Source organism: Podarcis bocagei, assembly GCF_964188305.1.
Source record: "Podarcis bocagei genome assembly, chromosome: 2".
NCBI lineage: Eukaryota > Metazoa > Chordata > Lepidosauria > Squamata > Lacertidae > Podarcis > Podarcis bocagei.
Window position 1 is genome coordinate 13,053,994 of NC_138126.1, and position 110,378 is coordinate 13,164,371.

Here is a 110,378-nt window from a genome sequence, read left to right on the forward strand (position 1 = left end):
AAGAGAGAGACTTACAAGGAGGTCTTTGCTTTCCTTGTCCAAGGCTGCTTGATAGGCCAGAATTTCCTCTCTCTCTTTCCTCAGAATCTCCAGGTGGCGACAGATCTCTTCCTGAAAAGAAAAAGGAAAAACTCATGTTTGAAAGAGACGCACAGAGAGATGAATATTACACTGGCTTCTTGGGCTCGGTGGCCTTGCTATAATAGCAAAGTAGTTTACTGGAGTCTAGAGGGTGCATAACTCCCTGGACCAACTACCTTCTTTCTGCAGTATCCCTGTGGGGCTCGGGATCCCAGTTAGGTCCCCCCTTGCTTGCAGAGCTTGCAGCCCCTCACCCTTTCTCAAACACCCTCCCTTGTGGAGGGCTCTCTCAGCCTCCTCTTCTGTCCTCTCTTCTTAGGAGTCCTCCTCTGGGTCTCTGAGCTGCCCCAAAGAGAGGTGCCTTCTCACACTGCCCCACAGGGGCCTGTCTGTCCATTCCCAAGAGCAAGGGCCCCTCACCAGTTTCCTTGCTTACTCCGAGGCCGCCTCAGCTCCTGGCAGCCAACACCCCCTGGCCAGCCCCAGAGGACCATTCGCCAGCGGAGCTTGTAGCCAGGGCTGCTGCACCAAACAGCTGTGCAAGCCTTTGGGACATCCAAGGAGGGAGGGAAGGAAAGAGGGACAGAGGCCAGTGTTGCCAGCAGCACCCCTGAGCATCATTCAAGGCAGCCCAGGTGCCACAGCAAACTTGTTGAAAACCACTGCGGAACTGGGATGGGAAAGTTTTCTAGCGCAACAAACTAGTCTGGAGAAGAGCAAAGGCAGCCATGCTTGCTCCTTTATCTCCTCCGAGGAAAGTCCCAGCCTGACTTCTCATCTTGAGGTCCCAGGGAGACGTGGGAAGAGGAGGAAGAGGAGGAGGAGGAGGAGGAGGAAGGGGTGAGACAGGATCCAATCTGGGATGTATCAGTCTAGCATCAAAGAGATAATGAGGTCAGCCCAAGAGGCTAGAGAGACAGGGATAGAGCAGCGCTTCTCAAAACTTCACCCATTCCAAACCCCTCTTCTGCAAGCCTAGGGTTTTTCCACCCTTCCTCTTGACCCCACTGCTCTGCCGCTTAACTGGGTCAGATGGCAATTGTGGTTTTCTGCTACTGGTCAGTTCTTTTCTCTGCAGTAGCCAGAGCAAACGTGTGCTTGGGCCACCAGGGGAGATTTAAGAACTTCTTCCATTTCTGGGCAAAGAAGTTCTTGCTGCAGCCAGAATCCACCTAAGTAGCTCCTTCGGTCAGAAGATTGCTGTCTGGTCATTCCGCAAGTTCAAAGGGGCAGCTTCCTTTCATTATCATTACTATTTTGTGGCATTATTAGCATTATTAGCATTGTTCTCCGGATGTGGAATTTCTGACAATTAAATGCAGACCTTTCTATCTTCCCCGGGAATTTACAACAGTGGTGTTAACAGCGGTGTACATAGCACCAGCTACTTATGCAGGGCCATGAGTAGTATGCATGAAAACAGCAATACTAAATTGAGCAGATACCCGGAGGCTGTGCACATTATCGCGGGGGACTTCAATCACACAGATGTGAGGGCAGTACTCCCAAAATCCCATCAGCACATTGAGTGTGTGTCAGAGCTGCTTCCAGATCCGAGCTCACAGAGGATCACGCTAGCCAGCGTTCACTGTATAAAAGTCTTTATTGATTTACAGTTTCCATTTTCAAGCTGCAGCGCACAACTCTACGTCTTATAAGCTAGACCGGCGAAGCTCCGTCTGAGTCCCCGCCTCCTGTACACCAACTAAATACCCTAGTCTTACTCCACCTTTTCCTCCTGACCGTTCTTCTCTGGGTCCCTCTGCCCCCCGTGGTCTCTTCCTTCCGGGACTCTTCTGACGCTGACCCCCCGGACCCTTCTGTCTCCTTGCGGCGGGCTTTAGGACCTGGCTCCCTTTCCGGGCTGCTTACTGTGCCGCCTTCCTGTGCATTTGAACTTGGCGTGCGCGCCCAACCTTCCACTTTCCGTTTGACCATTTCTTCTCTCTCCGATGGAGGTGTGGCCACTCCTGACTCATGTCCTCCCCCCTGCGGCGAGCCGCCTGATCCCAATGCCTGGCGCCCTTCCTCCCCACTGCGCTCTGTTGGGGACGTTGGCCCCGATTTCCAACTGCTGCTCTCTGAACCCCCTTTTGTCCCTTCTTCCTGGGGTGTCCCCCTAATCTCCCCCCTTGCTCTGGTCACTGGCGCTCCTTTCTGTGAATCTTCCGATTCACTGGAAAGACTCGGAGATCTCGGGTCGTCGTCATCGCTCATCTTTCCTTCGGACTCCTCCCCTTCACTCTCTGTTTCCTCCCTTGTCCTCGCCTCTGCTCCTGAACCCCTGACAGTGTGCAACAAGGGGAGAAAATACTCTTGACAAGGTGTATACAAACATTAGACGGGCATATGAGGTCAAGACCTTGGCGCACCTCGGTGGTTCAGATCATGTGTCCCCCGCTTCTGACACCAGTATACACACCCCTCAGGAAACAAGGCCAGATACAAACACGGATGGTTACAGTGTGGCCTGAGGGAGCCTCTCAGCAACTGCAGGACTGTTTCCAGGAGACTGACTGGAATATGCTCAACCATCAAGACCTAGAAACTTATACATCAACGGTCCTGGACTATATTAGATTCTGCACAGCAAATGTCACCAGGGAAAAGTATGTTAAGTTGTATCCGAATAGGAAGCCCTGGATGACGGGAGAGGTTAGGAGATTATTGAAGGCCAGAAACTCTGCTTTCAGAACTGGGGACCGGGTATTGTATGGCATAGAAAGAGCGAACTTGAAGAGGGATATCAGGAAAGCAAAAGCGGAGTACAGAAGAAAAATTGAGGACCACCTGAGAAATCATGATACTAGACAAATGTGGCAGGGAGTCCAACATCTGACTGGTTATAAATCAAGGAATTCATCAGTGGTAGAGAGTACTGCTTCCTTGGTGGGAGAGTTGAATACAGTGGTACCTCGCAAGACGAATGCCTCGCAAGAAAAAAAACTCGCTAGACGAAAGGGTTTTTTGAGCTGCTTCGCAAGACGATTTTCCCTATGGGCTTGCTTCGCAAGACAGAAACGTCTTGCAAGTTTGTTTCCTTTTTCTTAACACCGTTGATACAGTTGTGACTTGACTTCGAGGAGCAACTCATAGAACGCGGTGTGGTAGCCTTTTTTGAGGTTTTTGAAGACTTTGGTATTTTTGAAGCTTTTCCAAAACTTTCCCAACACCGTGCTTCGCAAGACGAAAAAAATCGCAAGACGACAAAACTCGCAGAACGAATTAATTTCGTCTTGCGAGGCACCACTGTACCTTCTTTGCCCGATTTGAGGTGACACCAACAGTGACTCCAACAGGGATGCCAGAGCTGTTGGCGTCACTACCTACAGGAAATGCTGCCAGGGTGGAAGAGGGAGAAGTGAGGCGAATATTAAAGGAGGTAAACACGAGGAAGGCTATGGGCCCGGATGGGGTGGCTGGCAGGGTGCTAAGAGATTGTTCGGACCAACTGGCAGGAATCTTTACAAAGATTTTTAACCAGTCTCTGGCCCAAGCCACTTTTCCATCCTGTCTGAAATCCGCTACCATTATACCCCTGCCAAAAACATCAAAGATAGACAGTCTGAATGATTTTCGCCCTGTGGCATTGACACCCATTATAATGAAATGTTTCGAAAAACTGGTGAGGGACCGCATCTTATCTTGTCTGCCAGTGGGACTTGACCCTTACCAGTTTGCCTACAAGGCAAAGAGATCCCCTAGTCTTTGCAGATGCTACTCTGAATGATTGAGTCCTTTGCCATTTGGGATGGGAGGAGTTCCTCAGCCCCCCCCCCCCCGAAAAAGAATGCTCCCCACCAGTAGGTACTTCCACCCACCCCCACTCCTAAATCTGCCTCCAACAGATACTATGGGGGGGGGGAATCCTGCGCCATCTGGGAAATTCCTCCCCCCCCTCCCCGCAACTGATCCCTTGCTGCTCTCTGCTTTGCAGGGCATTGAGGAGGCATCCTGCTAGCCAAAGGAGACATGTACTTAGTTGTGTATGTGCAATTTTCATTTGCGTGTCAAGACCCCGCAGCCACCCCTCGTTGGGAAGTCCATAGCAAGGCCAGTGCCTAACCTGCAAGTATGGAGGGAGGGCGGGTGATCAAGGAAGCGAGCCAAAGAGGAAGTCCTCTGGCTGCTCCTCGGTTTAAACTGCCCCGGCCACCGGATTGGCTGGCCAGGCTCTGACGTGGCCCGGGATCCCCCAGGCAACGGGAACAAAGTCCACAACTCCTGGCAGATTTGTGGTGTTCTAAATATTTACAAAGCAACCTGCTGCGGGATGTGAATGAGGTTAACCCTTTCTGGCAGAGAGAAAGACTTCAACTCCCTCTTCCCAGTCATCCCAGGAGCCCTCAGGCTGCTTTTTACATAATAAACCACCACCAATTAATGCCACGCCTACTTTGGACCTGAGAATTAAAAACAAAACCTCCCACGAAGAATCCACAGCTATTTCTCCCCCTCAAGATCCAGGGATCTCCTACCTTGTATTCCTGGAAAGCCTCCTTCAGAGGAATCACCTTGTGATTTTCATGGTCCTTTGATTTGTCACACACCAGGCAGATGGGGGCTTCGTGGACTTTGCAGAAGAGCTTCAGGGGCTCCTGGTGATCCTCACAGACTCCTCCTTTCCCTCCTTCCTCCTTTCCCTCTTGAAGGCTGAGATTCTTCGCTATTTCTGCCACATTAGCCAGTTGCCGGTTGGGGATGAGGCTCCTTCTCTGGACTCTCTGTCTGCACTGAGGGCAGGAAGCCTCTGCCTCTGATTCCCCCCAGCACTGAATCAGGCAGGATCGGCAGAAATTGTGCCCACACTCTGGGATGGTCACTGGATCCTTGAAGTAATCCAAGCAGATGGAGCAAGTGGCTTCATCACGGAGACGCTGGATGTGACCCCCTGCAGCAGCCATGGCTCCCTCACCCGAAAGTCCCAGGTAAGTTTCGTTTTCTCTGTTTTCAGCTGCCAGGAGTTTCCCTTCCTGGAAATGACTCAGAAACTCAGTCACCACGTGATCTTTAAAAAAAACACAAAACCATAAAGTATGTCCCCAGGTCTATGTATTTAGTGAATGTTTTCTCAAGTTGCAGGGAATGCTTCTGGATTGCTTCCCGTGCTTTTGATTACACACAAACACACTCACCTAGTAGGTTGTGGTAGTCATATTGTAACATTTACATGCATAGGCTTTGTGATAGGAAAAAACTGCTCCTTTTCCCTTATGGGGCACCCTAGAGCCCGTATAGAGTCCTTATGTAGGTTCACTATTGGTAGGAGAAAATAACAGAGGCCAGCCAGAGAATATTGAGAAGCAAAGCAGCTAGTAAGCATGATCTTTATTAAAGCTGTTGCAACAGGGTGCTAACACCCCACCCCCACACAGGAGGGAGGAGGAAGCCAGAACATTGGTATGCAAACCATAGCTGTCAAGCGTCCCTTATTTGGCGGGACAGTCCCTTATCCCAGCGCTGTGTCCCGCTGCTGTCCCTTATTGATGATGTCCCTTAAATAAGCTACTGAAGGTAATGGGGCCCTTTCTATGTGCTTTTTTGTGTTGAATATATGCTATATGGTAATTTATGGACCTAATAGGTATCTAAAGCCATTTGCACGCAACAAAATATGTATTTTATAAAAGTAATTGTTGATCCCTTATTTTGGCTGCTGATCCCTTATTTTTGAGGCTGCTGGTCCCTTATTTTCAAATCTGTAAGTTGACAGCTATGATGCAAACCCTTATATAGACTTTTGAAATTGTCCACCCCCAAATGCATGATACATACATCACTGAAGGGGCAGCCTACAGCAGAAGTCCTGTCTGCCAGGATACCTGATAATGGTCACTGGCTGCATTAACTGGTCAATCTGGCCATTCTTTTTGATGGTATATATTCAGTTCCCAAATCCAGGTCACAGGCTCACCCTGTTCATACGCAGATACACCCTTAATATAGGATTTGTGAGCAAAGAGACAATGGGGAGGTTTTCCATTTTCCTTCCTCCTTGCAGAGAAACATTTGAGGTCAATTTGGGAGTCAAAATGGCTTCAGAATTGTTCTCCTGCACTATTTCAGACACGTGGTTTATATACTTATGTATGTGTTTGCCTTGTACAGTTATTAATGTTTATTTTATCTATATCTATGACCTTAAAATTCCTATAACAGGCTTCCTTGTCATTTTTGAATTGGAGAAAATCTGCCTCTGCCCTAAATGGAAGGCAGTTTTGATTTATCAAGCAGGACTTGATTCTGTGACGAGAACTCCTAAAAATCTGGTTGCTGGTTTTGACTTAATCCATTTTTAGCATTGTGGCAAAGAACTTCAGATTGAAAAGGATGCTTTCAGCATTGCCTACCTGGAGCCCTCTGTTTGCTTCATGCTGCAACTCCCATCTTCCCTGGCCAGTACATCTCCAGGTATGGTTGGGAAGGCCCCCTGCCTGGAGACCCTGCAGAGCAGCTGCCAGTCAGTGGAGGCAATATTGACCTCAATGGGCCAATGGGCTGGCCTGGCAGAAGGCACCATCTGTAGTGCGGCAGACAAGTTATGGAGCTCCTTCCCTAGATAGGAATGCCTGGTGCATTATCTTGGCTATTATTATTAATCAATTTTACTACACATTGTGAAGTCTTCCTATATTCCTGATAAAGTGTAGTCCCTTGCAATGGCTGAAAAACCTGGGGGGCTTTAACAGAGGATTAGATAAAATTCCTGGAGGATAAGTCTTTGGATGGTTATATGCCCTTCCTCCGTGGTTGGAAGCAGGAATCCTCCTGAATAGCGGTTGCTAGAGACTCTAGAAGTGGAGGGGATCTTGTTCCCAGGTCCTGCTTCTGGGTTTCCCACACATATGTTTAAAAAATGTTTTCAGTTTCACCATCACCTGCAGGTAAAAGGAGGGAGATCAAGGTGGAGAATTCCCACCCAGGGAAGCTGTGCCAGAGGGAATATCCCTGAGGAACCTTCCTTTGTTAGCTGAGATTCCACATCAAAAGCATGAGTCCAAAGGACACCAGGGAGCAAATGAACACAGCCATCTCCCAGAAGTCCAGTTCCCTTTAGTGGAAGCCCAATGCACTTTGGAGCAGAAAGCCCTTCTCCTCAAATCATGGGAGGAACAACCAGCACAGTTTCGGGCTGGGGAGGCTGAATGGCAAAGAGCACCCTTACGAATGTCCCGTGTGGGGGGAGAGCTTCTGGGGAGGATCCACCCTGGCTGAAGACCAGAGGATGCGCATGGGAGAGGAACTGTGCGAAGGGTCTGAGGGCGAGAAGCCCTTTCCCCAGTGAGAGATCTGGGTGCGCCATCAGAGCGGCTCATGGAAGAGAAACCATAGTTTCCCGAGTGTGAGAAGAGGTTCAATTGCATTGGAGGATCCGTACTGAGCAGAAAGCGCACAAGTGCTTCCACTGTGGGAAAAGCTTTTCCTAGAGAGATACAGTGGTACCTCGTGTTAAGAACTTAATTTGTTGCGGAGGTCCGTTCTTGACCTGAAACTGTTCATAACCTGAGGTAGCACTTTAGCTAATGGGGCCTCCTGCTGCCGCTGCACAATTTCTGTTCTCATCCTGAAGCAAAGTTCTTAACCCGAGGTACTATTTCTAGGTTAGCAGAGTCTGCAACCTGAAGTGTTTGTAACCTGAAGCGTCTGTAACCTGAAGCGTCTGTAACCCGAGGTACCACTGTACATTACTGAGTCTCCAGAGGGACCCACACTGGGGAAGCCATGCAAATGCCCTGATTGGGGAAGAATCTCCAACCATCCGTGTAACTTAAGAGAACACCCGAAAATGAGAGGGGGGAAAGGGGGGAGGCAATCAGATGCCTAGAAACTTGGGCTTGAGGAGAGTTGGGTTCAAGTCCCTTTTTAGCTTTAGGAATTCAGAGTCCCCTGGACCAGTTGCTGATCCTGATACCAGTCAACCTCACAGAGCTGTTTTGGGGACAAACGTGGGGTGAGGGGGGAATAAACAATTTCACAAGCACTAGGTACCCATGTTGCTAGCACCTGCTCACAACACCTTGCCAGAATTTAAGCTGCATTTAACAGTCATAGCAGTTTCTCTGCTCCACCCCACATCACTACGGATTGAACTCTTGCTGGTTGCAGCAATGCTTGATTTAGTGTGAATGTGCTTCTCCAACCACTTTCTTTGGACATAAGCATCTATTTGTGTAGGAAAATGGTTGTTAATGCCTATGTGGTAAAATGGGCGCAGGGGTGGAAATTTACTGCAGCCTGACCTTTTGGCAGGGCAGGCTGTGCTAGGCATGATCAGCGCGTGGACACCTCATGCTAGGCCAATGATTGGTTCATACAGAGTGGTCTGATAGTGGGGTGATCCCCATATATGGTGTTTGTCTTGCCTGATGGTTGATGAAGAAGAAGAAGAAGAGTTTGGATTTGATATCCCGCCTTTCACTCCCCTTCAGGAGTCTCAAAGCGGCTAACATTCTCCTTTCCCTTCCTCCCCCACAACAAACACTCTGTGAGGTGAGTGGGGCTGAGAGACTTCACAGAAGTGTGACTGGCCCAAGGTCACCCAGCAGCTGCATGTGGAGGAGCGGAGACTCGAACCCGGTTCCCCAGATTACAAGACTACCGCTCTTAACCACTACACCACACTGATACAATGTTGTATGGTTTTTTACTGTTCTTAATAAAATGTGGGCTGCAGCAGCTCCTAGTCAGTGCTATTCAGTGCTAGTGAGTGCGGCTCTTGAAATATATACTGGCGTGAGACTGATTTCTTTTATGACGAGCAGGCCCTCGTCATTACTGCCCTCGTCATATTTGTGGTGCAATAAGAATGCAGTTTCACAGATCAATGAAAAAGAAGCTAAAATAGGTGACATAAAAGGAAAGGGGAATGGGGAGGGAGGAGGAAAGGAACAAGCTCAGGTACTAGTTCTTCAAGTTATAATGACCAGTTGGGGTAGAAACAGTGATGGAGTGACTGTTACTAGGTGACAGTTGCAGAAGAGCCCAAGGCAGCTCTGAGCTGTAGCAATGGAATAACCCTTATTGGTTTCTCTCTCTCTCTCTCTCTGCTCTGCAACTTCATGCAATATTGGCACTTGCTCAGTTCTATGTATGCCTATTTCCAGCATGGCCTACTTTAAAAAGGGTTCAATCTAAGCCCTAATGTTTCATCCACTGTGTCATTTAAAGTCCCACTGTGTTGTGTGCCTTCAAACAGCATTCTTGAACATGCTTATTGCTCCCATTGTTTTTCTGCATTCTGCCTGCCAATGCAAGAGAAATGGGTTAGTGACACAGCCAACATTTGTGTGTGTGCGAGTGTGTTTTGGGGGGGCATTGTCCATTCTAGGCAAAGTGGCCACTCCAGTCAGCTTCTACCTGGGGTTCCCAACGTGGCCTTTGGCCCCTCCCATTTGTAATGAGGGCGGCTTTTTTGACCAAGGATGGTGTGGAAGGGGCTGCGTGGTGTTGCCTGTCAGCAGTGGGGGTGGGCATTGGGCCAGACCCCCAGCTCAGGGTGCCCAGGGCAAGGAGTGTGTGCCACCACCACGGAGCAGGGGAAGGTGCTGGAGGTGACCGAGGGCGAGTGATAAAACCAAGCCGAAGGTGAGAGGATTAGGGCTTATCTGCTCCCCCCGCCAATAATATTTTTATTCAAGTTGGCGCCCATGCTTGTAAAGATCGGTTTGCTGGAGGCTGCAGGCGGGGGGGGGGGAGGCTGCTTTTGCTCTCTGGTCCTCCTTGCAGGTTTCCCACAGGCGTCTGGGTGGCCCCTCTTGGGCGCTGGACCAAATGGGACACTTTTGTGTCCTTCCTTCCACGGGGTGAGTGGAGGCTCCCAGGAAACGTACGATGACACACAAACGAGGCCAACATCATGTAGGGGATGGAGAAAGGGGAGGTGGCGCTCAGGCAGGTGGGGGGGGGAAGGTGTATTTATTCCAACATCTGCCACCACCCCGTGGAAAACGCAGGGAAAGAAGAGCAGGCTGCACTGGTCAGTAGTCAGTGGCCCTGATAGTGGAGCCAGAGACTCCTGCCTGATCTTTGAGGGGTCTATTCCACAGGCATGTGTTGTTCCAGCTGTTAGTATCCCAGAATAGAAATCAGATGCACCTGGTGCCGAAATGACGCTCCTTGGGGGAGCACTGTGTATTTGGGGTGGAGCTGAGGAACACAAGGAAGGTGCCCTGCGTAATGTATGGGGCAGCACAGGCCATGGGGCCCCTTCTGGAAGCTGCTGGACTGCAATTCCCACCCTCTCTGTCGCCTGGCCATGCTGGATGGGTCAGAGGGGAGCTGGAGTCCAGCATTATCCAGAGGACACCCCATTTGATGCCCCCGATAGACAGAATCCAGCCTGTAAATAAGGAACGTTAATGCATCCACTCAAAACACATTTAACTGAGCAGAAGCCCCACTCAATACTTCTGACAACGGGTGGAGATGGCGAGGCTGTATTTGCAGAGGGCATTTGAAGATGATGCCCTGTTCAATTTCTTTTTCTTCCTGTCTGAGGTCTCTAGAGCAAGGAGCTATCCTGCCTGACGTGGGTGAAGGAGTTCATTTTTTAGTCATCTACAAATCCAATAATTTATGCATTTTCACAGCTGCAGAAGATATTGTGGGGAGAGGAAGGTTTCCTATAATTGCAGAGTTGTGAGGGACCCTGAGGGTCATCTAGTCCCACCCCCTGCAGTGCAGGAAACATTTGCCCACCGTGGGGATCAGACCCACAACCCTGGGATTGAGAGTCTCGTCCTCTGCCAAATCAGACATCTCAAATAGAAAAGAAGATTGAAGGTGAGAAAATTTATTAGGACTCCTGAAAGTGTGACTGTCTCTTTAAGAAGCTGAAGAGGGAATTGTGGGAAAAGGAAAGAAAATGCTGGGCCTGAGAGGCAGATTTAGTCTCCTCAGGAGATCTTGAGGTGGGTTTCATTTCTCCACTGGCAAAAGAAAGGGAGGAGGGTCTCTCCAGAGAACGAGGCTCCTGAGAACGTGTAGAGTTCGGCTCCTGAGTCAGCGTCAGAAAGAGACACACGTCCCCCTTCATAGTCCAGAGTCACCCGGATCCTCCTGGGCTCCTCACTCAGGGACAGAGGAGAGTCATCTGGGGAGGTGCAGGCCCAGTAGTCATCTCCCGACTTCTCCACAGCCCAGATCCCTCTCTCAGGACTGAAGGAGAAGCTGCCCTTTCTCTCCACAGACTTCCTGGCGACCCCCAGAACCCAATATTCCCCACTTCCCACAGTGACTTCCCAGAAATGTCTGCCTGCTGTGAATCCCTCATGTCCCAACACACAAGGCCAGTCATTGAATCTCTCAGGATTATCAGGCAGGGCTTGAGGTTTGTCTCCCAATCTCATGCTTTTCCCATCCTCTGACAGGATGAGTTCAGGATGGGCTGTTTCTGGATCCAGAGTGACATTTGCTGTTGGGAGAAGATGAGGGAAAGAGAAGATTAGGCAGAGTCAGATGAGAGACAGAAACGGACATCCTGATAAATAAAAAACACCCCAAAACCCCCAGGTTCCCTTTCAGATCAAGGGGATTTCTTTGCATCGCATGCTAGACTGAGATTCCTCCTTGCAGACTCCTCAGAATAAATATCTTCCTTGTTGGTTTTTAAATCCGTTCCCTTCACTTTCTTATATCCGATGTGTATTATTCCTGCCCTTCTCTCAACCCAGGCATTTTCTAAGGGGAAAAACCACCCAGGAAACCTTTTACTCAACTCTTCTATGTTATCTAAGGGGAAAGAGAGGAGAATTGGAGGAGGCAGGAGAGGAGAGAAGCTGCTTTCCTCTGACAGTCTCTGTGGGAATTGGCCTTTGGGGACCTCTGGTTGGGGTGGGGGATGAGGACCCCCCTGTAATAATAATAATAATAATAATAATAATAATAATAATAATAATAATAATAATAATAGTATAATCATATTTGCCTACTGCCCTTCATCCATAGGTCTCAGGGTGGTTCACATCATAAAAATACAACATAAGGACTTCCGGGTTGGCGCGATCGGCTAATGGCGGATTCCCTCCAAGCTCCGGAGGGAATCGGCTAGGCAGGGGGCTGGGTCTTGCCGTGCCGGCGACACGGGGACCCTTAAAAACCACGGGCACGGAGCCCGTGGACATGGTGACTCGGCAGGCACCGTAAGCGCCCTCCCGACCCGTGAAGGAGCCTTTTTAAATTTAGGCTACGGAACGGGTGCCAGGGAGCGGCGTGGTGCTGTGAGTCCTCCGCTTCCCCTGCCGAGCGAAGCCGCATGCCATTTGCCGGACAGCGCTGACTTCTTCCTATTAAATTTGGACTTAAAATCAAGAACAACAACAACCCGTGAGTAATTTGGAAATTGGATTACAAATATTTCGGGTTTGGATTTGGCACGAGTGGGGGAGGTGAAAAAAAAAGTCCATCTCCCCCCTATTGTAAACAGTTTAAAACAAGGACCTGTCAACTAAGGTTGCGGGAAGAATTGTCGTGATTGGATAAAGATATAAATTCCACGGATTTAAAGGACTAAGTTAATGTGCTGGAGGACTAGAGTTTACTTTGTTTGGATTAAGTACCACTTTTCTCAAGCCCGGGAGTAACCCGTGTAAAGAGCCTGCTGAGGATTTACAGGAACTTTTGACAGCTGTCAAAATAGCTGTCAAAGTTGGAAAAATCGAAAGCTGAAACTCTAACCGGTTATATTGTTACAAAATATTGAAAGCAAAGAAAGATTGATACAAATAAATCTGACTTTTGGATCGGAAGGGAAAAGAACACTAAGTAACCAGAATCCCTCTAGAGGGGATTCTTGGACATTACAAGAATGGAACTAAAACAGGGAATACAGGAAATACGAGCTGGCTTGAAAGAGCGGATCTTTCTCGTGGGAAAGCTGCGAGAGATGAATGAGAAAGGCCATGTTTTGTCTACGAGCCCTTCAAACCCGAAGTTAATTGAAAACATACCTACTGAATTGGAAAGGAACTCGATGTTCAAAACGCAGGCAGCTGGACAAGAAAAGGAACTAAAGATTGAGGAGGAAAAGACATCTGCCAAACAGGAGGAGCAGAAAGAAGGGATGGCTGAAACGTCACAGAAGAGAAAAGAGAGCCGGAGACCTGCCAAGAAGAAGTCTAATTTGACCAAGGTGAAAGTTGGACTATTTGGGACATATAGACTTAAGAAACAGAGTTGGAGCTCCACTTTTAAACAAGTAGGCCTCGCTGGAAGAACCATGGTCAGCATTGGGAAAGCACTTCTTCGATCTTGGGTGTTTAGTATGAGAGACTTTCGAAGAAACCGGCTGAAAGGGACTGAGAGAGATTTGAGAGCCTCGGACGTAAGATCACCAGGCTAAAAAGATGGATTAAATTGAATTTTGGTTTGGGATTGAAACCGGGGAGAGAAGGGTGGGGTTTAGAAGTCCAAAGGGGATTTGATTTTTGCTTTTGCAGTGTAAAAACTATCTGTTTTTTATTATTATAAGAATAGGGAGTCCGTGGATGGGAAATAGTGGCAACCTTAGGAAAGGTATCTTTTTTAACTTTATTTCTACATCTCTGTTTTTTCTTTTTACATAAGGTTAAGGTATATATTTCAAAAATTGCTAACTAAATTAAATTAAGGTATAGTAACGAATTAAGGTTTAATTTTAATAAATTAGGGTTAAGTGAATTTAATAAACTATGCTTAGGACATCAAGGGAAAAACTTGTTTGAACAAACAATTGGAGTTGGAATACAATAAGGGGAGACGTGGGGAAGTCATGAAAAGAAGTTATTGAAAATGAGTGTTAAAAGGTGGATTTTTTTGTTGTTTTTTGTGTTCTCTTCTTTGGTTTTCTTCTTTTCTTTTTTTCTCTTTTTTCTTTTCTGTTTTACTGTTTGTAACCTTTTGAAAATTTTAATAAAGATTATTTTAAAAAAAACAACAACATAAAACCACATATAGGCCTCCCCTCACTTTCACGGGGGTCACGTTCTGGGCCCTCGTGCCCACAAGTCAAAATCGCATTAAGTGGGGAGCCTGTTTATTCCAGCTCTCCATCTCTCTCACCCACTTGATCTCTCCTTGCCTTCCTCCCAACCATCTGGGAAGTCTAGGGCTTGCCGCCAGGGAAGAGGAGGCAGGTGGCAGGGCAATTTTACAAAGGACTGCTTATTCCATGCTTCTCTCTTGGATTTAATATACACCATAAGACTAGTTCCCTTGGGGAAAGGGGGAATAACTCAAAAGGATTACCAGTTAGGGGCTTGGACAGTCATGACAGGCAAGTGTAGAGCTGCTTTTGAAGAGCAAAAAAGAGGACACATTTGCCAACTTCTACTCTTAACCATGGATCGCTATGACAACACTCATTTTAAATACCCCTACTCTTTGTGGGCTTTCAAAGCTGTGATATACTGCTAGTAGCAATGTTCTTAACTTTCAACAACCAAAGAATAATAATAATAATATTAATAATAATAAAAATAACAATACAAATTGCTCCCTCACTTGCCACATGGAAGTATTTGGGCTCATGTTCACATCTTTGTGAACGCAAGTGTGCAAAGAACAATTTATTAAACTGTTAAACATGTACATATGGACTCTCCTTAAGGGCAGGGGGTGTTAACTCTTGCCCTCCCAGATTCCTTCTCCAAGATCTTGTAGCTGAGCCAGCGTCCTTTTCGTTCAGCCACAAGACAAGGGTTTTATACAGGATGTGGCTAGTTGAAGATGCTGCTCTGTTGCGATTCTCTGCTCTAGGCTAGCTTAGCTGGGTGCCTTAGGTCTGAGTCTAATGCACTAGAATTTTTTTCATGGGTTACTGTAAACCAAACCAAACAACTTGAGACATTTTGCCAAATTTTAAAATTTTAAAAATCCGCCCAGGAGAGAAATTTTAATCATGAAAATAGAGGACCTGTCTGAGAAAAAGAGGACATGAAGCAACCAGTCCTGAAAAAGGTCACATGCAAAAGCAACCCAACTCTCTCTAGGCAGGAATGAATCCTTCTGGGCAGTCCCCCCCCCCCTTTTGCATCTTCAAGTCCACCCTCTCTGCCTTTGTGATACAAACAGCAGGGGCTAGAGTCAAGCTGTACAGAAGAAGAAGAGTTTGGATTTGATATCCCGCCTTTCACTCCCCTTCAGGAGTCTCAAAGCGGCTAACATTCTCCTTTCCCTTCCTCCCCCACAACAAACACTCTGTGGGGTGAGTGGGGCTGAGAGACTTCAGAGAAGTGTGACTGGCCCAAGGTCACCCAGCAGCTGCATGTGGAGGAGTGGAGACGCGAACCCGGTTCCCCAGATTACGAGACTACCTCTCTTAACCACTACACCACACTGGTTCTCAAGAGACTCTTGACCCACATGAAATACTAGTCCCCCCTCCTGTCAATTGGGGTCTCCATGTGAAATTTACCTTTCTGAAGATTTCTGAATGATAGAACATCTGAGGAAGCAAAAAGACAGGCTTAACAGGCTACAATGCAGTAGCTAAAAACAAAACAAAACTATTTTTTACAAAACATCACCATATCATAGCATCTGATGTTTCCTTATTTCAAGCAAAAGGTTAAATCATGCAAAGATGACAACTGTAGGACTAAGTAGTGATGTTAAATATTCTCCAAAAGATTATTCTTGAGAATGTAATATCACTAGGCCTAAGGAATTAAAACAACTAACGAGTTTAACTGTGATTCCTGCATTGAAGGGGGCTGGACTAGATGATCCTTGGGATCCTTTCAAACTCTGTTATTCCATAATTTCATGGGAAAATCAGAAATGGTAAACCTTACTAGAAAATGGGGGAATACAATCATTCAAAATCCACAAATGAAATGGGGGTCTGAAGTGGATGGATGAAGAAAGGTTTAACATCTGCCCCAAGTAAACTGGTGGGGAAAAGCTGTTGAAACTGGAATTTCCAAGTATGCTGACAAACCAAATTGCGGAGGAAGAAGCTGCAGAGCTTTGTCATGTAATTCCAAGGGTCTCGTGCAATGGGAAGTCCTCCTTCATGGAATGGGGCTGATCTCATAAGAATTGTGGGGACTCTGAGGAGATGGGGATGGCTGAAGCACGAGAAATGGGGCTGGTGAGGTTGAAACTCTGAGGAAGAGGCGGCTCTGGCCTTGGCTATGCTGCTGGGAGACCAGCCTGGCAGGAGGTGGAGGAGGGACTGGGTGCTTGCGGGTGCCCTTTTTAACACACTTCACGAGGGAGAAATGCAAGCAAATCTCAAGAAGCCCCAAAAGAACCTCTGCAGATTATGTGGAGGGAAAACAAAATGCAAGGGAGATTCCTTATAAATGAGAACTCGACAAGATGGGCATTGGACTGACTCTGCAGGATCCTCCCTAAGGGCTTTTTTAATATATCGTAAGGCTCTGAGGCTTTTCCCCACAATCAAGCAGTATATAAATTTTATGAAAGAAAGCAAAATCTATAACATTAAGGGAGAAACCAGGATAATAGTCTATAGGCAGGAAAGGAACTCAGACTGGTGTGCAGGTTCTTCTCAGGGACAAGCTCTGCCCTAAGTCCAAGCCTTCAAACCCTTCCTAGTTCATTTATGGGACCGACAAAGAACCCAAACGCCAGTAGAGGACTGTTACCCAGAGTTACACCATTGATGGGGGTCCCAAAGTCTGCAGAGCAGACGGTTCAACACCCATGAAATATCAGTCCCCATCCCTCCTGTGAAATTGTTCCTCCCCTGGAAATTTACCTTTCTGAAGCTGTTTTCTGTATAACACAGCATCTGAAGAAGCAAAAAGATATAAAGTGTAAGGGCAACACTCTTCCACCTGAAATAAATCTCCATACAAAAGTAACACTACATAACGTGGCATCCTTAAATTGACTCCATTTAGTGGAGGAGAACCTCCCAAAGGACAACCCCAGGTTGTGTAGACTGGTAAGGAACCAAAAGGAAAAGGAGGTTCCGTATAACTGTAAACAGATGCACATGGGAGAAAAAAATCTTGACTTTGCTCTACACTCTGGTTCATGCTTTCTTTACAGGATCCAGCCTCACAAGATACATGGGCCATTCTGGGGGACAGGAAATGAAGGCTGGAGCACCAAGAAGGAAGGTATCCTGGGGTTACTCAATTCCATGCAATAAGAGCCTGGCATGTTCAGTTCTGAAGAAGTAACAGAACTCCCAGTGTAAAATCCTGGGAGCCATTATTCATTACCTTTCCATTGTTTCATTGTATCCTCCACAAGGTGATTCAGATCACAGGATTCCAAGATTCTGTTCCTTAGCTCTGGAGGGAAAGCCAGTGGCTTCTCTGGACTCTCTCTTACCTCATACCTGGTGAAAAGAAAAACAATGAATGGCCCCATTGTGGCCCCATCTCCCTAATTATTGCAGGAGATCTCAATAAAATGAACAAAGTTGAAGTTCATTTCCCACCAGGTAATTTCCAGGATTCAGCTTCATCTCTTGACACCCACCTCCAAGCCCTGGTCAGTGGCTTCGTAAGGATCATAAACAGCACAAGGGACAAGATGTATCCCCAAGTGACACCACCGGAGGGCTCCCATGGCTTCAAACAATGTTGCCCCCTAACAGCTTTCTGGGAAGTTCCCAGGACTTAAGAACCAAACCCCTGAGGTGGAATGCCTGCAACCCCTCCCTCCCTGAGCCTCCCCAGAGGATGTGAGTGATGTCCCAAGCTGCCAAGAGGTCAAGGAAAACAACCTCCACCCTCCCTTCACCCCCTCTCTCACCCAGGAAGGGCACAACTCCATGCCCCATGGGATTCTCCCTCCAGAGGCAGGAAACAACCGGACTTTCACCCCCCACTCAAGACCACCTTCAGCCTCTCACGTTGGAAACGCTCCCAAGAAAAAGAACCCACCTATTCTAGACCAACAGACTTTCCCTCCCTCAGTGCCTCAAAGGGGCTGAGTTACCAGAGTTAGGGGGCTTCTAGTTGGACATCGAAATCTATTTGTATATCCTAAGCTCTTCACAAGTATCTTTGGCACTTTCTCTTAAGATGTTTGCAATTACCAAAAAGTCCATGAACAGAAAGTGCAAGAGAAAGAAAAGAGCCCCCATCCCTTTGTGAAGGGATGTGGGGAGGGAGGGAGGAGGCAGTTGACCTTGATCCTTGGAGGGAGAATTGGGGGGCTACAAGTTCAGAAGAGGGGGCTCTACTTTTACCTGTGAGGTGCTGCAGGGAGTGAGTCCTCCAGTCTCCCCCCTGCAGCCCCTGGAGGGCCATGTCTGAGGTTCTTGCATCTCAGCTTCAAAGAGTGATGCTAATGGAAATGAGCCAGATCCACTTACCTCTGCAAGGTCCTTCTCACATCCTAGAGGGGAAAAGAGAAGGGAATTCACTGCACACCACAGGCCACACTAGGAAGACCCCCTCAGACCCTGGCCCTCAGATGTCAGTCTGCCTGGCACATGCCAAGGTTTTGGGGAGGGATGGCGGAATCAGCCAGTTTTGGTTTCTCGCAGCTTTTATTTTTCCAGTCTGAAATTATTAACTGTTCTGATTTCAAGATCTCCACATTTCCACATCAGTTTGCCATTTTTGTTTAAAATCCTTATGAAACCCACCAGCATTTTAGGAAAATTTCACATTTGTGGGTTCAAGAGACAATTCACACCATCTCTAGTCTTAGATTATAATAACTTTAATCCAGTTTGCATTGTGCAATTCAGATGTAAGTAAGCCTACAGGATAATCCTGCCAGGGCACAGGCCCAGTCCCCAAATTTCAAATTCTATTTTCCACCTGGAAATTAGAAAAGCACCTGCAGCATAAAATGCCTCCAAAGGGGTAAAAAACAGCTCAGTGTTTCTTTGGGCTCACCCACACTTCTCTCTTTCCTGCGCCCAGAAAACATGAGTCCAAGTGGTTTCGCCTTTGCCCTGCCGCTTTCCCTCAGGAAAAACCTGCTCCTTAGTGCAACATCTAAGCAAACATCAATCCGGAGAAAACCTGGCTGAGGTTTGCTCTAATTCAGCAGTAAACAGTGGGTTTTCCTGGAGGAAAGGGGTGGGACAAGCAGCAGTCTGGACGAGTCCCTCTGTCTTGCTCTTTGGTCACTGTGACTGAGCACCATTTTGGGCCGATCTGTATCCATGGGGAAGGGGATCAACCCAGAAATCATGGAGGGAACGGGAAGAGAAACTTGGCCAAGAGACCGGCTCATGTCGGAAGGAGGCCTGAACGCATCCTAGACGAAGCCCCGCACAGCTGAAAGGCGTTTGGAGACAAAGCATCAGCAAAGAGCAGAAGATCAACTCCCGTTCCATCAAGAACACAGACGAATCTCTAGTCTGCATTCAGTTGAGTTAAGCATCCCCGTTCTCTTGGGTCTTCCTGTCCATTACAAACCTGACCAGAGGCTCCATCATCTCAGCCCCTGCACTCCTTGCATAGATGAAAGGGGCACATGAAGGATTGGAGGCAGCCTTTTCCTGGATCCTCTGGTTGTTCCTACCACCATCTTACCTGCAGGAGTTCACTCGCTGGCTGCTGACTCTTCTCCTCCATCTCCTGGATGATCCTCTCAAGAGAGGAGAGTTTCCTGGAGAATCTGGCCAGCTGCTCATCCCTTCTCCCTGCAATCTCCTTCTCCACCTCTTCCACGTGAGTCAGCAGACGTTTTTCTTGTTCTTCCAGGAAGTGGCGCAGTTCTCTGAACTTCTCCATAGTCTTCAGCCTCTCCGTTTCTGTTAATTTCTGCAAGAAAAGAGGAGGTCTGAGTGTGGAAGGTGATCAGCCTTCAAAACATCAGGAAGAGAATTGTGAGAATTCCACAGGGAGGACACTTTTGATTTTTCATAGACTTTAAACCTCCAGTGGCTAAAGAAGTAAACCTTTATTTTGAGGGGCAGCCCTCTTTATTGACTTTCTGTTGACTTCTGTTTTGCAGAGGGATACAGCCTAAAGGAAGGAGCATTTTTTCTAGCCATGGATGTTCCCTGCATGCTTTGGGACATGGCATAACCAGAGTTAATAAACAGACTGATATGGAAAAAGGAGAAATGGGGAGAAGTTGAAATGGGCAGATTTCCCCATCCCTCCTCAGTCCTGACTCAACTCTTCAAGTGCTTCTTCCCTCACTAGTAAGAATAGAGACACTTACCAGGAGGTCTTTGCATTCCTTGTCCAGGGCTGCTTGATGGGCCAGAATTTCCTCTCTCTCTTTCCTCAGAATCTCCAGGCGGCGACAGATCTCTCCCTAAAGAGAAAAGGAAAAAATACGGTCTGATATCTCGTACACCCCAGATAGTGTGGTTGCTGACCTTGAGCCAGACATCCTGGAGAGTGAAGTCAAATGGGCCTTAGAAAGCACTGCAAATAACAAGGCCAGTGGAAGTGATGGTATTCCAGCTGAACTGTTTAAAATTTTAAAAGATGATGCTGTTAAGGTGCTACACTCAATATGCCAGCAAGTATGGAAAACTCAGCAGTGGCCAGAGGATTGGAGAAGATCAGTCTACATCCCAATCCCAAAGAAAGGCAGTGCCAAAGAATGCTCCAACTACCGCACAATTTCACTCATTTCACATGCTAGCAAGGTTATGCTTAAAATTCTACAAGGCAGGCTCAAGCAGTATGTGGACCGAGAGCTCCCAGAAGTGCAAGCTGGATTTAGAAGAGGCAGAGGAACCAGAGACCAAATTGCAAACATGCGCTGGATTATGGAGAAAGCTAGAGAGTTCCAGAAAGACATCTACTTCTGCTTCATTGACTATGCAAAAGCCTTTGACTGTGTTGACCACAGCAAACTATGGCAAGTTCTTAAAGAAATGGGAGTGCCTGATCACCTCTTCTGTCTCCTGCGAAATCTCTATGTGGGACAAGAAGCTACAGTTAGAACTGTATATGGAACAACTGATTGGTTCCAAATTGGGAAAGGAGTACGGCAAGGCTGTATATTGTCTCCCTGCTTATTTGACTTATATGCAGAATTCATCATGCGAAAGGCTGGGCTGGATGAATCCCAAGCCGGAATTAAGATTGCCGGAAGAAATATCAACAACCTCAGATATGCAGATAACACAACCTTGATGGCAGAAAGTGAAGAGGAATTAAAGAACCTTTTAATGAGGGTGAAAGAGGAGAGCGCAAAATATGGTCTGAAGCTCAACATCAAAAAAACGAAGATCATGGCCACTGGGCCCATCACCTCCTGGCAAATAGATGGGGAAGAAATGGAGGCAGTGAGAGATTTTACTTTCTTGGGCTCCATGATCAGTGCAGATGGTGACAGCAGTCACGAAATTAAAAGACGCCTGCTCCTTTGGAGAAAGGCGATGGCAAACCTAGACAACATCTTAAAAAGCAGAGACATCACCTTGCCAACAAAGGTCCGTATAGTAAAAGCCATGGTTTTCCCAGTAGTGATGTATGGAAGTGAGAGCTGGACCATAAAGAAGGCTGATCGCCGAAGAATTGATGCTTTTGAATTATGGTGCTGGAGGAGACTCTTGAGAGTCCCATGGACTGCAAGAAGATCAAACCTCTCCATTCTGAAGGAAATCAGCCCTGAGCGCTCACTGGAAGGACAGATCGTGAAGCTGAGGCTCCAATACTTTGGCCACCTCATGAGAAGAGAAGACTCCCTGGAAAAGACCCTGATGTTGGGAAAGATGGAGGGCACAAGGAGAAGGGGACGACAGAGAATGAGATGGTTGGATGGTGTTCTTGAAGCTACTAGCATGAGTTTGATCAAACTGCGGGAGGCAGTGGAGGACAGAAGTGCCTGGCGTGCTCTGGTCCATGGGGTCACGAAGAGTCGGACACGACTAAACAACAACAACAACAACAACAAGGTCTGATTGAGACACACAGAGAGGAGGTGAATAGTATGCTGGCTTCTTGCGCCCAGTGGTCTTGCTATAATAGCAGAGTAGTTTATTCGAGGAAATAAAAGTCCAGAGGTTTTCAACCTTTTTGGGTCTTGGCTCCCTGGACCAGCTACCTTTTTTCTGTGCCAGCCCTGTGGGGCTCAGGGACCCAGTTAGGTCACCCCTTGCTTACAGACTTCTACCTAGTCTTTGCAGATGCTACTCAGGGATATCAAGGGAGCTCCCTTTGTCCCCCTGGAAGAGAGAAAGACTTCAACTCCCTCCTCCCTGTCATCCCACGAGCCCTCAGGCTCCCCTGGGCTGCTTTTTACATAATAAACAACCACCAATTCATGCCATGCCTACTTTGGACCTGAGAAGTAAAAAGAAAACCTCCCAAGTAGAATCCACAGCTATTTCTCCCCCTCAAGATCCAGGGATCTCCTACCTTGTATTCCTCCAAAGCCTCCTCCACAGGAATCACCTCGTGGTGTTTGTGATCCTTTGATTTGTCACAAACCACACAAATGGGGGCTTCATCCTCCTTACAAAAGAGTTTCAGGGGCTCCTGGTGCTTCTCGCAGACTCCTCCTTTCCCTCCTTCCTCCTTTCCCTCTTGAAGGCTGAGATTCTTAGCTATTTCTACGAAGTTTGCCAGTTGCCGGTTGGAGACGAGGCTCCTTCTCTGGACTCTTTCTCTGCACTGAGGGCAGGAAGCCTCTGCCTCCGATTCCCCCCAGCACTGGATCAGGCAGAATCGGCAGAAGTTGTGCCCACACTCTGGGATGGTCACTGGATCCTTGAAGTAATCCAGGCAGATGGAGCAAGTGGCTTCATCACGGAGACGCTGGATGTGACCCTCAAAAGCAGCCATGGCTCCCTTGCACGGAAGATCCGAGTTAAGTTTCACTTTCTCCGTTTTCAGCTACTGGGAGTTTCCCTTCCAGGAAATGACTCACTGATCACGTGCTCCTTATTTTTTTTTTAAAAAAACTAATATGTCTCCAGTGCTTTGCAGTTCCTGAATGTTTTCTCAAGGAGCAGCGAATGCTTTTTGATTGTGTTATAAGAATTTTGAGTTGAACAAAGGTTTCTTTTCCTCTGTATCAATAAGAGAATAAATATTTGCTATCAGTAAAGTCTCCCCCCTTGTCTGCCCCCCTGCATTGCTCCCTGTGGTGCTCAAAACCACAGCATAGTCTGCTGTGTTGCTTCCTTTTCCAGCCACTGTGAGATATTATAATTGTGTTCACCGTCGCTGTACTAATGTTACTTTCTTTAATGTTACTTTTATGTTGTCTCCCTACTAAATGACACACAAACAAGGCCAACATCATGTAGGGGATGGAAGAAGGGGAGGCAGCCCTCAGGCAGGTGGGGGGAAGGTGTCTTTATTCCATCATGTGCCACCACACCGTGGGAAACGCAGGGAAAGGAGAGCAGGCTGCCAGATCTTTGAGAGAGTCCTACCAGATCTCTCAGAGAGGTCAATTCCACAGGTATGTGTTGTTCTAGCTCTTAGTATCACAGGAGAAAAATCAGATGCACCTGCTGCCAAAATGACCCTCCTTGGGGGAGCACCGGGGTACGAAGGGGGGTGGGGGGTGCCATTCCAGGTACCATTTAGGGAAAGGGTACCATCACGGCTGCTCCCCTGGGATGCGCGGGGCCTGCGCCGCACACTGCGCAACCCCGGGACGCAAGCCACGCCCCAGCCTGTTCTCCGCTCCGGGGGCTGCAGCTTGTTGCTCCGCCACTGTGGGGGTAGCACTGTATATTTGAGGTGGGGCTCAGGAACACAGAGAAGGTGCCCTGCGTAATGTATGGGGCAGCACAGGCCATGGAGCCCCTTCCGGAAGCTGCCGGACTGCAACTCCCACCCTCTCTGACCCCTGGCCATGCTGGATGGGTTGGAGGGGAGTTGGAGTCCAGCATTATCCAGAGGACACCCCATTTGATGCCCCCGATAGACAGAATCCAGCCTGTAAATAAGGAACGTTAATGCATCAACTCTAAACACATTTAACTGAGCAGAAGCCCCACTCAAATGCAAGAAGGTTTACTTCTGACAACGTGTGGAGATGGCGAGGCTGTATTTGCAGAGGGCATTTGAAGATGACGCCCTGCTCAATTTCTTTTTCATTTTCTTCCCATCTGAGGTCTCCAGAGCAAGGAGCTATCCTGCCTGACATGGGTGAAGGGGTTCATTTTTGTTGTTGTTGTTGTTTAGTCGTTTAGTCGTGTCCGACTCTTCCTGACCTCATGGACCAGAGCACGCCAGGCACTGCTGTCTTCCACTGCCTCCCGCAGTTTGGTCAAACTCATGCTGGTAGCTTCAAGAACACTGTCCAACCATCTCATCCTCTGTCTCCCCCTTCTCCTTGTTCATTTTTTTAGTCCTCTATTAATCCAATAATGTATGCATTTTCACAGCTGAACAAGGTCTTGTAGGGAGAGGAAGGTTTCCTAGAATTGCAGAGCTGCAAGTGGCCCTGAGGGTCCTCTAGTCTCACCCCCTGCAGTGCAGGAAATATTTACCCAACGTGGGGCTCAAACCCACAACCCTGGGATTAAGAGTCTCGTGCTCTGCCAAATCAAACGTCTCAAAAGGAAAACAAGATTGAAGGTGAGAAAAAGATTATTTATTGGGACTGTTACAAGTGTGAATGTCTCTGGAAGAAGTAAGCTCCAGAGGGAATTATGGGAAAAGGAAGGAAAGGAATCCTCTCAAAGGTCCCCATGAAAAACTGCCCAACGTGAAAAACTGTGGGTAAGTGCTTTTTATACCAGTCACTCTGATCTGAAGAGAAACTCCTGCTGGGCCTGAGAGGCAGATTTAGTCTCCTCAGGAGATCCTGAGGTGGGTTTTCTTTCCCCTCAGACGAAAGAAAGGGAGGGTCTCTCCAGAGAACGAGGCTCCTGAGAACGTGTAGAGTTCGGATCCTGAGTCATAATGCATATTGCTCCCTCGCTTGCCACATGAAACTATTTGGGCTCATGTTCACATCTTTGTGAACACAAGTGTGCACAGAACAATTTATTAAACTGTTAAACATGTACATATGGACTTTCCTTAAGGGCAGGGGGGTGTTAACTCTTGCCCTCCCAGATTCCTTCTCCAAGATCTTGTAGCTGAGCCAGGGAACTTTTAGTACAGCCACAAGAGAAGGGATATCTGAAGTAAACATCTTAAAAGGGCATAGGATGTCAATTAAATCAATCATAGGCCTGGTTAGAAAGGTGAACTTCCCTGGGGAGCCACAGCAGAAAAGGCCTATTCTTGTGTTGCCACCCTCCAGACCTCTTGAGGAGGTGGCAAAGAATGGCCTCATAAGCCTCCTCCCCACTCAGCCCCCACCTTCAGTCATCATTACCTTATAAGTGAAGTTAGGAGCTTTTGCCCCAAATTTCATTACTTACCATTTAGATATTTCTATGTCCATTCAGTCAGTTTGGAAATATCCTCACAATCAATCCCTTCTAGTTCCTTCCACCTTGGACCATTGAAAGTCCTCAGTGAATTTGGCCACCTCATTTTCACATAGAAGCCAAGATAATTTCTGAATAGCAGATTCCTTCTTTTTAATTTTTAATCTTCTTCTTAGTTGTTTACCACAAATAAGAAATAAGGCCAATCAAAATCCACATCCCGCCCAGAGCTCTCCAAAATTTGGTGCTCTCACTGACACAGGTGGCATTCAATTCCTAGCCAATGAATATTTGTTTCCTTTCATTTACTTCTTTATTTATTGCTAATGCTTAATGAAGATAGATAACAGCAATCGAGTGATGGAGGGTTTGGGGGGGGGAGATTATTTATTGGGAATGTTCAGGTGTTTCTTTTTCTTAAAAAACTCCGCTGCAGAGGAAATTCCGCGAAAGGGAAGGGAAAAGAACAAATTTTTGTTTGTTTTGTTGCTTGTGCATATTGTGACTAGAACGAATCCTCTCAAAGGGTTCCAGAAAAGCTGCCAAAAAATGCTCTTGAGAGGGAAATGCTGGTTTTATATCAGTCATTCTGGTCAGGAGAGAAACTTCTGGGGGGCCTGTGAGGCAAATATAGTGTCTTCAGGAAATACTGAGCTGAGTTTTACCTCCACCCAGACAAAAGAATGGGAGGAGGGTCTCTCCAGAGAACGAGGCTCCTGAGAATGTATAGAGTTCAGCTCCTGAGTCAGCGTCAAAAAATGACACACGTCCCCCTTCATAGTCCAGAGTCACTCGGATCCTCCTGGGCTTCTCCCTCAGGGACAGAGGAGGGTCATCAGGGGAGGTGCAGGCCCAGTAGTTGCTTTCAGACTTCTCCACAGCCCAGATTCCCCCCTCAGGACTGAAGGGAAGAAAGCTCCTTCTCTTCACAGACTTCCTGGCAACCCCCACAGTCCACCATCCCTCGCTTCCCACAGTGACCTCCCAGAAATGTCTGCCTGCTGTGAATCCCTCACGTCCCAACACAGAAGTACAATTGTTGAATCTCTCAGGGTTGTCGGGCAGGGCTTGCCTTTTATCTCCCAGTCTCACACTTTTCCGATCCTCCGACAGGATGAGCCTGAGATAGGCTGTTTCAGGATCCAGAGTGACATTTGCTGTTGGGGGGAAGATGAGGGAAAAAGAAGAGAGGCAGAATCAGCCGAGAGTCAGGAGACGGACATCCTGATCCAAGAAACAGCCCAGGAACCAGATTCCCTCTCATAAAAACAGGACTTATTTGCATTGCATTTAGGGTTAGGACCCTCCTCTCCTTCTTCCAGACTCATCAGAATAAACTTCGAATAAAAACCATCCTTGTTATTTTTATATTCAATATACTTCCTATATTGTGCCCTTCCTGTCAATTCACAAATCCTCCGAGTAAAAACCCCCATTTTTTTTTTCAGCTCTGCTGTGTCAGCTAAGGAGAGGGAGAGGTTAGAAGAGAAGGAAAATGCCCTCCTCTGACACACTTTGTGTGAATTGGCTATTTAGGGCTCCCAGGGGATGGCGAATGAGGACAGCCAGTTTAGATGGGCAGAGAACAGTCATGGACCCTTTAATGCCCTCAATATGGTTAGAACTGGGAAGAGTGTCAATGCGGACCCAATTCTGCCTCAGCTGGAGGCAGAACTAATGCCGCCTCAAGGGTTCCCTCTCAGTGAGGGAGACAAAATTGTATTCCTTTGTTTCTGAGAAGAGGAGCAAATGGTGTTTCTATTCTCACCACACAGTGTCACTTCGCCACCAATCCAATTCTCAACATCAGATACCCTTTTAAATGTGTTTGGAGTGGGGAAGGGTGTTATTGATTTTTATTCTTGTTTTTTATCCTGTATTTTCTATCTTTCTATTTTTAATGTTGTGAACGGTCCTGAGATCTACAGATGAAAGGTGGCATACAAATTTTATAAATTATAATAATAACATATTTAATGGTTTGTTCCGCAGAATAAGATTGAACCAAGATATCTACAATTCCCAAGTCCTGACATCAGGGGAAGATTCGGCTAAAGGAGGCTCTATTTACAAGGCTGCCTCTGAATCTTGGGGGTGTCAGGCTTGAGGAATTCTCTCCCCCTCACCCTGTTGGCACTAAGAGGCAGGAAAGAAACAAGAAAGTTATTATGTATGATTTATTCAGTCGACACGGTAAAGACCAATGAAAAGAACTCACTCTGAAACTCACCTACAGGTGGTACCTAACACCAAGAAAACTAGCGCTAATACACCCAGGAACCACACCAAAATGCTGGAGAGGGTGCACCTCCACAGGCACATACCTCCATATGTGGTGGGAGTGCCCCAAAATCCAACTATTCTGGACAACAGCCATACAAGAAATATGTAAAATAACTAAGCAAGTATTAGAAATCACCCCAGAATTGGCCCTACTAAACATCTTCCAAGACAATAAGGTCCACTTACACCACAAAGAACTCATAACCCACCTACTTTCAGCAGCCGGAAGCATCATAACCAGACACTGGAGAGACCTGTCAGGAGTAAGCATGGACCAGTGGTACCAAATAGTATGGGAAACTGCCTTACTAAAAAAATTAACCAACAGACTGAAACTGACATGGGAACAAATAGAAGATGCCTTCACCCCGGTATGGCTCCCCTTTATCACACAGCCCAACAAGACAATGACAAAAATCCACCAACAGCATACAAATAAATATGGCTAACCTGATCCAAAACACACACACACCCCACTCACACATGAAAACAAAGATCATCACAGCCAATCACAAACAAACAACCACACCCTAGGCCAGCCCCAACCTCTCTCACCACCAAAGGAACACAAGTGAATCACAGAGAGCCCGCACAAGCTACACTGACACAAAACCCCACATATATTAAGTAAAATAGAAACATTGCCACCCAACCCCAACCCCACTCACCTTTTCCCCCTCCACCTCTTTCCCCCCTTTCTTCCTAATGTCTCAACAAATGAAACTGATCTGTAAAAAATGTTACTTGAAAAAAAGAGAGAGATTGCACATACTTTTGTAAACCAAGAAAATATTTAATAAAAATATATTTTAAAAAAACCACACGGTAAAGGCAAGGTATTCTGGTTGTTCCTCCATAACAGAGTTGCTTCCACTGAACTCCTCCCCCTTCCCCCTCTAGCAACAGCATTTGCTTCTATGGCGTCTGTCAGTGGACAATTGCCTTTGAGCTCTTTGTTCTTGGACCCTTAACGAACGCTGCGTTTTGGGAGAAAGGGGGCTGGTTATGCTGTTCAATGACGTGTCACCTTGCTGCTCTGCTTCCCCTTCTCCCAACACTTCATAACTTTGCTGTTCTCCTTTCTCAGAGCTGCTACCTTCCTCAACGCCCTACTGTAATTTGAGACTGTCTCTCTCCTCTCTGGAAGCTACACCAATTCGGGGCAAGGGGTATCAGCTAGAAATCATGATCCTGTTGACCTTTCTAAAGTCCACAATTAGCCTGCATTCTGGGGTGTCCTTCTTATTCACATATATAAGCGTTTGGGACGGCCTAATAAACCTGCGTTCCAAGTTCTTCTTCAGGAACTCCCTCAAATCGGCCAATTCTGCCTCCGATATGAGACAACTGGTGGGCATCTGGGCACCAGGCAGCCGGTCTATCTTGCAGTTGTAAGGCCTGTGAAGAGGTAGCCTATTTGCCTCCTTTTCACAGAACACATCTCTATAGGCCTTATACTGCGGGGGTATGGAACTCTACTCTCCTGCAAGTGTCCCCCTTACCTCTGCCCCTTTGGCTCCTACCTCCTTTGGCACTTTGAACCCTAGGCAGTGTGCTTGGCAGTATGCTGAAGCAAACGTTATGAAACGCTGCCCCCACGCTATCACAGGATCGTGCTTTGTGAGCCACTTCATTCCCAAAACTGGAGGGTATGTGGCCAGCTTTGTGATGTGGAACAGCATCGTTTCCTTATGGCCCAACAATTCTACCCCCATGGGCTGTGTAGCATAAGTAACTTGTCCCAACACCAACAGCCTGCCATCAATGGTTTGCACATCTAGAGGGGCTTCCAGCCGCTGTGTGTCAACCTTCTGCTGCTCCACAAAGTCCGAGTCCAGAAAGTCCAAGGAGGCCCCTGAGTCTATGAGGGCCTGCACCTGAGCTCTGCGGCCATTCGGGAATTGTAGCGTCACTGGCACCGCAATTCCAGGGACGGCTGTTTCAACCTGAGGCCCTTTTATTGACTTGCATCCTAGCCGCCAGCCTCTTTCATGGACTGGGGCTTCTCGTTTCCCACCACTGCTTCCTTAGGCTTTGGCCCTCCCTCTACACAGGTCTCTCTACACAGGCCCAGTAGTGATGTATGGAAGTGAAAGCTGGACCATAAAGAAGGCTGATCGCCGAAGAATTGATGCTTTTGAATTCTGGTGCTGGAGGAGACTCTTGAGAGTCCCATGGACTGCAAGAAGATAAAATCTCTCCATTCTTAAGGAGATCAGCCCTGAGTGCTTACTGGAAGGACAGATCCTGAAGCGGAGGCTCCAATACTTTGGCCACCTCATAAGAAGAGAAGACTCCCTGGAAAAGACCCTGATGTTGGGAAAGATGGAGGGCACAAGGAGCAGGGGACGACAGAGGACGAAATGGTTGGATAGTGTTCTCGAAGCTACCAGCATGAGTTTGACCAAATTGCGGGAGGCAGTGGAAGACAGGAGTGCCTGGCGTGCTCTGGCCCATGGGGTCACGAAGAGTCGGACACGACTAAATGACTAAACAACAACAAGAACTACACAGGCCCAGACAGAGAACCCCCTGCCTTTTTGCTTGGGCACTGTCTTGCCAAATGTCCGGGTTTGCCACATGCAAAGCAACGGCGAGTGTCTCTGCAGCGTCTGCCTCCATCCATCCATGCAGCTTCAGGAGTCACCCTCCCTGCTGAGCCCAGCTGCCTTGGTTCAGGAGCATCTTCCTGCCTGGGTGTAATGCCAACTCTCTTTTCCGGCATGCTAGGAATGTGGCTTCTCACAAACATTGGCCGTCCTTGCCCCCTCTTCTCCAACACCCTCTGCTCCTGTCTCACGCCAATTTGCAGAGAAGCTCGTACTAAATCATCCAAAGATTCAAGGGGCGCCATTCTCGACAATTCATCCAAGATAGATCCATTCAACCCCGCTCAGTACAAAGCGGCCGAAGGCGGACTGTCTGCCTGCCACCCAAGCTTCTGGACAACAAGCTGAACGAAGTTGGCAGGGGGTTGGACTCGATGGCCCTTGTGGTCTCTTCCAACTCTATGATTCTATGATTCTAAGTCCAATAAGTAGAGACTGAGTCACTGCCCTGACGTAGGTTCAGCTGCTGCTGCTCATCCATATCATTCTGCAGGGGATTTTGGAACATACTATCCATCATTTCCAAAAACTCCCCCAGGTTTGAGAGTGTGCTGTGCTGGCTTGCCATAAGAGGAATAGTCCATGATTTAGCGTTCCCTTCCAGCAAACTGATTAGATAAGCGACTCTCTCCTTATCAGTCTCAAATTCTCCCGAGTATAAGTCTAGAATATAAAGCGCTACCGTTTTAAAAGCTAGATATTCATCAGGTTCTCCGGAGTATGGCGATGGATTAGCCACATGCGTCTTACTTGCTCCGAGAGTCCTCTCTGCCTCTAGGTGCAATCTCTGTTCTCCCAGGGCTCCTGCTAATGTATCTAATTGTGATTCCAGCTGCCAGCTGTATTGCCGGAGTTCATTCAGGGGGTCTCTTGGCTCCGCTGCCCCAGCCCCCGCTGGGTCTTAACCTTCCATTGCCGCTCTCTGCTGTCCTTCTGTGTGAGAGAGATTGTAGTCGAGTCAAGCTGCCGCGTTTAGTGCAGTATGTCTCTCCCACACACGACACAGTATGCTGACAGTTTTATTACTTTCAGATTTATTCAGCAATTATAGAGTTTCAGCAGTCCAAGTTTCCTTGGGTCATCCATCACTGTCAGAGTCAGTTGACTCGACTAGATTCCTTTTCCGGCCAAGGCAAGATACTCTCCACCTTTCCTCCCCACCTCCTTCCGGTTTTACGCTGTTCTTCTAATCTACTCTTTCTCCTGCTTTTTGGAGATTTTGGCACTGTTAGCCCCTCCTCACCTGGAGTCAAGTCTAACCCCCCCCCTCCTTTCTCCTGCACCCTCCTCTATCAGCTCTGTGCTGCTTTCAGAACTGACAGGCAGAGTTCCAGAGTGAGAGAGGCTTATCTCACTTTCGTTGTGTGAAGGAATCAAGTATTTACTCCTCTCTGGCTCTCCCCCCTTCTCTCGGTCTGTCAGAAAGGAACACAGGATATGGGTGGGTGTGATCTCCATCATTCCTCCTCCTCCTTCCTTCTTGCCCTTATCAGTCCAGTCCCTGACAGGGGATGGGAGTCAGAAACTGGCGAGAGCCACTGCCTTTCTGCACTGACTGGAGGCTTCCTGGTGGCACCAGTTTAGCTCCTGCTGGAAAGAGGATTCTGGGCAAGATGGACTCTTCTTCTGACCCAACGGGGCTCTTGCAAAGTGCTTTGATCACATGGAAAAGTAACCAAACTCTCTCTAGGAAGGAAATAACTCTTCCCTCCTTAGTCTACACCCTCTCACCCTGTCTGCACCTTCGAGTCCACCTTCCCTGTCTTTGTTGTACATAGGGAGAACTCAAACAGCAGGGATAGACTCAAGTGCTGGGTCGCTTGAAATTCTGCAGCACAGAAACTTTCAGCCCCTTGAAACACCACCACCACCCCATGAATTTGGGACTCCATGTGAAATTTACCTTTCTGAGGTTTTCCGAATGACAGAACCTCTGAGGAAGCAAAAAGATATAATGTTTAAGGGCTACAAAGCTACATCTAAAATAAAAAAAATTTAAAAATCATTACAAAACAATGCTTCATAACTTATCATCCGTTGTTTCCTTATTTCAAGCAAAAGATTAAATCATAGAACAAATTACTAATGAGAAAACTGTATGACTAAGAAATTCACACAGCCAACTTGTCTAGCTGCTATTCCCTGCATTGCAGGAGGCTGGACTAGATGACCCCTGGAAACCTTTAAAACTCTTAAAACTATTCTGATTCTATGTGAAAATCAAAAATGGTAAACCGTACTGGAAAATGGCAGAATAAAATTATTCAGAATCCATGAATGAAATGGGTATCTATACTGGATGGCAGTGCAATTTCCATCTTTTAAAAGGTGAACATCTGCCATAAATAAACAGGTGGGAAAAAGCTATTTAAAGCCAGAAATTTTAGACATGCTGACACTATTGCTGATGGTTCCAAAGTCTAAGAACAGACTGTTCAACACCCATGATACACCAGTCCCCCATCCCTCCTGTTCCTTCCCTGGAAATTTACCTTCTTGAAGCTGTTCTCTGAATAACAGAGCATCTGAGGAAGCAAAAAGATATAAAGTGTAAGGGCGACTCTCTTCCACCTGAAATAAATCTCCATACAAAAATAATGCTTCATAATGTAGCATTATTATAATTTAAGGAAAAGATTAACTAGTAGAAAAAAATAATTGTAAACAAGAAAACAATAGAAAGAATCTATGGAAATAACTAAAGCTTCAAAACTTAGCAAACATAACACAAGCTTACAAATAGCAGAACAAAAATATTCAGCATGAATCCTGCTAGTCTCTGAACTTTGTCCCTGAAATTGGGCTCTACATTGGAGTACTGGAAGGGGGGGGCAGAGCAATAGGAACCCCATAAAAGGATACAGAGGGGAGATGGAGACAGCCTTAACATTTTACCCAAGTAAAGTGGTGGGGGGAATCATTAAAGCCAAAATTGTGAAACATAAGGAGAAGCGAAGTTTGATGAGGAAGGATTGGAAATTTGATTTGATTTGATTTGGTTTGATGAGGAAGGATTGGGGGAAATAAAATAATGGCTGCACCACCAAGAAGAAGAAGAAGAAGAAGAAGAAGAGTTTGGATTTGATATCCCGCCTTTCACTCCCCTTCAGGAGTCTCAAAGCGGCTAACAATCTCCTTTCCCTTCCTCCCCCACAACAAGCACTCTGTGAGGTGAGTGGGGCTGAGAGACTTCAAAGAAGTGTGACTGGCCCAAGGGCACCCAGCAGCTGCATGTGGAGGAGCGGAGACGCGGACCCGGTTCCCCAGATTACAAGACTACCGCTCTTAACCACTACACCACAGGAAGGTATCCTGGTGGTACCCATGTCTGTGATGAGAACAAAATACAAAACAGCTTTGGACTATAGGCAATGACCGTTTTGCACAGGGGTTACGTTCTTGACCCCTGCCCGGGTTGTGGTCACGGTCCCACTTCCGGGTTGTGGTCACGGTCCCACGTAAATTAGTTGTTGCCTGTAATATATGCCCAATATAAAACCCTTGGCGCCATTTTTCATTACCTTTGAATTGCTTCATGACATCCTCCAGGAGGGGGTTTATATCACAGAATTCTGAGATTCTCCCCTTCAGCTCTGGAGGGAAAGCCAGTGGATTCACCAACGTCTCTCTTTTCTCATACCTGGCGAAAAGAAACACAATGTGAGTCTGTTCAAATCCACAGAAAGGAATTGAGAGAGAGGAAGAGAGCTGCAGACAGGGAGGCACAGCAGGGAGAGATTCTTCTTCTGCACTAAGCCAGACATTTCAGGACCAGAACAGCAACCGCAGGCCTCTGAGTCTCCCTGCTTATATTTACTCAAAGAAGAAGCACCATCATGTGATATCAGGGGGCATGAATTCTCTGAGTGCCTGGTGACAGCACAGCATCTTTCTCTAGATCAGTGTTTCCCAACCTTTTTTGGGCAAAGGCACACTTGTTTCATGAAAAAAATCTCGAGGCACACCACCATTACAGCCCCGTGACGTCAGCGCACAGCGTTACGCCGGGAGGGACGCACGAAAGTTTAAGTTTCAATTTTTCCCCTCCCCCTTGCCTTCCTTCTGTGCCAACCGCCAAAAAGCCAAGAAAAAAGCCAAGACTTTAGGGCAGCAGGTCGACACGGAAGAAGCTCCTACCTAAGGACAGGTGCGACGGCCGTGTCCTCTTCTGCCACACTTGGCAGCCCTGCCTCACGGTCGTGACTCCCACCCTGATTTCTCCCCGCAGGTCGAGCGGCACAGGCAGCCCAATGTGTCCAGCCCAGACACAAGCCCCGCTTCCCCACTCTAGATCCTGAATGCGACCAAGTGCTCTGGACTCCCGAGCAGGGTGGGAAAGAGGACTCGCATCTGGTAGCCTCCGGGCTCCTCGCCTGCACGAGGGATGGCATTGCAGGCAAGCTGCCGGCCGTCGCCATCGCCGCCCCCTCATGCGAGTGGACCTGCCCGGAGTGGTGGGCCGGGGGAGGCTCGCTCTCTGTGGGGATGTGGCCCGCACGCGCGGCCCCACTTCCTCCTGCCCAGGGCTGAGCTCCTTACCCGCGATCTTGGTCTCGCGCACGTGGATCCCACTTATTCCGAAGCTCGCGCCACTAGCCAGGGCTCTCACATCGTGCCAGGTTGAGGCGGCGCGGCCCACTGACGTCATCGCGGCTCGCCACCGCCCTCGACTTCCCTGTTCCCTCCCCTCCCTCGGGTCGCCGTGGTTACCGAGGACTGCAAGCTGCTCGGGCGAGCGTGGGGCATTAAGTGGGAGAAGGAAAATTAAAATTAAAACTCGCCTGAAGGCCGCCTCTCCGGATATGAAGCTATCTTTCGAATTTTTTAATTTTTCCCGCGGCACACCAGGCAACGTCTCGCGGCACACTAGTGTGCCGCGGAACACCGGTTGGGAAACACTGCTCTAGATGTCCCCAGGGAAGGTGTAGAGAAAAAAAGATGGTTGCTGCTGTTCATATACATGAAATGTTCCTTATAACCTCTCTCCTGAACCGGAGTGACACATTGAAGTTACAAATTACAGGATCAGGAACAAAGGTAAACCGCTAACACTCTTCCTTGTGAGATTCCCCCCGCCTGGGGATATATCACACTTGGTGAAGTGGCCAAAACAGTGCTGCAGAGCAACAGCAGTAAGTTTCCCATGCGAGGAGAAAAGCTTTCCCTTAGAGTAAATTCAAAGCATTTGTTTCTTGAGCTTGGTGATATCTTGCTTTGATATGTAGATAACCTCTGCTCTAGAACCAAATGATCTCAGAGGATGAGGCACACCTTCCACAGATGTACAAGCAAACCAAGTTATTGGTCAAAAGTCCATCCAGGCCAATACAAAACAACATTACACAATTTAAATAAGTAAAACAAAAATTAGCAGGGGAAATGGCAGTACAGTGGTATCTCGGGTTAAGTACTTAATTCGTTCCAGAGGTCCGTTCTTAACCTGAAACTGTTCTTAACCTGAAGCACCACTTTAGCTAATGGGGCCTCTTGCTGCTGCCGCACCGCCGGAGAACGATTTCTGTTCTTATCCTGAAGCAAAGTTCTTAACCTGAGGTACTATTTCTGGGTTAGCGGAGTCTGTAACCTGAGGTGTATGTAACCTGAGGTACCACTGTACTTCATTTGGAAACCACCTCTGCCTGAAAGGCCCCATCATGGCACAGTCTATGAAATTTTCCATGCAACTTCAATAAAATGAAAAACCCTTACGGTAGAAAAATATTTTCCCAAGAGGTCATTCATGACCTGCTCAGCAGGATAGCCTGTGATCGTATCCAGGAGAAGTTTGAGGAGCAATTCCAAGGGACTCTATGCAAGGGACAACAGAAAACAAACTCCAGGACCCCTAAACCCCCACAGATCCTGGTGTATTTTAGAGGTAGAAATCCTATTATCTTCCCCACAGTAGTCTTATGTGACTTTTCCCAGTCTTATGGAGCGATGCTAATGGAAATGAGCCAGATCCACTTACCTCTCCAAGGTGCTTCTCACATCCTAGAGGGAAAAGAGAATGGAAATCACTGCACACCACAGGCCACACTATGAAGACACCTCAGACCCTGCAATGGAGGAACACTCTGGCCCTCTGATGTCAGTTTGGGGTAGGAACGGCTAAATCAGACAGTTTTCTGCAACTGGTTGAATTGTACACATTACCTGGCTGGAGAGCTGCCTTGGAAAGTCCATAGAAGTGCAAATGTTGATGGAAGGTTGTGACTCAGTTTGTGTATTGATGTATAAAGAGCAAATGAGGCAGCTTCACCTTTAAGTGTGGGCTCAGTGGAATTCCCCACCCCCCTTGGGATGTCAAAAAAAGTGTGCTCAATGCTGGAGTTCACATCTGTTTTGATTCATTTTACTTTTGGTAAGCTCTGAGACATGGGTAGGCAAACTAAGGCCCGGGGGCTGGATGCGGCCCAATCGCCTTCTAAATCCGGCCCGCGGACGGTCCAGGAATCAGCATGTTTTTACATGAGTAGAATGTGTGCTTTTATTTAAAATGCATCTCTGGGTTATTTGTGGGGCATAGGAATTCGTTCATTATTATTTTTTTTCAAAATATAGTCCGGCCCCCCACAAGGTCTGAGGGACAGCGGACTGGCCCCCTGCTGAAAAAGTTTGCTGACGCCTGCTCTGAGGTGGCCAAAGTAGCTTCTGGGAAGCCCACTACAGGGCATGAAGACAGCACTGACAAACTGGAAGGCATTAGGAGACAAACTATTAGCAAGGAGGAAAAAACAACACCTGGTTCCATCAACTCCGCAGAAGAATCTCTAGTTTGCATTAAGGTAAGGAAAACATCCCAGGTCTCTTGGCGCACCTGTGCATAAGAGACTGGACTAGAGACTCCATCCACTAAGCTCTTTTACGACTTGCATAAATTAAGGAGGCACATAAATTTCTGCAGACTTGTCCTTGGGCTGTTCCTGCCACCATCTTACCTGCAGGAGTTCGTCTGCTGGCTGCAGACGCTTCTCCTCCATTTCCTGGATCACCTTTTCAAGATGGGCGAGTTCCCTGGAGAGTCTGGCCAGCTGCTCATTCCTTTTCCTTGCAATCTCCTTCTCCACCTCTTCTATATGATCCAGATGGTGTTTTTCTTGTTCTTTGAGAAACTGCTGCAGTTGTCTGAACTTCTCCACTGTCTTCTGCCTCCCGGTTTCTGTTAATTTCTGCAAGAAGCAGGAGGAAAAGAAGAGACCAGAATCTGAAATATGGCCAGTCTTCATGACATCAGGAGGGGAGTTATGAGATCTCTGCAGGAAGTGCACTTCTGATGACTTTTCATAGACATGAAATAAACTTCCAGTGGCTAAAGAAGCAGGGGAGGCAGAGATTAACACATTCTATTTGCCGTCTCCATTTCTGTTGCCTTCCATTTTGTGGGAAGCAACAGCCCTAAAGCACGGAACATTTTTCTAGACATGGAGGCTCCCTGTATCATTTCATTTTTCTAGACATGGAGGTTCCCTGTATCATTTCATATTTGGAATAATCAAGGTTCTAAGATGTTAGGAGAGCCTCCATGGGCACAAAATACTCTTCACTTCCAACCTGTGCCATTCACGAATACAAAGACGACAACAACAAAAATGGAGGAGGAGGAGGGGGTGACAGAGCTAGCATGCTCATGCCCAGCACTCCCCTATTTAAGGTAAAAGTAAATGTAAATGACCCCTGGACGGTTACGTCCAGTCAAATTTGACTATGGGGTGCAGTGCTCATTTCTGCTTCAGGCCGAGGGAGCCGGCATTTGTCCACAAACAGCTTTCCGGGTCATGTGGCCAGCATGACTAAACTGTTTCTGGCACAACGGAACACTGTGATGGAAACCAGAGCGCACGGAAACGCCGTTTACCTTCCCGCCAGAGTGGTACCTATTTATCTACTGACACTGGTATGCTTTCGAACTGCTAGGTTGGCAGGAGCTGGGACAGAGGAATGGGAGCTCACCCCCATTGGGTGGATTCAAACTACTGACCTTGCGACTGGCAAGCCCAAGAGGCTCAGTGGTTTAGACCAAAATACCACCTGCATTCACCTCCCCAATTTACTTTAAAGCTTCAATATGGCCTGCGTCTCTTACAGATGAACAAGCGTGCACATTCAGAAACATATTTCATTAACAATTTTTATAGTAACTGTCTCAAGCAATCTATGTTCTGTACAGCTGGGCTGCCAAATGGGAAAGAAATTCAATTCAGTTTGCATTCAAAACACAGCAATCCCCTGAAATTCACACTTCTCCAAGTTTTGCAAGGTTACCCCAGCCAGGTAGTGTCTACAGAAATGCATATATGGGGGGGGGGTGAAGTATGAATAAATATGCATTTATTAATCTAAATAACAGTGAGAATTGAATAATATTAGGCAGTGCTTTTTTTCTGGGGGTACGCATACCCCTAAACATTTTGTGAATCTAAGTTTGGCCTCATTGAGGGGCAGTATTTTAATATGAATAGGAAAATGAGAGTACCCCTAAACATTTTTTTTTTTTTTAGAAAAAAAGCACTGATATTAGGGAATATTGTCTTGCAAAATTTTAAATTTTAAATATAGGGAAATTGCAGATATATAGGGAAATTGCAGATATATATTTATATACGGAGAAATCCACCCTTAAATCTGATTAATTTTCAGCATGTTTTTTTTATATAAAAACAACAACAAGCTAACAAACAAACTAATGTGGAAAAATGAGAAATGGAAAGACACCGAAATGGACAGATTTGCCCATCCCTACTCAGTCCTGACTTGATTCATAAAGTACTCACTCCCTGCCTAATAATAATAATAGTGATACTTACAAGAAGGTCTTGGCTTTCCTTCTCCAGGGCTGCTTGATAGGCCATAATTTTCTCTTTCTCTTTCATCAGAATCTCCAGGCGGCTGCAAATCAGTCCCTAAAGAGAAAAGAAAAAAACTCAGGTTAGATAGAGAGATAGAGGAGAGAGGAATTGACTATTTTGCTGATTTCTAGTTTCTGAAGGCCTTGCACGTAATGGTTTGTAGCTTTGTAGTCCCCCCCCCCCCCCGCTTCTATTTTATAAATTCTTTTTGAGAATATATAAAATGCAACAGTTAATGTTTGCATTTTTAAAATACCGTATTTTTTGCCCCATAGGACGCACTTTTTCTCCTCCAAAAATGAAGGGGAAATCTGGGTGCGTCCTATGGGGCGAATGCAGGCTTTCGCTGAAGCTTGGAGAGCGAGAGGGGTCGGTGCGCACCAACCCCTCTCGCTCTCCAGCCTTCAGGAAGCTATCAGCAAGCCTGGGGAGCCTGCGGGAGTTCCCGCAGGGCTCCCTAGGCTGCGGATAGCAGCCTGCTGCATGGAGCACGGGGCGCGCTGAAGCAGAGCGCCCCGTGCGCCCGGCAGACATCGGCCAGCCCCACAAGCTCGGGGGACAGCGGGGAGGCGCAGTGCCACCATCCCGCTGTTCCCCGACCTGGTTTTGAGGGGGAAATAAAGGGGGGGATTTCCTTTATTTCCCCCCCAAAAAACTAGGTGCGTCCTATGGGAAGGAGCGACCTACGGGACGAAAAATACGATAATTATAAATGAAGACGTCTTGATTAAAAAAAATGAGTATTTGGGGGGGGGCATTTTTAGCAGTCTTTGCCAACCTGCTGCCATCCAGAAGTTTTTATTGTTATTATTTTTATTAACATAAAATAAAAAATACAGACAAAAGAATAAACAAAAATAATAAAAGTTACAAAACAGTGTAGAGCTTGTACACACAGGTCCCACTTCCCAAACACAATTAGATCCCTGGAAATCGTTCATTAGGTGAGCGTTCGCATAATGAGGGTATGCTTTCCATGATTTCCTATGAAATTACTTCTAATGTGAGATCTGTCTGCTTTCTTTCCCCTCCCTCCATATTTTTTCCTGAAATGGCTGCAGCCAATCAGCAAAAAAAAACACAAAGTAAAACAACTGATTTGTCTGATCTCTCCTGCTCTGTGATTTATCCAATCTCATTTCCCCACCTCTGTGGTTTCTGCCACCAAAAGGCTGCTACCAACCAGCAAAACACCTGTGGAGTTTAGAGCAGTGTTCGAAATTTGCCAGGTGTCAGGCATATTTTGCACCTGGCTATTGGCCACTTGCGACCAAGATGCCTGGGTGCCAGGATGGCGCCTGATGTCTGCAGGTACATGCCTGGGGATCCTTGGATCTTGACTCTTTTCACACACTAGCAACACATCCTGCAGAATTCTATCCATTATATTTTATCTGCAAAATCAGAATGAATTTCAGAAACCAAATAGTATTATTGACAATTACGACTTTTGAGCTGCCTGGCCCCCAAATGGCAACTAGGCATTCCGTTTTGGTGACTCCAACCCCGGTTGAAGGAGCCGTTTGGCGCCTAGCTTATATATCTGAGTTTCTAACACTAGTTTAAGCACTTTCTCTTCCTGCCATTGTGGCAACATAAATCTCCGAAGCTGCTGTTTGCATTTCAAGGGAAGCTCCTTTTGGTACCCTAGCAAAGAGAGAATCCAAACTCCAAGCCAGCCCTCAGGCTTCTCCTTAGCGGCTTTTTACATAATGTAACCTTAGAAGACATCTGAAGGCAGCCCTCTATAGCAGTGTTTCCCAACCACTGTTCTGTGGCACACTAGTGTGCCGCGAGATGTTGCCTGGTGTGCCGCGAGATGTTGCCTGGAGGGAGGCGGGCGAGTCGGGCGGCGAGAGGCGGGGCGGCAAGGAGAGGCCGCCCAGCGTGGGGCTCTCGCCGTCTGCCTGCCTGGCTGCCTGCGAGCTCGGTGGGCAGCGCCTCCGTCCGCAGCGCCCGCCTCGCGGCTCTCATTCCCTGCCCCTGCCAAAGCTCACCCAGCCAAGCCGCGCTCTCCTTCCTGCCTCGCTTTGCTGCCTCCTCCCCCCCCACCCCCAAAGCTTGGAGGTTCCCCGGCAAGGGGGAGGGAAAAAAATTGAAACTTACACTTTCGTGCGTCCCTCCCGGCGTGACGCTGCGCGCTGACGTCACGGGGCTGTAATGGTGGTGTGCCTTGAGATTTTTTTCATCAAACAAGTGTGCCTTTGCCCAAAAAAGGTTGGGAAACACTGCTCTATAGGGAAGCTTTTAAAGGTGTATTCTTTGATTTTGTTTTTATATACGTTGGAAGCAGCCCAGAGTGGCTGGGGCAACCTAGGAAGATGGACGGGGTAGTACTACTACTACTAATTATTATTATTATTATTATTATTATTATTATTATTATTATTAACAATAAGTATGGAAACTGCATTCAGGCAATTAATACCATGCATAACTCAGGCATAAGAGTTAAAGAAAATTATCATATGTAGTGGGATTGTAGTAAAATTTTTAAAAATTGGGAAATGATATATAATGAGCTGAAGAAAATGTTCCAATTAACATTTGTAAAAAAGCCTGAAGCTTTCTTGTTAGGGATTGTAGGAAAAGACCTGCCAAGGAAATTAAAAAAACATCATGTATGTGACAACGGCGGCAAGAGTCTTAATAGCACAAGGATGGAAGAATGAGGAAATCCCGACTAAAGAACTGTGGCAAGAGAAATTGATGGACTATGCGGAATTGGCGAAATTGACACATAAACTACGTGACAAGGACTACTGTGACTTTAAAGAAGAATGGGAACCTTTTATGAAGTATTTAAAGAAACAACAAAATGAATTGGACTCCTTGGCAGGTTTTGAATAAACACTAAAAAAGAATTATTGGTAACATACAGAGAGATAAACTGAGGATCTTTACAATTTTATAACATGCAGAGAATAACATGTGCTAAGAAACCAGAGAGAGGAGCAGAGGGAAGTCTGGGGGGCGGTTTCTTTTTTAGGGGGGGAGGGGGAAAACGGGGGGGGATTGTGGATGATGTATTTTTGACAAATTGTTATGTTGAAATCCCTAATAAAAATATTTTTTAAAAAAGAGTTAAAAGAAAATTGCTGAAAAAGAATCCACAGCTATCCCTCGGCTCCCCACCACTTTAAGATCCTACCTTGTATTTCTCGAAAGCCTGCTCCAGAGGGATCACCTTGTGATTTTCATGCATCTTGGATTTATCACACACCACACAGATAGGGCTTTCATGGTCCTCGCAGAAGAGGTTCAGGGGCTCCTGGTGCTTCTCACAGACTCCCCCCTTCCGTCCTTCCTCCTCCTCCTCCTTTTCCAGACTGAGCTTCTTGATCAATTCCACAAGGTGAGCCAGTTGCCGGTTTGGGATGAGATTCCTTTTCTGGACTGTTTTTCTGCACTGAGGGCAGGAGGCCTGCCTGCCTCTCGCCCCACAACACTGGACCAGGCAGGACCGGCAGAAATTGTGCCCGCACTCTGCGGTGGTCACTGGATCCTTGAAATACTCCAGGCAGATGGAGCAAGTGGCTTCATCGCAGAGATCTTGCACGGGACTCCCTGCAGCGGCCATGGCTCCCTCGCGCCAAAGAAAGAGTCAAATTTCACCTCTTCTGTTTTCAGCCGCTGGGTTTTCCCCTTCCTGCAAAGGACTCCGGAACTCAATGCCCACGTGGCTTCTTTTTTTTTATTTTCAGTGCCGACAGGCCTCTGCTTAATGTTTTCTTGAGCAGCTTTGATAGTCTCTTCCTTGCTTTGCAGAGAGCGGGGTGGGAAAGAGATGTACACTGCCCCAAGAAGGCAATGTGTAAATAATGTTAAAAACAAATAAACTTAAGCATCGTGGAAAGACAGGCTCTGCTTAAAGAAAATCCACCTTCCAGCTCTACAATTCTGTTATGTACTGAGTTGAATAGGATCCAAAAGGCAGCAGTCTGATTGGTCCACAGGAGCCACCCAATCCAGCTCCAGGTGGAAGTGAATCCGCAACCTGATTGCCTACAGGTGAATCCCGGAATTAGCCAATCATGTGGGGCCCATTGTGTAAATAATGTATATAAAAAATAATGTATATAAATTCTGGGGGGAATTCCATTCCTCCTCACCACTTTGAGCTGAATAAAGAGCATGAAATCCACTCTCAACTCCAAGTATATTTCAAATTCCCCCTTAGTCTGCCTTTGCCTGAGGTTTTGTTGCCAGAACTGGAGAGATGACAAGCCAGAGTGGTGCATGCTCTGGTTATCTCCTGCTTGGACTACTGCAATGCACTCTACGTGGGGCTACCTTTGAAGGTGACTTGAAACTACAGCTAATCCAGAATGCGGTGGCTGGGAGCAGCCGCTAGGGTGAAATAACACCTGTCCTAAAATATCTTCAGTGGCTTCTAGTGCATTTCTGAGCCCAATTCAAAGTGCTGGTGCTGACCTTTAAAGCCCTAAATGGCCTTGGCCCTGCCTGAAGGAGCGTCTACACCCCCATCATTCAGCCCAGGCACAGGTCCTTTTCCAAGGGTCTTCTGCTGGTTCCCTCACTGTGAGAAGTGAAGTTACAGGGAACGAGGCAGAGAGCCTTATCAGTAGTGGCACCCTCTCTGTGGACACCCTTCAGATGTCAAGGAGATAAAGAATTACAGTGGTAATAATAAATTTTAATAATAAATGGTACCTCGGGTTAAGTACTTAATTCGTTCTGGAGGTCTGTTCTTAACCTGAAACTGTTCTTAACCTGAAGCACCACTTTAGCTAATGGGGCCTCCTGCTGCCACCACGCCGATGGAGCACGGTTTCTGTTCTCATCCCGAAGCAAAGTTCTTAACCCGAGGTACTATTTCTGGGTTAGCGGAGTCTGTAACCTGAAGCGTCTGTAACCTGAAGCGTATGTAACCCGAGGAACCACTGTATATAACTTTTAGAAGACATCTGAAGGCAGCCCTGTATCAGAAAGTTTTTAATGTTTGATATTTTACTATGATTTACGTATGTTGTAAGCCACCCAGAGTGGCTGATGGGTGGGTTATAAATAATAAAATTATTACTATTATTACTAAAGCAGTGTAGTGCAGAGGGAGCGTGTTGGGCAACTAAGAACACATGTTTCCACACTAGTTATCTGATTTCAACCTTTTGTATATTTTTTTATTGTATGGTTTTATGTCCACTTTGATTTCTAAAATAAACTTCCATGCTAATTTTGGGGGGGAAATGCGGGCATCGCTTTGCACCATTGACAGTCAGTTATGAGACTTCCAGCCCATCTCTTGCTCAGGCAAGTTCTGTGACCGCAGCTGAGCGCTACAAGCTATGAAAGGGTTAAAGCAACGGCGGTCCGAATCCTAGAGCGGCCCAAGCATATGTCAAAGGAAGATGAGGCGCATGGGCCGGCGGAAGGGAGACGCTGCTTTCCGGTTCCCGCCCTCCCTCTCTTGACTGGCGCCTGAAAATGACGTAGTCGGCTGCTGGTTCTCTGCGAGGGAAATGAGAGCGCAGGTGAGTGAAAGGCGGGAAGATGCAGAGAGTCTGCCCAGGTCCGCTTCTGTTTTAATTTAATTTAATTTTTTAATTGTTCCTTATTCTGAGCTTGGGGAGGTCTCATAAGACAAGAGGACCAGGGCGACGGAGGCATCCCCATCACGTGGGTCAGCTGCTGGTAAAAGTTGCAAGCTGGCCCTCCCATTAAGCAGAATGAATTGGGGAACTGGTTTTGAATGGCCAGGTTTGGGTGCTGTGCCTTTTGTTGCTAATAGCTCCGTTGGTTAGAGCATGATGCTGATAACATCGCGGTTTGGGTTCAAGTCCTCATATGGGGCACCTGCATCTTCCTGCGTTGCAGGGGGTTGGACTGGGTGACCCTCAGGGGCCCCTCCCACCGCACGGTTAGACTTTCCAAGTGCAGGGTGCTATTTTCCACCCTGCCACAGGCAGCATAATGTCTTAGGCCAGCCCTGCTTCTGGGCTGCTGAGATCCCCCTACCCACTCCCAATCTTATGTATGGCCTTATTTCCACTATACATTTAAAGCAGTCTCATACCACTTTCAGCAGTCGCTGCTTCCTCCATAAAATCCTGGGGTGCGCAATTTGTTAAGGGAACTGAGAATTGTTAAGAGACACATGCCCACATTCCCCTCCAATTCCAAGAGTGTCTTCTCAATTCAGCCGTTTTCTAAGGGACTCTGGGATTGTTTTAAAGTGTTTTAGAGGCTGTAGCAAGCTATCCTGGCTGTTTACATCACCTTGGCTTGTGAAGCACAGGAGGGGAATTAAGTATCATGTGCCTTTAGTATTTTTGTCTGTAGGCTCCTTGGGAATTAAAATAGATTTTTGGAGGTGCGGAAATAGCAGACCCAATTAATATGGGGTATTCAGAGATTCCGAGAGGTTTTAGTCTTCAGTCCTGTCGCAGGAAACCCGCCCTCCCAATCATTCAGTTTGTACAAACTTCACACACGCTCACACACACTACATACACTACGCTTCTATTATAAATTCACAGAAAATCAACCATACATCGGATTTGCACTGTTCCACTTTTATTTTACTCCATGAAGGAAGGACTACAAAATGGGGAAGGTTTGATACAGGGCAGCCATAATCTCTTCACCATCCCAGCACATCCACAGGAGCCCTGCCCAGTTGCTATGCCAACCCTGATGGTCCTAGACAGAAGACCATCAAGATCACAAAGAACTTGCATATGGGAGTGGATTCAGCACGCACTGGAACAAAGGACAATAATCAGCTCTTCCCTCTGGGGGCAGGAAACTGCAAACTCCCCTCTGTCACCTGGAAAGTACTCATGGGGAGGGGGAAAGGGGGAACCAGCCAGGTGACAAGACACTCAGGTTACCACCACAACTCCTCCCTCAACCCCTCCTTTCAGTGATGTAGGTGTGATGTATCTGAGGGGTGGTCTTAGGTTATACCCCTTCTGTGATGTATGTATGATGTTTCTGGGGGTGGTCTTGATCTACAGGGTGGCAATTTCAAAAGTCTTTATAAGGCCTTGCACACCCTTTTTTTCTGGGTCCCTCCTCTCTCCTGCGGGTCAGGGGAGCACCCTGTTGCAACAGACCAAGCCTACAGGCTGCTGTTTTGCTCCAAGTTATCCTGGTTGGTGTCTTTGTTTTTGTCCAAGGGAGCCCTCGGATTTTTCCGTTAACAGTCCTATAGATTTTCTCTCTTGTTTTTCCCTCCACTCCCCCCTCAGTAGGTGAAGTTTGGTCGTATTAGCTTCAAGGACAGTCAGATTCTGCTGGTTGTTGAAAGATCCAGATGGTTTGCAGTCTCATTTGAAGAGTCCAGCTGGATGAATATCTTTAGCTGAAGGACAAGGATATTAGCAAGGGCGCTGAGGCATCCCTAAAGGGTTGATAGTGAAAGAGAGAGCAGAGAAGAGGCACAACAAGACCAGTCCCTGTGGGAAGAAAAAAGCTGTGACGCAAGAGATTGTGGCTGGTGCTAAAGCTGGCCATGGAACCCGAAATCAAAATGGAGCAGAGCTGGAGCCCTGAATTTGGAGAGCAAAGATCAATTTGTCCGAAAACTGGGAGGCTCAAGGAAGTTCTTGTGGAAGCCCAACAAAATGTGAAACAGGAGCCAAACGATGAGCCGTCAAGGAACTGGGACGCCCAGTTGCAGGAGTTTTTGAAGATGCTACAGGATTCCCATTCTGGAGAGGGAAACCCACAAGTGCCTGAGACAAGGGATTGGGACAATCCCAAAGTATTGGAGGCTACCTCTGAGGGAGTGACAGACGACCACAGCTGGCCCAGAGCATTGTGGGCTTCCCAAATCCAGCCACGTCTTGCTGGGGAAGCCCAAGAGGACCATGAGACCAATCTGGGTGCCACTCCCAGTGGGAAGGAGAAGGCAAGAACTCCGTCTGGGGATGGTGCCGAGATGGAGAGGCAGCGCCGGTGTTTTCGTGAGCTCTGCTACGAAGAGGCCGGTGGGCCTTACAAGCTTTGCAGGCAGCTCCAGGAGTGTTGCCATCAGTGGCTGAAGCCAGAGAGACACACCAAGGAGCAGATCCTGGAGCTGGTGACCCTGGAGCAGTTCCTGGCTGTCCTGCCCTCAGAGATGCAGAGCTGGGTGAGGGAACGTAACCCAGGGAGCTGTGCCTGGGCAGTGACCCTGGCGGAGGAGTTCCTTCTGAGGCAGAAGGTGGTCAACAGCTGGGAAGTGCAGGTAAGATGATGTTTCCAAAGTTGTGTCCTTGGTCACATCCACAGCATACATTTGTCGCACGTGTGGATCATATGGCTTCCTCCAAAGTGTCCTGGGAAGTGTAGTTTATTAAGGGTGCTGTGTGTTGTAGCTCTCTGAGGGGTAAACTACAGTTCCCAGAACTCAATAGGGAAAAGCCATGTGCTTTAAATGCGTACTGCAGGCATTGCAAGCATGCCTGAATTGGGTTTCGAAAATGGTGCCCTTGAACCACTCCTGGGTCTTGAGTTGCTATGACTACTACTACTACAGTGGTACCTCGGGTTACATATGCTTCAGGTTACATACGCTTCAGGTTACAGACTCCACCAACCCAGAAATAGTACCTCGGGTTAAGAACTTTGCTTCAGGAGGAGAACAGAAATTGTGCTCCAGCGGCGTGGCGGCAGCGGGAGGCCCCATTAGCTAAAGTGGTGCTTCAGGTTAAGAACAGACCTCCAGAACGAATTAAGTACTTAACCCGAGGTACCGCTGTACTATTACTGTATTATTATTATTATAACTTATTATCAGTCTATTTTTTGCCAATGCAACCTAAAGCGACATACAACAATGTTCGTAAGCACAAAGCCCCAATTGGGCACCCAGCCACCTTGACAAAGCCAGTCTCAAGGCAGGAGTGGGGAGCAAGTCAGCAGTAACTCACAAAGTGTCAGTGAAATTCACTCTTTATTCAGAGAAACAAAGCAGCTCAGGCCTAGTGATCACAGCAATTCTTCCCGGTAGATCTTGACCCAATGAGGCAGTTGTGAGGAACCTGGGACTCCTTCCTCTTGTCTCCCTTTGCTCCACCCTCTTCATTCCCCTTTGTGTTCTGGGAGACTAGGGGGCTCATATTATGTCCTTACATTCTTGTGACAGATTGTGATAATATCAAATCCTTGTAATAAGTAACATTTATCGCCAACCTCTAAGCACACATTTTGCCTGCACTGTGACTTGGTTTTGAACTGACTCTTCTCCCCTCCATCTTCCCCACTGGCAGATCACAGAGATGTCAGAAAAGGAGCTTTTAAATCCCTGCAAGGCAGAACAGTCTCTGCCAGGCATGGTGAAGATGCAGCTTTCCACAAGGCCCAAGCAGGGGGACAAGCAGAGTGTGAGCTTATTGGGTGAGTTCCTCTGGGGTCTGTCTCTTCGAATATCTCAGGACTCCTGACTTTCCAGTTTTGTTGCTTTCCCCCACCTAAAATGGAAGGCTCGTCTTCCCAGGTCACCTTCAAGCTCTGTGGGTTTTGGGGCCTAAAACTGTCCACACAACTGGCCACTGCCTGCTAAGTACAGTGGTGCCCCGCAAGACGAATGCCTCGCAAGACGAAAAACTCGCTAGACAAAAGGGTTTTGCGTTTTTTGGGCTGCTTCGCAAGACCAATTTCCCTATGGGCTTGCTTCACAAGACGAAAACGTCTTGCAAGTTTGTTTCCTTTTTCGTAAAACCGTTAATACCCAGGGTGCATTGCTTGAAGAGGTGCAGTTGCGACTTGACTTCGAGGAGCAACTCATAGCACGCGGTGTGGTAGCCTTTTTTGAGGTTTTTGAAGACTTTGGTGATTTTTGAAGCTTTTCCAAAACTTCTTTTGCAGCCATTTGGTAAGTTAAACTTTTAAAACTTTTTGGGGGGTTTTTGGATTTTGGGTTGGGGTGTTTGGAATTCAAGGACTTGGTGTTGGGGAGGGGTTTGCAAGAATCTGGAAGCTTGTGGTTTTTTTCTGCATTTTTATTATTTTCTGTGACCATTGGGCCACTCTGCTGTTTTTTTAAAAAAAAATCTGGGTTTGAATTTCTGTGTGGTGGGTGGCTGGGGGAACAGTTGAGGAGGGGTTTGCAAGAATCTGGAAGCTTGTGTGGTTTTTTTCTGCATTTTTATGATTTTCTGTGACCAGTGGGCCACTCTGCTGTTTTTTTTAAAAAAAATCTTGATTTGAATTTCTGTGTGGTGGGTGGCTGGGGGAACAGTTGGGGTGGGGTTTGCAACAGTTGGGGAGGGGCTGGGGAACAGTTGGGGAGGGGTTTGCAATTTCTGTGTGGTGGATGGCTGGGGGAATAGTTGAGGTTTTTGAAGACTTTGGTGATTTTTGAAGCTTTTCCAAAACTTCTTTTGCAGTCATTCGGTAAGTTAAACTTTTAAAACTTTTTTGGGGGGTTTTGGATTTTGGGTTGGGGTGTTTGGAATTCAAGGACTTGGTTCTGGGTTTGAACTTCTGTGTGGTGGGTGGCTGGGTGCTTTTGAATTTTTTGGATGTGAAGCACTGATTTTTTAATTTTTTTGGGTTTGCGAAGGTAGGAGCTGTGCTGCCATGGGACCCAAGAAGACTGCTGCTGCAGAGGCCGGCGAGGGGAAGAAGGAGAAGGTGACGCTGGAAATGAAGAAGGAGATCATCCGGAAGCACGACGATGGAATGCGTGTGACAGACCTCGCCAGGGAGTACGGGAGGAATCCATCGACCATCGCGACCATCCTGAAGATGAGGGAGAAGATCCTTGCGACTGATGCAGCCAAGGGAGTCACCAGGATCGTGAAGAACCGCCCAGCTGTTCTGGAGGAGGTGGAGAAGTTGCTGCTCATCTGGTTAGAAGAGAAGCGGCGTGCAGGGGACACAGTGACTGAGGCCGTCATTTGTGAGAAGGCCAAGGCCTTGCACGCAGACCTCATCCGGGAACAGCCAGGAACCTCAGGCGAGCCAGAAGTCTTCAAGGCAAGCAGAGGCTGGTTTGTCCGGTTCAAGACAAGATCTGGAATCCACAGCGTGGTCAGGTATGGAGAAGCTGCCAGTTCTGATGTTTCTGTGGCTGAAGACTTTGCAGCGGAGTTCCTGGAGGTTGTGAAGATGGAGGGCTACGTTCCACAGCAGGTCTTCAACTGCGACGAGACCAGGCTGTTTTGGAAGAGGATGCCCAAAAGGACTTTCATCACACAGGAGGAGGCCGAGTTGCCTGGCCACAAGCCCATGAAGGACCGCCTGACCCTGCTCTTCTGTGCCAACGCAAGCGGCGACCTGAAGATCAAGCCCCTGCTGGTGTACCACTTGGAGAACCCACGGGCCTTCAAGAAACACAAGGTCGACAAGGAGCAGCTGAGTGTCATGTGGCGATCCAACAGTAAGGCTTGGGTCACACGTGTGCTGTTTGTGGACTGGGTCAATCTTGCTTTTGGCCCTGCTGTCAAACAGTACCTGCTGGACAACGACCTGCCGCTGAAGGCTTTGCTTCTGATGGACAGTGCTCCTGCTCATCCTAAAGGCCTTGAGGAGGACTTGTTGGAGGAATTCAGCTTCATCAGCATCATGTTCCTGCCTCCTAACACCACGCCACTGCTCCAGCCGATGGATCAGCAGGTAATTGCCAATTTCAAAAAACTCTACACCAAGGAGCTTTTCAGGCGATGCTTCGAGGTGACTGATTGCACCACCATCACCCTGCGGGAATTCTGGAAGGACCACTTCGACATCGTCACCTGCTTGAAGATGATCACCACAGCCTGGAACGGGATCAGCCAGAGAAATTTGAATTGCGCTTGGCGCAGCCTGTGGCCGGACTGTGTGGCACCAAGTGACTCTGATGCACCAGAGTCAACAGTGGTGCAGGACATTGTTGCCTTGGGGAGGACCATGGGCCTGGAGGTCACAGAGGAGGACATCAGTGAGCTGGTGGAGGAGCACGACCACGAGCTAACCACCCAGGAGCTGGTCGAACTGCAGGCAGAGGCTGCGCAGGAGCAGGCCTCGCTGGAAGAGGAAGCAACTGAGGAACGGCTGTCCTCCAAAGAACTGAGGAACATTTGCCGGAAGTGGAAGGATGTGCAGGCTTTTGTACAGCGGCACCACCCTGACAAGCACATGGCACGTGACCTTGTGAACACTTTTGATACGAGGGTCATGTCACCTTTCAGGGAGGTGCTGAAAAGGCGGATGAAGCAGCAGACCATGGGCAGGTTCTTCAGCAAGAAGCAAAGAGTGGAAGAGGAACCTTCTTCGAGTTGTCCCCCAGAGTCTTAGAAAATGTACTGTACACTTTGTTGATTTTTAAATGTTTTTCTGTCATGTTTAGAAACTTAATTAATTGTTCCTTCAATTTTTGAAATGCTCTTTACAGTATGTGTGACTTTAAAGAGCACTTAATAAACTCTTGTTGTACCAAATTTGGCTTTGTTTGGACTTTTTTTGACCATAGGAACACATTAATTGAATTTCAATGCATTCCTATGGGATTTCGTGCTTCGCAAGACGAAAAATTCGCTAGACGAAAAAACTCGCGGAACGAATTAATTGCGTCTTGTGAGGCACTACTGTAGTGGTCCTGCTCAATCATGGGGCAGATCAATCATTTTTGCAAAGGTGGCAGAAGCACGGAGAGGGAAGCTTGCATCTGTAATTCAAAAAATTCAGTACCTATATATACAATTCAGAAACACACAGATAGATAGATTTAGAACTGGAAAATGTGCAGAAAGGAACTTCAAAAATGATCACCTCCTCTAGAATAAAAGGTTCCGCATTTGTTAGAAATTGATCTCTTATTGTGGTGACACCTACACAGTGGAACTCCCTGCCTGTTGACAGTAAGCAGGCATACCCTTTTTGGTTTTTTTGTTTGTTTGTTTTTTTAATAAAATATTTATTAAGGGTTTTAAACAATTTAAAACAATACAACAAACTTCCCATTCACAATCCAAAAAAGAAAAGAAAAACACCATAAGCCAAAAAAAGACAAAAAAAGCATACAAAGCATATAGAAAAAACAAACAAGAAAGACATAAAAAACATAAAAAAGAAAATAATTCACTTTCTTAAATATTATTTCCATAGCCCTCTTTCATGACTCCCTCACATCTCCCTTTTCTGTGTTCCTGTTTACAAAATCATGTTCAGCAATACTTCACCTTCTCTCAAAATTTGTTTTAAATTGTACATTTCAACTATTATGTCTCCAATTTTACCCTTTGTTATCAAGTATTTAAATATTTAAGCTTGACATAATATTATTCAAATTTCATCTTTGTTCTTATAATTCAGTTATTTTCATACTCCTTTCCGCTAGGTTACTAATGCCATGTTGTCTTTATATCCTGCATCATTCTAGCATTCATACAATTTACAATACTTTTGCAAATAGTCCTTGAGTTTCTTCCAGTCCTCTTCCACTGTCTCTTCTCAGAGGTCTCGGATTCTGCCAGTCATTTCTGCCAATTCCATGTAGTCTATCAGTTGCATCTGCCATTCTTCCAGAGTGGGCAAATCTTGAGTCTTCCAGTATTTCAGTATTTTGCGATGAGTATTCTTGCTGCTGTTGTCGCCTACATAAAAAAAGTTTGGTCCTTCTTTGACACCATTTGGCCGACAATGCCCAAGAGGAAGGCCTCTGGTTTCTTAAGGAAGGTATATTTGAATACCTTTTTTAGCTCTTGTTAAAACATTTTTTGTTTATAGACAACCCTAGTAAGATATTAGAATGCTGATAGGTTTTTGGTTTATTGCTGGTTTTAATTTTCTGAGTATTTTAATTGTTTTTACTGCAATCTTACTGTTTTATTATTTTAAAAAACTGTTCTGGGGTTCTCTAAAATCAAACGTCTTATAAATTTGAGGGGCTATTTAATTTGGCGGGGGGAAACATAGTAGAGCTGTCTACATTTAGGCATGGAATGGAGAAAGGGAATAGGGGCAAAAAAGAAGTCCACTTCCTCATAATACTTTGTATCACAAGTGGTAGAAGATTCATGAGAGACAAAATAGGAAGCACTTCTTCACAAAGAGCAAAGCTGGAGCCAGGGCTGTTTTTCTAGAAAAAAAGAGGTGCCGGAACTCATCGTGAACGCTTGCCTTGTTCTCTTATAATGGCAATGGCACCCACCTGAGAGGAGCCAGAACCAAACCAAACTCCAGTGTGTTCCGGCTGGAAAAAAAGCCCGGATTGGAGCTGTGTCTGATTCCTACCCTGATTCTGTTTTTCTTCCAGCAGGGGACAGGCGACTGAGTGAAAGCAAGAGGCCGAAGCGCTTGCGAGAAAGTCCTGAACAAACAGAGCAGCGGAAGACAACCTTGAAAGCAGGCCAAGAGAAGGATTTCCTGTTCCAGGGAGAAGCTGATAAGAACCAGCGTAGGGCAGAGACACAGAAGAGGAAAGACACAGAGAAGAAAGCAGATCCAATTATTATCCAAGAGGGTGTTTGCAAAGATGCCACCCAGCAGCATGAAAAGAATGACATGGAATATGACACGGGTGGGGAAATCTGTGGTCAAAAGGCCCATGGGAGTACAGACGGGGCTATTCCCACAGAGGAGACGCCATACAAGTGTTGGCAATGCAGTCGGAGCTTCGGCAGCAGCTCAGACCTTTTGATACACGAGAGAAGCCACGTAGGTGAGAAACTGTATAAATGCTCCCACTGTGGAAAGAGAGAGACAATCCAGACTGGCCAGACTGCGCATAAATGTTCCCACTGTGGGAAAAACTTTCACTGGATCCCTCAAGTAAAAACCCGTGGGAGAGAAGAACGTTATTCCTGCACAGAATGCGATAAAAGCTACTCCTCCAAGTCGGTCCTCCTCAAACACCAGCAACTCCACAGAGGCGAGAAGCCTTATAAATGCTGCTTTTGCCCGGAATCCTACATAAACTGGTGGGAGCTCAAAGCTCATCGGCAAACTCACCGAGGCGACACACCACATAAGCCATATAAATGTTCGCACTGCGGGAAGTTCTTCCTTTGGAACTCACAGTTTCTGTCCCGCGAGAGTAGCCACACAGCCTTCTGCTGCTACTGCGGGAAAGGCTTCATAAAAAACTCGGAGCTCGTTGAACATGAGAAGACCCACACAGTAGAGGAGCCGTTGGCGTGTTTTATCTGCGGGGAAAACTTTGGAGTCAGTGCTGAACTGCTTGCCCATGTGCGGAAGCACAGAGAGAACCAGCTTCAATGCTCGGTTTGTGGAGGTCTTCAAGAACAGTTTGTAAGCCCGTGAACTAGAAGTTATGGGTGACAGCCAATCACTGCCTCCCGTTTGCACAACGTACTTCTCTTGGTGTTGTATATTTTAGCCATCAAAGGCCTGATTTAAAAATATTAAAATTGTAATGTTTTAAAATTCCTCGTGAATATGAAGGGCGTGCGTGAACCTGCGCTTGGTCAGATTTCAGAGGCATTACAGGCGACGACCGGTTTAGCGGCGTCTGATTTCGCAGGCGTGCATGGCACCAAACCCAGAAGTAGCCCCCAAAGGCCATAAAGTTGTCACAAAAGGGGGGGTGGACAGGGCAAGGTAGGTTTATGCACGCGAGTGTCCAGAACGTAACCCCCACACAAAACGAGGACTGCATGTGTATGCATCTGAAATCTGGTTGATGGAAAGCAGAGGAAGGGAAAGGGCTTTTGTGCCCAGTTCCCACTTGCGGGTTTCTCACAAGCGTCCTCTTAGCTCCTGCGAGAACAGGACGCTTGTGGGACTTAGCCCTCTGGACATCAGGCAGGTACCTTTGCCGCTTTCTTTTTGACACCTGCTGAAAAGCATTTTGTCCAGACGTGTCGACGTTGGAGAGTTTTAACTTCTCCTCAATTTACTGCTGATTTCAATCTTTTTAAAGGTTTCTAATTACTTGTTTTTAACTGCTTCTAACCGATCTGTTTAATATTTCTTGCAAACTGCTTAGAGGTTCTGTTTTTACAGTCAAGCGATACATTTTGTCATATAAGGCAATAAAAATGCCGGGTTAGATAGATCAGGGACTGATCCAGAAGGCTTAACTTTGTTGTGCCACCTATGTGCCAGCCATCAGCCACTTCATATGCTGGAGTTCCCCAGAAAACTAAGGAAACCAGGCCTTACGAGGACTGGTTGAAGGAGCTGGGTTTGTTAACCTGGAGGAGACTGAGAGGAGATAGGATAGCCGTCTTCAAATATCTCAAGGGCTGTCATGTGGAATATGGAGCAAGCTGGTTTTCTCCAGCTCTGGATGATTAGGACTCAAACCAGTGGCTTCATGTTCCAAGGAAGGAGATTCTGATTTAACATCAGGAAGAGCTTTCTGATGGTAAGAGCTGTTTGACAGCGGAATGGTCTCCCTCGGGAGATGGTGGACTCTGAGGTGCACATGTGCTGTGTCCAGTTGGTGTCATGATGGTGGTACCCGCCCTTATTCTGGTAGGAAGTGCTTAGTGGGGGCCCAAAAAATGAGGAGGCGAGGAGGAGGGTCCGTTGAGTTGGAACGAGAACTCCTGGGGGCAGCGGCAGAAGCACAAGCGCCAAAGGGACAGCTGCAGGGCGGTGGGGACGAGGCTGAGTAGGGAGACGCTCTCAAAGGAAAGGAAGAGAATAGCAGGAAGGCCATTGTGGCAGAGGTGGCACAACTTCTGATTCCCTTGACCCCCCCCCTTTTTAAAAAAGTACATTTATCTTCTGACCCCATTACTAGTGACACCTCTCCTATTACATAATTACTGGACATGCCCCCACCTGTTTCCCTTTCAATGCTTATACAGCATGTTTCTTTTCAACCATTTAAAAAACATCTTTGCAGTCCATTAACACCTCCGCCACCATAGAGAGAGGCAGTGTGGTCCAGTGTGTAGCACAAGAACTTGGGAGATGCAGATTCAAATCCCGCCCAACAGCCACAAAGTCCATTGAGTGCTTCTGAGGACCCTAGCCTACCTCACAAGGGGAAATGAGGACAGGAAAAACCACGGACCCACTATATCTCCCTAGAGAAAATATGAGGTATAAATGTAACAATAAATAAAAAACGTTGGCATGTGGGTAACCCGACTGAGAGGTGTTAACAATGACCTTTTGGTGTTGTAAAATGTTTTCAGATATTTAGACTGCTTTTAAATGGCTTAAATATGTTTTGTTTTGTTTTGTTTTGTTTTGTTTTGTGTTCCTTGGCTACTCATTGGTTTGCCACCCTGGGCTCTTTTGATATTTATTAAGGTTTGGAAAATTACTGTGGGGTTTTTGCGTGAAAGAGACCGTCAACATGCAATATCTGGATCTGAAGATTGAAAATAATATTGGCTTATAGAAAATAGAATGATTGGATGTCAGTTTGAGTGAATGCTTTGAACAAGTTGTTATATTTACTTGACAGAGAATCAGAAGTCTTTCCGTCTTTTTCTATTTCTCCCTTTTTCTTCTGTTTATTTTTTCCCTTCTATTTCTTTTTAGATTAGATTTTTTAAAATATTTCTTTTATTCAGGTATAAGAATATACTTTGCACTGTGTATAAACTTTTGAATATCTTTGGATGAGTATCAATAAAAATAAAATATGGAAAAAAGGAACCAGTAGTGTTGTCCATAATCTGCCCAGCCCCATATGTTACTCTTAGAGGTGGATTTGTAGCTGGTTGACTACAACTTTTTTCCAGGATGATGAGGAACCATTAATGAGTACTCTTTGAGGTCAAAGAGTACTCATTCATGGCTCCTCATCATCCTGGAAAAAAGTGACAAGTGGGGTGCTGCAGGGTCCTGGGCCCATTGTTTTCCAACGTCTTTATAAACAACTTGGGTGAAGGTATTTGAGGGGATGCTGATTAAATTTGCAGGTAACACCAAACTGGGAGAAATAGTTAATGCCACAGAATACTATATCGGGTTTCAGGATGACATTAACAGATTGGAGAACTGGGCCCCAGTAACAGAATGAATTTCCATATGGACAAATGTCTGGTTCTACACTTAGGCAGGAATAGTGCAAATTTAAGATGGAGGACACCTGACTTGCCAGTAATAATAATAATAATAATAATAATAATAATAATAATAATAATAATAATAATAATAATAATTTATTATTTATACCCCGCCCATCTGGCTGGATTTCCCCAGCCACTCTGGGCGGCTTCCAAAAGAATATGAAAATACTGTGATACATCAAACATTAAAAGTTTCCCTAAACAGGGCTGCCTTCAGGTGTCTTCTAAAAGTCTGGTAGTTGTTGTTCTCTTTGACATCTGGTGGGAAGGCATTCCAAGGGAGGGCGCCACTACCGAGAAGGCCTCTGCCTGGTTCCCTGTAACTTGGCTTCTCATAGTGAGGGAACCGCCAGAAGGCCCTCGGTGCTGGACCTCAGTGTCCGGGTAGAACGATGGGGGTGGAGACGTTCCTTCAGGTATACTGGACCGAGGTCGTTTAGGGCTTTAAAGGTCAGCACCAACACTTTGAATTGTGCTCGGAAACGTACTGGGAGCCAATGTAGGTCTTTCAAGACCGGTGTTATATGGTCTCGGCGGCCACTCCCAGTCACCAGTCTGGCTGCTGCGTTCTGGATTAGTTGTAGTTTCCGGGTCACCTTCAAAGGTAGCCCCACATAGAGCGCATTGCAGTAGTCCAAGCGGGAGATAACCAGAGCATGCACCACTCTGGCGAGGCAGTCGGCAGGCAGATAGGGTCTCAGCCTGCGTACCAGATGGAGCTGGTACACAGCTGCCCTGGACACGGATTTAACCTGTGCCTCTATGGACAGCTGTGAATCCAAAATGACTCCCAGGCTGCGCACCTGGTCCTTCAGGGGCACAGAGGGAATCCTCCACACCTGCCCGCCTCCTGTCCCCCAGAAACAGTACTTCTGTCTTGTCAGGATTCAATCTCAATCTGTTAGCCGCCATCCATCCTCCAACCGCCTCCAGATACTCACACAGGACCGTCACCGCCTTCACTGGTTCTGATTTGAAAGAGAGGTAGAGCTGGGTATCATCCGCATACTGATGAACACCCAGCCCAAACCCCCTGATGATCTCTCCCAGCGGCTGCATGTAGATGTTAAAAAGCATGGGGGAGAGGACAGAACCCTGAGGCACCCCACAAGTGAGAGCCCAGGGGTCTGAACACTCATCCCCCACCACTACTTTCTGAACACGGTCCAGGAGGAAGGAGCGGAACCACTGTATGACAGTGCCCCCAGCTCCCAGCCCCTCAAGACGGTCCAGAAGGATGTTATGGTTGATGGTATCAAACGCCGCTGAGAGATCCAGCAGAACTAGGAAACAGCTCTTACCTTTGTCCCTAGCCCGCCGGAGATCATCAACCAGTGTGACCAAGGCAGTTTCAGTCCCGTGATGAGGCCTGAATCCCGACTGGAAGGGATCCAAATGGTCCGCTTCTTCCAGGCGTGCCTGGAGTTGTTCAGCAACCACTCGCTCAGTCACCTTGTCCAAGAATGGAAGATTTGAGACTGGGCGATAGTTGGCCATCTTGGCCGCATCTAAAGATTTTTTTAAGAAGCGGTTTAATAACCGCCTCTTTCAGCGGGTCTGGGAAGGCTCCCTCACGGAGGGAAGCATTCACGACCCCACGAAGCCCATCGCCCAGCCCTTCCCGGCTCGCTTTTATAAGTCAGGATGGGCAAGGATCAAGGTGGTTGGCTTCACTCGTCCAAGCAGCCTGTCCACATCCTCGGAGGTATCAGATTGGAATTGATCCCACGCAATTTGACTAGACAGGACTCTAGCACTCTCCTGCCCCGGCCCTGCTCCCACGGTGGCGTCTACCTCTTCCCGAATCTGAGCGACTTTATCTGCAAAAAACTCATTGCAGGAGATCATGTGGCCCGTACTGGGCCCCGATGTAGCAGGTGGTTCTGCTAAATTGCGGACCACCTGAAAAAGCCTCCTGCTGCTGTTTTCTGCAGATGCAATAGAGGCGGTGAAAAAAGTCTTCTTCGCCATCGCTACCGCCACTTAGTAGGCTCGACATTGAGCTCTAACCTGTGTCCGGTCAGCTTCAGAATGGGTCATCCGCCACCGGTGCTCTAGCCATCTCAACGATTGTTTCATTGCCCTCAGATCTGTGGAAAACCACGGGGCTGTCCGGGCTCCATGCAATCGGAGAGGGCGCTTTGGAGCCAAACAGTCAATAGCCCTGGTTAACTCCACATTCCAGCGGGCCACCAGGGAATCAGCTGAAAGGCCATCAACATGGGATAAAGCATCCCCTACCACTCTCTGGAAACCATTTGGATCCATTAAGTGGCGGGGGCAGACCATCCAAATCGGTCCCACCTCCCTGCAGAGGGGAAGGGTCACGGAGAAGTCAAGTTGCACCAGGAATTGGTCTGACCATGGCACTTCTTTCGTTTCGCTTTTACTTAGTGCCAGATCACCAACATCCATAGAGATAAACACCAGGTCCAAGGCATGTCCGCGGCTATGGGTTGGGCCAAACTTATTCAGGGACAGCCCCATGGAGGCCATGCTTTCCACGAAGTCCCGAGCGGCCGCTTGTAAGGTCGTGTTGGCATGGATATTAAAATCCCCTAGGACAACCAAACTAGGTGTCTCCAAGAGAACATCCGCCACGACCTGAAGCAGCTCGGGCAGGGAGTCCTTGGTGCAGTGGGGAGGTCGGTACACCAAAAGGAATCCTGTACTGCCCCTATTGCCCAACTTCCAGAACATACACTCAGAGAGCTGGGTCTTCCCAATAGGACGCCTGGTGCAAACTAATGACTTCCTAAAAATCACTGCAACCCCCCCCTCCCCGCCCACAAGGCCTGGGTTGCTGTGCGTAAGAGAAACCTGGTGGACAAGCAGCGGCAAGAACAGGCCCATCTGCTTCATCCAACCAAGTCTCTGTTACACATGCCAGATCAAATCCTCCATCCATGATCAAGTCATGGATGGCAGTGGTCTTATGAATCATTGACCTGGCATTGCACAGCAGCACCTTCAGGTCATGTGGGTATCCCTTGCCAGGGACGCGGACTTAGAAAAAATATTGGGGGGGCCCGGGAAAGCTCATGAATAATAAATAAGCTCATGAATATGCAAATAAAGTGGCTCTGGCCCTAAATAGGGCAAGCCACGCCCCCCCAGCCAGCCGATTGGCTGGCTGGGAGGTGTGGCCAGTCGGGATTCCCCTGTTCTCGCGGGATTTCCGGCCGGGGCTCTCCGATTAGGGCGCGCGGCTGGCTGGCTGGCGAAGGAGCAGTGGGGAGGAGGCGGGGGACGGCGGCGGCGCTCTGCTGGAAGGGCGCCCGCCTGAGATTATTGGGGGGGCTGAGCCCCCCCAAAAAAATTTTTGAGGGGGCTCGAGCCCCCTCAAGCCCCATGGAGTCGGCGCCTATGTCCCTTGCTGATTCTAGTATCCGTCCGGTCAGGACCAGACCTGGAGGCAGGGATAGTCCTCAGACAATGACTAAACCTGCCTCCTCTGTAATGACATGGTCTGGTCTTAGCGTAACTCCTCCTCCTACCCGTGATCACTGAGATCGGTTGTCCCAGCGCATCCCCCTCTGTGGAACATGCCCCAGCCATTTTGTTGGCTGGGACCCACTCCCCGGCAGCCCTGACCCCTCCCCTTAAGAACAAAATAAGACCTTAAAACAATTTAAAAAACAACAAAAAAAACCAGAAAACAAAAAAATACAAATAAAAAACTGTAAAAATTACAAATCCATCAAAATCAAACAAATTCCCAGCTGAACATCCATCCCACCCCATCCCCGTCCCCGCATATACAAAAAAAAAAAAAAGGAAAAGGAAAATTTTAAAACATTTTAAACAGTAGCACATGTGAAAAGGATCTAGGAGTCCTAGCAAACAACAAGCTTAACATGAGTCAACAGTGTGATGCAGCAGCATAAAAATCTAATCCTACAGAGCCACACACAAGTGTTTAGTCTTTTGGGAAAGTTTTCTGACATGTCCCTTATCTTAAATCAGGGGTGTCTAACTCAAATTCATCGGGGGCCGCATCAGCAGTTTGGTCACCCTCAAAGGGCCGGTTGTATCTGTAGGACTTACAGTACAGGAGAGAAGGGTTCAGGCAGCCGTTGGATCTGTCACATCACAGGATGGCATGCGCTCAATATAAAAACAAGTGGAGGTTTCCTGAATGCATGTAAAGTGGAGGTTTCCTGTGTAGAACGGCCGGCGCTGCTAGAGGGCAGACGTTCTCTGGCTTGTAGGCTGCTGCGCATGCGCTGAAGAGGTGGCTTTCTTGTGTCAAAAAAAAAAAAAAGCGAGAATAAAAGGTGAAGGCTGGTGGCCGGCGGCGGCTACACGGGCCACATGACGAGGTCTGGCGGGCCGGATTCGGCTCGCGGGCCTTATGTTTGACACCCATGTCTTAAATCGTATAAAAGGACCCATGCAGGAGAGAAGCCATACAAATGCTCCCACTGCAACAAATGCTTCTGGAGGAGTTCCTACCTTGCATTGCATGAGAGATTTCACACAGGTTCCCAGACTGCGGGAGAACGTTTGATAGGAATTCCAACCTTCTCATCCATATGAGAATACACACAAGGCTGCCTAGTTCCATAGTTCTCCATAGAAGAACTATGGAGAAAGAACTGGAAATTTACAGCCTGTGAAGTATTGAGGGGAAATCTAATCAAGATGTTTTATAGATGGTACTTAACACCTACCAAAATAGCTAAAATGTATAAGACAAAAACAAATCTGTGCTGGAGGTGTGGTAAAACAGAGGGGACACTTATACATGTTTGGTGGACCTGTGGAAAAATCAAAAGCTTCTGGAATATAGTATATGATGAGCTTAAAAAAATGTTTCAGTATAACTTTATGAAAAATACAGAAGCTTTTCTACTAGGGATAAAAGACACAGGTATAGCAAGAGAAGATCAGGAGCAACAAGGATCCTAATTGCTAAAAACTGGAAAAAAGAGATTGTGCCAACAAAAAAGGAATGGCAAGACAAACTGTTAAGAGTATATTGAACTGGCTAGTATATTGAACTGGCTAGATTAACAGAGGCAATTAGACAAGAGTTTCAAAAAGCATGGGGAAAACGCAGAGAATACTTCACAAAACAGTGCCCTAAAATACCTACCTGGCATAGGCGCTGACTCCATGGAGCCTGAGGGGGCCCGAGCCCCCTCAAAAATTCGTTTGGGGGGCTCCGCCCCCCCAATAATCTCGGGCGCCCCTCCAGCAGAGCGCCGCCGCCGCCCCTTCCTCCGGCTCCTGGGGCTGGGGGCTTTCCCCGGCCGGCGGGGCGGAGCTTCCCAGGGCCCCACCCAGCGGCCACGCCTGCAAAAGTTGCAGCCCGAAGCAGCAACAGCAACAGCCTGCGGAGCAGCAGAAGTTCTTCGGAGAGAGCCGCTGCTGCGCCACCACCAGCCCCAACGTCACCATGTGAGCCCCGTTCGCAGGCGGAGGGGGACCGATCCTGATCTGGGAGCGGTGGGCGGGCGTCGGGGCTCCCCGCTAGCTGCCCTGCTTGGGGCGGCGCCTCCCCGGCCTTAGGCCCCGGCCCGCAGCCCGGTTGCTCTCCCTCCCTTTCGCTTTTGCACCCCGGCACGCTGGCCCGTCCCGTTGCTCCTGGCCGCCACGGAGGGTAGTGAAAGTCGGCCGGACACTCTCTCGTTTCTTTTCCCGGGCTTGCATGGCGTGGGCAGAGGCGCGGCCTCTAGGCATAGGCAGAGTGCCTCCGGGGACGCGTCTCCACCGACGCACAGAACGGCTGCAGCCCTAAAGTGGCCCGCTGCCGAAGTTGCGTTCTCACGCCTCTCCAAGGCTAGTCCTCCTCGGAGTAGACGCTACTGGCTTAAGTGCATTAATTTCACTGCGCCTGCTCCAAGTAAAACTTTTTGGGCAGCAGCCCCATGTCTACTTGGCAGTAAATTGCCTTGAATTCCATGCTGGGTTAGGGCGGAAGCCTTAAAGGAAAGGGATGCACCCCCGCCTCCTCCCCACCTGCTCCCTCGCCAGCCAGCCAGCCAGCCAGCCAGCCGCGCGCCCTAGCCGGAGAGCCCTGGCCGTCCCCATCGCGCAATCGGCTGGATCTCCCTTCAGCAGGCCGTGCTCACAACTCGGCCCAGGGACCCCCCAGCAGCGGATCTCCGGCCCAGCTGAAGAATCCGGCAACAAGCCCCCTCCTCCCCAATCGCTCCGCCGAAATACGCTCCAAAACCCCCCAGATAGGCCGCCGGCCGCCAAGTCTCATGGCGCCCTGAGCGAGGGTCTCTCCCCAACACCGCCACCTCGAACTGCGTTCTCCCGGCTACCCGAGCGAACCAGCGGCAGGACCCCGGTATGGGCCCCCCCCCAATATTTTTTATAAGTCGGCGCCCCTGCTACCTGGACTTGTTTTGATTAATGTCTGCAGGAGACTTTGTGGATATTTAAGTTATAAGAAAAATCTTAATAATTATTCATAAAGGAAACAGCTTATAAGAAGTAAATAAGGAGGCCAGATACAGGATAAAGGAAGTATTTTATTTGGTTGTTTGTATTGTATGTTATGTTTATTGTATTTCAGTACTGGGGGAGTGGGGGTTTACGTTATGTTGTAAATAAAATTTCCAATAAAAATTAAAAATATATATGAGAATACACACAAGGCTGAAACTAAAAAAATTTCTTCCAGTAGCACCTTAAAGACCAACTAAATTAGTTCTTGGTATGAGCTTTCGTGTGCATGCACACTTCTTCAGATACCTGCACACGAAAGCTCATACCAAGAACTAACTTAGTTGGTCTTTAAGGTGCTACTGGAAGGATTTTTTTTATTTTGACTATGGCAGACCAACACGGCTACCTACCTGTAACTGAAGGCTGAAACTGTTCATACTGTGGGAAAAGTTTTACCTCAAACTCCATTCGCCTTTGACACCAGAAAATTCACATGAGAGCGGATGGAGATAAAGTTGTTGTACTGGACAGGAAGATTAATATTCTTTATATTTAGTGATATTAACAATTGAAGAGCCCCCTTTTGGACTTTTTGCGTGGAAAGGAAATGAACAAATTAGAGATATCTGAGGCTGAAGATTCGAGAAACACTGCCTAGCAGTTTTTCTGAAAAGGCAAAACTGACCAGAAGGCTTAGGAACCAAGAAGACAAGAGTTTTAAGAAAGAATGGGAAAGATTTATAATTTATTTAATGATTTTAAGAACACTTGTAATGTAACAAATACGTTTGATAACTTGGATAGACTTAAAATATAGACAATGAAATAATATGCAGCTGAAAATGATGACAATAGGACCCATGGAGAGGATGGTGGGAAGTCTTGAGATTCAGAGAAATCTCTAAATTCAAGTGTATTTGATAATGTTATAACTTTATACTTGTAAAACCAAATAAAAACTATTTTTTTAGAAGAAGAAGAAGATTCGAACTGCCGACCTTCTGATCGGCAAGCCCAAGAGGCTCAGTGAAATGCCACCCGCATTACAAAACATTTAACGAACGAAAACAAACCAATAATCTGCACTCCCACAACACATTTAAAAGGGCATTGGAAAACAATCAGCCTAAGGCCTGTTTGAAGATAAATTCAGTGAATTCCTATTGAGGTATTATTTATTGGAACTCTTATAGTGTTACTGTCTGCTGCCAAGGGAATGGCGGGGGAGGGGAGTCTACAATTTTTGTCTCTTTTGCTGCTTCTGCAGATCATTACTGGAATGAATTCTCTCAAAGGGGAACCCAAAAACTGCTATTGTGAGGTAAATGTTGGTTTTTATACTTGTCATTCCGGTCTGGAAAGAAACTCCTGCTGGGCCTGAGAGGCAGATTTAGTCTCCTCAGGAGATCCTGAGGTGGGTTTTATAATTTCCCCCCAGATCAAAGAAAGGGAGGAGGGTCTCTCCAGAGAACGAGGCTCCTGAGAACGTGTAGAGTTCGGCTCCTGAGTCAGCGTCAGAAAAAGACACACGTCCCCCTTCATAGTCCAGAGTCACCCGGATCCTCCTGGGCTCCTCACTCAGGGACAGAGGAGAGGGAAAAGGGGATGAGTAGGCCCAGTACTTCCCTCCCGACTTCCCCACAGCCCAGATTCCTCCCTCAGGACAAGGACAGAAGTCGAGAAAGCTTAAGGAGAAGCTGCCCTTTCTCTCCACAGACTTCCTGGCGACCCCCAAAGCCCAATATTCCCCACTTTCCACAGTGACTTCCCAGAAATGGCTGCCTGTTGTGAATCCCTCACGTCCCAACACACAAGAGTAGCGCCTGAATCTCTCAGGATTATCAGGCAGGGCTTGAGGTTTGTCTCCCAATCTCACGCTTTTCCCATCCTCCGACAGGATGAGTTTGGGATGGGCTGTGTCTGGATCCAGAGTGACATTTGCTGTTGGGAAGAAGATAAGGGAAAGAGAAGATTAGGCAGAGTCAGAGACTGACATCGTGATCCAAGAAACACCCCAAGAACCAGATTCCCTCTCAGATATCGCATCCAGGATTTGGACATTCCTCTCCTTCATCAGAATGGAGTGAGAGAGAACAGGAGAGGAGAAGAGAGGAGAGAAATTCCCCTTCTCTGACACTCTCTGTGTAAAATTTGTAAAATCTGTGTAAAATCACCCCTTGCCTTTTCCTGTAAGACCTATTACAGTCGTTAAGAGTCGTCAACAGGCTCATCTCAGCTATCTGCCAATCTCCCATTCCCACCACCCTTCTGAGTAATACCCCTCCCCACCTTCTCACTATATAGAAGGATCTGGCAACTTCTGTTTCAGTGTATCTGAAGAAGTGTGCATGCACACGAAAGCTCATACCAAGAACTAACTTAGTTGGTCTTTAAGGTGCTACTGGAAGGAATTTTTTTATTTTGACTATGGCAGACCAACATGGCTACCTATCTGTAACTGTGTGTAAAATTGGGCATTCAAGGCTTCAGAGGTTTGGGGAATGAGAATTAAGAGAACAGCTATGGACCCTTTGTGCCCTCAAGTTGATGAACTTGGAGAACTGTTATAAAGGAGATATAATGAAATTCAGTTAAAGGGGATCTGAGGAAGTCAGTCATCAATGTGATGAAAGTTGGACATTTGAAGAGATAATATTTTTTTATCTTTTTTCTCTTGTGTGTTTATTGTCTATTGTAGTGTGGTGTGTTTTCTCCCCTCTCTTTGTTGTGTATTTTGTTATGTTATTTTTGTGATAAATGTTGAAAAGCAAAGCAAAAAAAGAAAAAAGAAAAAAAATGGTTAGAATTGGGGAGAGCATCAGGGCAGAGCCACCAGGAGATGGATCAGGCCTTTGTTCTAATGCTGGGATCCAAGCCTGAGGAGGAGGCAAAGAGCGGCAAAGAGCAAAGAGTTTCAAAATGCTCTATTTTACTGGCCATCAGAGTTTGAGATCCTCCAAAAGGGCCACCCCAGATTGGGGAGATGGGTGACAAAATGAAAAAGGAAGTTATGCATAATTGTAAACAGATACACATTAGGCAGAAAATCGTGGTCTTGCTATGCACTTTGGTTCATCCTCTCTTTGCGGATGCCACCATTTCTCTCCTCCGATCCCCCATGCAGAAATGCTTTGTGTACTGTTCTTCTCCAGCTACAGTGGTACCTCGGGTTAAGAACTTAATTCGTTCTGGAGGTCCGTTCTTAACCTGAAACTGTTCTTAACCTGAGGTACCACTTTAGCTAATGGGGCCTCCCACTGCTGCCACACAATTTCTGTTTTCATCCTGAAGCAAAGTTCTTAACCTGAAGCACTATTTCTGGGTTAGCGGAGTCTGTAACCTGAAGCGGAGTCTGTAACCTGAAGCGTATGTAACCTGAAGTGTCTGTAACCCAAGGTGATTTTAAATATATATAATGTTATATATTATATATTTATATATATTATACACACAAACATATATATATAAAACATTTATATATAAAAATTCATTTTTATCCACCCTGGGAAATGGTGATGTCTCAGGGGACCAGTTTGAGTCTAGGGGTTGGGAATCTACTCTGTTGTTGTTTTTCAGTTTTTCTTTCCTTCCCAGCATTTTTGTTTTTTAATCTCCTCCCATCCCTCATGTTGCTCTTTCTCCTTGATTGCTCAGCATCCTGTACTATCAGTGGTGCAGGTGCAGCAGGCAACACTTTTGTTTGGCTCCCTCCTTGGCTCCTGGGAGCTGAAGACCCTGCGAATGTGGGCTTTTCTGCTCAAAGTTCGGTGGATTGACACAGGAAAGGCTGGTCTTCAGCTGGAGGGTGGGAACCAAGGCACAGCACAGTTTCTGTAGTGTAGTGGTTATCACGTTCGCCTCACACGCGAAAGGTCCCTGGTTCGAAACCAGGCAGAAACAGTTTTATTCTTTATTTGTTGAGCTTGTTTTCAGTTGCTCCTCTAGATGGTGCTCACAGCATCCAACAGCAAGAAGACAAAGAAAATATAATACAATTGAATAAGCAATTATTATTTATTGCAGAAACAAGCCTGCTGACCAAAGGTAAAATTCACGTGAATTGTTCCACTCACTTGTACCTGTGGCCCCACCCACCACTGGGAAGGACAACCTTCAAACCATCCTAAATATCTTCACAGAAGTTTGTGGAAAACTTGGCCTATCACTCAAAATCCAAAAAACCAAATACTGCACCAACAGCACAAAACAACCCCTCTGCAGCACCATAAATCCCTCTCAATGGTGTAATGTTGGAAAGTGTTGATCACTTCTCCTACCTTTCCACAAGGGAGGGCATTGATGCTGAAATCCAGCATCGCCTGAGCCCCGCGAGTGCAGCTTTCTCCTGACTGAAACACAGAGTGTTTGAGGACTGGAACATTCGCAGAGAAACCAAAATGCTTGTTTACAAAGCTATTATACTACCAACTTTACTGTATGCTTGTGAAACATGGACCACGTATAAACTCCATCTCCCAACTTCTCAAAAGATTACATCAACGGTGTCTCCGTAAAATTTTACACATCACTTGGGAAGACAGGTGAACTAATGCCAGTGTACTGGAAGAAGCAAAGATCCCCAGTGTTGAAGCAATGATTCTTCAACATCAATTTTGTAGGACTGGTCATGTTGTTCAGACGCCTTACTATCATCTTCCAAAGCAACTACTCTATTCCGAACTTAAAAATGGAAAGTGTAATTCTGGTGGTCAACAAAAGAGGTTTAAAGATTCTCTCAAGGCAAGTCTTTAAAAATGTAGTATAAAACCAGCAGTTTTATGCTACATTTTTAATGTACACTGGCCTGCAAGTGCTCCAGTTGCAGAACAGCCTTTGCCAAAGGTGTCATGGACTTTGAAGATGCTCGAACTCAGGACGAAAGGGAGAAACACGCTAAGAGGAAGGCAAATCCTCACCGTGATCAACTCATGCCCGGAATCCTATGTCCCCACTGTGGAAGGACGTGTGGATCCAGAACTGGCCTCCACAGTCACTTACGGACACACCATTAAGACTGTGTTCATGGAAGACAATCTTACTTGGCTAAGAGTGATCACCAAAAATAAACAAGAAGAAGATAGAAGAGGGGGTATCTTCCTGCATTTGTTGAACAAAGCAAATTCTCATTTTAAAAAAGTGATTAAAAGTGTGTCAACCAACCCAAGTTGGTTGGATGGGCATCTTAAGAAGTGTGTGTGTGTGTGTGAATGTGTGTGTGAGTGAGAGAGAGAGAGCAAGCCTTAAAGCAGAGTCACCCCAAATGCAATCACTATGAAAGGAACACATTTTTTGCAAACTTAAAAGTAATTGCAGGCTCTTTAAGGTACCCATCGCTCCGCTCCTTTGACTGTTAGCGGGACGCAGCTCTCAGCCGCCCAGCCGCGCGCACTCGAAGGGGTTAAGGCCGCGGAGCTCTGAATCCTAGAGCGGTCACGGTCACGTGAGCAGAGGAGATGCCAAAGTGAAGGCTCTTTCTTTCCGGTCCTCTCCCTGGGATCGGAGAAGCATCTTTCATTCTCTGCTCGGTCTCTGCAGCTTGGGAAGGACTGAGGGGGTTGCAAATCCCCAGCGAGTGAAATGCAGAGGACTAGAAAGACAGGTGAGCGAGAGAGGCACTGGGGAGAGAATGCAAGGTTTTGCCAGGTGGCTTTTATTTCTGTTTTTTTTAAAGTGCCCTTTCTTCTTTTGCAATCTTGGTTACCTGGAAGCTCTGCTATAGGACAAAAATTCATACGAGGGAGACTTTTTTTGTATATGCGCTGCTGCAAAGGAGCAATGCAACTTAAAACATAAATAAAATACTTTTGAAACATTGTAGAGCACGAAGAGTATCTAAACAGCATCTAAAGAGATTTTAAAACAATAGCATGTCCTCACAGCTAATGCAGTTCCTAGCAAGCTTTACCCATCAGATGCCTGGGGGATCAGGAATGTTTTAAAATTCCTTCTGAAAGTTACTGATTTGTGGTGGGGGAGAGCTGCACGTCACCAGGGAGAGCATTCCAAAAGGAGGGACGTATCACTGAGAAGGCTGGACGACATGGGTGTTTTGAGAGAATGTTAGACTAGGAGGGCCAAACAGCAGCTGCGTGTTTGTCTTTCCTGGTGCTACTATCTGAATTATGAGATGCTGGGGATTGAACCCAAGATCTTCTTCATGCAAGGAATGCTCTCTAGCGCTGCGCTATAGCTGCTCCCCATGATAGGTAGAGGCTGCAGGGAACTGTCCTGGTCTACAGCACCTGCAGTGCTCTCTGTACTTATAACTGTCATTATCAGAAATGTACCATGAAGGTTTCCATCACTTTGATTGTGAGCACAGCAGGTTAATGGAAAAAGTGGCTAGGAGGGGAAGGTAACACATAATGTATATTGAGTATTTTTGTAGGTGTGGGAAGGTTGTTTGCTTGAAAATCGGATCAGAATTTTGGGGGTTGAGGAAGAAACTAACTGCATGACTGCATTGCATTCATTAAGAGATTCCCATGCATTCTCACCCGCATTACAGTAGGTTGTCTCATTTTCCTTCTATGTACATTTCTTCCATAGTGGCAGAAGGCTATTATAAAGAACACTTGACTCCCTCAAGTTGCTGAAAGGCTCAGATGCTTTGCTGTGTCACTTTGAGCTGATGGATCTTCAAGGATTTAGCAAGAGTGCTGAGGCAGCCCTCAAGGGTTGGTGCTGAAAGAGAGAGCAGCAAACAGCACAACAAGGACAGTCTCCCCCGGGGAGGAGACAACTGTGACGCAAGAGACAGTGACTGGTGGATCTCTGCTAAAGCATGGAACCTGAAATCAAAATGGAGGAGCAGAACGTGGCAGGTCCTGACCCAGAAGAGGGAAAGGGAGGGCAGGCTCTTCCAGAAATGATCAAGGAAGCTCTCTCTGAGAAAACGGAGCAAAATGTGAAACAGGAACCAGATGAAGGGCCATCAAGGAATTGGGATGCCCAGTTGCAGGAGTTCCTCAGTACGCTACAGGCCACATATTCAGAAGGGGAAAACCCACAAGTACCTGAGCTGAGGCAATGGTGTGGTCCTAAAACATCTCAGTTACTCTCCCAAAGAAAACTGGATCCCCAAAAGTGGCCCAGATCTTTGTGTGCTTCCCAAATCCAGCCACGACTCATTGGGGAAGCGCAAGAGGACCATGAGACCAATCTGGATGCAGCTTGCAGTGGGAAGCAGAAGGCAAGAACTCTGTCTGGGGATGGTGCCGAGATGGAGAGGCAGCGCCGGTGTTTTCGTGGGCTCTGCTATCAAGAGGCTGATGGGCCTCACAAGCTTTGCAGGCAGCTCCAGGTGCTTTGCCATCAGTGGCTGAAGCCAGAGAGACACACCAAGGAGCAGATCCTGGAACTGGTGACCCTGGAGCAGTTCCTGGCTGTCCTGCCACTGGAGATGCAGAGCTGGGTGAGGGAACGTAACCCAGGGAGCTGTGCCCAAGCAGTGACCCTGGCGGAGGAGTTCCTTCTGAGGCAGAAAGGGGCCAACAGCTGGGGAAAGCAGGTGAGACAACATTTCTAAACTGGTGTCTTTGAGTCACTCTTGGGTCTTCTTGTGTCCACAACCACAAAACCCTAATTGTGCACCCTGACAAGCCAGTGGCTTGGTTGCCAGCAAGAAGGAGCTATTTTAGTTTGGCATGTGAGAGTGCCTTGGAACTGGGGGGTGAGAAGTAGCCTGGTGCTGCTGCTGCTCAGTAGCTGGAGGAGAGTAAGTAGGACAGCTCCCATCATCTCTGATGAAATACAGTTTAATAGAATCCTAGAATTGTAGAGTTGGAAGGGACTCTGGGGGCAGCGGCGTAGCGTGAGTTGTCAGCACCCGGGGCAACACAAGTAATTTGCGCCCCCTAACCCGGGGCAAGGCACGTAATTTGCGCCCCCCCTAACCCCTAACCTGCGAGTTGCCGCTGGCGCTGCTGCCCAAACGACGCCGCTTGCCCGGAGGAGGAGGTGGGCAGAGAGGCGAGGAAAATGCAACGGCCCAGCAGCTGCAGCAGCAGCGGCGGAGGCGGGGCTGTGAGGAGTGGCTGCCTGGCGCGTCCTCCGCGGCGAGCGCTGAGAGCCGCTGCCTGCCGGGCGCCTTCAGCCGGGCGCCGCGAGACATGCGGCTCTGCTACAGCCTGCACCCGAGGCTCTTCGGCCACTCCGGAGGCAGCGAGCGCGCCCCCCCAGATGTTGCGCCCGGTGCGGCTTGCACCCCTTGCACCCCCCACGCTACGCCACTGTCTGGGGGGCATCTAATCCAACCCCTTTGCAATTGTTTCCATCATGCATTTGGGTTCTGAGGACGTGTTCTCTGCCTGATGCTTTAGTTGAGATCCCTGAATTGTTAGGGGTTGAACTAGATGACCCTCAGGGATCCTTCCACCTCTACAATTCTGTAAGTTATCCAAGAACTGCAGGCGGTCTGGCAGCGGTTTTTAATCATTGTAAGTTGCTCTTAAATGCTCTCCCTCTCTGTCTCTTTTCTACACAAGAGGTGGGATAATAGAAGTCCTTGTAAGACTTAAATATGCCTTCCTAAAACATTTTGCCTGCCTCTTATTGTCACTTTAAACTGATTCTCTTAACCTCACCTCTCCAGATCACAGAAGAAGAGTTTGTCAATCTCCCCAAGGCAAACCAGTCTTCCCAGAACACGACAGAGATGCTGCTTTTCACACAGGCTGAACAGGAGGCTGATGGGAGTGTGAACATATTGAGTAAGTCTCTCTGGGGACGGTCTCCCTGAGCACTGTGGGGTTCCTTAAGCAAGTTAGTCTCTGGCTTTCTCACTTTGCCTCATCTAAAATGATGGACTTGTCTTCCCATATCTAAGTCACGCCCCACAGACCTGAGGACCATTGTAGAAATGTATTAAATTGCTAAAACTGTCCACAGATGGACTGAGCCTTGGTCGTTGCCCAATCTGGCCTGTGTTAAATAAAGGGCCTATTTCTTCTGTAGGGAACAGGAGATAAAAGTGTGGAGAAGGTGGCTTGTCACCCTAACTGAGAATGATGCACTTGGACTAAGAGCGAGTCAATTTTGAACAGCATTGTAACACCTAGTTAGCTTCATGGGTGAGTGGGGATTTCATCTGGATCTTCCCAGACCTGGCCTAGGATCTTAACCGTGATGCCAACCCACAAAAGCAGGCATTCTGATGATCTGGGCAGATGAGGAGGAATGGTGGAGACCTCCACCTGAAGAGGTGTCTGGGCAGGAGCAGGATGGAGATACTATGGACCCAAATTCATGGTGGTGGTGAACAGGACACACCCCAGAAGAAGAAGAAGCAGCAAAGAGTTGGAGGATGAGGAACTGGAGCAAGCTAGCAGATGCTCTAGTCCTGAACAGAGAGACAGGACTCAGGTGTGGGAGAAACAGTACAGCAGGCAGTGGATACTATGTCCCTCGAAAGCCTGGTAGAACCCCCTCCTTCTCCGAGGACCAGGCGATCCCTTCATATCTTAGAGCTGAAGGCTAAACAGAGACAGAAATATTCTGTCACCATAGGCAGCAAGGAGGGGCTTAGAAGCTGTAAGGGGGTGGAGTGGGCGCTCTCAGTAACATCTCAAGACTGAAGACAGCATAATCCATAGTCTCTCTGTGTATTCTGTTGAATTAAATTAAAGAACTATCAGAAGTTCTCTGGGTCTCTGATTTCACTGGCAGCTAGCCTGGAAGTCGTGACATTCCTGATGGTTCATGCAATCTGGGTTTCTGAGACCTTCTTCCACAAAGAAAGGGTAGATTTCTATAGTGGAACATTGAAGGGGGCAGGAGGAGTTACCCATTTCCCAAGGATACCACAGAGCAGATGGAAAGAGATAAGCTATAATAATAATTTTATTTGTTTATTTGCCCCAGCCACTCTGGATGACTTCCAACAAATAAAAAAAGATAATAATACATAAAACATTAAAAAGCTTCCCCCTACTGGTCTACCTTCAGATGTCTTCTAAACGTTATATAGTTACTCATCTCCTTGACATCTGATGGGAGAGCATTGAAGGTGCTTTGTGCTTTGTTACCTACTTCCTTAATTTTAGCGCAATGCCTGATTCCTGTCTGGCTTCTCCCCTTTCTTCCAGAAGGTGGCGGGTGGCTCAGGAGAAGCGAGGATCAGAACCCTTTGCTGGAGAGACCTGAGCAACTGGAGCGACTGAAGACATCACTGAAAACAGCCGAAGAGAAGGATTTCCTGCATCAGCGTGAAGCTAATGGGAACCAAGATGTAGCAGAAAGGCAGAATGGAAGCAACAAAGAAAATGGAATGGATCCATTTGTTCTCCAACAAAGTGTTTGCAAAGGTGCCAATGAACCCTTCATCCAGCAGGATAAGGAGGAGGCAAAATATGACAAATTTGGGGAAAACTTTGTGGGAAGGTCACTCCTTACTACGCATGAGAGTGTTGATGCAGAGGAGAAGCCATACCAGTGTTGGCACTGTGGGAAAAGCTTTAGTAGCAGCTCGGATCTTGTGACGCATGAGAGGACCCATGTGGGTGAGAAACTGTACAAATGTTCCCACTGCGGCGAAAGTGAGAGAACCCACACAGGACAGAAGCCACATAAGTGCTCGCACTGTGGAAATACCTTTGGCTGGAACTCTCAAGAGGGGCTCCTCGCAGGAGAGAAGCCTTACACATGTTCTGAGTGTGGGAAAAGCTGCAGTCAGAGATCAGACCTCCTTAAACACCAGAGAACCCACACTGGCGAGAAACCTTACAAATGCTCAGTGTGTGGGAAAAACTTTAGAAACAGCTCAGGCCTCAAAGTACATCAGAGAATCCACACAGGTGAGAAGCCATATAAATGTTCGCACTGTGGGAAGTGCTTCAGTTGGAGCTCACACTTCATATCTCACGAGAGGATCCACACAGGGGTGTGCTCCTACTGCGGGAAAAGCTTTGGCCAGAAATCCGAACTCATTGAACATGAGAAGACCCACACAGCAGATGAGTTGTTTGCGTGTTATGCCTGTGGGAAAACTTTTGAAGTCAGTTTGGAACTGGTGGCACACGTGCGAACCCACAAAGAGAAGCCGTTTGAATGCTCGGTCTGTGGGAAAACCTTCAGAAACAGTTTGCAGCGCATCGCACATCAAAAAGTCCACACAGGAGAGAAACAGCATAAATGTTCCCATTGTGGGAAAAGCTTTAGCCAGAGACAGAGCCTTATTATTCATGAGAGAATCCATACAGGAGAGAAGCCGCACAAGTGCTTAGTCTGTGGGAAAAATTTCCGAAATGTCCCGAATCTTAAATCGCATGAGAGGACCCACACAGGAGAAAAACCATACAAATGCTCCCACTGCGACAAATGCTTCCGGTGGAGTTCCCACCTTGTATTGCACGAGAGAATTCACACGGGGGAGAAGCCCTACAGATGCACAGACTGCGGGAGAACCTTTGACAGGAGGTCGAACCTTCTTGTCCATGTGAGAATCCACACAGGGCAGAGGCCATACATCTGTTCAGACTGTGGGAAAAGTTTCACCTCAAGCTCTGTTCTCCTTCGACATCAGAAAATTCACGTGGGAGAGGATGTTTGTAGGTGCTCTGAATGTGGGAAAACATTCAGGCAGCGGTCAGACCAGGCAGAGAAGGCGTCAAAATGTTCCGAGTGTGTCAGAAGCAATTACTTCAGCTCGGATCTTGTCAAACGCACACGGACTTGTGCGGATGAAAAGCCATTCAAATGTTCGGTCTGTGGAAAAACTTTTAGGAACAGCTCACACCTCCTTACTCATCAGAGCGTCCACACAGGAGTTCAACCGTATCAGTGTTCAGACTGTGGGCGAAACATCGTCAGGCGGCCCAATCTCCTAGCACCCATAAGTGACCAGGCAGGGCAGAAACCCTATAAATGTTCCAGCTGCAAGGAAGGTTTTAACTAGAGATCAGTTCTCATGAGAACTTGGAAAAAATTGATATTGAATCTGCTTCTTTTCACCTCCCTTACCTTTTTCTTTCTTTCTGTACCTTTAAAAACTAAATATACCTTGTGTTTACCATCCTCTTGTTGGGGGCCACAGAAGCTGGTGGCTTTAAATAAATAATACTCCATTAGGAGAGAAACCAGGCTTGTAGATAGCATATATGCTCTGCAGACTATGGAAACAGTTTCCTCCAAGGGATGACCTTAAAGAATTAGTTTTGTTTTTATTGGCAATCACAAGGATGCAAATTGGTGGGAAACTTATGGCCCTTTAAATGTGATTGGACTACAGTTCCCATCAACCCCAACCAGGATGGCCAATGGTGAGGCAGTTTTAGTCCAGAATGTTCTGGAAAGCCACAGATTCCCCGTCCGCACTATTAACAAAGGCAAAGCCTCCCCACTTAATCACATTGGTTTTTCTAGAATTGGGATGTTATTGCTATGGGGAAAATACTCCTTCGTATCCCAGATACAGCAACTCTGGCAGATTCTATTAAGAACTGGGCTTTGCAAATTCATATATTCTATTACATTCTTTAAATAGTTTAGGATCCATTAGTGTACCATTTCACTTAGAGATTTCAGGAAGCCTTCTCCAATACTCTTTCCTAAGGCCTAGGAACTTGCTCCTTGAAACAAGCAGACGAAAAAAGAGTAAAGCTGTGATTGTCGGAATAATTTTTTACTGATAACCATCATCATGTGAGTTGTCTGAACTTGTGCAAAATGGCAGCGTAAAGACACCCCTGTTCTTCCATCCTCTATCTCTTTTTCATCAGTTGCCGTAAGCATTGTTGGGCTGATTTTGCCTTCAAGCATGGATGTGATTTACACTATAATGATACTATGTGAAACAGGATGATTAAAAAGCAGGCATGTGATGTATGAGGTCTAAAAGGCTAGCTCCAGAAAAAGCTTTTGCTCTCACTAGAGTGCCTATTAGGACGGTGGAAGCCGAAGTTGCTTGTGGGGGTAATTCTTTTACACAACTGTTTATCAATTCTTTTTTCCCCATCCCTGGTAAAGACCCCAGTGTTTGAAGTGCATTGGGATTCATATCCAGACACCCAAAATGTCGCCATGGGGTGTGCGCCTGTCTGGTATCCCATCCAGCCATGCCCCCTTTCCAGGATACTCTCTTACATCTCTTCCCACTCCCAGTTTTCCATTTTTCACCTGCAGTGGAATATCTTGCAACCTTTCCGTGCTGCGTTTGGGGTTCCCCCTGCCCCAATGTTTTTGTCTGCTTCTTCCCCTGAACTTGCCAACACGTCCCTCTTGTGCAAAGATAGCATTGTTTTGGCTACATAAGGTTTTGCACTTAGAGAGTGAGCTCCCTATTGGTGTAAAGAATTTGAATAAACTTGTCTTTTGCACCTGTTGCATTTTGTCTCCTTTTTCCTGCTTTTTGGTGCTGCACTTTGAATGTGTTTTGTCCAGCAGAAGACGGACAGGAGGGTTCTCAAAGACAGCACCTGCCTTGTCTTAACAACAGAAAAGAACAAGGCAGTTGATGCAGTTTCCTTCCTTTAGGCTTGATTACTTTCCTTTGAAACTGCTTTCCCTGCAATCTTTCCTTGGTGTGAATGGGAGGGTCCCTGCAGCTGTTTAGACTAGAGAAGGGCTGTAGCTCAGTGGTATAACATCTGTTTTGCATGTAGAAGGTCCCTGGTTCAATCCCTGGTACATTATTGAATTATATCGCTGCTGTAACTTGAATTTTTTACATATATAATTGTAGAAGGGACAACGTGGATCATCCTGGACAACCCCCAGCCGTGCAGGACTGGAACCCACAGCCCTGAGATTAAAAGTCCAATGCTCTACTGACTGAGCTGAACTTCTTCTATTAATAAAAAATAAAAAATATCCAGCAGCAGTAGAACAGACGAAGTGTAAAAACAGAATAGACTGCAAGCAGTAGCATCTGTTGCTGATATTAACAGCCCAGCTTCACCTCAGTTTGAATAAATCGCCTTTTTCTAAAGATTTCTGCGGGGAGGAGCATTTATAAGTTTCTAACTGATTTTTTTCCAGGTCCTGCTTCAGTAGGACTGGGAGTAAAAACAGTCCAAGAAGAACTGAGTAAATGAAAAACATATAATGAAGGTGCCAAAATGACCTGTCCAGTATTAATACAGGGCTGTGGCCTGAGGGGTGCGGTCCCTTTTGTTTGTGGGAGGGTGAAGAGGGGATTTCAAAAAATGCTTTAAGTATCTCCAGCCTCCCGTCTCTGTCTTATTGTATGTCTTCATAATCCAGCTCTCCCAAGTTGCTCTTTGGGTTCCATTTGTTGTAAGCGTCGCCCGTAGCAACGGGGCCTACAGGCATTCCAGACGCCAGACCCCTCACCAGCTTGCCTTCCCTTTGGCCTTGGTGGTAGAGGAGGGTGAAAACTCAGGATGGTGGCGGCTGGACTTGCAGCTGGGAAGTGGCCGTGGTGCTTGGTCTGTGGTGATCATTTCCCATTAAGCAACCAGTCATGTTGAGGAAACAGTGCTACTCAGGTTGATGTTGGGGCTGCCAGCTCTCAACCCCACGCACCCCACCAGCACTTCTGTATCGGAGGCAGAAATTCAACAGGTGAATAAGGTTGCTGCCCACAGGCAATCCTAGAAAACAGCTTTTCTTCAGGATTCCAACCAAGCCGGCCTCTGGGTGTAGATATCAACATTTAAAGAGAAAAGAAGATGTGAATTTATTCCAAGGCTTGTTTTGAGCTGGGGGTGGGGGGAGGCGGTGTTATTCCAGCTTGTAGCTTTTCCCAAAACTTAACTCCTGTTCCTTTTATAGTACAGTAGTACCTCGGGGTACAGACGCTTCAGGTTACAGACGCTTCTGGTTACAGACTCTGCTAACCCAGAAATAGTACCTCGAGTTAAGAACTTTGCTTCAGGATGAGAACAGAAATTGTGTGGCAGCAGCGGGAGGCCCCATTAGCTAAAGTGGTGCTTCAGGTTAAGAAGAGTTTCAGGTTAAGAACGGACCTCCAGAACGAATTAAGTTCTTAACCCGAGGTACCACTGTAGCTGGAGAAGAGAACAGTACACAAAGCATATCTGTCTCTTGACAGCTGTTTATTATGCTGCCTTTCCTCCAGAGAGCTTAGTACTGCGAGCATTGTGCTTCACTCACCTCCAATTTTAATTAATTAATTAGAACATTATATGGATCCAAACTACAAGAAAGAAGATTCCACCTAAACATTAGGAAGAACTTCTTGACAGTAAGAGCTGTTCGACAGTGGAATTTGCTGCCAAGGAGTGTGGTGGAGTCTCCTGCTTTGGAGGTCTTTAAGCAGAGGGTTGACAACCATATGTCAGGAGTGCTCTGATGGTGTTTCCTGCTTGGCAGAGGGTTGGACTCGATGGCCCTTGCGGTCTCTTCCAACTCTATGATTCTATGATTCTATAAGCCCTTCATCAGGAGGCTGCCAAGGTGGGAAATGCACCCAAATTAAAACAAATATTTAGGTTTAGTTGGAATCTAATGAAACCATTGGTTTGAGTTCTACCCTTTGGAGCAGGAGAGAACAAGCTTGCTCCATCTTCCATGTGACATTTGAGATATTTAAAGATGGCTAGCTTATCTCCTCTCAGTCTCCTCTTTTCCAGGCTAAACATACCCAGCTCCTTCAACCCTTCCTCATCAGGCTTGGTTTCCAGATCCTTGATCATCTTGGTTGCAACCTCCTCTGCACACTTTCCAGCTTATCAATATCCTCCTTAAATTGTGGTGCCCAGAACTGGACACAGTATTCCAGGTGTGGTCTGATCAAGGAAGAGTAGAATGGCACTATAACTTCCTTTAAAAGGGATGCGGGTGGCGCTGTGGGTTAAACCACAGAGCCTAGGATTTGTCGATCAGAAGGTTGGCGGTTCGAATCCCCGCAACGGGATGAGCTCCCGTTGCTCAGTCCCTGCTCCTGCCGACCTAGCAGTTCGAAAGCATGTCAAAGTGCAAGTAGATAAATAGGTACCGCTCCGGTGGGAAGGTAAACGACATTTCCGTGCGCTGCTCTGGTTCGCCACATGCTGGCCACATGACCCGGAAGCTGTATGCCGGCTTCCTCGGCAAAGAAAGCGAGATGAGCGCTGCAACCCCAGAGTCGGCAACGACTGGACCTAATGATCAGGGGTCCCTTTACCTTTACAGTGGTAGCTCGGGTTAAGTACTTAATTCGTTCTAGAGGTCTGTTCTTAACCTGAAGCACCACTTTAGCTCTGGCCGCCGTGCCACCAGAGCACGATTTCTGTTCTCATCCTGAAGCAAAGTTCTTAACCCGAGATACTATTTCTGGGTTAGCGGAGTCTGTAACCTGAAGCGCATGTAACCTGAGGTACCACTGTACCTTTGATCTGGGTACTGCAGCCTAGAATAGCATTAGCTCTTTTTGCTGCTGCATCACACTGTTGATGCAGCTGGTGGTCCACTAAGACCCCTACTGGCAAGCCATGTGTCTCCCCATCTTATATTGGTTCCCTACTGCAGAAAAGGTGAAATTTGCATTCATTGTTCCGCCCTCTTTCTCCTCTAGCCCCGCCCACTGCTGCTATGTGACCCGACTCAGCTCAAGCGAATGCAACCCTTAGGCTGAAAAGGGTTCCTCTCTCTTGCTTTAGCGTCTCCTACGCATAGCCAAAGGGGGTGGGGGTGGTTAAATGCACCGAGATGTCTTTCCTAGAGGGACCCAGCAAGGCACAACCGATGCAAAAACTCGGAGGACCGCTCTTCCGGCTTCCTCTCCTTGCAGCTGCATCTCTTTTAACTTCTGCATGTATATGTATATTTATTTCTAGTCTGGAAACAGCTGCAAGATCGCCAGATTCCAGATCGCCAGAAGAGTGCAATGCAACGGCTGCAAAGGGAAGGTGAGTTAAACGGAGGGAGGGAGAGAAATCAGAGAAAGCGGAATGTTTGCGCGAGGTGGGGGGTGGACCGCAGAAAATCCATGCTTGCAAAAAGGGAGCTTTGCAGAATAAAGGCACTTTAAAGCCACTTTTCCCCGCCAGATCAGAAGGCGCTCCCTTTCACTGGCACCAGCGGGGTATAGAGAGGTATACAAAGTTAATAAGTTGTTGTTTCAGTGGGACCAGGATCAAAGCTGTAGGGGTGGTGAAGAAAAGGAAGAGAGAGGCTCTGGGTGCAATGCTTGTTGCAACCAGCCATTTCCAAGGGGGGTTGCAAGCAGCAGGAACATTGGAAGCTGCTGTGCACTGAGTCAGACCATTGGTCCAGCTAGCTCAGTCGTGTCTGCACACTGACAGGCAGCAGCTTCCAGGGATCTCTCCCATTCCTACCCGGAGATACTTGGGGGGTAGAATCTGGAACCTTCTGTGTGCAAAGAAGATGTTCTTCCACTGAGCTATGACCTTTCCCAAACAGAAAACGTTGTTTACGAATAAACAACGTGGGGTGGGGTGGTTGAGCAAGAACTGAGTTCCCTTACCTTTTCAGAATTAAATAATTGGGGTTTTTTTTTGTCTGGGAGGAGCTGAAATGGATAATACCCCCAATGCCTGAGCAAAAGAAATATCACCTTGGCCATTTCTAATCCAGATCACTGTCTGCTTGAGTTTATTAATCACATCTTATATTTTGGCCCAGCGCCTGGGTTGTGTGTGTCTGTGGCACTGCGACTAGGCCCGAAATAAAATAAATAAATAATCAAACAAACTTTGTGGTGAACTCCCCCATAAAAAAGCCCTGATTAATAGTAAGGAAATAAAAAGGGCCCTGATCCAGCAGAACTTCACGTTCTTATTTCTTCATGAGGCCTGTTGCCATCATACTTCGCTTGCAGGCACCCTGTATGTATGTGTCAGGCACCTGAGTGAAAAGGATGGTGAACTATGCAGACTTTTGGTCTGATCCATCCATCCATCCGTCCGTCTGCTTGTCTTGCAGGGTGGAGGCTGCCCCAGTCGAAAGAGATGGATCATTTACTGCACCTGTTTCTCTTTGACAGACAGGCAGTATCAATGGCTGCTAGCTCTGGGGGCTGTGTTATCAGTCCACTGTCAGAGGCAATGTTTGCCAGCTGCTGGGAGTCGATACTGTACTAGATCAGTGTTTCCCAACCTTTTTTGGGCAAAGGCACACTTGTTTCATGGAAAAAATCTCGAGGCACACCACCATGCCAGATGGGGAAAGGTCACTTTTTACTTATGTAAAAAAAAAATAAAAAAATAGTAACAGCATAGAAGGTAGAGAAGGTAGGACTCGAACCAGTGGATTCACGTTACAATAAAGATTTTGACTAAACATGGGAAAGAACTTTCTGCTGGTAAGGGCTGTTCAACAGGGGAATGGTCTCCCTCGGGAGGTTTTTCCCTTCTTGGAGGTTTTTAAGCAGAGGTGGGATGTCTGTCTGCCATGGATGCTATGGCTGAGATTCCTGCACTGCAGGGGTTGTACAGTACTGGATAGCCCTGGGGATCCCTTCCAACTCTACGATTCTATTAGGATCCCTTTTATAAAAGAGAGAACTTTAATGGCACGGCCATTATTTATTTCGGCTTCTCCCAACGGGGCCACGAAGGATCAGAAAAGCTGAAGAAGAGACCCTTCCTCAGAGGAGGCGGGAGACCACCGGACCCGCCGAGGAGGGGAATCCGGCCGCCTTTCCCTCCAGAGCTTCGCCTTTTGCCCCGGCCAAGTTGCGCCGAGGGCGCCTTGCGGGCTCTGCGTGGCTTCAGGCGGAGCCTAGGAGCCACTTCCCAGCCTGGAGGGCAGGCTGTGCGCGGACCCCGCCACTCTCGGGGCGCGATCCAGACCCGGCTGCCTTCCACGGCCAGCAGAGGTAGGCCGCCGGCTTCTAACCCGGCGGAACTGGGGCGTCCCGGGCGCAGCGCCGCGCTCCCCGCTCCTCCCGCCCCCTTCTCCCGGGTGCCCCCTCCCTCCTTTGTTCTCCGGAGCCCCGCCTCCCCCTCTGCCCCAGCTCGCCTATTGGCTCACGCAGCCGCCACTCAGGTGGCGGCCCGCTTTGGCCCCGCTCCCCGGCCGCCGAGAGAGAGTGGGAGCGTGCGGGGCTGGGCTGGGCGGCCGGGCGTCTCCTTCCCTGCGCTGCTTCGGCCGCGTCTGCAGCCGCCGCGGGACCAGGCGGGAGGCCAGTCATGCCCAGACACTGCCAGCCGCTCGGAAGGAGCCGTCGCTCCGCCGGGCAGCGCCTGCCTGCGCGCCCCTCGCTCCCTGCGCCGAGGATGGCGGGGGCGCCGGGCGCAAGGCAGCGCCGGGGCTGCTGGGCAAGCGGCAGATGCTGATGCTGTTTGGGGAATTCCTGTCACAGGGAGCAAGGCAGAAGCGGATGACGGGGCACGTTCCCCGGGGGAGCGGGGCCGGAGGATTAGCCCGACTCGCCCGCCTCCCTCCCACGGCACACTAGGCAACGTCCGGCGGCACACTAGTGTGCCGCGGAACACCGGTTGGGAAACACTGTACTAGATGGACCATAGACCCAATCCAGAAGGCTTGTCTTATGTTCTTACGGTCTCCCCAGACAGGGCGTATGATTGCTAGATTGCTGTCCTTGTGACTAGTTAAATAGTTACCTGATGAGGGGCTGATAAACCTTCCTCCGCAACAGATTGCTTTCAACACCTTTGGGAGGAAGGTGGTGAAATGAGGTCAAAGATTTGTTGTTGTTGTTGTGACATTGATTGTTAATTCGCAGGGCAGAAAGAAATAAAAACAGAGAAGCAGGACTCCGATGGATCTGAAAAGGGGGACAAGCCAGAGGGGGGCGAAACAGACTGTCATGTCACCCAGGTGGGGAACAGCACAGAGCTTCTGGCTGGGATGGCTCCAAAGCCAATTAAGCAGGAACCTGAGGAGGAGCTGCAGCCGTGCTGGGAGGCCCAGTGGCAGGAGTTCCTGAAGACCATGCAGGCCCCTTGCTTAGGATGGAGACCCTCACAGCTGTCTCTGCCCCACTCAGGGGAAGGCCCAAAGGAATTCCGGGCCTCCTCTTGGCCGAGAAGAGGGTGTGCCACCCCGATTCTCCCCAGCCTTCCTAGAGAAGCCCTCCAGAAGGCCTGTGAAAGCAGCCCAGATCCCCCTGCAAGAGTGAAAGAAGAGATGATGGAGGAGGACGAGCCCATTGGCCTGGAGACTCGGTGCCAGTGCTTCCGGCGGTTCTGCTACTGGGAGGCCAAGGGGCCCCGCGAGGTGTGCAGGCGGCTTCAGGGGCTTTGCCGCCAGTGGCTGAGGCCGGAGAGGCACAGCAAGGAGCAGATCCTAGAACTGGTGACCCTGGAGCAGTTCCTAGCTGTCCTGCCCCAGGAAATGCAGAGCTGGGTCAGGGAAGGTTGCCCACAGACTTGCGCCCAGGCGGTGGCCCTGGCGGAGGATTTCCTGCTGAGGCTGGAGAGGAGAGAAGAACCGGTGAGTGCATTCTGCTTGGACTCAATCCTGAAGACTTATGCAGGAAATGCATCCTACTCTTGGATGTAATTAATCTCTCTATCAGGTTGCACATCATTCCTCTCTGTGCCATTGTGCAGGCGGGGAGTCGTTAAATCAGGGGTGTGGAAACTGAATCATAGCTCCTTGAGGTATGATTTTCATCAGATCTCAAGGACCACGTCTCCCCATATGAAGCAACCTGGACCCTGCAATCATCATCAGAGGCCCTTCTTTGCGTATCTTCTACAAGAGGTCCGCAGTGTGACAACACAAGAACAGGCCTTTTCTGTGGTGGCTCCCCATTTGTGGGGTGCTCTCCCCAGGGAGGCTCGTCTGGCGCCTCCATTACATACAGACAAAAACAAGTCCTCTTTTCCCAGGCCTTTGACTAATTAAGCAATCTATAGCCTCTTAAACTGTGGGGGGATTGTTTTTGTTTGTTATTATGGTGTGTCTTCTTATATTTTTATACTATAAACCACCCTGTGATCTTCAGATGGGCAGTACAGAAATTTAATAAATCACCATCCCTGATGTTTGGCACGTGCTGGCTGGGGCTGATGGGAATTGGAATCCAATCGGGAGGACCACAGACTCCTCACCCCTGAGTTAAAGGAGCCCTCCATGTGCAGAGGCAGTCTGTCTTTGTAATACCAGGTTGCTGGGATAAACAATGGAGGCAGGTGAAGTTTTTAATACCCTTTTGTTTAAAAGGGACATTTGGTTGCCTGCTGTGCTTATTATTATTATTATTATTTACATTATTATCCCATCTTGCCTCGCAGGAGCTCAAGGTGGCTTACACAGTCCTCCTCACAACAACCCTGTGAGGTAGGTTAGGGTGAGAGTCAACAAATGGCCCAAGCTCACCCGATGAGCTTCATGGCTGAGTGGGGATTTGAACTCTTATCTCGCAGGTCCTAGTCCAACACTAACCGTTACACCACCACGACTCATCGATACAGTGGTACCTCGGGTTACATACGCTTCAGGTTACAGACTCCGCTATCCCAGAAATATTACCTCGGGTTAAGAACTTTGCTTCAGGATGTGAACAGAAATTGTGCAGTGGCGGCACAGCGGCAGCAGGAGGCCCCATTAGCTAAAGTAGTGCTTCAGGTTAAGAACAGTTTCAGGTTAAGAACGGACCTCCAGAACGAATTAAGTGCTTAACCTGAGGTACCACTGTAGTTATCTGCTATATAGACAAGCCTTTCCCAACCTGTGGTCCTTGAGACGGCAACTCTTGCAGGTGCCTCTCCACTACTGCTCCCATCACCTTCGGCCTGGCTGGGGCTGATGGGAGTTGGCCTGATCTAGCAGGGCTGTTTTCTGAATGGTATCCCCTGTTCAGTTTCAGGAGCTGGAGCCTTTCGAGCGGGTGATTGTTAATTCCCCCAAGGCAGAAAAGGACCCCTCGGACACCGAAGAGTTGCAGCTCCCCATGGCGGTTGAGCAGGACAGCGATGGGGAGGCGAACTTGCTCAGTAAGTGTTGCTGGAAGAGAAGAGCCTGGGGCTGATGGAACGGGCTCATATTGGAACCAGATCTGAGGAAGAGAGAGGCATTCCCTTAGGAGAAGCCCATTCCTCGGGGGATGGGGATGAACACCTATCTTTTCATGCCAAGGATACTTCTCCAGTGGGTGGAGGGATTGTGGTAGTGGGCGGTTTGATCATTAGGAATATAGATCATGCTGCATTTGCAAGAAATCTATATTTTAATGCACACTTTGGAACTCACTGCCTGTTGACGTCAGGCAGATGCCTTCACTGTACTCCTTTCGGTGCCAGCTAAAAACATTGTTGAGGCAAGCCTATGAAGACATGTTGAACGCTGACGTGTGTTTTAACCTGTTTTTTAACTCATTGTTGATTTCAGTTATTTTTGATGGTTTTAAATTGTTGTTTTAAGCTCTCTTCTTCCTGATAGTTTCATTGTTTTACTCTTTTTGTAAACCGCTTTGAGGGTCATCGTCCCCGCAATCAAGTGGTTATATACAGTTTATGAAATAAAATGATAAAATATTGAAGACAGATATACTGACTTTTTCTACCCCCTGCCTAATTTTTTAGCCTTCTTTCATGCCATCCCCTACCACTGCTCCATGTTTTTTTCTAAATGGAAAAACCTCAAATTCTTTAAACCAGTGGTTCCAAAACTTTTTCAGGCGATCACCCCCTTGATTCCATAAACTCATATGACTCCAGTGTTCCCTACCCTATAAAAAGCATCCTTCAGAATAGTGGTTTGCACAAGCCACAAAAAAGACAGTAGCACATTAAGGTTCTAAACAGCAACAATCAATTGCGCATTTATTCAAAATCCAGTTAAAACTATTTAATTACTTCAACGAAATGGATGAACTTGATCCAGTAATCTCAGCTTTTCAAAGTCTGATAGACACCCCCAGGGCCTGAACTGCCACCCAGTTGCCTCTTAGCCCCCCTCCCCAGCACTGCCAAATACAAGATGGGCAACACCTGGCTTGAGAGCAGTACATGTGAAAAGGATCTAGGAGTCTTGGTTGACCACAAACTTGACATGAGCCAACAGTGCGACGCGGCAGCTAAAAAAGCCAATGCAATTCTGGGCTGCATCAATAGGAGTATAGCATCTAGATCAAGGGAAGTAATAGTGCCACTGTATTCTGCTCTGGTCAGACCTCACCTGGAGTACTGTGTCCAGTTCTGGGCACCACAATTCAAGGAGGACACTGACAAACTGGAACGTGTCCAGAGGAGGGCAACCAAAATGGTCAAAGGCCTGGAAACGATGCCTTATGAGGAACGGCTAAGGGAGCTGGGCATGTTTAGCCGGGAGAAGAGGAGGTTAAGGGGTGATATGATAGCCATGTTCAAATATATAAAAGGATGTCACATAGAGGAGGGAGAAAGGTTGTTTTCTGCTGCTCCAGAGAAGCGGACACGGAGCAATGGAGCCAAACTACAAGAAAGAAGATTCCACCTAAACATTAGGAAGAACTTCCTGACAGTAAGAGCTGTTTGACAGTGGAATTTGCTGCCAAGGAGTGTGGTGGAGTCTCCTACTTTGGAGGTCTTTAAGCAGAGGCTTGACAACCATATGTCAGGAGTGCTCGGGTGGTGTTTCCTGCTTGGCAGGGGGTTGGACTCGTTGGCCCTTGTGATCTCTTCCAACTCTATGATTCTATGATTCTAACATTGGGCAGTATTCCTTTAGACCCACATTCTTGTTCTCTCTTTGTTTTATTAGGTGATGGGCAGCTTAGCGAGAATGAGGAGGAGAATCGTCAGCTGGAGAGACGTGAGCAAGCTGAAGCAAGCTGGGCGCCCAGAGAAAAAACCCGAGGGGAATTTACCCAGGATTCTCTGTTTGTTTCCGGAACTGAGAAGAAGGAGAAGAATCTTCATGTAGAAAGACCCAAGGGAGTGGAACTTAATGATGTCTCCTTGGAAAAGGGCAGCGGGGCTTTGTTCCAGGTGTCTGAAGGGCCCGCAAGTCGGCAGGGGGTGAAGAAGCTCCAGGAAGACCCTCTGGGAAACACCCTGAGGAAAGGCTTTGACTGCAGAGAAGAAGATGCTCTACGCTTCAACAAAAACCCCTCCCAAGAGAGAATCCCCAATGAGAAGGCAGAGTGCAGGAAAAGCTTCGCCCAGAGCCCCGACGTAACTCGCCCGGAGAAGGCGCCATCGTACGAGTGCTCCTACTGCGGGAAGAGGTGGCCTTGCCAGTCCCAGCTGCGCCGGCACGTCAAGATCCACACGGGGGAGCGGCCCCACAAATGCACGGACTGCGGGAAAAGCTTCAGCACCAGCTCTAACCTCAGCCAGCACAAGCGAGTCCACACTGGGGAACGGCCCTACAGCTGCAAAGACTGTGGGAAAAGCTACCGGCGCCGAGCGTCGCTGCTCCAGCACGAGCGGGAGACCTGCCGGAAGGGTAGCCACTTAAACGCCCCGGCGCTGGGTTACGTGGTCCTGGGCAACTGCACTTTGCTGTGCATGAAAAAGTCGGTGCAGGGCGGGAGGAACTGCGTGATCGCGCCAAAGGGAGGGGAGGCCCCCCTAGCCGCTCAGCCCTTAAATACGTCGACGGGATATGTGCCGGAAAGTAGCCATCCCAATGATTAGAGCACAAGGGGGTGGGGGCAGGGGCAGGACAGAGAAATCCTTCGAAGAGCGTGGTTGGAGCTTTATTTAGGAATCGACAGCGGCAGGAAACGCACCCTTTGTGAGGCCGACTCCCTGTGGCAGCTCAGCGTGTAGAAACCTGTCCTATCTAAAGAGTTTGGCCTATAGAGGAAGGGTGAGAGAAACCAAGGAGCGCAACTCTGAGATGCACTGAAAAGGTGTGGTTTGTTGGGCCTGACGCATTACTGAGTGGGAACGATTTGCCATTGCTTTTAATGCAGAGTGAAAACATGCTGGCCCTGATAACATCATACGTCAGGAATGCACTGAAAATGATGTTGGGACTTCAACTCCCCATCAGCCCTAACCAAAATGGCCAGAAGGGAGCTGCTGGTCCAGCAACATGTTGAAGGCACCACACTGGCGATTCCCACCACACGTTTTCAAAGAGCAAAATCTGCTACATCAAGCAGAACACGCTAGCCAGGCACTTAACAAGCAGCCTTGTTTTTGCAGGCCCCAGCAGGCCACCGTACATGGGCTGTGTAACATCTGGGCTCACTCAGCTGATGGGCGAGGAATGTGTGCGTCACGTGTTGTGCAGGCTTCAAATGCAGTATGCGACGGGAGTGGGTCTGGAAGTGTGTTCGGATTGCGAAAATGCCATGAAACCTTGGTCAGTGAGCACAAGTCTTACCTACGTGCAGGAACTATATAAATATTCTGTTTGAGAGAAACATCAGCTGTTGCATTTGTCTTTTATTCACTATCCGAAAAGAAACCCTGGGAGATCAACCAAAAGGGTGACTGTCATTGAGGAAAGTGAAATTCTGTCTTTTAATTCCTTAAGAGGAGGATGGGGGGGGGGGCGGAATTCTTTAAAAAGGTTTGAGTTTTCATCAGCAAAAACTGGATGTCAAATTGCAACCATTCACACTACAGTGAAATCTCCTAAAATTTGAGTTATGAGATAGAGGAGATTCTGAGCTTCAGTCATGATCAGTAACTCCATCAGGGATAAGAAAACCTTTGCCCTTCCTGATGTTGCTGAGCTACAACTTCCCTCATCTCTGTAAGCATCCTTGCAGGTAGACTGAACAGCTATACCAAGACTGGACCAAAACCTTCAGTGGCATTTCTCAGCCTTTTCAGTTAACTGCCAATTATTTGTTTTGGCTGAGACTGGCTTTGTACAACAGCAGCTATACACACCCATACCTTGTGTTAGAAAAAGGTTGATAGGATCCACAGACTTTCCACCGCTACCACCCCTGGACAGCCCATGGGGGGGGGGGGGTTGCTCGTAGCATTTCAGGAAGTCATGTTCTTCCATTTATAAAATGTATTGTTTTGATATAATATGGGTTGTACTAAAGGTTTCAAGCTTCCAGTATTCATTCCCTTGTATAGAAAAAGACCACACGATTGGTAAGTTAAAAATGGTTTACTTACAAATTCTCCAAAGGTCAGGTTCATGTGCTTTTACGTACAGCATTCAGAAAAGGTTGCACAGGCAGTAAACATGGCTTCGTTACAGTGGCGGAAGTTCTTAAATTATTGGTATAGGAGCTTGAGTGGGGCTTGTTGGAGCTATACGGTCTGAGCTTGGAGCAGCCAGCTCTTTACATGCTGAGTTTCTCGGGTAACTTGAGGGTACAACAATACAGTCTTACAGTCTTTCCCCACTGACATTTAGTTTTCCCTATACACAGTATCGAGGCTAGCCCATTAGGGCCAATAGGACACTGCCGCATCAAATAGCTTTCGGCCAGCCCAGTCTGGCCTGCCTTCATACTTGCCTCCAGTCCAGGGGGTAGCTTCATCTGTCAGCTTCCTGCTTAGCCTCAATTTTGCCTTTGTGGAATTCAGCACAGAAGAGGATGGGAACAAAACCAGAAGAGTTGGCTGTGTCTCTCCACCTCTACCTGCTCTTGATTCTGGCTCCACCTACTGAGAGCCAGTGTGGTGTAGTGGTTAAGAGCGGTAGTCTCGTAATCTGGTGAACTGGGTTCGCGTCTCCGCTCCTCCACATGCAGCTGCTGGGTGACCTTGGGCCAGTCACACTTCTTTGAAGTCTCTCAGCCCCACTCACCTCACAGAGTGTTTGTTGTGGGGGAGGAAGGGAAAGGAGAATGTTAGCCGCTTTGAGACTCCTTAAAGGGAGTTAAAGGCGGGATATCAAATCCAAACTCTTCTTCTTCTTCTTCTTCTGTTGGCCCCCATGCCACTTTCCTGTAAGAAAGGGAAGACTTCCCCAGACATTTGTCCTCCCTACAGCCAAATGTCTGTGGCTGGCTAAAGATCACCAGATGGGCTTCAATCTAGACACTGTCAAACTCCCATCAGCACCATCAACAGTGCTTTAAATGTACAGTGTGACCCAACTCTAGCCATTCAGAGACTCTAATGGTTTGGGATCCTAAATTAAAGGACAGGAAAGGTTCCTCCTGTGAATTTTTAAGTGAGCTTCTCTTGGGATCCAATACAGTCCTCCAACCCTGCTGACCACTGATGCTTGCTCTCTTTGGGCTTTCAAGATGGCTTCTGGTGGTAACTGTGCTATTTCAATAGCAGCAGCTGACAAGAGCAGAATCCCATCGCCAGCATTGCTGCAGCTTACTAAAAGAGGAGACGGCAGTGATGTCAGCGAGGTGCAAACACGCCAGCAGGGGCACCAGATTTGTTCTAACAATGCACCTGCACCACTTGCCACACTCACTAAGCTACTGAGATGCCGGTAACAGGACAGATAAGCACCGCTGACCACTCCTGCCTTTTCTGCTGACCACTGAAACGCACAGTCTCATTCCCTTGGCTTTGGAGACAACCCAAGGTTGTGTGGCTCTGCCATTTCAAAGCTGCCTTAGCAGTCTACAAGGCCAGGAAAGCTTTTTAAAGAGAAATGAAACAGCAGCAACAACTGAACAATGAGATGATATCGCAATGAGGGATGCGGGTGGCGCTGTGGGTTAAACCACAGAGCCTAGGACTTGCCGATCAGAAGGTTGGCGGTTCGAATCCCCGTGATGGGGTGAGCTTCCGTTACTTGGTCCCTGCTCCTGCCCACCTAGCAGTTCTAAAGCACAAAGTGCAAGTAGATAAATAGGTACCGCTCCGGCGGGAAGGTAAACGGCGTTTCTGTGCGCTGCTCTGGTTTGCCAGAAGTGGCTTAGTCATGCTGGCCACATGACCCGGAAGCTGTATGCCGGCTCCCTGGCCCAATAAAGCGAGATGAGCACCGCAACCCCAGAGTCGGTCACAACTGGACCTAATGGTCAGGGGTCCCTTTACCTAAATATCGCAATCTCTGGGTTTTCTTACAACCCAGCAAAGGTTATGATGATTAATTCCTCCCAGGAGTTTAAAAAGACTGTGACTGGGCTGGTGATGCATTCTCCCCTTGTCACAGTTGATCCATGAAGGTAAGCGCTCTGATTTGTGCAAGCTATTTTCTACACCAATGCAGTGGGGGAAAGCTAAGTTGCGTCTCAAGTATGGCTCCTCATGTGCCTCAGTAGGTACACTCTGTGATAGAAGCTTTTTCCGCACTCTGGGCATTGTTGCTGCTTTTCGCCATTGTGGGTGCTCTGGTGTCTACGAAGGTTGGCGCTCTGGCGGAAGGATTTCCCACACTCGGAGCAGTGGTACGGTCTTTCTTCCGTGTGGATTTTCTTGTGTGCATTGAGATGCACCTGCTGGTAGAAGCCCTTTCCGCAGTCCGAGCATACGTATGGTTTCTCTCCCGTGTGCTGATGCCTTATCTGATGCCTGATAAGGTACGCTCTCTGACAGAACCGTTCCCCGCACTCGAGGCATATATGTGGCTTTTCGCCATTGTGGATGCTCTGATGTCTACGAAGGTCAGAGCTCTGGCGGAAGGATTTCCCGCACTCGGAACAATGGTGAGCCGCCTCTTCCGTGTGGATTTTCTTGTGTGCATTAAGGTGGGCTTTCTGGTAGAAGCTCTTCCCGCAGTCCGCACATTCGTACGGTTTCTCCCCAGCGTGGGTCCTCTCATGCTTGACAAGGTATTCTCTCTGACAGAAGGCTTCACCGCACTCGGCACATTTGTGCGTTTTTTCACCTTTGTGGATCTTCTGGTGCCGAGAGCGGTCGTTGCTCTGACGGAAAGATTTCCCGCAGTCTGCGCATTCGTAGGGCTTCTCCCCTGTGTGGGTTCTCTCGTGGGAAATAAGGTGAGACCTCTGACTGAAGTTTTTCCCGCAGTACGAGCATCTGTATGGCTTCTCTCCGGTGTGCAGCCTCTTATGTTTACAAAGCACACCCCGCCGGTTGAAAGATTTGCCGCAGTACAAGCACTTATGAGGTTTCTCTCCTGTGTGGGTTCTCTCATGTTCTTTAAGGCTCCCAGTCCCCGTGAAGCATTTCCCACAATAGGAGCACCGGTATGGCTTTTCTCCTGTGTGCACTCTCTGATGGCTACAAAGCCCGGTCCTCCGACTGAAAGATTTCCCGCAGTCCAAGCATTTGTAGGGTTTTTCACCCGTATGGGTTCGTTCATGGACTCGAAGGTACGGTTTCTGGTGGAAACCCCGCCCACAATCTGTGCATTTGTACGGCTTGTCAACTATTTCCAGTACCTGGTTCTTAAGGGCGACAGATGTCTGGCTGAAGCTGACCGCACAGTTGATGCCTGCCTCCTTAATCTTCTGCTGGTTGACTCCTGCTTGGAAAGTGCTTTTGCTAAATTCTTCTTTAGAATCATAGAATCATAGAATCATAGAATCATAGAGTTGGAAGAGACCACAAGGGCCATCGAGTCCAACCCCCTGCCAAGCAGGAAACACCATCAGAGCACTCCTGACATATGGTTGTCAAGCCTCTGCTTAAAGACCTCCAAAGTAGGAGACTCCACCACACTCCTTGGCAGCAAATTCCACTGTCGAACAGCTCTTACTGTCAGGAAGTTCTTCCTAATGTTTAGGTGGAATCTTCTTTCTTGTAGTTTGGATCCATTGCTCCGTGTCCGCTTCTCTGGAGCAGCAGAAAACAACCTTTCTCCCTCCTCTATGTGACATCCTTTTATATATTTGAACATGGCTATCATATCACCCCTTAACCTCCTCTTCTCCAGGCTAAACATGCCCAGCTCCCTTAGCCGTTCCTCATAAGGCATCGTTTCCAGGCCTTTGACCATTTTGGTTGCCCTCCTCTGGACACGTTCCAGTTTGTCAGTGTCCTTCTTGAATTGTGGTGCCCAGAACTGGACACAGTACTCCAGGTGAGGTCTGACCAGAGCAGAATACAGTGGCACTATTACTTCCCTTGATCTAGATGCTATACTCCTATTGATGCAGCCCAGAATTGCATTGGCTTTTTTAGCTGCCGCATCACACTGTTGGCTCATGTCAAGTTTCTGGTCAACCAAGACTCCTAGATCCTTTTCACATGTACTGCTCTCAAGCCAGGTGTCACCCATCTTGTATTTGTGCCTCTCATTTTTTTTGCCCAAGTGCAATACTTTACATTTCTCCCTGTTAAAATTCATTTTGTTTGTTTTTGCCCAGTTCTCTAATCTGTCAAGGTCGTTTTGAAGTGTGATCCTGTCCTCTGGGGTGTTAGCCACCCCTCCCAGTTTGGTGTCATCTGCAAATTTGATCAGGATGCCCTTGAGTCCATCATCCAAGTCGTTGATAAAGATGTTAAATAAGACCGGGCCCAAGACAGAACCCTGTGGCACCCCACTAGTCACTCTTCTCCAGGATGAAGAGGAACCATTGATGAGCACCCTTTGGGTTCGGTCAGTCAGCCAGTTACAAATCCACTGAGTGGTAGCAGAGTCAAGACCGCATTTTACCAGCTTCTTTACAAGAATATCATGGGGCACCTTGTCAAATGCCTTACTGAAATCAAGGTAGGCTATATCCACTGAGTTCCCTTCATCTACCAGGCTTGTAATTCTGTCAAAAAATGAGATCAGGTTAGTCTGACATGACTTATTTTTCAGAAATCCATGCTGACTATTGGTGATCACAGCATTCCTTTCTAGGTGCTCACAGACTGTTTGCTTAATGATCTGCTCCAGAATCTTCCCTGCTATTGATGTCAGACTGACTGGGCGGTAATTATTTGGGTCCTCTCTTTTCCCCTTTTTGAAAATAGGGACAACATTTGCCCTCCTCCAGTCTGCCGGGACTTCGCCTGTTCTCCAGGATTTCTCGAAGATGACTGCCAGTGGTTCTGAGATCACATCTGCCAGTTCTTTTAATACTCTTGGATGCAGTTCATCTGGCCCTGGAGACTTGAATACATCTAAACTAGCCAAATATTCTTGTACTGTCTCCTTAGTTATTCTGGGCTGTGTTTCCTTTGCTGAATCATTTGCTCCAAATTCTTCAGGTCGGGCATTGTTTTCTTTATCGGAGAAGACTGAGGCAAAGAAGGCATTGAGGAGTTCAGCCCTTTCTGTGTCCCCTGTTTGCATTTCACCATCTTCTCCTCTGAGTGACCCCACTGTTTCTTTGTTCTTCCTTTTGCTACGAACATACCCATAAAAGCCTTTTTTGTTGCTTTTAACCTCTCTAGCAAGCCTGAGTTCATTCTGTGCTTTAGCTTTTCTGACTTTGTGTCTACACGTGCTGGCTATTTGTTTGAATTCCTCTTTGGTGGTTTCCCCCCTTTTCCATTTTTTGTACACATCCTTTTTTAATCTTAATTCAGTTAAAAGTTCTTTAGATAGCCACCCTGGCTTCTTTAGGCACCTTCCATGTTTCCGTCTCATTGGTATTGCCTGACGTTGTGCTTTTACTATCTCCCTCTTAACAAACTCCCAGCCATCATGAACTCCCTTTCCTTTTAGTATTGCTGTCCATGGGATCTCACCCAGCACTTCCCTAAGTTTTATGAAGTCGGCTTTCTTAAAGTCAAGAAATTGAGTCCTAGTATGCTTGGCTGCTCCTTTCCGCTGTATAGTAAACTTCAGAAGAGCATGATCACTCGCGCCTAATGATCCTTCCACTTCTACCCCACTAACCAGGTCATCAACATTGGTTAGGACCAGATCTAAAATGGCTGTTCCTCTTGTTGCTTCTCCCACTTTCTGGACAATGAAGTTGTCTGCAAGGCCAGTGAGGAATCTGTTTGACCTTATGCTCTTGGCTGAGTTTGACGTCCAACAAATATCCGGGTAATTGAAGTCCCCCATTACTACTATCTCCCTTCCTTTTGCATGCTTGGCCATCTGTTCCAGGAAGGCATCATCTATGTCCTCCGTTTGGCTTGGGGATCTATAGTAAACTCCCACAATGAGGTCTCTGTTATTCTTCTCTCCCTTAATTTTGACCCAAATGCTCTCACATTGGCTTTGAGGTTCTAAATCTTGGATCTCTTCACAGGTATACACATCCCTGACATATAACGCCACTCCTCCTCCTTTCTTGTCTGGTCTGTTTCTCTGAAATAGATTGTATCCCCCCATTATTACATTCCAATCGTGGGACTTATCCCACCAGGTTTCAGTGATGCCTATTATGTCATATTTAGTTTGCTGTACCAAGAGCTCAAGCTCATCTTGTTTATTTCCCATGCTTTGTGCATTAGTGTACAGACATTGAAGTCCATTAATCATTCCCCCGTGTCTCTTATTTAAGGATTTTTTCCTCCCACCACTAGGTCCGCGTGCTGTTGCTCCATTTGGTCTATGACATTTGGATGATCATCTTCATTAATTGATAGACTCCTACCTTCAGGAGCACTGTCTCCCTCCCTGATGAGGTTTCTGAGATTTTTGGCAAAAACATTTCTCCCAACCGTTGTGAGGTGCAGCCCATCACTTGCCAGAAGTCCATCTTCAAGAAACTGCAGTCCGTGATCTAAGAATCCAAACCGTTCCTGTTTACACCATTTGCGAAGCCAGCTGTTCACTTCCACTATTTTCCCCTCTCTCCCTTGGCCACGTCGTTCAACTGGGAGGACAGACGAGATGACAATTTGTGCATTTAGTTGCTTCAATTTCCTGCCGAGAGCCTCATAGTCTCTTTTGATCTTCTGGAGGCTATTGCTTGCAGTGTCATTGGTTCCCACATGAACCAAGAGGAAGGGGTATTTGTCAGTGGGTTTTATGATTCCTTGCAGTCGTTCAGTTACATCTTGGATCTTAGCCCCGGGGAGACAGCACACTTCCCGAGACATCTTGTCAGGCCCACAGATCACTGCTTCTGTTCCCCTCAGTAGGGAATCCCCTATCACCACTACACGCCTCCTCTTGGGTTTGGTCGGGGTTCTTCCGTGAGCTGTCCATTCCAAGGTCGCCTGCACATTCCCTGAGGACTGACTTTGCTGCTCGTCTTCATATACCTGATCGACTGTAATGAGGGAGAGATCCTCAAATGGAGTCTGCTCTTCGTCTTCCATGCTAGGGGAGAGGACCTCAAAGCGATTGTGTATTTCTAAACAATCAGAGTGAACCCTGGGCCTCCTACTTCTTTGAGTCACGTTTCTCCATATATCTGGCTCCTGTGTTGATGAACTAGCCTCCTTCTCAGGGGAGTCCCCTGTCTCCTCCTTGGTGGGGACGGTGTGCTCTGTTGCTTCCAAGAAGAGCTCCAGCTCTCTAATTCTTTGGAGCGTAGCTACACGTTCCTCCAGTTGCTGGACTTTGTCTTTTAAAAGGGCAATCAACATGCAATTGCTGCAGGTGAAGCTGCCTGCAACCTTTGGCAAGATGGCAAACATTGCGCAGGAATCGCAGGAGACTGCAGCTGTTCCCTCCCCTTCCATCTTGAGATCGTGTTGATGGGGGTGGCTACAGAGGTCCTCCATCATAAAAAGCTTGAAGACAGGACAAATAACTTCGCCCACACACACAAAAAAAAAAACCTAGGTCTCCCCCAACAAACGTTTGAGACTAGCTCCCCTAAATCTAAAAGATGGATCAAACTGCCCTGCTAGGTCTGATAAGCTCCTCCCACAGCTAATCCCCTGCCTCAACAGAAACCCTGCCCCCTCTGACCTTTACACAGGGAAAACAGCTAATCAGCCACAAGAAACACACACACACACAAGAAAACCCTTTTTGCTCCTTCTTCAACTGCTGCCCTACAAACTCTGATAAGCTCCTCCCACAGCTAATCCCCTGCCTCAACAGAAACCCTGCCCCCTCTGACCTTTACACAGGGAAAACAGCTAATCAGCCACAAGAAACACACACACACAAGAAAACCCTTTTTGCTCCTTCTTCAACTGCTGCCCTACAAACTCTGATAAGCTCCTCCCACAGCAAATCCCCTGCCTCAACAGAAACCCTGCCCCCTCTGACCTTTACACAGGGAAAACAGCTAATCAGCCACAAGAAACACACACACACAAGAAAACCCTTTTTGCTCCTTCTTCAACTGCTGCCCTACAAACTTTGCCTTCCCCAAGGGAAGAGGCTTCCTTTACTTTTGTTCCCGGATCACTTCCCATGTGGCTTTGTGGTGCCTGTGGCCATCTGCGCACCTCTTCCAATTCAGGAAGCAGGAATAAATTCCCCTCAGATATTCCCAAGGATGCCCCACTGAATTCCACTTGCTCATGCGGCGCCCACTGCACACTCTTTTGTCCAGCTTTGTGGTCCTGCTTGTTGGCCCCTGAAATGGAGAGAATCTCAGCATAAGCACAACCAGCATGTGGAACTCAACGCTACAAGATACACCTAATCGGCTTATGGCATCTGTTAGGGTGAGATGAGGCAATGGGTGCAAACGAAAAGCCAAGCTACACCCATCAGGAGGCTCATGGGACACAACGCAAGGGAATGGGCATCCCTGGTTCAAGACCAGGTTCCCCCATCCCTGCCCTGAGGCTACAATGGAAACCAAGGAGACTGGCTGGCCTGCTCATTCATTCACATGGAATCCTTCGTTGCCCACAGTAAGCAACCGAGTTAATAAATACAAGGCAGAACAGAAGCACCTCAGAATGAATCTGATACAATAAAAAATTTTATTGAGTAATTTATTGGTTGCATTTACAGTCGTACCTTGGCTCTCGAACGCCTTGGGAACCGGACGTTCTGGCTCTCGAATGATCGAAAACCGGAAGTCAGTGTTCCGGTTTTCGAGCGTTCTTTTGGAAGCCAAACATCCGACAGGGCATCTGCAGCTTCCAATTGGCTGCAGGTGCTTAGAGGCCGTGCTTTGGTTTCTGAACATTTCAGAAGTCGAACGGACTTCCGGAACAGATTCCTTTCGACTTCTGAGATACGACTGTATTTCCCACTTTCCCCCCCAAGGAGCGTAATGTGGCATACATGATTCTCATACTTCTCAGTTAATCCCTGAAACAACTCTGTGAGGCTAAGAGGCAGTGATTGGTCCAAGTCACCCAGTGAGCTTATTGGCTGAATGTGGATTTGAACCCTGGTTCTCTCAGGTTCTAGTCTGACACCCTAACCACTACACCACACTTGCTCTTGCAACCTCTCATCACCTAACTGGGCTCATTCTGCTTATTAACCTTGCCGTTAGGAAGAACTTTCTGATGGTAGGAGCTGTTTGGCAGTGGAAACAAACTGCTTTGGGAGGTTGTAGACTCACCTTCCTTGGAGGTTTCTAAGCAGAGGTTGGGTGGCCATCTGACAGGGAGTCTTTAACCGTGATTCCAGCATTGCAGGGGGTTGGACTAGATGGCCCTTGGGTCCCAACTCAACAATTCTATGATTTTATTAGTTAGCACACACCTTGGAAGCTGTTTGAGTACTGAAGACTTGCTGCTGGGCACTCTTCAAAGTTAAAGCAATCACAGTGAGACTTTAGATGTGGAAAATAAAGAAAGCTACGTTTAGTGCAGTGGTACCTCTGGTTGCGAACGAGATCCGTTCCGGAGCCCCGTTTGCAACATGAGCAGAACGCAACCTGCGTCTCCGCATGCACGGGTCGTGATTAACCACTTCTGCGCATGCGCGTGACATCATTTTGAGCATCTGCGCATGCTTGAGCTGTGAAACACGGAAGTAGCCCTTTCCGGTACTTCTGGGTCACCGCGGGATGCAACCTGAAAAGACGTAACCTGAACCGAACGTAACAAGAGGTATGACTGTACAGGAAATACGTATTGCATAGTAAAGAGTTCCTGGTTCTAGCAAACTAAATTGGAGATGCAAAAGGTGCTCTTTTGCTCTCTGTGGGACAGATAAAGACGAAAGGAAGCTTTCTCCCCATGTAAACCACACCAGTCTTCATATAAGCTGAGCTGAATCCCAACTCCTCCTCCAGAACTTACTGAACAAGATGGCTGCACCAGCACCCTCCGTCTGGGCCTCCGTGGCAAACTGCATCTTCACCGCATCTGACAGGCTGTGCTCTGCATCAGAGGCGTTAACAACCACCCCTTCCAAAGCCTTGGACAGCTGGAAATAAGGGCAGGTGTACAATTATCTTATGAGAAATAGGAACTGGGGCCTGGTTATATCAAGGGTTGCACTTTTCTTTTCACAGTCACGACCCAACACACAGAAATTCAGCAGACGAAAGGCTTCCTGTTGCTTCATCACAGGTCCACATATCTATATCTGGCCCTTGGAACCCTCCCAGGGCCACATTTGCTCTCCCCAGGCTGCCCCCTTCCCTGTCCTTACTTCACACCCTTATTGTGCATTTTTGCCTCGCTGGAATGTGTCTTTGGCCTCTGATATTGTCTCTTGCTGGTCTGGATGGAGCCTACAAAGGGTTGTGTGAATATCTGTAGAACCTAGCTTACTGTAAAAAAAAGGGTGAAATTTGAATTGATTGCTTCAGCCAGCTTTGCCTTTGTGGAACCATTCAGAAATTGTGCCCCTGCAAATGTTGTTCCAGGAAGCATGAGCCAGAATGAGGGATGATAGGAGCTGTAGTCCACTAACATCTGGAGGACAATCGGTCCTCTATCCCTACAGCAACTGCTGAAGGCCCATCGCTCAGCAGCAGAGATTTAGGTAAAGGTAAAGGGACCTCTGACCATTAGGTCCAGTTGTGACCCACTCTGGGGTTGCTTGCGGCGCTCATCTCACTTTATTGGCCGAAGGAGCCGGCGTACAGCTTCCGGGTCATGTGGCCAGCATGACGGAGCCGCTTCTGGCGAACCAGAGCAGCGCACGGAAACGCCGTTTACCTTCCCGCCGGAGTGGTACCTATTTATCTACTTGCACTTTGACGTGCTTTCAAACTGCTAGATGGCAGGAGCAGGGACCGAGCAAGGGGAGCTCACCCCGTCGCGGGGATTCGAACCGCCAAACTTCTGATCGGCAAGTCCTAGGCTCTGTGGTTTAACCCACAGCGCCACCCGTATCCCTGAGATATAGGTACTCACCTGCTTTTCAATTCTCTGAGCCCTCCGTAGTCCCAGCAGGAAATCCTCTGCCAGGGCCACCGCCTGGGCGCAGGTCTGCGGGCAGCCATCCCTGACCCAGCTCTGCATTTCCTGGGGCAGGACAGCTAGGAACTGCTCCAGGGTCACCAGCTCCAGGATCTGCTCCTTGGTGTGTCTCTCCGGCTTCAGCCACTGGCGGCAAAACCCCTGGAGCCGCCTGCACACCTCGCGGGGCCCCTCGGCCTCCCAGTAGCAGAACCGCCGGAAATGCTGGCACCGTTTCTCCAGGCCAGTGGGCTCTTCCTCTTCCAGAATCCCTTCTTTCGCTTTTGCAGGAGAATCTGGGCTGCTTTCATCAGCTTTCTTGGAGGCTTCTCTAGGAAGGCTGAGGTGAATCGGGGTGGCACTCTCTCCTCTAGGCTGTAAGCCAGCCTCCTTGAAGGAGGAGGCCCGGAATTCCTTCGGGCATCCCGCCGAGTGGGGTGGAGACAGCTGTGGGGCTCTCCACCCTAAATACGGGGCCTGCATGGTCTTCAGGAACTCCTGCCACTGGGCCTCCCAGCACGGCTGCAGCCCCTCCTCAGGTTCCTGCTTAATTGGCTTTGGAGCCATCCCAGCCAGAAGCTTCTTTTTGGTCCCACTCTGGGCAGTGTGAAAAATTTCCCCTCTGGACTCTAACCTCTCCTCTTCCTCAGGTGCTTCTGGGTAACGTTCTTCCACTTTCGTCCTCCTTTGCACTACAAAAGGAAATTCACAGGCATAAGTGGAAAAATAGGGCAGTGCCAAGCAAATGTAACCTCCAATCAACATGTGTCAGTCAAAAAACATCAAGGCTGCCAACATGGTACCCGTGGGCATTGGTGTGCACACCAGTATTGATTATTGCCTCATAAGAAAAGGTTTAAAATAGAGGCTCTTTATTTGATATGTGGGGCGCTGTTTTTCCCTATTTTTTTTCTGTGCCACATTCCTAGTGGGCGCAATCTGGACGGTTCTGCCAGGGTCACAAGATCAGCTAGCTACAGCTCTGCAACCCAAAAAGCCCCAGTATGACACACACTTTGGTGGAATCAGTAGGAAAACAAGATTCTTGATTTCAGGAGCCGGCAATGAGTAAGAAGCAATAAATAATGGCTGCCATACTGAGGGCTGTTAGGTGAGCCCTATTCCCCCCCACGCAGGGACGCAGGTGGCGCTGTGGGTAAAAGCCTCAGCGCCTAGGGCTTGCCGATCGAAAGGTTGCGGTTCGAATCCCTGCGGCGGGGTGCGCTCCCGTCGTTCGGTCCCAGCGCCTGCCAACCTAGCAGTTCGAAAGCACCCCCGGGTGCAAGTAGATAAATAGGGACCGCTTACAAGCGGGAAGGTAAACGGCATTTCCGTGTGCGGCTCTGGTTCGCCAGAGCAGCGATGTCACGCTGGCCACGTGACCCGGAAGTGTCTTCGGACAGCGCTGGCCCCCGGCCTCTTGAGTGAGATGGGCGCACAACCCTAGAGTCTGGCAAGACTGGCCCGTACGGGCAGGGGTACCTTTACCTTTACCTATTCCCCCTCACAGAGCATCAACTCCCAGAGGTCCCTGAAAAGAAAGACTGACTTGTAAGCTACTCTGATAACTGTAGCCACTGCTTTTTTCTGGGGGGACGCATACCCCTAAAAAATTCATGAATGTGTTTGACCTCATTGAGGGGCAGTATTTCAATATGAGTAGGAAAATGAGAGTACCCCTAAACTTTTTTTTTGGGGGGGGGGGAAAGCACTGACTGTAGCTCTGTGAGGGGAATTGAGGGGTCTCCTAACAACACTCAGCAGCTTTAGCTAGCTACATTTCCCAGAATTCTTTGAGGGTAGCCATGACTGTTAAAGTGGTATAATACTGCTGTAAAAGTAAGGTGGAAATGTGGCAACAATCAAAGTGCACTGCTCTACAAATGATTGGAGAACCAAACTGAGGGCTTGTCCGCACTTCTTCTTGTCCTGCTATTTTCCCACTCTTTACTGCTGAATTGGAGCAAATGTCCATCGCATTCTCCGCAGGTCGACGTCTGCTCTGATGCAGCAGCAAAAAGCAGGTTTCCCAGGGGAATGAGGTGGAGCAAACGGAAAACCACATAGGCCTGTGCTTCCTAGGCATGGCACCAGCCCGAAGCTTGCAAGTGGTGCTGACTCAGTTCTTTTCCGACCTAGGGTTCAAGAGGGGCACATTCTGGCCTGTGCAGCATCCCCCTGAGGCAAGGTTTGGGGCACCTGAGACCTGCCAGATGCTGTTGGGACTCCAATTCCCATCAGCCACAGCCAGCATGGGCAACGGCCATGGAGGATGGGAGTTGTGGTCCAGCAATCTCTCAGAGGCCCACAAGTTTCTCTACCCTTGTGCTAAGCTCTGGAAACCCCGACAGCAGTGAGAAGATTTATTGCTCTTTGAAGAGGCCTCCAAGGCCCAGCCCTCTCACCCTGTGAAAAGGCAAAGCCTAGGGGGGGGGCGGCTCTGGGGGCTGCAGACACTCCCCTGAGGGCTAGAATAGGGGCTAGATTGCCTGTCCAGAGAGCTACCAGGAGGAGGCCTTGAAGAAAAAGAGCTGTTATCCTGTTGCCACAGCAACCAGAGGACATTCTAACATGGTTTCCTGGATGTCATGCCTATGCCCTGACTTGGCACCAGGTATGTGGGTGTTTGGAGGGCAAATCAAACACTCCATAAGCTGGGGATTTGCAGAGCGGGCGAGGCCCCCTGAATCTAGGCCTGAGGATCCCCTTTAAGGGGCTTTCTGTGTTGATACCTAAGGAAAGACTCCTGGAACTGTCAGCCGCTGTCTCAGTCCTTGACAGCACCAACATCAAAAGTTTCAGGTCTGGATTGAATTAGCAATGATGATTCCATATGCACCTACAGATCCAGAGGGGCCTACTCATGAGTAAGCCATTGTTGAGAGGCCTCCACAGCCAGAAGTAGTGGCCAGGGGCAGGTCATTGGGAGCATCATCATCGGGAGACGATGCTGGCTCTCAGATCTGGTGCACCAACTTGGGCCATCACTGGCAATATATCATAAAATATACAGCTGATGATAAGGCATTACACATTGAGGGGTGGGGAATCAAGCCAAACGTGGCACTCATGCTGAAAAAGTTCCCAATTCAAATTAAAATGCATGGGCATTCAGAAATGCAGAGACCTCGAAGGCATTGAAGAACTGGGCTGCCACCACCAAGCTTTCTGCTTTTAATTCCGCCCTCCCATTTATTTATACACCACCCTTCGGCAAAACATCAGGGCAGCGTACAGCAGAATTATTATTTTTTTAAATTAACTTTTAAAAATGCAGTTTGTACATAGAACCCAGTGATAAAAAAGGAGTTCTTCCAGTTGGCTTTCTGTCTGTCATACAGCTCTTGGGGAAGACTCAAAGCTTGGTGGTAAAGCAGCTAAAATCCTTGACATTTCCAGGTAAGCTGAGAGAGGGACTCCTAGCTCTCAGCCCCTGGAGAGCTGCTGAAAGTCCGTGTGACAATATAGTGCAAAATCGCTCAAAGGCGGCTTCCGATGTTCCTAAAGCCTTAGGAAGAGCACTTTTTGCAGAGATCACGTTGTGAGACATTTGTGGGGAAGGGCTTTATTTATTTATTTTTTAAAAATGATATTTATTGAAAAAAGAATTTTTTAAAATTACAAAGAAAAAAGACAAAACAGAAAAAGAAAAAAGAAAAACCAGAACCATCATTTTCAAATTCTCTACTTTCATTACCTTCTTTCTATGACCTCCTCCTCCTCCCTTTTCTTGTATCTTGATTAATAGTTATCACAGCAAATTCTTTCCATAATTCATAGTATTCTGTCATTACATTACCTTACTCTATTTTCATCTTATCTTATAAAAAACCTTAAAGCTTAAGACTTAAATCTTATTTTTGCCAACTTCTCATAACCATTACCTTTTTACCTAATTCTTTAAACCTTTTTACAAGAGCCATTTCATTTCAACATTTTTCTAACATTCATCAATTTTATAAAACATTCCTAATGATAGAAAAAAGAAATAAAAACAATCCAATCTTCTTCCAGCATCCCTTCCTCCTGGTTCCGGGTTTGTCAGTCCTTTTTATCCCATTAGTCTGGCACATTAACCTGGTGATCTTATATCCGAGGCCTTCAAGTCTCTTCCATGTCCTTTCCGCAGCTCTTCTTCATATTTTCCTTTCACTCGTGGGAGCTCCAGCTTGGTAGCGTTTTTGACCCTTTTCAACAAATCAGCCCCTTTCCCATAGTCCAGACTAGACTCCATGTGGTATTTTAAGACATGTTTCAAATTCCCTCCAAAATTGGGAGCCCCCGCAGCTCCAAACATCTGACGGCCCATTGCCAGATTCGGAAAGCCCAAACATCTCTGCATAGGGGGGTCAGTCCAACCCCCCATTTCCAAATCAATCCAAACTTTATCTTTCCAAATCTGGTTTTTTCCAAGTTCATTTGTCAAATCCAAAGGCTCATTTTCCTGCAGGGCCAACAGTTCCTCCCTTTCTGGCGCCCAAGATTCAGCGACATCCTCTTCTCTCAACTGTTCTGTCATGGCACACTCCTGTTTAAGTTCCTGAGTGGGCTCCATATAGTTTCCCACTACCTGTTCAAATGTTCTGGCCGCATTAGTCATCAAATCCGTCTTCTGACTTAACTGATCCAGTAGGGCATTTATTTTGCAGAAAGCACCCAACAGTGCTTCTGAAAACATTGTCCTGCAAGGTCACAAGTCCTTTCCCACGGTTGTAATCTGTGGCAGCTGCAAGCTCCCTAGAATTAGTTACAGTTTCACAGTCCCCCTCTAGGGGGAAAACTTCTGGTTGTTCTTTCTTTTAAGGACAATAGCAACAAAGTTTCTTTTTTTAAGATATTTTGTCAATATTTGTTCCTTTAAAATGCAAAAGGAAACAGTGGAATCACAATGTTACTCTTCTTTTAACTGTCAGTGGGGAAGGGCTTTAGTTCAGTTAGAAAGCTTTGCATGCAGAGAATACCAGGTTCGCTCTGCAGGCAGAGCTGGCAGAGAAACACCCACACCCTGGCTTAAACCCCAGAGAGCTGCTGCCGGCCAGTGCAGACAATTCTGAGCTCTATGGACCAGTGTGATCTGACTCGGTACGAGGAAGTTTCCTACGTTTCTGCAGGCGGAGAGGGGTGGGCGGTAGCCAGCCTATTTGAAAAGGGAGGGATCGACCCTGCTGCCTTCATCTCTCTTCTTCCAGCCTTGGATTTCTGCTATTCCGCCATCCACCCACCCACCCCTTTCCTTACAGACAGATCTCCCCTCCTCTGACCCACCTGCTCCTTGGGGCTTCTGCATGGCGCGCGTGCACGCATCTGAAGAATTTGCAGCCGCCCCGCTCAGTCAGATCCCGGGCTACCAAATCCCAAAAGCCAGTTTTCCAGGAGTGATGAAAGGGGTGCGGGGGGGGGGGGGCAAGAAGCAGGAAGGAGCGTCTGCAGCTGAAATTCCTGGGTCTCTCTCTAGGAAGTCTCGCTCTGTACGTTTAACCCCTATGTAGCGTTTTCAGTGCGGAGACCCACTAACTTACAGATGAAATGCATAATAATAATAATAAAAGGATACCTTTTTGCATAAAATGCGCGCGTGCTTCTTTGCGGAGATGCGCGTTTCGAAACAATTGCAACAATTTAAGCAGAAATATATTTGTGGTAACTGTTGTGACTGCTCAGTCGGCTACGCAGCCACTGCCTGTGGATGATGTAGCAACTTCCCCGCAAGATCCACACCATACATTTTCATTTATTTTACATTTTATTTCTATCCCAATTCAGACCCCTGAGTGACCCTATTGAAACCAGCACTGAAAACACAGCAAAACATTTCAACGCACCCCCCTCCAAAAGAAAAAATGAATTCCCCCAAAGAGTCTTGGGAACTGTAGTTCTTTAAGGGTGCCAGGAATTGTAGCACTGTAGAGAAAGACTACAGTTCCCAGGGGGTGAAGGCATGTGTGTTAGATGTGTTTCAAGTGCATAGTGTTAATCTCCACTCCATCCCAGCTCTGCCATTTTAGAGGTTTTTTTCATCTTCAACCCAGACTTGATGGGGAGATTCCATCAAATAGAGGACTGTTCTCCTTAAAGTAGGGCACATGACCATCCTAGGTAGTTCTCACTGTGGTGGTAAACCTGTGTCTAGACTGCAGCACTTCAGATTTGGGTGGGGCCACACATGGTTGAATGCACCCCCATGAAGGAATTATATCCTGTAGGTAGGTTGAGTACTTTGGCTCAGCTAACAGTATAGACAAAATATCTTTTATTAAAAATATAAAGCATGAACAATTAAAAGTCAAAACATCAATGAGTTTTTTTAAAGTAACCATAAAAATATCAGAACTGACTGATTTGTAAAAATGTTACATGGAAAAAAATAGGAGAGACATTGCACACACTACAAATCAATAAAATCATTAATAAAAATAAATAAATCAGAACTGCCCTGCACTGTAGCAGTACTAACATTTATTAAAGTGCAAGACAACAGGAACGTTTTAGCCTGATGCCTAAATTCTAACAACCTTGGAACCTACAGTGGCAGAACACCATGTTGGAGGCTGTAGACTTGCTTCCTGGCTCTGAGTCAGATGCTGCTGATCGAGGGAAGAATAAAGCTATCAATAGCTGTTGTTTAGTTGTTTAGTCATGTCCTACGCCAGGCACTCCTGTCTTCCACTGCCTCCTGAGCATGCCAGGCACTCCTGTCTTCCACTGCCTCCTGCAGTTTGGTCAAACTCATGCTGGTAGCCTCAAGAACACTATCCAACCATCTCGTCCTCTGTCATCCCCTTCTCCTTGTGACCTCCATCTTTCCCAACATCAGGGTCTTCTCCAGGGAGTTTTCTCTTCTCATGAGGTGGCCAAAGTATTGGAGCCTCAGCTTCACGATCTGTCCTTCCAGTGAGCACTCAGGGCTGATTTCCTTCAGAATGGATAGGTTTGATCTTCTTGCACTCCATGGGACTCTCAAGAGTCTCCTCCAGCACCAGAATTCAAAAGCATCCATTCTTCGGCGATCAGCCTTCTTTATGGTCCAGCTCTCACTTCCATACATCACTACTGGCTACTTGCTACAATAGCCATGGTGTACCTCCCACTATCATGTTATTATGCTTTTTATTATGTTTTTATTACTGTGCTCTGTATAGTGTGTTCTCAGTGTTGTACACTGCCCTGGGATTTTTTGATAGAGGAAATAATAATAATAATAATAATAATAATAATAATAATAATAATAATAATGGACTTTAAAATGTTCTTTGTATGTTCTTAAGGGACCACTGTAATTGTGGGTTGCAGGCAGGAGGCCACTGAACCAGGTATATAGAACCAGAGTCAGCCCCCTTCAAAGGTACTTTCTGCTGGGTCCAAGGAGTCTATGCAGGTTAGGCTCAGAGATAGTAACAGGCCCAAGCTCACCTGCTGATCTTCACCTTTGCACTTATCAGTTATGAAGGCAGAAGCTGATGAGCCTTTGCACCTTTTAAACTGTTTGCACAAAAGTCAGGATTCCAATAACTGGAACTGTAAACCCTGCAGCCATTGGGTTGGTTTGCTGTACCTGGGCAGAACCGTACCTGTTGAATATCCGCCTTTGCATGCAGCTGCTTAAAGGCACAAGAATGGCAAGCTTGCTCAGCATTAGCATGAACAAAAGAGTAATCGCATTTTAAGATTGGCGTGTTTGTTACAAAGCAGTTGTGTACTGGAATCCTCTTCAGTCAGAGGGCTGAATTTTTATCCTCAAGTGGGAAAGTGATATACATAAGGAAGTGGAAGGGGTTTAAATAGTGGGGACAAAAGACAAGAGGGCAAGCCCAGATATGTGGCAATTTAGGCAAATAGATAAAGATCCTTATCTGGATTTTTGAGACTGTTGGGAGCCCTGGAGCAATTCCAAAAGCAGGAACTCCTTGCTAAGGAAGTTCCCTGGATTGCTATGTCGTACAGCAGCCTTCACTAGCCTGATCCCAACTCCCAGCAGCCCCAGAAAGCACAGCCTCTCTGCTCTCTGTCTATAGATTAAATGGCAAAATTAAAGGTGCTAGCCCCTGTGACTTATTTTGGGTACAAACCCACCTCATAGCCCAACACTTCAGATTCCATTGTACAAAATTGCTATTTGCGGTCTTCTTGTGGACAAATTAGAAATGCAAACTATGAGTCAGGGATGATGGGAGCTAAGAATCCAACATCTGGTGAGCTGCAAGTTTCCCATCCCTGAGGCTGTATATGCCAGTGCTATTTTCCTAGAAAAAGAGGTACCAGAACGCCTCCCTTGTTCTTTATAATGGCAGTGGAGCCCACCTGAGTTCCAGCTGAAAAGAAGCCCTGGTAAACACCATACATTTAAAGCACCCAACTCCTCCTCCCAAAGAATCATGGGAACTGTAGTTTACCTGTGTGAGTGCCTTGAGGCGGTTGGAAGATGGATGGCGGCCAATGGATTGAGGTTGAATCCTGACAAGACAGAAGTATTGTTCTTCAGGGACAGGGGGCGGGCTGGTGTGGAGGACTCCCTGGTCCTGAATGGGGTAACTGTGCCCCTGAAGGACCAGGTGTGCAGCTTGGGAGTCATTTTGGACTCACAGCTGTCCATGGTGGAGCAGGTCAATTCTGTATCCAGGGCAGCTGTCTACCAGCTCCATCTGGTATGCAGGCTGAGAAGGGTCCGCGAACTGTCTCGCCAGAGTGATGCATGCTCTGGTTATCTTCTGCTTGGACTACTGCAATGCGCTCTATGTGGGGCTACTTTTGAAGGTGACCTGGAAACTACAACCAATCCAGAATGTGGCAGCTAGACTGGTGACTGGGGGCGGCCGCCGAGACCACATAACACCAGTCTTGAAAGACCTAGATTGGCTCCCAGTACATTTCCGAGCACAATTCAAAGTGTTGGTGTTGACCTTTAAAGCCCTAAACGGCCTCAAAGGCCCAGTATACCTAAAGGAGCGTCTCCACACCCATCGTTCTGCCCAGACGCTGAGGTCCAGCGCCGAGGGCCTTCTGGCGGTTCCCTCATTGCGAGAAGCAAAGCTACAGGGAACCAGGCAGAGGGCCTTCTCGGTAGTGGCACCCACCCTGTGGAATGCCCTCCCACCAGATGTCAAAGAGATAAACAACTACCTGAGTTTCAGAAGACTTCAGGGAAGTTTTTCATGTGTGAAATTTTAGTGTATTTTTGGTCTTTGTTGGAAGCCGCCCAGAGTGGTTGGGGAAACCCAGCCAGATGGGCGGGGTACAAATAAATTTATTATTATTATTATTATTATTATTATTATTATTATTATTATTATTATTATTATTATTACCTGTCACAGAACTACAGTTCCCGGTGCTCTTAAACTACAGTTCCTGGGATTATTTGGGGAAAACATGCTTTAAATGGCTGGTGCATTGACAGCAGACCTGCTACCTCACAACAGATTTTCAGTGGGCAGGTATCCTCTATCCCCGAAGATACTGGAGAAACTCTCTCTTTTATTTCTGCTTCCTATGCCTTCCCAAGTACCAAGCACTGTTTCACAGCCAGGGCCCCAGACAAGGCACCAGTAGCCATTCAGAAATATTAGCATTCTTTTGTGAAACCCAGGGAAGCTGATCCAGAATGCTTTAAAGGCAAAACACTTTTGCTTGCATCTGGAATGCTATCCCCAGGGGAAACCCCTTGGGCACCAATGTTGTCAGCTTTTAAGTACCAGACTAGGACATTTTATTTAACCATCCCTTTGGTAGTTAAGGTCTGCCTCTTCATCTTTTAGTGGAGTTGGGTTAGGACTTGGTTCTAAACATATATATATATATATATATATATATATATATATATATATATATATACCCCGCCCATCTGGCTGCATTCCCCCAGCCATTCTGAGCGGCTTGCAACAAAAGATTAAAAATACATTAAAACACCAGTCATTAAAAACTTCCCTAAACAGGGTTAAACTGAAGACAAAAACTTCAAGAAAGAATGGGAAAAAATTATAATTTATTGAGGAGACCACTGTAAGCAGATGAAAACATTAGCAGGATTTTAACACTTGTAATGTAACAATATGGACAATATGGAGAAATACAAAATATGGATTACGAAATAATATGCAGCTGAAAATGTTAACAATAAGACCCTTGGAGGGGATGGTGGGAAGTCTGGAGATTCAGAGAACTATGTATTTGGCATTGTTATAACTTTACACTTGTAAAATCAAATAGAAATTATTATT

At 47.5% G+C, this 110,378-nt stretch overlaps 8 protein-coding genes across 13 annotated transcripts in view; 4 read left to right on the forward strand and 4 right to left on the reverse strand.

The window, feature by feature from the left end:
* The window catches only part of LOC308581218 (zinc finger protein RFP-like), a 12,709-nt gene extending 7,686 nt beyond the window's left edge, over positions 1 to 5,023 (reverse strand). Inside the window, exons 1-2 of the mRNA XM_081183751.1 lie at positions 4,560 to 5,023; positions 16 to 111 (exon numbers count right to left, since the gene is read on the reverse strand). Of these exons, the coding sequence (XP_081039877.1) occupies positions 16 to 111; positions 4,560 to 4,985 (522 nt within the window). The 5' untranslated portion in view covers positions 4,986 to 5,023. The remainder of the gene's footprint in view (positions 1 to 15; positions 112 to 4,559) is intronic.
* A 5,834-nt stretch (positions 5,024 to 10,857) lies between these two features.
* LOC308580795 (zinc finger protein RFP-like) lies at positions 10,858 to 22,867 on the reverse strand. Its single transcript, XM_081182971.1, has 8 exons — positions 22,329 to 22,867; positions 20,173 to 20,268; positions 19,536 to 19,766; positions 18,359 to 18,381; positions 17,256 to 17,374; positions 16,784 to 16,816; positions 15,473 to 15,502; positions 10,858 to 11,494 (listed from the first exon to the last, which is right to left on the reverse strand). The coding sequence occupies exons 1-8, from the start codon at positions 22,752 to 22,754 to the stop codon at positions 10,977 to 10,979; spliced, it is 1,476 nt and encodes a 491-aa protein (XP_081039097.1). The 5' UTR covers positions 22,755 to 22,867; the 3' UTR covers positions 10,858 to 10,976.
* A 2,810-nt stretch (positions 22,868 to 25,677) lies between these two features.
* Positions 25,678 to 42,943, reverse strand: LOC308580793 (zinc finger protein RFP-like). Its single transcript, XM_081182968.1, has 8 exons — positions 42,202 to 42,943; positions 39,009 to 39,104; positions 37,143 to 37,373; positions 36,173 to 36,195; positions 33,723 to 33,841; positions 32,694 to 32,726; positions 32,105 to 32,134; positions 25,678 to 26,466 (listed from the first exon to the last, which is right to left on the reverse strand). Exons 1-8 carry the CDS (start codon positions 42,628 to 42,630, stop codon positions 25,949 to 25,951), a joined length of 1,479 nt encoding a protein of 492 aa, XP_081039094.1. The 5' UTR covers positions 42,631 to 42,943; the 3' UTR covers positions 25,678 to 25,948.
* A 1,441-nt stretch (positions 42,944 to 44,384) lies between these two features.
* Positions 44,385 to 53,242, forward strand: LOC308580416 (tigger transposable element-derived protein 1-like). 2 transcript variants are annotated; one of them, XR_014004823.1, is made up of 5 exons: positions 44,385 to 44,545; positions 46,265 to 47,244; positions 48,269 to 48,395; positions 49,564 to 51,841; positions 52,659 to 53,242. XR_014004823.1 is itself a non-coding variant. In XM_081182001.1 (4 exons), exons 2-4 carry the CDS (start codon positions 46,528 to 46,530, stop codon positions 51,276 to 51,278), a joined length of 2,559 nt encoding a protein of 852 aa, XP_081038127.1. In that variant the 5' UTR covers positions 44,385 to 44,545; positions 46,265 to 46,527; the 3' UTR covers positions 51,279 to 53,242. The 2 variants fall into 2 exon arrangements, 1 of the variants encoding a protein (XP_081038127.1); XM_081182001.1 differs by having other exon boundaries at positions 49,564 to 53,242.
* On the forward strand, positions 48,804 to 56,657 carry LOC308581179 (uncharacterized protein). Its single transcript, XM_081183704.1, has 2 exons — positions 48,804 to 48,873; positions 53,242 to 56,657. Exon 2 carries the CDS (start codon positions 53,487 to 53,489, stop codon positions 54,243 to 54,245), a length of 759 nt encoding a protein of 252 aa, XP_081039830.1. The 5' UTR covers positions 48,804 to 48,873; positions 53,242 to 53,486; the 3' UTR covers positions 54,246 to 56,657.
* Positions 56,658 to 66,862: 10,205 nt separating this feature from the next.
* On the forward strand, positions 66,863 to 76,701 carry LOC308580404 (uncharacterized protein). 2 transcript variants are annotated; one of them, XM_081181960.1, is made up of 4 exons: positions 66,863 to 68,978; positions 69,929 to 70,889; positions 71,973 to 72,090; positions 73,465 to 76,701. In XM_081181960.1, the coding sequence occupies exons 2-4, from the start codon at positions 70,164 to 70,166 to the stop codon at positions 75,270 to 75,272; spliced, it is 2,652 nt and encodes an 883-aa protein (XP_081038086.1). In that variant the 5' UTR covers positions 66,863 to 68,978; positions 69,929 to 70,163; the 3' UTR covers positions 75,273 to 76,701. The 2 variants fall into 2 exon arrangements, with proteins under 2 accessions (XP_081038086.1, XP_081038087.1); XM_081181961.1 differs by lacking the exon at positions 66,863 to 68,978 and adding an exon at positions 69,002 to 69,022.
* Positions 76,702 to 77,630: 929 nt separating this feature from the next.
* On the forward strand, positions 77,631 to 88,570 carry LOC308580612 (uncharacterized protein). Of its 2 annotated transcripts, none has more exons than XM_081182524.1 (5): positions 77,631 to 77,899; positions 80,116 to 80,187; positions 82,989 to 83,698; positions 85,074 to 85,206; positions 86,954 to 88,570. In XM_081182524.1, exons 2-5 carry the CDS (start codon positions 80,166 to 80,168, stop codon positions 87,829 to 87,831), a joined length of 1,743 nt encoding a protein of 580 aa, XP_081038650.1. In that variant the 5' UTR covers positions 77,631 to 77,899; positions 80,116 to 80,165; the 3' UTR covers positions 87,832 to 88,570. The 2 variants fall into 2 exon arrangements, with proteins under 2 accessions (XP_081038650.1, XP_081038649.1); XM_081182523.1 differs by having other exon boundaries at positions 82,994 to 83,698.
* Positions 88,571 to 92,411: 3,841 nt separating this feature from the next.
* Positions 92,412 to 105,582, reverse strand: LOC308580911 (uncharacterized protein). 3 transcript variants are annotated; one of them, XM_081183208.1, is made up of 5 exons: positions 105,430 to 105,582; positions 100,120 to 100,856; positions 99,055 to 99,181; positions 97,197 to 97,421; positions 92,412 to 92,542 (listed from the first exon to the last, which is right to left on the reverse strand). In XM_081183208.1, coding segments are annotated over exons 1-5 (1,113 nt in total). In that variant the 5' UTR covers positions 105,452 to 105,582; the 3' UTR covers positions 92,412 to 92,540. The 3 variants fall into 3 exon arrangements, with proteins under 3 accessions (XP_081039334.1, XP_081039335.1, XP_081039333.1); XM_081183209.1 differs by having other exon boundaries at positions 100,120 to 100,849; positions 105,426 to 105,582; XM_081183207.1 differs by lacking the exon at positions 105,430 to 105,582 and adding an exon at positions 102,570 to 103,070.
* Positions 105,583 to 110,378: the final 4,796 nt, after the last annotated feature.

Coding starts and splice junctions, on each gene's coding strand:
- LOC308580795 (XM_081182971.1), bottom strand. CDS start 22,754: ATGGCTGCTTTTGAGGGTCACATCCAGCGTCTCCGTGATGAAGCCACT. Junction 15,503..16,783: donor CAGAAAACAGCTTCAGAAAG/GTAAATTTCCAG, acceptor TTGCTTCCTCAG/ATGTTCTATCATTCAGAAAT. Junction 11,495..15,472: donor ATTCAGAAATCTTCAGAAAG/GTAAATTTCACA, acceptor TTCTCCCAACAG/CAAATGTCACTCTGGATCCA.
- LOC308580793 (XM_081182968.1), bottom strand. CDS start 42,630: ATGGCCGCTGCAGGGAGTCCCGTGCAAGATCTCTGCGATGAAGCCACT. Junction 39,105..42,201: donor AGGCTTTCGAGAAATACAAG/GTAGGATCTTAA, acceptor TTTTCTCTTTAG/GGACTGATTTGCAGCCGCCT. Junction 26,467..32,104: donor ATTCGGAAAACCTCAGAAAG/GTAAATTTCACA, acceptor TCCCCCCAACAG/CAAATGTCACTCTGGATCCT.
- LOC308580416 (XM_081182001.1), top strand. CDS start 46,528: ATGGAACCCGAAATCAAAATGGAGCAGAGCTGGAGCCCTGAATTTGGA. Junction 47,245..48,268: donor TCAACAGCTGGGAAGTGCAG/GTAAGATGATGT, acceptor CCCCACTGGCAG/ATCACAGAGATGTCAGAAAA. Junction 48,396..49,563: donor GCAGAGTGTGAGCTTATTGG/GTGAGTTCCTCT, acceptor GGGTTTGCGAAG/GTAGGAGCTGTGCTGCCATG.
- LOC308581179 (XM_081183704.1), top strand. CDS start 53,487: ATGGAATATGACACGGGTGGGGAAATCTGTGGTCAAAAGGCCCATGGG.
- LOC308580404 (XM_081181960.1), top strand. CDS start 70,164: ATGGAACCTGAAATCAAAATGGAGGAGCAGAACGTGGCAGGTCCTGAC. Junction 70,890..71,972: donor CCAACAGCTGGGGAAAGCAG/GTGAGACAACAT, acceptor TCACCTCTCCAG/ATCACAGAAGAAGAGTTTGT. Junction 72,091..73,464: donor TGGGAGTGTGAACATATTGA/GTAAGTCTCTCT, acceptor CCTTTCTTCCAG/AAGGTGGCGGGTGGCTCAGG.
- LOC308580612 (XM_081182523.1), top strand. CDS start 77,828: ATGTTGGGGCTGCCAGCTCTCAACCCCACGCACCCCACCAGCACTTCT. Junction 83,699..85,073: donor TGGAGAGGAGAGAAGAACCG/GTGAGTGCATTC, acceptor TCCCCTGTTCAG/TTTCAGGAGCTGGAGCCTTT. Junction 85,207..86,953: donor TGGGGAGGCGAACTTGCTCA/GTAAGTGTTGCT, acceptor TTGTTTTATTAG/GTGATGGGCAGCTTAGCGAG.
- LOC308580911 (XM_081183207.1), bottom strand. CDS start 102,729: ATGTCCTCTGGTTGCTGTGGCAACAGGATAACAGCTCTTTTTCTTCAA. Junction 100,857..102,569: donor AGGCTTTGCCTTTTCACAGG/GTGAGAGGGCTG, acceptor TTCCTTTTGTAG/TGCAAAGGAGGACGAAAGTG. Junction 97,422..99,054: donor TGGTGCAGCCATCTTGTTCA/GTAAGTTCTGGA, acceptor TCTCCATTTCAG/GGGCCAACAAGCAGGACCAC.